General features: G+C 40.7%; 1 protein-coding gene across 1 annotated transcript; it reads right to left on the bottom strand.

The window, feature by feature from the left end:
* Positions 1 to 67,084: 67,084 nt before the first annotated feature.
* On the bottom strand, positions 67,085 to 141,501 carry SNCAIP (synuclein alpha interacting protein; the record flags this gene model as incomplete). The annotated part of the gene is made up of 11 exons (XM_082649939.1): positions 67,085 to 67,557; positions 78,303 to 78,373; positions 79,631 to 80,699; positions 81,335 to 81,427; positions 86,435 to 86,604; positions 91,587 to 91,712; positions 99,212 to 99,325; positions 104,966 to 105,145; positions 106,806 to 107,674; positions 127,178 to 127,250; positions 141,442 to 141,501. 11 exons carry the CDS (start codon positions 141,499 to 141,501, stop codon positions 67,473 to 67,475), a joined length of 2,910 nt encoding a protein of 969 aa, XP_082506065.1. The 3' UTR covers positions 67,085 to 67,472.
* Between the last annotated feature and the right edge of the window lie 2,678 nt (positions 141,502 to 144,179).

The following is a 144,179-nucleotide window of genomic DNA, read 5'->3' as shown; positions in this document are numbered from 1 at the left end:
TTTAGATAGGAAATCTTTTCTTGTAATTAAGAAATTAAAGAGGAAAGATAAAAGAATCTTCACTTCTGTATGAGTGAGGACATAACTCATGCCAAACCTCTGAATTCTTATCACTTTCCCAGGATACCCATTTATCATGGTCATCTATCTACTTATCAGGCCTGTGAGAGGAAAACATCAAAAAGCATGAGCAATCTTGATCCCTTGAAAAACCTTGCTATTGGGCATGACCCTTCAAAAGGCATTATCATCAAACAGAAGCTATGTCAACTCCCTCACATGGCCAGAGGTTATAATGCTAAAGATTAAAGACTTGATGCTACAGGGAAAACAGGAGAAGCTACATTTGAAAAAAAGATAAATTCCTCTTTTTTCTGAGCTCTTTTCATGATTGTTCTCTGCAACTTACTTCACACAGAATTTCTTGGCAGCAGTTTTCTGAAGGAAAAAGCTTAAGGAAAAAATATGTTGTCAAAAATCTAAAGAACTATTTATTTATGTTATTTTATCCAGGATCTCAAAGCCTATCTTCCTCCCTGCAACGCTAAAATTCAAAGACACCAGAACGAGAAAGAACTGAAGACTTGGTAGAAAATGTGTGGAATAGGATTCCACGTGGCATCATTGGATACATCATTATAAGATTTCAAAGCGGGCTTCCCTGGTGGCGCAGTGGTTGAGAGTCCGCCTGCCGATGCAGAAGACGCGGGTTCGTGCCCCAGTCCACGAGGATCCTGCGTGCCGCGGAGTGGCTGGGCCCGTGGGCCATGGTCGCTGAGCCTGCGCGTCCAGAGCCTGTGCTCCGCAATGGGAGAGGCCACAGCAGTGAGAGGCCCGCGTACCGCAAAAAAAAAAAAAAAAAAAAAGATTTCAAAGCCTAAAACCAGTCCTAATGTCCATGCATTTTACAGAAACTGATGGGCTAAGTAGCTGGGATGCCCAGTTTTTACTGCAGGGAGCACCTATCTGAAGTGTAACCACCATCTGTGTATTATCCTGATGGATGCTGAGTAGAGAGTAACTGAGCAACCATATTTGAGCTCTTGCTACCAGAGGAATGTTCTACAACATTAGCCAGGAAGTCCACTGGTGTCCACAGATCTATCCCTAGCAGAGAGGATGAAATCTTCTCTCTGTGCTGGCCTGTGGAGGAACGCTCTTCCTATAGTGAGAAAATGGTGGGCACAGCCTTGCAGGTGCGAGGGCTGGAGTTAGGCAGCAGCACAGCACAGCTACATTTGCAGTACCCACTGGAAAGAAGCGTAGCCTTCTGTGGATAACACCCGGAGGAGCTGAGAGTATGTCTTGACTAAGTGCACAAAAAAGGTGAATAGTGTGAAACAGAAAGCAGGGAGACTAAACCTCAGAGAACACAAAGGAAGATCTTGGTTTAATCAGACTAACCCAGAACTATCCACTTAGTCACACTAGGTAAAGGTTCATTTGCAGGTTCTTTAGTGGAGAGAAGAAGGAATCTGACCTCAGCGCCTCTGTATCTTTTTTTAGAGCATGGGGTCTACACCTGAGACATGTGAACCTGAGGTTCCTCAGATGGCGTCAGGGGGACCAGGAACCTTTAAAGTTCTTTGAAGAACCTGTGATGTTGTTGTATAAATGTGCCTTTCCTTCTGAGGAAACAGTTTTCAAATGTGACTAGAACCCAAAATAGGTTGACTGCTGCTTTAATACTTATTGTATATATAGGTAAGTACATTGTTCTTACGCAGGGTAGGTTAGCCATAACGTAGTAATCATTCTCAACACATCTTTTCCTGTCTTAGTTTCCATAGTCTTGAATTCAAAGACTCTTCTAAGTTTTTCCGCATTGTTATATGAAATAGGGGAACTGCCTTGTTACGGGCAACAACAGTTTGATTCTCGGTGTGGACAAAGCCAGAGAAGCAGCCGCCTTACTGAAGTGACCTAATGAAGTTTGATTCCATCTGAATATGCAATAATTATAGCCAAAGCTTGCAAACTCAGGTGCAGCCTGCAGAAGGTCAAGCCATAAGGTAATAAAAAGCAGTGAAAACTCACCTTTCGTCTTGGGAGACCATGAGGAACTGGGCAGCACATGTCAGGGGCAGCCAAGACTCAGCTCCAGAGGTTACTATGATGGGATGCTTGTCCAGTGTTGCCTGATCTTCCAGATTTCCAAGGAGATCTAGAGACGTGGATTTTTAACAAAATTTCTGTTATATTAAAGCTACCCAGAAAAAGCGTTATAAAGATGTATGAATCTTTACTTGATGCATGACTGAGCTATAAATCTTAGTTTGGGGTAATGTGGATTAAATGCTTTTAAAAGACTTCTCAAATTTATCTTTAAGATTTATAAAACTCTAAAAATACTTTAACTTAAAATGAAAATATGTGAGAACAGGTAGGCGGGTGGAAGCCATTTCTCTCTAAAGATGTAGTCGATGATATTGTCCGCATGATAGAGAATGTCACTAGGAAGAAGCCCAGGAAGAGCAAGCCTTCAGGTGCTTGGGGTAGATGTGGACTTGATCCATGTTGTCTGCAGTGGACAGATATAACCTGTGATGTTACTAATTCTGAAGAGTAGCTGATATTATTTTAGAGCGAAGTTTTACTGTATATGGCTAGAGAAATGACACAGCAATGAGGCAGTAAAGAAGGGACAAAAAGGAAACAAACTGTATAGAGCCCATGCTGCAGGCCTTTTCCTTCCCTCCTGAGAGGGGAAGAGCTGGGAATCACAAGCCTGAGCAGCAGCAGCGAGGGATAGAGGGCTTGATACCTAGTGAATAGGAAAGCATGGGGTGCTCATTTTGGCAGTAGAGGTGCCTCTACTAAACATGAGGGTTGAGTTTCTAGTTTGCCCTTGGTTACTTACCAAGCCTAGAGACTCAGCATATCACACCTGACTCAGACACACCCAGGAGACATTTATTCTCCCAAGCCCAGTATCTAATGGGCAATGTTAGAGGAGACCCTTAGAGATCATATGAGGTTTGCATTCAGTTCTTGCAGAAATTCAATGCTTAAAAAAGGCTGATTTCACAGTTGACTAACCTGTAATCCCTTTGCTTTAGTTCCAGCCTGAAGAGTCATAGTGTGTTTAGTGTGTTCTAAAAGGCTTCTCTTTATGTAAGGAAATATGGCATTATTTTATATGCACTGGGACTCTACTCTAAAGGACACTCACAGGTGTCCATTGTGAGGGCCATGCCTAAGAGAAGGACACTATATCATCTTTGGTGAACTGACTGTTCAAATATTTTGTCCATTTTTTTTTATTACAACAGGGGTATTAAATGTCCTTTCCTCACCCTGGCCTGCAGAATATGGTTACCCTGCACTGGCAGGGTGGTATCAAGAGAGATGGCAAACATAAAATGTTCCCAAAGAGTGGCATAGGGTTGCCCAGTAGCCAGCCACTAAAAACAATGATGTACAAGATAGGGAGATACTGGTAAATGAAATCTTTGTTCTTTTAGAATTTGCAATTGACTTGTCACCCAAGGAGGCTTTAGTAGAATCTGATTATGGTGCTGGTATCTGAGCACAAGGATAATATCCAGTTCAGTGGCTAGGTTGAGAGGAGTGGCTTCCAGCATTATAGACAAAGAGACACCTGCTTTGTCCTCTAATAGTGTCAGATCTTAGTTACTCTGATGGTCTTTTCGATGTATTAAGTTGGCTAAGCTACAGACCCCAGTTATTCAATCAAACACTAATCTAGGTGTTGCTCAGAAGGTATTTTGAAGATGTGATTAAAGTCCATAATCAGTTGACTCTAAAAGAGATTATCCTAGTTAATCTGAGTGGCCTGATTCAATAAATTGAAAGGTCTCAAAAGCAGAGCTGAGGATTTCCTGAAGTAGAAGAAATTCCCCCTGCGGACAGTGTACGCCCAGGAGTTGCCCTTCCTGATGGCCTGCCATATGGATTTTGGACTTGCCTAGCCAGCTCTGGCAGTTGCATAAACCAACTCCTTGCAATAAATCTCTTAATATATACCTTCCACTGGTTCTGCTTTCCTAGTTGAGCTTTTTTTTTAAAAAATTAATTAATATATTTATTTTTGGCTGCGTTTGGTCTTCATTGCTGGGCTTTCTCTAGCTGTAGTGAACGGGGGCTACTCTTCGTTGCAGTGTGGGGTTTCTCATCACGGTGGCTTCTCTTGCTGCGGAGCACTGGCTCCGGGCACACAGGCTTCAGTAGTTGTGGCACGTGGGCTTCAGTTGTTGTGGCTCGTGAGCTCTAGAGCGCAGGCTCAGTAGTTGTGGCACACGGGCTTAGTTGCTCCGCGGCATGTGGGATCTTCCTGGACCAGGGATCGAACCCGTGTCCCCTGCATTGGCAGGCAGATTCTTAACCACTGCGCCACCAGGGAAGTCCTTCTAGTTGAACTTTGACTGACAGAGTCACCTATTGACTAACTTCCTCTTGGACTGTGTAGATTTGGCCTCATTTTTCATAAACATGTCTTAGCCCACAAAACCTTTAAAAAACAAACTAGTTTCAAGTTGTTTCTTTTAATCAAGATAGAGCTGAATTAGAAAAAACTTTAATAAATTGTCATTTAATAGAGTCAATAACATTTTTGAATTTTTGTGACTAGTGATCTATTTGTACTTATTTACACCATCAAATTTTGTGTTTTCTGTTGACACATTTATTTTTTATTTACTTCCCCTTCCCCTCTTTTTAGTGCATTTTACTGGATTGTTAAAAAATTTCAAAATGTCTCCTACTGTTTTGCTGGTTTGAAATCTATGCAATGCATCTACCTTCTTTCAGTGGTCACTATTATTTTATATCTATATTTATTTATATTTTTAGTAACAAAACATTAAGTTATTCATTATTTATAGACTTTTCCCAAACATGCCATGGAACTTATTCAGTTTTAAATACCATCAAACAATCCCAAACCAATTATTGTTATTTTTTTCTAGAGCTTTAGTTTTATTATCAATATTTTTATATATGCTGATACTTGTTTTGATTGATTTTCAGAGTAAACTATTAATTCTTTTCCCCATATGTGAATGAAGGCCATCTAGGCCTTGAATTTAACTTTCTATTATAGACTTTTCAATATTTGACATGATCTCAACTATTAAAATTCTCAAGAAATGTCCTAAACAATGTAACCCAGAAATGCTCTACAATTTCACAAAACACAACCAAAAGATGAGTAAACTAGAATTGCAAGCTTAATTCATTACATTTTCCAAGGGGCATTCTGTCCCTTTTCATGAATTTCTAGAATCTTGCACCATAGAATCAAAAACGAATAGAAAAGAATAATGAGGCATCCACAAATGCCTTCAAAATATCTGGAAGCAAAAGGTTAAACTTTAGTGGTGTTAGACAAAATTTTAACATGACTTAGATATGGAGTTACAGATTATATAGTATAAGACAGCATTTAATATGCAAAAAGAAGTTCCTTTTCTTTAAACTTTTTTTTTCAGAGACATAAAATTGTTCCTTAATTAAGAGTCAAATTTTTAAACCACTACTAATTAAACCAATGTTGTTATTGAGAAAGATTGCATATCTCAATCCATTGATTCACACAAAGTAATAGCCATTATTACACTGAATTCAAACCTTCTGGGAAAGCAGAACACAAACCCTGAACTTAAATAAGATTCAGAGTTATCCTAAAAATGGTGTAAGTCAATATTTAATCAATCAGAACAAATCTGTTTTTGTATAAAAATTTAAACACACAAAATGAACACCTTGAGACACTTTCGGAATATATGAAAGCAAAGAATTTCCAAATAGACACAGTCTTAGCTTATGAGTAAAGCCCTCGGTTGTTGTGGGTTTCAGAAGAGCAGCGCAGTGTAGACAAAGCATGATAGGGCCATAGATCACAGTAATAACATTTGCAATAAACAATAACAGAACAAAGCAGACATCTATAAGAATCCCACTAGGAATTTACGTTATCCATAATTTTTCTTTACATTTGAGAAACTACGGCAGGAAAGGCCATTACATTCAATGGCACCAATTAATTTCTGCAACTTTTAATGACATCTTTCTGAGTAAAAACCTCACATAATGCCCTGTGCACATGATTGATAGCAGCTTATATTTGATTTGTACTGGATTCCTGATTTTTTTTAGTATTTTTAAAGAGTCCCTCTGCAGCCAATCAAGCAATCAACATGAAATACTCAGATTCTCTCTTGAAAAGTACAAGAAAAAAGAAAAGACAATGTGCCTTCTTTCCTGGGCCAACAGACCACTAGTGATGTTATTTAAGTAGTTTTCTGGATGATGGATTACAGAGATTTTTACTCCAAGAGAAAATGATAGTCAAAGAAAACCATTTAATTCTTGTTCTATGCAGGATATCAGAGTATAACTCTACTCTTAAACATGGGTTTGTAATACACAATTTCCCTTTATTGACTTCCCTAGACTTTAGCGAAAAGTATTTCTTAATATCCTAGAAAATATTCCAAGTTTGTAATATCAGTGAAAGGATTTAAACTGAACAAATAGGACCACACAAGAACTCACATATGTTTTTAGTGGGCATGATCATGGGAAATGAATCCTTGATTAGCACGGGGTTTGGATAGAACTTCTCTTTCCTTTAACCATAAAAGCTCCAGTCAAACTTTGGTTGAGTAGTTTAAAAAATAATCTAAGATAGTGAGTATGTCTAGTGGTGTGCTGGTAAGCGCAGGGATCCTATTCACGAGATATGCATTCTTCAGAAGGCTCTTCTGAATGAGAAACAGAGAAGCCTAGAAAGAGCCTACGTAGCATGTGTGCCAGTGACAACCTGTGAAGTAAAAATGGCCCGATGAAGACCAAATACTGCCCAGAACCATTTACCGGTGATGACCATGAGGGGAATATTAGAGTGTCTAGGAGGTACAAAACATGCATTTATTCCATAAACGTTCATTGTCTAGTTTAGTCTAAATACTGAGACAAGTTTAGAGAGACTAAATGGCTTGGCCAAGGGCACAAAGAAGATAGCATAGAGATGGGGTCATTCAAAATTGTAATTTGTAAACAATATGTTTTAGTATGTCATGAAAATAATACAAGCAAAAGGACAGTGGATTTCATGATTTAGTAAATTAAAATGAAAATAGAGTAAAATTCTCCTATTAATTGGTGGTTTAGATATTTCTGAACTATTTCAACCATAGATTTTAATCATCTAAGAAAATCATAATTCTTGTTCAAGGGACTCTATTTAACTGCCAGCAGTCTTGGGCTCATGGTTAAGGAAGAATAAATTCCTAGGTACTTGTGGAATAAACACACCCAGACCTTTAAATTTCTATAACTTTTCTATAATTATCCAAGGTTCCTGGTATGTTCATTAACCAAGAATTCCAGATAACCCAGCAGTTACTCAAATCCCACAACCTCTGCTGACAAATAGAGCTTTGGATGACAGAGATCTAGACGAAAGATGATAAAATTCAGATTTTTCCATGACCACCAATATTGTCATGAAAGAGTTCTGTGGTTTTATACCAAAGCAATCTATGGGCTATGTTCTGATGTGTGCTTTATGTAATCTTTCTTTCGATCCACAGAAAGTTACATAAAATGGAATTCACAGAAAGTTAAATAAAATGGAATAATTCTTTTTCTAATGAATGGACTCATCCAGTTTTATTTTCTACATTGCTTTTACTTACACAATTGCTGCCTAAGTCTTTACTTCTAAAATGTTATCCCTGTAGATAACTACTGAGGATTATTGCATATTAAAGGGGACCCCAGAACTAGAAGTGACCTCAGAGGTAATAAACTCTAACATCCTCATTTTACAAATCTAGAAATAGAAGCTTTGAAAGTACTTGCCCAAGACCACTGAGAAAGTTTGCAGCAAAGCCAGGGTTAGAACCCTAGTGACCAGATGCCTAATAAAATACAGTGATGCTCCCTGATTATTATTTTTTTTTGTAACATCAAAATCAGAGTAACAAGAAATAGGGTATTGTACTGTGTTCCCTAAAAACTTTCTGTGAGCCCTGTTAGAGACTGGCATATTCTTTGGCCTCCCCCTCTTCAGGAGACATAAACTAAACCTTGCCCAGAAAGATCAAGATAAACTTAAAATTACTCCCCCCAAGTATATGTGTTAGTATTCTGAACAGTCAATACTGGTCATTGTTATTCCTCTTAGCAGAGGCTGAGAGTCTTATTAATTGCCATGTACCTTTTTTCCCTGTAAAACAAAATGTACTCCTTGTATATGAAAAGCTTATTTTCTTATTCAACTAAAGAAAGGAGGAGAAATGGGAAAGAAGTGTTGGGAAAATTAAGGAAAGCGAAAAGAGGTAAAATGGGGAAAGAGGACAAAAGAGAGTGAGAAGTTTAACTGAACAATACTAGGGGATCACTTCACACGCATTGGGATGGTTATTACAAAAACAAACAGGAAATGACAAGCGTTGGCCAGGATGTGGAGAAATTGGAAGCCTTGTGCGTTGTTGGTGGGGATATAAAATGGTGTAGCATCTGTGAACAACTATATGGTAATTTTTCAAAAAAGTAAACAGAATTACAATACGATCCAGCAATTCCATTTCTGGGTATATAGCCAAAGAAGTGAAATCAGGGACTCCAATAGATATTTGTACACTTATATTCATAGCAGCACTGTTCACAAGAGCCAAAACATGGAGGCAACTCAAGTGTGCATTGATGGATGAATGGATAAAACAAATGTAGTATATACATACAATGGAATGTTATTCAGCCTTATAAAGGAAGGAATTTCTGACACATGCTATAATATGAATGAAACTTGAAGACATTATGTAAATAAGCCAGTCACAAAAAGATAAATACTGTGTGATTTCATTTATATGTGGTGCTTAAAGTAGTTGAATTCATAGAGGCAGAAAGTAGAACAGTGGTTGCCAGGGCTTGGGGGGGAGTAGAGAACAGGTAGTTGTTTAATGGGTATACAGTTCAAGCTGGGAAAAATGAAAAAGTTCTGATGATGGTTGCACGACAATGTGAATGTACTTAATGCCATGGAACTGTACATTTACAAATGGTTAAAAGGGTCAAGTTTATGTTAAGTATATTTTACCACAATTGAAAAAAAGAGAGTACTGGGAGAAATTTATGAAAGGCAAAAATATAAATGAGCCTTATACTTCGGTATGTACTAAAAAAATAATCTCCCTGAAGTAATATTCATTATTTTTAGCAAAGATAATTCTTTTTGTTCCAAAACAAGAAATTGTTTTTCAAAGACAAGGGGCCTGGGGGCAATTCCACTTTCTTTCCCCACAGACAGTGTTTAAAGGCAGGTGAGCTAGTGCACTCTTTCTACCTTAGAAAAGGTATCACAGCTTTCAGAAGTGTACCCTCTATAGAGTCAGTATGTTTTTTCCCTTGTGCAATACAATATTTGCTTTGATTATTCCTATTTGAAAATAAATAGCCAAGTCTTTATTTTTACAATACTCTTTCTGATCAATCCAAAGGCAGCAGAAATGAAATATTTGTTCTTTCTACTCCTTTACAGTTAGTTTTTCTTTAATTACAGGAAATTCTCATTATAAATATGCTCTTTGTTATCAAGCAACATCAGCTATTGGACACTTAGCCTGGTTGCCAAGTTTATTTTAGTCTTTACAGCTCCTACCTTGCAAGGACATTTCAGCTTCTCCCATATCCTTTTAGAGATTGGGTAATGGCCAAACTGCAAAGGATTGTCATTTATTAAACAATAGAATAGCTTCCCGTGAGCATAGATGATATGAAGCAACTCATTTAAGATATGTAAAGTGGTCCTCATTTTTATTGGCAAAATATGTAATATCTTGAGATGAAGGTTTGCTTAATCATCACTGCAAGAATATCATATTATTATTACTCTCAGAGACTTTAAGGAAGCTGCTGCTGTGTGCTAGATCATTTACTATGCCTCTGTGACACGAAGGGTTGACAGATACGGTTCTGGCCCCAAAGGATCTTACTACTTATTAGAGGCACCATATGGGTAGATCTTGGTTAACTTGCTTTATACAATTTTGTGATTGAAATTGTTCAGGAGCAGTTCTGTTCCCAATATTGCCAGAAAATGCATCCTTTTTATGGATCTCCATCTTTCGCGGTATGAGTACCATATCACATAGCTTACTGTCTACATTAAAATGAGTTTACTATTCCATTGTTGTCAGTAGCATAACTCTACTATTTCAAGAGTCTCTTGCCCAAGTAAATAACTGAATTGTTTATTACAGAACTTTCGCGAAAGACCCATCAACTCTTCAATTGAAAGCATCAACAGGCAGTTCACATCCCAAGACTCTTTGAGCCTTTGCCTAAAGACGTTTGCCATTTCTATCAATCCTAATCTAGTATATAATGATCCTTAACCAGTCCTACTGAAGTCCAGGCTTTAAGAGACCATCTTTGAATCCAGACTTCAAAATTCTAATAAGTCAGAACTTGCCCTTCTCTCAAGTCTATGGTATTCACAATAGCCAAAAAGATGAAAAAAATAACAACAAAAAACCAAAATGTCCATCAACAGAAGGGTGGATAAACAAAGTGTGGTATATCCATTCACTGAAATACTATTCAGTCATTAAAAAAAGATCAAAGTACTGATACATGCTACCATGTGGATAAATTTTAAAAACATTATGCTAAGTGAAAGAAGTCAGACACAAAAGGTCACACACATATTGTACTGTTCCATTTATATGAAATACCCAGAACAGGTGAACCCATAGATACAGAAAGCACATTAGCAGCCGCCAGGGATTTGGAGTGGTGGAAGGAGAATGGAGAGTGACTGCTTACTAGGTATGAGATTTCCTTTGGGGGCGATACAAATGCTTTGGAATTAGGTAGAAGTGATGAACGCACAACGTTTTGAATTTACTAAGTGTTACTGAACTGTACACTTTAAAAGGGTATATTTTATGTTGTGTGAATTTCACCTCAATTAAAAAAATATTTTTAAGTCTGCGGAGCTGATGTTTTCCCCTACCTTGATACGAAATAAACTCTTTTGTATGATTAACAGTGTGTTTGAATGATATTTGGGGAGCCATCATTCAACAGCTGTGATTTAAATCAGAGACATGTCTGTGATCCTGTGTGGGTTTTGAAATTAGATCACACTCCCCTTGGTTTTTACCCTCAATGACTCAGAAAGCTGGAGTTCAATTTCCCCTCAGTTTTCTCTCCCTGTGTGTAAATGGTCCCCTTTTGGCCACCGTGTTTTATCCTCTTATCTTCCTACACTTCAGTAATCTTTAAGATGTCATTGATTTTGAGGCACTCTTATTTGCAAATTCTAATCCCTGTTTGGTTAGCTCTAAATTACTGTATACAGTCTGTTTTTCATTATGATGTCTTAATCTGTAAAAAGTTGTAATAATAGTTATACATATTCACTTTTTGGTTTGTTTTTGCTTGTTTGTAACCTTTTTTTAAGTTGTTATTTTTTTTTAAAGTTCTTCTATTGAAACCACAGAGACTCTCTAAAGACATCTTGAGCAAGGAGGTCTATTATGAGGACCCTACATTCAGTTCTACCAGAACAGGATGGGAATGGCAGCAGCTGGGCCTGGGCTAGTCTCCATCTGCTTCCCTAAATACAAATATGAGAGGTGTAAGCATGTAGGAGATATTCCCCATTCCTGTCTCATTTGCCCAGGCTTTTTGTTCCTATTCAGATAAGCTTTTCCCGACTGACTCTTATTCCAATTTTTTCCTCATGGCTTCTCAACTTATAACATAGCCAGAAACGAGTTCTCTGAACAAGCATACTGTGAGGATCCCTATGCCTCTTGCTTTGCCATTCTATTGTCCATCCTTTCCCACGTTGCAAAATGTACACGGATCTAAACACGTCTAAGTCGTGGGTTATTTGTATGAGTATGTATCTGCTTTGTTCAAAGACAACTGTTTCATCCTAAAGCCCAATTCAGTAGATTTATCTTCAACAAATACTGAGCTTTGATCACCCTAGAATAGGTGGTATCGTGTGGTATGTAGCTGTCCTTTTCCAGGGCACTTCCCTTATCAGGATACATGTCTGTTGATTTGTGGGAAGCTGGCTGTTTTTTGTTCCTGACAAACTCCAGTGATTAAAATGTAGTGGCTTGCTCTTGTTCCCCTGATAAAGGTGACAGCTGCAGACTTTCCAGTGGTGGTGGATATCATCCATGCAGATTGCTTTTTAATGAAAGCAATATATTATCTTACCTAGAGACCCTGAAGCCTTACCTTGTTAATGTACTTTAGCTTGGCACCACATTTATCTATAAATTAGTTGTATTAAACACTCTCCTTACTATTTATCCAGCCTTTAAAGAGTTTTTCTAGTGAGAGGATTTTGCCCTCTTTCCTCACCTTAAGTACTGTTATACCCAATGACAACCCCACCAATATTTTTAAGTGTAGTTTGGTAAAAAACATTCCCAGGCTGGAAAAGTATTACAACTATACTCAATAACTTGATCATCCTTCACCACATTTAGCCCCTAAAATAAGAAAGAAAATATGGAATCGTTTAGAGCTCCAGCCTTTCAGTTGAGTCTCCTAAAAATCTACGATAATTCTGACAGCAAGGCTCACTAAATAGCATAACTAAATAAACCAAAGAGAAGAAATCAACTTAAAACTTAGCTTGTAAGGATTTAAAATATGAGATTATAGAAACCCTCTTATTCATACGTAGAAAAATAAAAAGAAAATTCTGTCATAGTTTAAAACTCAAATAATCTCCCCAACATGCAACTCTTTGTTATCCCCATGTCTCACACAGGGTGTATATCATCAGGTCTCCTATGAATGGTCACAGTTCTGCTGGGAGTGAATGGCATCTATTGTCCTCATGGAGGAAGACGCCACAGTGAGGTGCAAACTTCATGCTGTGGCTCTGGAAACAGTTACAACACCAAGGCCTTGTAATGACCCATGAACCAAAATTGGAAACAAACAACTATTTTGCTGAATGTGCCCTCTCTGACCTAAACCCAATATTAAACTTTTTACAGAACTATAAATCAAATCCATTAAAAACAAAAAAACCCAGTGAACCAGTCTGAACTAAATCCAAACCTACATATTTTCTAAAACAACTGAACTGTAACAAAACTAAAACATCAAAATATTCTCCAGCCTGAATCGATATTTCATTTGGTTCAAGTCTCTGAACCATATTTTCTATTTCGAGACAGGGATGTTGTTAACCATCCCTTTAAAGAGGAAATACAGAAGGGAAGTTAATGCCATAGTTAGCACTGAGTATAAATAAGAAAAGCATGTGGTAAAATGTGTGAAAAATACCCATTTTATAAACAATTTTAGTAAACACACAATCATTCAAAGAGAAGCAAGAAGAAAAATTGTCAAAAAGAAGGAAAATACAATAATCAAATTTGTGAACAATTGGGAAAATATAGGGGAATCAATGCAGATCACCCTTAGGAAGTGTTAAATTCCATATGGAGTGAATTAATTCCATGGTATGGTAGAGGAAACAAGCAAGCAAATATGTATTAAGTACTGCTAACATCATTATATTTTAGATTACAGGGAATTACATTCACTCTCATTAGAATTTTCCTTACTTATTGGTTATTTTTGTTGATTATGAATGGTAGAGAAATAAGTAGTAAATAAAAAAGATGGGAACTAACTTTTGGTCTGTATGAATAAGAAATTTCAAAATTCAAAAGTATATTATTTGAATTTTTAAGTTATCCTAGACAGGTTAAAATTTGGATGATTTTCAGAAGAAATTTATGCTTAAGAAAATGATTTTCTAACATCAAAAATTTTGTAAATTTTTTTTGTTGTGTAGAAACACAAATAGGTCTCTAAAAATAACTAAATCATATTTATTTGCATATTATATTTAGTTATGCTCTGGCATATACATATATAAGTATGCACACACATTTATCTAAATAAGTCTAGCTTTTTATGAATGTCATATCATTAGGGAAACGATCACAGGGCAGACAGTCTACGAATTCATTATTTTTTCCAACAAGTTCAAGTAAACCAAGGTTCCTGATAGGAATACTAACATATTCAAACTTTGTATCTCTTAGAGCTGTGATGAAAAGTTAGAAGTCTTTTGTCTAGACATCTAGAAGACATGTGTTCAAAATACTTAGAAAAAAATAAAATTATTCTCTATTTCTGGAAATTTCTCTTAAAGAAATAATCATGAATGTGAGAAGATCTACCCACAATATTGTAAGTAGTTGGGAAGAAGAAAAAAAATCCCTTTAATTTTCTTCATAGTTTAATTTGATTTTATTCAATGGAAAACTGGGGATTTAAAATGGAGGGAATGTTACTGGTGGTTAACTCCTGCATTTACCTTGTCAAAATGTGTGTGTGTGTGTGTGTGTGTGTGTGTGTGTGTGATATCTAGTAGGAATCAAATTGAGACTTGACCAAGCAAATGACAGTGGCATGGCTGGATTCTTAACACTCCTAAAAATCATACTGTATGGCTGCCTAGTTGTCCTAGAAAATATAAAGAATCATCTATTATTAGGTGACTAAGGATAGAAGAGCATATCCAATTTTCTTTTATATTCATTAACTTTTACTTTATGTATCAATTTTTCAGTTATTGCTCCTTTTCATGATGTTTATTATTTGTATTGTGTAACCAGCTATAACTCATTTACTTTTATTAAAACTAGATGAATATTGTCCTTTATTCACATGGTAGTTGCTGTCTTAATTGACTTGTACATAACCAACTTAACCAGAATAAGCATGTCTTCTGTCCACCAAAAACATTCTAATTGAAGTCCATTGCACTTCCAGTGCATGGAGTTAACATATTATGTTTCAATATCTTTGTGCATTTCCAGAACTGCCAGTTGAGCTGTAATCTAACTGAGGGTTGCTGGGTTTGAGATTTGATTTCTGCTCTACTTAGAAGCTGTAAATTAGCCTGTTATTGTTTCATGGTTGCTGGCAGAGGACACAAGACTCTTGGGTCAGAGACAAAGGACTCTATTACTCATGGCATAGCAAGCAACAGGAGGATCAGCATATTTGCATTAGTTCCCCTTGTTTCCAAGTCTCATGAGGGCAATGTGATAGGCCCAGTGAATACTATACATGCAGTAGGTTTGCACTGCAGTGGAGGAACGTTGGAGTTGGGGAATCTATCTCTATTATAGTAAGCACTAAGCAAGCCTACTCTTTGTCCAGGGGGAGATATTACCTCATCTCCCAAAGTTGTTGCATAGCAACACTGAGTAAGGATCTGAATGAAAGAGTAGTCAAAATCTTGCAGTACTGGCACACAAAGTTGTTCTGAAAAACTGCCCTCAAATATAGTACAGACAAGATAATTATGAAATATTGGCAAATGTTTCCTAAAAATCTAGATAGGTCTAGCACTAAGATTATATCACAAGTTCTTAACGCTCTCACTGCATTTTAAAGAAACTGGAAATAGAAATCACAGACCATGCATTCTGGTTTGTGAAATAAAGTCAACAAAGAATTACAGTTAGTACTTGCACACTCAAAGGAATGGCATTAAATGAAGAGATTGGCAAATGAATGCATATTTCTATGTCTTAAGTTAAAAATTTATTTAAGGAAGATATGCATAAGTGTTTCCAACTTGGTCAGTATTTTAATCCACTTTTTCAATTAACTGTAGTTCCAAACTATTGTACTTTTTCTCCTTTTCAAAAGCTGTTTATCATCATGTGGTACCTATCGATAGCCTCCCTAGTGGTATAGAACTGGAATCCCCCTCTATTTTCCAAAGAGAGTGTCTCATCAAAGAGGATGAGAGCTACGTGATATCCAGAATCATATTACCCAATTTTCTCAGGGATTTCCTTTCAGAAACCACTTTTCCTCTCTCAGAAAAAAAAATCAACACCTTTTCAGGTTTTGCAGGTATAACAACCTAGCTACCGTAAGAGCTAGCTTCCAGTTTACGAAACACTCACGAGAAAACGTTTGTGGACAACATGACAATTTCTAGATAAAAAGGTCACCACAAATTAAGAAGGAAGAAGGAGTTGTAGTGGCTATAGCATGTATCATAATCCAATGATTTATGAGATGTTTTTCCAGAGTTTTCCATGAAGTACCAGCTGCCTTTGACTAAGCTGTTGTTTTTTCCTCAGACAGTTGATATTGAAGTTCACACCTATCCTGCATGTGGCTTGAAGCCTGGAATTGAGAAAAGGGGATGTGGATGGCCTCATGTGAAGAGTCCCAAGCCACAGATGTAAGTATGATTGAATTTTATGAGCACCTCAACTATGGCAAAGGTACTTGTATTTCATGAGCCCAGAGGACTCCTAACAGGGCAGCAGGCCCATAAACACAGTGGCACATTCACGTTAATCAAGTTCAAAGATTTTTAAACTTATCTAGTGTACTATAGAGAAGTGGCTTGGAAATAGTTTACTCTAAATTCTTATTGAAAACAAGTTGTGTTGAAAAGGTCACAACCCAATCTAAGTTTGGAAAATTAGTGTTTGACCTGAATTTACATTATATTAAGAAATATTGGGAGAGAAAAGGGTTTTGTGAGGGAAAATAATTGGCCATGACTTTTTCCTACAATCACAGAATTCCATAAAACACATGCAAACAAACCCTTTAAAGCTCTGACTAGCCCATTTATTCTGCACCCAGAACACCAGTTCCTGCTTTGTAAACTCTTAACATTTTTGGGCTTCCCTTTCTTCACCTCCTTTTTTTAGGCTTAGTTCCTGTTGCATCCTGATAATTTGATTGACAAAAAAGACCTCCTGATGAAAAAAAAAAAAAAAGCAAACCATTTTCAGAATTAGATTACTAGGGAAAAGAAAGAGATTATCAAAGATCTAAATAATGCAACCAGTAGCAAAACATCCTAGTAAATCATACTAACCCAGCTAAATTAGATACCACTGTCCATATACAATTACACTGTTGTGCTCCCATGACAGCCTTTAAATGTGACATGTTATTTGACATGTTTGCAATTAGGGCTTAGAAAAAAAATCAATTTTTTTCTATTCCACTTAAAATAAAAAATGTACTGTTTTCCAATGAAATACCCTTTTCTTTAAAAAAATTTGAGACAGACAAAAAAGTAATACCAGAACAAACATATCACAGCTGCATTATGAAGATAGACATTTAAAGTCCGATTTTATTAGATATTATCAAAGGGCAGCACCTAGAAGTAATTACCAGCGTGTTGTGTTTACTTTCACATCATTATCCTTACTTACTCTGTTCCTGGACTGGGAACAGGCAGTGAGGTCCACAGTAACTGGCAGTCCTGGGTGAGCTTCTGAGAAGCTCTGCGAGAATTGCTTGTGTTCCCGACCACCCAGCAGGACATGCTCCTCCTTTCACTAAGGACCCGAGTAACTTATTCTCTGTCCCTCCACCTTCTGTTTTCCTTCAGTGTTGGTTCCAAACTGCTCTGAATAATCCATATACATTAGATATGGATAAATATTCAAAGGTGAGATTCTTAACTGAATAAAATGCTTCCAACTTACTGTCATTCTTCCCTTCTCATAGTCCCTTATTACTTCTTATATCCTCTGAAAATCGATAATAAACAGCTGACATTTCTCCTCTTTCAGAAAGACATTTTGACCTTTACTATAGTTGCCTCATCCTCACATATCAGATATATACATAATAGTAATAATAACAATAATAGCACTAATAGTAGCAATGAAATAACATTATTTGTATAGCTTCTATGCACCAGGCACTGTTTTCAGTGGTTTACATGAATTTCAGCTGATCTTCACAGTGACCCTACAGTTATTATTATTATCACCAATAAATATATCTGCCATTATCAATACAGTAAGGGATCTCAGCTATAATTCTGCAGTAAATCATTACATTTCTTGCATTAATAACAAAAATCAATACAAATAGGAGGCTTATGATAGTTAAATAAATCTTGAGAGGAATTTTTGATAAAATAAATCAAGCATCATTGTAGGCAAAATAATACCCCCCTCCAAGACATTCATGTTCTAATTCCCCAAACTTGTGAATATGTTACCTTACATGGCAAAAGGACATTGCAGATGTGATTAAATTAAGAATCTTGAGATAGGAAGTCTATCCTGGATTATCTGTGTAGGTCCCCCCAAATCACAAGAGTCCTTATAGGAGGGTGGCAGGACTGTGAGAAGAGAAGAGAAACAGGAATATGCTATGCTGCTGGCTTTGAAGATGAAGGAAGGAGCCACAAGCTAAGGAATGTAGGTAGCTTTGAGAAGCAGGAAAAGGCCAAGTAACAGATTGTCTTCAATAGCCTCTGGAAGAAACACAGCCTAGCTGACATCTTGATTTTAGCCTGATGAAACTTATATTGGAATTCTGACCTCCAGAACTATAAGATAATAAATGTGTTTCTTTTTTCTTTCTTTTTTTTTTTTTTTTTTTTTGCAGTACGCAGGCCTCTCACTGTTGTGGCCTCTCCCATTGCGGAGCACAGGCTCCGGACGCGCAGGCTCAGCAGCCATGGCTCACGGGCCCAGCCACTCCGCAGCGTGTGGGATCTTCCCGGACCGGGGCACGAACCTGTGTCCCTTGCATCGGCAGGCAGACTCTCAACCACTGCGCCACCAGGGAAGTCCTACATGTGTTTCTTTAGGTAATTAAATGTATGGTAATTTGTTACAGCAGCCATGGGATCAGGCATGGATCAGGCATGAATCAGGCATGAATCCTGATTTAATGTATTAAGTGTTATTATATGGTATGAAAACATATGGAACCTGTGAGGCAGGGCTGGGAGGAGCCCACTCTGTCTGAACTAGTCAATAGTGAAGTTAGAGGAAGCACCATCCACACAAGACCTCACTTCTGACACAACTGTAAGTTCAGGGAGCTCCCCACACCACCCTGAGTTTTGATAATTCTCCAGAAGGACTCACAGAACTCCTGAGTGCTGTTGTACTCATGGTTATAGTTTATTACAGAGAAAAGGCACAGATTAAAATCAGCCAAGGGAAGAAGCACTAGGGAAGAGTTTGGAGAAGTACCAAACATGACATTCCATTTTTCCTTCCCTGCTGAGTTGTAGACAGCCTCACTCTCTCGGCGTTGGTGTGCGACAATATTGATGTGTGGTGTGGACTACTGCCTTGGCAGAGTTTTTATTAAGGCTCCATCAGGTAGGCTTGATTGACTGATTAGTCAGTTGCTCACATGGTTGATCTCAGTTTCCAAGGCAACTGATACCACTTTACTCAAAAGCTCCACTCTACCTTCTATTGTTGGTCTTTCTGATCAGTCCCCACTCTTAATACTATCTGGTGTGGCCAACCTCCACCCTAAATCATAACCTTAGACTATGTGGCCTGATCTAAAAGCCCCAGGCAAACAAAGATGCTCCTATCAAGCATGACACTTACTAGGGCCCAGAGATTATCTCTGAGAAGCTGAGGCTTTCAGACTTTCTCTTTGGACAAGGCTAAATTCTTTACTACACATATACACCAAGCTGTATTTAAAGGGTGAGTGGGATTGTTGACACTGGAGCAAAGAAAGGGGGAGAAGACATAGAAAGCAGCATGAACAAAGACAAAAATGTTTGTGGTATTTCTAAAGAAAAAAACTAGTAATGGATGGCAATTTGAATACAGGATACTGGGCACTGGGAGATGGGAGTCCTGGAGAAAACTCTGATTGCAAAGGCCCTAATGCCAGATAAAGGAATTTTGTATCAAGAGCAAGGAGAATTTGGAAGACTTTTCGGAAGGGAGTGATGTAAACAATGAATCATTTTGTAATGTGAATAGTCATCTCCCGCTTTCTGTTTTATGAGTTCATGCTTTTGTCTATTGGAGTTATTTTTTTAATAGGGCAATTTGTGTTTATAAGCAAGGAGGAAATTCTCTTTTTCTGCAGTAATGCTGACAACAGAGACAGTCTGCATGGACCAGACCAGGGCAAGTCCTAGAGTGCAGGACAGAAACTCTGGCAGGGACAGGCCAGCAGGCCTTCTCTCCCCGACTTCTTATCATCATCTAGAAAATGTAGTGTAACTGGAAGAAACCCCAGTGATGCTGAGACAGAGCTGGATTGCAAGTGGACTTCTGGCAAACAGCGCAATCAGCACATGGCTAGACTTAAAAGAACCTTACCCTAAGCTTATTTAATCTTTATTTTATTCCCCACAGAGGTCTCATGTTACAATGCTGTGATGGTCAAGAGCCAGAGATCATCAGAAACTCACTGTCTTAGCAGCTTCGGCTGCTACAACAAAATAGACTGCGTGACTTGAATAACAAACTTTTTTTTTTCATAGTCCTAGAACCTGGGTCATCCAAGATCAAGGTGCGGGCAGATTCAGTTCTTGGTGAGGACCTTTTTCCTGGCTTGCAGACTGCCACCTTCTCACTCTATCCTCATATGGTAGAGAGAGAGGGAGAGAGAGCATGTGCACTTTGGGGTCTCTTCCTCTTCTAATGAGAGCACTAATCCCATCAAGGGGCCCCTACCCTCATGTCCTCGTCCAAAACTGACTACCTCCCAAGGGCCCACCTCCTAATACCATCACAGTGAGGGCTTAGGGCTTCAACATATGAATTTGGAAGGGACACAATTAGTCCATAACACTCACCATTTTTCTTCACTCAGTTTAGAAGTGCCCATGGGGGTTTACCACACAAAGGAACACTGTCATTTTCTGTCATTTCCTTTTCACAACAGGCTTGTGTCTACACCTAAGCTAACTTACAGGCATCTTTCAATTGAGAAAATTATGTTACATGCTTCCTGTAGAAAGGACTGCAGGATTACAATGCCTAAGAATGTGGCTTAAATGATCTTATGCATAACTTCCATTTATGATCTTTTATATGACCTTATGGATAACTTCCACTTAATTTTAACCTGTAAAATGAGAAGAGCAATACTTTTTTCTGAGGAGCCTTCACAGCGTTTTGTGGCAACCAAGGAGTAACGAGATGGTCATAAACGATGGTACATGTGAATTTTTGTCTATGTGACACAAAACGTTGCTTTCATTTTCTTGGAGATTTGTGGGCCTGCTGGAAATGTTTAAGGACCCCTCAGTTAGAAAGCGCTGCTCCCTGAGGAGCCTCCGGGGAAACAAAGAATTCTAAGACCTGGGGTCCATATTCACAAGAGTCTTATGATCTACTTGATGAAGCAAGTTAGGCACAAAGATGACCTCAGAAGGAATTTTCTAGATATAGCAAATTTTTAAAAAGATCGGGTTTTCAGTTAAACGTGAATTTCAGATAAACAAGGAATGATTTATGTTAGTATAAGTATGTTCCAAATGTTGCATGACATACTTATACTTAAACAATTATTTGTTGTTTATCTGAAATTCACATTTAACTGGGTGTCCTGTATTTCATTTGGCAATGCTACTCTTACGCCAAATGAGAACATGAACTCTCTTGGAACTCAAAAGAGGGAATGCCTCAGTGGTTCTCAAGCAAGCAGATGCTGAGGCAGAGTTAGGAGGGCAAAGGCTTATCACACAGTAAGATCTGTGAAAGGAAAAGGGAGAAAGCAGTGTTTGATGGGTAACCATCCGACAGTGATGCCACCTGACCAAGTCTCTGCCAGCACAACAGGGAGCTCTGACAAAGGATTACCCCCTAGGGGAGTCCATGCTGGGTAGAAATGACTAGATTTCTATACCACTGAGCTGCTCGTTTCCTCCCAACTCCACCCAAAGTAGCTTCCTTCTAGGCCAGTCACTGATGCTGAAAATTCTATCATTATAATGCCATTGGTGTACAACAGAGAGAATTGGCTAGATTCTCTACCTTTCACAATACTCTGCTTTCATTAAATATAATTATAGAAAAATGCTGACCAAAAATTGGTTAAAACTCAGGTTATAAAACAGTATATAGGGTACGATCTTATTTTGTTAACACATGTATTTGTATCCATGTTTATACACACATCTGCACATACACACACACATTAGGGGGATAGAGAGAGAAGGAGAGATAAGGGGGAAGAGAGAGAGGAACTGATAGAATATGCACTAAGATGTTCACAATAATTATCTCGGAGTGGTGGGATTATGGGAGATTTTTCTTGTTTGTTGTCATTAATATTTTCTAAAATTTCTACAATGAGTTAGTGTTATTTTTTTATTAAAAAGGTTAAGTTATTATAATTCTTAAAAAGCCACTATTACACTTCTTGCCTTTTCCTTCCCTTCTCACAAGAATTAAATATTTTTCTACATATTGTATTTAAAGTATAGTTGGAACTCAGCATAGGCAAAGATGTCAGCCCTTACTTCATCCTACTAGAGAAAGTGGTCTAAGCAGTTTCCGGGGATCCTCCTCTTTAAAACCCTATACATCATTGTAGTGACAGCAGGCAAATCTGATAAATGCTGGTGGTCACAACAGAGATGATTTATACTTTCTTTTTCTTTTCCCTGTAGCAGAGGAAAGGAAATGGCAGCTTCCGTGCTACCACCTTTTCCCTTCTATGTTTTACATTTAGTCTCTTCTTCATTCTGGAGAGCAAAAACATCACTTTACTATTAAAACACCTTGATTTTGCCAGGAACACTTTTAGATTAAAGAGCTACTTATGGAATTTTAAAGCTTATGAAAGTTTTATTTATCAGAGATATAGATGGCTAGTTCATAAAATATGAAAACATCTACATTTACCTTGAAGAAATGCTATGGTTTTCTCGGACCATATAAAATACTGCTTTCAGCAACATTATAAGAAGAAATTAAATATGCACAAGAGGAGAAGAGAGAAAATAAAATCTTATTTAGTTTGGATGCTTGCAGTTGATACTGTGAAGCCTGGGATTTGTTTTTTTTTCTTCTCATTTTAGGCAGAAGACATAAAATAAGACAAAACTGGAAAGAAGGAAGAAAGAAAATGGCTGAGGCTTTCACGAATTATGATTTCATTGGAGAAATCAGTAAGGGAAAACTGAAGGCCTTTCAAAAGCCGAAAAATCTGCTTCTCTCCTTTAACACTGGTGGAGAGGGGTATGTCTTCTCAGGGGTCCAAAGAGAAAGTTCTCAACCTGCCTACTTCTGGATTCCAACCAGGTTGACAACTGTTATGGTTCCTAAAACCATGACATCCAGATTTGGCTGGAAAAGTCTGGACATTTATTTAATTAAACAGCATTCTGTACACCTACTAGATACCAGGCACTGAGGTGCTAAGGATACAGACTATGAGATGGTCGTTTTGAAGAGGAGCAGATTACATGATTGTTGAGGTTCCTTCCAGCTTTAAAGTTCTGTATAACATAATTTCCTCCGAGCGATCAGAATTGGAAGGTAGTTAAAATCAAAGCAAACTAATTGTTTGGCCAAATATAAGAAAAAGTGAGCAAAAACTCAAATGAAGGCCCCCTACTCAGGCTGGGGGAAGAGACACTGGGAAGGCTTCCTGAGGGAGGGAATTGCTTAGCTGAGTCATGTAGGACAGAGAGGAGGTGGACAGACAAGGGAGAGAGAAAGGAGCAGCGCGCAGAAGGGCCCTGCGGTGTGGAAGAGTCTGCAGGGAGCTTGGGGAACTGGAAACGGGTTGATGTAGTTTGAAAGTAAAGGTGTGTCTGCCGGGGTGATCAATGTTAAGAGTGGAGGTGGAGAAGCAGCCCATGTAGAGGGCTTGGCACAGCAAATGCGGGAACTTGAGGAGCCAGTGAAGGGTTTTCAGTAGAAGAGTATCTTGCTCAGATCGGAATTTTAGAAAAAGACCCTGAGAGCAGCTCAGGGCATGGGTTTGAGGTTGGGGGTTGGTGAAGAGCGGAAAGTCGAACAAGGAGACAGACGGGGCCTAATCTGATGTCCCGAACTGAGGCTATGGGGATAAAAGGAGGAAGTGGGTTCCAGACATAATGAGAAAGCAAAATTGGGAGAACTGGGTAAGAAATTCAGTGGGCTTAGATGAGGGATTTGTGTGATGGGTAAGGTAGGATTCTGGATTGACTCCCAAGTTTCTGGCTTCAGCAACTGAGGGATAGTAGTGTTATCTGGTAAGGTAAAGAATTAAGACAAGGTGGGTTTGGAGAGCAGGAAAGACGGTGATTTTGAACATACTGTGTTTCTGTTGTGTGGTAGATCATATTTCCAGAGATGGTCCCAACCTTATCTCACCTACCACATGTTCTTAGAACAATGTGACTTTGATACATTCATCACTGAGATATGGGGGTCTCTGTTCCTTCCCCCTAAATAGGGTGGGCCTTTGTGACTGCCATGACCCACAGAATATGATGGAATTGATGCCATGTGACTTCTATGGCTAAAAATCATAAAAATTTCATGCATTTTTACCTTGCTCTCTTGGGATGCTTATTCTCAGAACCCAGCTGCCATATTGTAAGGAAGTCCACACTGGCACCAGCTAGAGACACTACATGGAGAGCCGCTGTGCAGGTCATCTAGACAGCAGCCCAGCTGAGGTCCTAGACAACTGGAACATCAACCACTAGACATGTGAGTGAAAGTGTATCCAGATGATTCCAGGTCCAAATTGTCAAGTTGTCCCAACCTTGAATCTTCTCAGTTGAGGTCCCTGACATCGTTCATTACAGATCAGCTATCCCTATGGTGTCCCCTTTGAAATCCTGACCCACAAAAATCTATAAGCATAGTAAAACGGTTGTTTTAAACCACTACGTTTTAGGCTGGTTTGTTATAAAACAATAATACCTGGAACAAGATGCATGGGAGATATTCTCGTGAACATGTCTAGTACAGATCTGGCTGTGTGTGCTGGAGCTCACAGTTCAGGTCTGGCTGGAAATGCTGAACTGGGCATCAGCAGCATATAGATTATAACTGAAACCATAGATATTAAGTGTCTTAATAAGGAAGTGTCTTAAATAAGAAGACAAGAAGGGTGGATCTGTGATCTAAGAGTATACTTATATTTAGGGAGAAGAAAAGACGTATGCAGAAGCAGCTAAGAATAATACTGGTCAGGGTAAAGACTGGAAATGAGATATAAAGTATTGATATTTCAAGCAGAGATTTAGGTTTTTATGAAATTATTGGAAAGGTTAGGCATCTGCTGCTAGCTTCCAGGTTTACTGCCATAGATGTGGTCCAGAGTCAGAGAGCTGTTGCCACAACCCAGAGAACAAGGATCTGCAGAAAACAGTTAGCAACCTCGCTGATCCACCTCAATATAGAGAAGGTGATTGGTAAGGGGGCATGGATGCTGCTGCAAAAATTCTTCTCTGTGCAGCCCATGCCTCTTTTGCCACCACAGGGGGCAGAAGAATAACGTCCACTTTCTAAATCCCATGAGTGCATCTCACTGCATCCAGAGTGCAATTGTTATCCAGGACTCTGGAGCAAGGGAATCTAAACAAATGTGTCCCAGGCTTCTTCTAAGCATAAAGCATAAAGATGGGGGTTGAGAATGTACGCTGATTACAAAAACCAAATCAAACTGAACCAAATACAACCCAATGACTGTCCAAAGGAATAGGGCAGCTGGAGGTGCAGAATAGACTTCACCTCCAAAGTCAAGTCAGGAAGTGAAATTGAGGGTTGGAAGGGCAGTAAATTATAGAGTGCAGCATCTAGAGTTCAAATCTGCAATTCAGTTGCTTACTTACGGGACTCACTACTTTTCCCAACTTCTGTTTCCTCAACTATCAAACAGGGGTGAAAATATAAACATTGCAGGGTTGGTTGTTGGGAGAATTCAAAACAATATGTGTTGGGTGCTGAACACAGAGGTTGGAACATGGCAGCAGACATAAATGGTGGCCTTCATTGTTCCTGAGGTGGGGAGTCAGGCACGACTCCATCCAACAGTGGGGAGGTCCTGCCCTTGTGGGAGGTTCCATCTACCTCGGTGGGTGAAGAGCAAATGGCAAGTCCACCGGTGGAGCAGAAACTTTCTGAACGGCATTTTGTCAGACTTTATCCAATAGTCCTCGAGTTAACACAGCTCCTTCAGAGATCTTTAGGAAGAAGGTGGCTTATATCCTCTTTGAGAGTTAGTTTCAACACAGACTTGTAAGGGTGAAAGAAAGTGGGCCAAAACAAGAAAAAGCTGCTAAGAGCTCAGTTTACAGCAGCTGATAGCAAATCGCAAGTTTCAGCACCAACCCCAATCCTCCCATCATAAGCCTGTCTGATCCTGGCGGGTGGCGAGGCCTGCTCAGCTTTGGACATCTTGTGAATGCCAGTCAGTCTCTGCTTCCATCTAGGCTATTTCCACCACTGACTTATACTCCAAAAGATGGAGCAGCAGAAATACAGCGTGTAATATCTGAGAATGCTTGGCATAGGGTAGTAGAAAGAGCACAGCTGGATTTAGATCCAGGTGACGCTACTTTTCAGCTGGGTCAACATAGTTACATTCTGAACCTCTCTGAGCCTCAGTTTCCTTACTGATAGATTAAAAGAAAATGTACTAAGTACCTGGCAGGACTGCTGTGAAGATGAAATGAAATTAGTAAATCATGATAGCTGCCATTTATGTATTTATTTATTTACGATACGCGGGCCTCTCACCGTTGTGGCCTCTCCCGTTGCGGAGCACAGGCTCCGGACGCGCAGGCTCAGCGGCCATGGCTCACGGGCCCAGCCGCTCCACGGCATGTGGGATCTTCCCGGACCGGGGCACGAACCCGGTCCCCTGCATGGGCAGGCGGACTCTCAACCACTGCGCCACCGGGGAAGCCCCTAGCTGCCATTTATTGACAGGTATGTGTCAGATGCTATGCTAAGTGCTTTACACACATTTACTTAACTTAATCCTCAGAATAATCCTATGACGATTTGTTATCCCTAATTTGTAGGTAAGGAAACTGAGGTTTAAAGAGATTAAGTAACTTGTCCCAAATCATCCAGATACTAAATGTGCTGTAGAGGCAGGATTTGAACCCCTGCTGGTGGAAAGGTCTAGCAGGGGTCTGGCATGCTGGCAGTACTCAGAAATGGAAATGTACTAGTCTAGCCCATCCCTCATTTGATAGACCCCAAATGGATTCACAGAGAGTGACTTGCCAAGGGGCAGGGTGGGGTTGAAACTTAAATCTCCTGATTCTGAGTCTAGTGCTTTTTCCGTTAACCTAAACTGTCCTCACTGTATCAAATTTTTTCTAGGAAGACTGAACTTGAAGCTTAGATAAGTTGGACATGAATCATCACATGTGCATGACAACAGCTCTCTCTGCTGGCCTCAAAAAGAACTGAAAGCGGCCGCCTGGCAGTTGCTAAAGGTTTCTTTACCGTTAGACTTTCTGTATCAGCGGAGTCTGATTACCCACCTCCTCCTCCCTTGTTTAAAAGAAAGAAAGAAAAGGGCACCCTTGTGTCCTTATGTCTCTCATTTACATCTTATTAGAAAGTCATCCTTGGTCTTTGAAAACCTTGTGACCCTACCCAGGGTAAGACAGGGGTAGAACTAGACTTAGGGGGTTCTAGCATGTTCTTCCCCAGGCCCCCCCTTACTGAGAATCACTGCCTCTGTGAGTACTGTAGCCCAGGCCATACACTTTGGCGGGTGCTAGTGAATGGGAGGGTGAAAGGGGTATGAGCACATACACAGAGATCTTTCCAGTGTGAGTTCCCCTCATCTCAGCTCTGCTGGAGTCAATTGGAGCTCTTGACACCACATCTGACCCCACCTAAGCTTCGTGTTTCTACATATACCATGGTAACCAGATGTATTCTCTAGGGGAGAAACCCAGCAGCTCTTGGCATCTAACTCCAGAAGTCAAATAGACAGGGTTCAGTGACCACTACATATTCAGTGTCTAATATTATGAGCAAATGTTGGTGTTTCTAAATGATGAACACATTGATAGTCAAATCCCTGCCCTCACTGAGGGTTTAAGGAGACATCACACGTAATGTGCACTGCATGGTACCTGCCACTCAGACAGCAAGTAATAAAGAGTTGCTAGAACAAAAAACAAAACTAAGCCATTATGTTCTCAGGACCATTACAAACTCTCTAATCTCCTAACTTGCTTCCACAGATTAGGCATTGGCAGGCTTTTTGGCGTGAGAATCTGATTGCCCAGCATTTCATCCCCTGTGCCAATCACCTGCCCTTGGTAATGCTGGAATCATCAGCCTTCTCCTGGCATCAGAAACAAGCCTGTCATTTTAAATATTTTTCCCATCAATCCTCTTGCAATTACCAAGAGAGTTTGCTTTTCTGCCCTTTATTTTCAAATTAGAGAAAATTCACCAAAACTTTTCCTTGATAGCTCTCTTCCTGAAAAGGAGAGAAGATAGGGCTCCAGAGAGGAGAGGAACTCAATTACAGGCCTGACAGGATCTGCCAGTACTGGCCTGGATGTGGTTTTCTATCTTATTTAGGTGGCATTCTCACCCATGGGGACCAGGCAAAGTCCTACTGATATATACATTTGGACAGGAGTTTCTGGAACTACCTCAAGGCTGACTGAATTTGTATAATCATTTCATTCAAAGAGGTCAATTGGTTAAGGGCACAGACTGAGACAGAAACATCCCCAGGAGTCACTTACTTGCTAGGCAGCGTTAGATAATTTGTTAACTTCTTTGAGTTCTTCAACCCTAAAATAGGGATAATGATAACCAGATCTCTCCTGCCAACTCTTGTGAGGGTTATAGAAGATATTGTATGGAAACTGCTGGTCACTGTGTCTGGCACAGAATAAGCAATTAAAGCGCTCACTTATTTAACAAAAAGCAATCACACACCTACTATGTGCCAGGCACTTATCCACGTTCTGGGGATTCAGTATCGAATGAAAGAGCTCCCAGCTCTCAGAGAGCCCACAGTCTAGTTGGGAAAGACAGATGCTACACTTGTAAGGTATAATGTATCTGGAGGGATGTGCTGTGAAGACAAAGCAGAGTAAGCACTTTGAGACAGTGATAGGGGCACTGTTTTTACCAGAGGGCAAGCTTCTCTTTTTCTTTTTTTTTTTTAACATCTTTATTGGGGTATAATTGCTTTACAATGGTGTGTTAGTTTCTGCTTTATAACAAAGTGAATCAGTTATACATATACACATGTTCCCATATCTCTTCCCTCTTGCGTCTCCCTCCCTCCCACCCTCTCTTTTTCTTTTTGACAGGGAAGTCTTCTCCGGGAAAATGGCATTCGGGAGGAGACCTGAGTGAAGTACAGGAGATGAGCCTTGGGATACCACAGGAAGAGTGTTCTAAACAGGAGGATCAGTGAGCACCAGGCTTTGAGCGCACTTGGACTTTGGAGCAGTGGCAGGCGAGACTGGAGTGTGGGTGCGGCCAGGAGTCCGAAGTGTCTGGGAGCCAGCGCGTGTGTGCTGGGACCACAAGGCATCGGAAGGACCAGTCAATGAGTGGGGAAGCTGTGCAGCGGGAAGAACCAGTTTTCTCCTCCTCAGCTCTTCTCCTTAGCCCTGCTTGGCACCTGTATCCAGTAGCAACCTTGAAAATCATTCCATTTCATGACCATCGATTGCCCTCTCCTTGATTCTGGAAAACTTAAGACTCAGAGGAACTGAAACTTGGGATATCTGGTTGAGAGAAGGCATTTGAATAAATTCCAACCCAGCACTCATTCTGCCTTCTCCATTCAGTACTATTAATATATTATTAATATTAAATACTTCCTAAGAGCAGCTTGTTTTCTTTATTGCCCAGCAAGGTTTTATAATTATTCACTTGAAAAACTCACTGTTTAGACTTGGAGAAAATGAACCCAGATTGTTTGCTTATCTAACAAATATGAAGGTCGCATTTCATCTTTCCCAGGAACAGAAACTAAAGTTATTGATTGCCTGTTTCCTTCAGTACACAGAAGTAGATATTTTACTTTCAAACTTGAGAAAAATCTCAAATCAGAAAGTCCTCTTAAAAACATAAACCTGGGCTTCCCTGGTGACGCAGTGGTTGAGAGTCCGCCTGCCAATGCAGGGGACACGGGTTCGTGCCCCGGTCCGGGAAGATCCCACATGCCGTGGAGCGGCTAGGCGCGAGAGCCATGGCCGCTGAGCCTGCGCGTCCGGAGCCTGTGCTCCGCAACGGGAGAGGCCACACAGTGAGAGGCCCGCGTACTGCAAAAAACAAAACAAAACAAAACAAAAAACAAACAAAAAAACATAAACCTGTCTATCAAGAATGTGTTTGATGACATCTAACAGACTGATGAAGCTACAGGGATCATCTTCTTGTATCAGAGGTGGAGTCTTGTTTTGGAGGATATTTAAATCTAACCCCTGTGTCTGCGTGTGTGTGTGTGTGTAGGCATATATAGGTATGTGTGTATACATATATATATACACACATATGTGTGTATGTGTATATATGTATAGATGTGTGTATATATATGTATATATACACACCTACATCTAACCTGTGGTAGGCAGCCTTTATGATGGGTTCCCAATGAACCCCTTCCCCAGAATTCTTGCCCTTGTGTAAATTCCCTCCTCTTCAGGGTGAGCTAGACCTAGTGACTTGATTCTAACAGGCAGAAAAGTAAGGAGATGTCGCTTCTGAGATTGGTTTCCAAAAAGACTGTGGCTTCTGTCCTGTGTCATTCTCTCCTTCTGTCTCATTCTCTTTCTCGTTCTCTCTGAGGGTTCCTCTGAGGCAAGCCAGCTGCCATGTTGTGAGCTGCCCTACGGAGAGGCCCACGTGGTAAGGAACCAATGTCTTCAGCCAACAGTCAGCCAGGATCTGAGGTGCCTTGAGTGAGCTTGGAAGGTGACCCTCCCCCACTCAAGCCTTGAGGTGGCTAATGTCTCAGCCCACAGCTTGATTTCAGTCTAGTGAGGGACGATGAGCCAGAAGCAACCAGGTGGGCTGTGCCTGGATTCCTGACCCACAGAATCTGTGAGATAAGATTCGCTGTTTTAAGTCATTAAGTTATTCAGTGATAGAGAACTAATCCGTCGCTCATAGAAGAAACTTTTTTTTCTTTTCCTCTATATACTGGTTCAAAGAAATACTTTAGGCATAAAATTCTTACTAAAAGCACTAGGTTTACTTAATGACCCTAGACATGTAAGCTCAAAGACTAAAGGACTAGGTTATTTTTTACTATAGAAACTGTAAAGCAAGGAAACAGTCAAAGCCTTTTGAACTGAAATAATAAAACAAATGCTTTAAAATTCTCTCCACTATTATTCACCCCTCTGAAATATAATTAAGACATAATTGAAGAATATAGCCAGTTCAGCACACAGTGGCATGTATACCACATGCCAGTCTTGGGGCCCAGGTGCAGAGGGCGCAAGACAGTAGCATATATCCCTACCACCAGTAGCTTGCAGTCAGGTTCACAGTCATCACTACCTGTTATTTCCATAGAGCTAACACCACCATCTCACAGGCCTGGAGAAAGTTCCTGATTCCCTCTAGGAAAGGTTTTCCAGTTTGGATTAAAACTTCATCAGTTCCAGTATTGGCCTTTGCTCTTACAAAAAGTCAGATAAGCAGAATGATAAACCATGAATTGGGTCTAGAGTATGGCTCTGAAGCAAGATAAGGATGCAGAAATCATTCCTTTCATTTACCTGAAAAATTCCACCAGGTGCAAAGGAGTTATAAATGTTCTTTAATATTCCAGAGCTAAGTAGCTATATGAGACTATAGAGAAAGGTTTACTCCAGGGCAGGCCCTTGCCTACCTATCGATACAGAGCTGGAGATAAAACAAAAAATATCCCCAGAAACACTGAAATGGCAGCAAAGCAAATAGCTCTGTTTATGGAGGGAAAAGGGCCTCAGATAAACATATAAATAACCCAAAATAAGAAGCTCTGACATTATCGTGAGCACTGCTGGCATAAAGAGACCTGGATATCTGTAAATGATATTTAGTTAGCTAAATGCAAATGCAATATTGCTAAGGCTTATCTGAAGAGTCAGAAAGCAAATGAGACTAGAATTAAATCAGATATGTTGGGTAGAATGTCTTTAAAACTTGTTTTCAGAGTCATAAAAATTCTTTGGAAAAAGGATCTAATAACTATGGAAAACCAAAGCTCATAGTAACTATTTGTTTATCTCTAGTTTCAGCTCTTAGTCTGTGATATACGTACACATACCTTGTGAGTATCTCAGCATTGAGGATTTGTTCCTTAACAGACAGACCTCCATAACTTCCCTAGAGCATTTACTGCTTTATAATGTATCCTTTTCCTTTCCAAACTATGAACCCTCTGAGAGCAGTCTAGATCACTTTTTTTAATCCCCAAAGAGCCCAATTCCTGGCACATAGTAGATGATCAAAATCTTTAGCTGAACAAATAAATAATAAAGTGAAGGAGCTGAAGGAGGACCTGTGTGAAGACAATGCCATAATCCCTCATCAGGAAATGGTCTCACTGGACCTTCACTTCATCCCAGAGAACCACCATCTACAATGTGAACTGAAGTGAGTCCCCCTTGGATAGGAACTCTACTCTAAAGCTGCTACCATCATCTTGAATCTAGTACTTCTGTTTCTACCCCATCTCCTTAATTCACTTTTTCTATCTACCCTTCTCTGCTGGTGTGGGGTTTCCAACCTAGCATTTTCATGACAGGGTGAGCAGACAGAGCAAAGAGACAGAGGCTGCCCACCCATCCATCCAGCTGTTACCCAGTGTTATTTTTATCTTTTGTCATGACTTGAGAAAAATAATCAGAGCCCAATAAACTCAACAAGATATAAACATTTATCTAGCTTATCCTGTTTAACCTAGTATGTTCGGAAGTCTTCATTGTTGAAGAACATTTGTAATATTGTCATGAGCAGGATGTCCTGGCTGAGGAGGAAAAGATTGAGTGTGAGATCATTTTAAAAGGATAGCCTATAAGTATCTATGGTGTTATTGACACGTGAGCACTTTCCCAAAGCACAATGTCATGGCCATGGCTAGAGCTATCTTACTACCATTCCATTTTATATACAAATATATATGTGTGTGTGTATATATATATATATATATATATATATATATATACACATATATAATCTTTTTATATATATTCCTCATATATATATATATTCTTTTTAAGATTCTTTGCCATTATAGGTTATGACAAGATATTAAATATAGTTCCCAGGGCTATACAGTAGGTTCTTGTTGTTTAACTATTTTATATATAGTAATGTGTATCTGTTAATCTTGAACTCCTAATTTATCCCTCCCCCACCTCTCTCCTCTTTGGTAACCATAAGTTTTTTTTCTATGTCTGTGAGTCTATTTCTATTTCAAAGTCTTAAAGCATTATCTACTGATTCTCATGTGACTGCTGAAGGAGAAAGCTACCACTTTACAAAATGGGAAACTGAACTGCTACAAGTGTTTTCTTAGTCTGGGACAGAGATGGCAAATAAATGACTCTTTCATGGCAGATAGTTGTTAGTCAATCACAGAACTCACTTCTGTTGGGCCTGGGCATGACCCAGAATACTCTTCAATACAGCAAAGTATAGCTACACCATTTGGTGGCATGAGAAGGTACATACTTGCCATCCCTCCAGACACAGGGGCAAAAGCTAGTTGTGGCCACGGAGAGATTGTTCTGTAGATATCTTAGTAACTGGGGCATAAAAAACGTTCAGATGAGCATCCTGAAACTCAGTGAGATTGTCAGTTGACGAAGATCATGCAGCAAGGGGAAGGCAGGGCCCAGTTTGAAGATGGAATGTCTAGCCTGAAACCCTTCAGCAGTACTGGGTGGCTTTTCTTTTTACCTCAATATTGGGTTCCACCTTTCTAACAGAGCACATCTGAGGGGGACAAGTAAAGCTAAAACCTCAATACCTTTCCTGATTATAAATCCCCCTTCTCCAACTGTCTGCCAAACTATGGTTAGATGGCCATCACTTTTTGTTCAAACTCCTTGCTATCTAGAGCCTGAAGTTCATAGTCTTATATACATATATCATTCCCCACTGTTGGCATGTGGTTGTCTCTACTTTCTGAACTATGAATCTGCAAAAGTATTTCCATCACAAAGCCTTTTATAATAAGCTCTAGGTTTTTGACTTAGAGAATACATCTGAAAAATATAAAAGACTAAAATTAAGAAGTAAACATGTGAATCAACAAATAATTTGGGAAACAGATGAAAACATAGTGAAAGTCCTAGTAGTTTTATAGGAGAAATCTTATAACCAAACATGGATTTTTACAACGATGCTAGAGAAAAAGAACAAAATGGAAAGCTTCTCACTTCATTCTGCGAGGCTAGACAAGATTCCTGATGCCAAACTGGAGAAAGAGCAAAAGAAACAAGCAAACAAATAAGCAAAAACCACCACAAAACAAAAGCAAACCAAGAAGCTCCTACCACTTTCATCTTGCTCCCTTCCTGAGCACAACATGGTTTAGTACTTCAGAGCTTAGGGCAGTCACACATCTCATTCGTGGGATGAGCCTGCTTTGGGATTTGGTGGTTCACTTGGTGGGCTGTGGTGATGAAAGGGAAGGGGATCAGAGCTCAGCCAGCATCTCTGATCATCAAAGAAAATGAGTTGTTTTAATGTGGAGTGTTGTCTCTGCCAGAAAAATAATTCAACTGCTGATAGACAGAGCCTCTTCTTCCCAACAGGAATTAGCTCAGGACACCAAGTAAGTGTTTTCTATGTAGCAACACATGCATTTATTGACACTAGGACATCTTCAGCTTAGGAGGGCCTTGTCATTTTTAGCAAGCTGACAACCAGAAGGTCATATTAGATTTTGGATTAGGAGGAAGAACACTGAACCAGGAGGAGTCAGAAAGCCAAGTGGGGCCCTAACTATGTCTCTTACTAACTCTCAGAGCCTTGGGAAGCCATTTAACATCTGGGATCCCATCTCTTTATCTGTAAAAGGATGAGGTTACCTAAGGCCAGCCTGATGGAATGTTGAGAATCAAAGAGGACAACGGGAAAGGACTTTAGAATTTGTAATATGATATTAAAGAGGACTGTTTGGGGAGGGGAACCTTCAAAAATATTGTCTACTTCCATTATTTATTAAACCATCCACTAGCTTGTAACCTTGGGCATGTTACTTAAACTTTCTGGACCTCAGTTTTTCTCATCTGCTAAATAGGATTAATAATATTACCCATCTAATAAGGCTGTTGTGAAGATTGTTATTGTTTTTTAAATGCCGAGAAATGTAAATATTTATTAAATAAAATAAAAATTATTGAGATGTCTCAAAACTTGTTTCGCATATTATGCCTTACTGGGTGATAAATAAAACAACAATGAAACAAGATTTTATGCAAATTATAGCTCATGATTTTTGGTGATTATGAACTACTTTGCCACAGGCATTTGAATCTTGTGACGGTACCCTATCCTTGGGTTTGGGGATGAAGGACTTGTAAAATCCTGTCTTGAAACACCATTCACACAGAAAAGTGGCCATAAGACAACATACCACTGGCATAAGGTCTAGGCTATAAGACGGGCTACAGAAATTTGGCCTTTATTTTATTCCTGAATGTTCACCTGGGTCAAATTTTCAGTGATCTAGGTCATTGTCATTGGACTTGTATGTTCACCAAATTGGGTGAGAGTGCTTTAGGACTCCTGTGTGCTCTAGTTCTCTGGGGTTCATCGTGACATTTGTGCATAACCACGTAGAGGAGGTTTACAGTGTAGAACCCTTTCAGTGTTAACCAAACGTATGCCTTCACCTTGAACCTGGATCTCATCAAACCGCCATCAAAGATCTGTGTTGTTTGGCTTTGCTGCACTTCACGTATTTTACAACTGTTGCTTTCTCACTCAAGACTTCCCACCCCCAGAAGAAATGCACACCTTCCGAAATGGTAATTTTGTGATCACGCATTCCGGATGCTGCAGAAATGAAATATGCACAAGAGATATAGAGTCACAGGCAACTTGAAACATGCCTCCAGATGTTGCCAAATATGTTCATATGCAATTGAATTTCACACTGCAAAATTAGCATCAACCAAACCATCTGTTTACAGGAATGAAGTTTTGAGCCACCCTTGTAATTTAAATACAGGAGCTTCCATCGGAGACACTTAGAATCATTGAACCCCTTTCCTTAGTGTTTTAACACTATTCCATCAAGGTTCACTAGGCCAGAGTGAAGTGTAGCCTTTAGGCCCATGGACCAGCAGTGTCTCCTCATGGGAGGCCCATGGACATGGTCAGCTGTCCTTAAGAGGGGGGGTGGTGCCCCTGAATGAGTAGAAGGGGAAATAATCTCACTCATAGGGCCATGGCTGTTTAGATCAAAGGTGAGCACATGATCCAAGCTGGGCCAGATTCTCTGTTTGGGGACACAGTGACAGTCAGGACCTTGATTTCAGGGGACATGTAGGATTGTTTAGGGCAGTTGTTTTTCTACAAATACAGTGAAGCACATAAAGCTTCACTTTAGAAAAGGGAAAGGAAAGAGAGAAGAAAAGAGAGAAGCAGATGTATCATGAGAAGACAGATCATTTGGCAGGAGGGTGAGAAGCAGGGGGCAGTTTGAGGTTGCTTTGGTTCCTAACTGCTTTGTTGTTCCTACTTCCTGCCCTTTAGTCTGTGAAAGATCCTTGAGTCCTTCCAGGGTAATCTCCTTCCTCCCCCTTAGCCTAGGTTGAGTGGGTTTTTTGCTATATTTAACCAAGTAACACTTGACTAGGACAAGTGGGTAGGTAAACATAGTGAGAGGAAGAACTACTGCGCCGGCTACTGTCTGGGTTCTTTATTGCAGCCTCTGACTGAGTCCTGCTCTGGCAAACCTGTCTTCTCAGATGGGCCACCTGGTGGCGAGGCAGGGATCAGCCTTTCTTTTTAGGTGTGGGGTCTGTGCTGAAGAAACCAGGTAATCATGACTCTTTCCTTCATTCATCAATTGCATAAATATTTAGAGAGCACCTTACTCATGCTAACACACTTGGAAATGCTCTGCAGATGTCTAGGGAATAAAACCATGTCTCTCCTTTCTAGGAGTTTGGGGTCAATATGCTAAATATCTTCTTTAATCAGATCTGTGAATTAAGAGTAAATTTTATTTTCATTCTATCAATGAAAAAAATTTTTCCTTTCTATTGTATGGCAAATAGAGAGAAGCCTTAAGAAAGTTTAAAATTTAGAAATTAGATAATCATATCTTTAAAAAAGAAGATTTCTGATGTTATGGGTATAGTTTCACATATCTGTTATTTATATAGAATGTTCGGATATTTGAAAATCCAACTTAAAGTTTAATGGCAAAAAAAAAATCCCTACAGATTAATTACACATCAAACTTTCCTTTGCCTTGGAAGTATGCAATTTCTTTCCTCAAAAAGAATTATCTAGTGTTGCTTTTGTTTTTCTGTCAAGAGCCCCCGGGATCTGGCACAGGAGCTGTGGAAACTCTGTATACTGGTGCCTTTTAACTCAGAAAGCAGTGTGTTTTCTCAGACATCAGGTGCTGAGGCTTTGGGCAGAGGGAAGAGATTGACCTACTTGGATTGTACACTCTGGTAAAGCTGTTTCTTACCACTTAGAAACAGGAGAGGAAATGGAGAGGGGGGAGGAGGCGAAAAAAAGGAAGCGGCTGCAGAAGAAGAAATTAAAGCCCAAACAAAGAGTTCCATCAGAAGCTGTTTTCCTCCCCGTACCGCACTTTGCTGAGTTCAGTGCTGAACTAGAAAAGCCCGTTATGTCTCAAGCTCTGTCTCCCCCTGGTGACCACTTTTAACTATCTCCAGATTCCTGCAAAGGCTGTGGCCATCCCTATTTTTCTGAGAAGCTGAACCTCCATTGATTAAAATGCTCACACTTTCCCTTCGAAGACTCAGACGGGAGCTTCAGCTGCGGCAGCCGTGGAACACCCTTACTGAATGGCACACACCTCGGGTTGAATGTCAGCTCCACGCTCTACCGTGAAGCATCCCGTGCATCACTGAAACTGTGCCTGTTTCCTTGTCTGTACCATGAGGGTGAGAGCTGCATGAACCAGAGATCCTTATGAGGAGTGGATGAGACACTCCCCATCAGCACTTGCACTGTGCCTGGCACAGAGACCATATATGCTGCTGAAGTTCTGGTCAGAGGACACTGGACAGGGACTAATGAGGGAGATGGCTTTCCCGACAAGCCAAAGGCATCTGCAAAGGAGACATTAGCTATGAAAGGATGAGGGTGTGTATATTAGGAGTCAGTTTCCTTGTAAGAATTCACAGCACGTATTTTAAACTCAGATCCTGGGTGGCACAAAGCATACAAAAAACATATAAAAAAATTCCCCAGATCTTAGTCACTAGAAGAATTTAGAAATTTTGGACTCTGACTCTTTGGGTCAAATCCTGATTCCATCACTTTTCAGTTTGTTTGACTTTGGGCAAGTTATTTGACTTTTCTGGGCCTCAGTCTCCTCCTCTGTAAAAAAGGAGTTAGATCACTCTCCCCCGCAAATGTGTTCTTGGGACTATTAAATGAGACCATCAGCAGGAAGCCCCTAGTAAATGCTTATGCAGAGGAAGCCCTCAGTCTATGTTACATATTATCAATTCCAGTCCAAGCTGAACTTTTCACCCTCAGAGGAAGATTGAGCCCAGCATCGAGGGAGAAAGCTTGCTAACTGTAGAGTAATCTCAGAAGCAATGGGGATTAGCAGAAAGGAAGCCCGCTTTCCTTACAAAAACGTGGTTTTCAGAATTAGCTGCATATTGGAATTGCTTGGGAGGTTTAAAAAATGTCAAAACCTGGGCTCCACCCTTTGAGGTCCTGATGTAATGGACCTGGGGTGTGGCTTGATACTGAGGTTTATAGAAGCTCTCCAGATGATGGCAGTGTGCAGCCAAGGCTGGGAGCCACTGCCTTAAGAGCATCTCTACACACCTGCATGATGTTGGATTTTTCTTTTTCTTTTCTTTTTTTTTGCACCTCTAAGGTGTACAAGCTAAAAAGCAATTTAAGAACCAATAAGGTCTGAAATCAGAGCAGCTTGACTGAATTTCAAGGATCAGGAAAACAATGGGAAAGGACTTTTAAGTCCCACCAAGTGTTTTTGTCAATGGTGATGCTCGTCAGGACCCTAAACCTGCCTCCATTCTCAATGAAATCCCCTTCGCTTACAAAGAGGGCAGAAGTTCCCTGCCATCCCTCAGAGATCCAAAACCTGGGGTCAGTTGTACACACATGTACACACTTGAACCCAAGTCAACAGCCAACATCAAGGGAAGCTTTAAAAGGGAAGAGTCTTTGTGAAATATATGAAGCAACTCATAGGGAAGAGGTGGGGTGGGGGTCACTGGGAAGAATCTGCCTCTTTATTTGTGGCAAAGGACTTTAGTGGGAAGCCACTTGTGTTCTGTTTGTTCAAGGCCCAGAGCCCATCTGGGGATAAAAGGGTCAGGCAGTGGCCATTGGCTAGACCTTGGGGATGAGCGTCTCCGGGGAGCGGGGGTTTGGGGATGGTGAGGGGAGTACAGCAAGCAAGGGCTCCCTTGCCAACTGTGGAGGTGCAGGCACACAGAGACGTCATCCTAACAGGAGAGAGGGAGAACGTATCTAGCGAGTCTAGGGACAGCAATTAGCAATTAGATGGAGGGAAGCTTTTGACTATAACCTGCAGTGTCACTTGTCTCATGTTTTAGTCCAGAGCATGGACTCTGGAGCCAGATGACCCGAGTTTGAATCCCAGCTTTGCCACTTACTATGTGACTTTGTGACTCAAATGGTCAATGCCTCAGTTTTCCCATCTGTAAAATGGCAATAACAGATAGCACTCACTTCACAGAGTTGTTGAGAGGCTTAAAAACAGTAATCAATGTCAAGGGCTTTGAATTAGTGTTTGAGACTCACTGAGGAACATATTCAGTGTTAATATTTTCATTATTTCTGATCCAGTTCTGAAGAGACATTTTTAGGTCTCAAAAAAGTAAAATTTAATTAAAACAAAAGTGGCTAGAATCAAAAGGGGTTGTACAAAAAAATGAAGAGAGTGATCTTTGGTTTGGGAGAGTTCTTATACTCCTGCAGTGGGGACTCTTCCTTTAATTTCAGCAGTAGAAATGTTGGAAGGATGCAGTGGCTGAGATCAAGCTAGGAAAAGAATGCCAAGTCAGGCCAAAGCCAGCTGGTGTCCTCCTAAGTGACAGCAGGGGAAAAAATGCCTGCAGAGTTGCAAGCTTTCTGCCTCAGAGGAGAACTTTTTGTGCCATAAGGTGAACGCCTCAGCCACCCTGGGTTCCAGGGATAGGAATTAACTTCTAGCAATTTTGTTGTAGGGGTGACTAAAAATGACTGTCTCCGTTGTTAGGTCTTGTAACTCCTTTTTCCACTTAGATGGACCTGACTTACTGACCAGCTTGTCTCCAGATGGTCCCTGAAGTATGAGACCCATTAAACCTGGAGGCAGAGAGATTGCTCCCATTATACCATCTTTGGGGGCAATTCTGCTGCACAGATTCTCAAGGGCAACTCCAGAGATCTTGAGAACTTTTGGATCATAGATAAGATAAAACCCCTAAGGAGAGACCCAGGCCCTCATCATTTACTGTGACAAAACCACAGACTCTATGGCTTTTCCTTACATTGTTCTGGGGGTGGGGTGGGGATGGGAGTGGTGGTGGGGAGGTCCCTGTTGCTCACCAGAGCCAGGACAGTAGACATTTGGTCAAAGATGCCAGAGTAACCGATTCCTGGTCCACTTGGCCAAGATTTAAGAGTTAATAAATTCCTCAAACAACTTCAGTCCAGAGAAAAGCCCAGCAATGGTAAGAATCAGATTCAAAAGGTAGCATGATAAAAGAAAAAGCTATTTCAGGGTCTGTGTTAATGAGGACATCACACGAAGTTTTCTCAGAAAAGGTTTTCCCAGAGGCTTTACAGGTTTTTTAAATTAATCAACATTTTACATTCAGCATCCCACGGATTTCACATCTGCCACTGATTTTCTTACTAATTGGAAAAGCTGTTGGTGGAGGAACTGTTATATGTTTGCACTGTCCAAATTAGGGCATAATTAGAAGGCAGGGTATATACTAAAGTGCGGCAAGGCTGATAAGACAGTGCTTACAGCAACAGAAGAATCTTCCTTCTCCTAGATGCTTGAGCTCATTTCTACTAGAGTCCTATGTGAGTGTAGGTACAAATCCCTTTGGACAGTTGGCTGGTCGTTGTTTGAAACCATACAGTCTTCAGAGAGGAGACTTGCCCTCTGAAGTCTTTTAGCCTGAAAATCCCATGGAGAATATTGCAGCCATGCAATACCTGTTCTCAGGTGTAACCATTACTATCTAATAGTACTTTGGAATGCTTCTCGATATGCATCTTAAGGGGTCTCTTCTCTCTGTGGACCCTCCAGCCTGGCAGGGGCCAAACAGGTCCAGGCTATCGTGGAGACCAAGGCAGGGGCCAAGCTGACTGTCATATGACCCCAGTGTAGTTCCTGCCATGATTGCTCAGCCATTTTGTCTTTATGGTCTTACTTAGGCACTGAAGACAGTCTGCTGATTCAATTTAGAACAAATAAAGAGTATGAGCTGTTTGGCTAACACATAGTAGTTTGTCCTAGAAGGTAACAAGGGAGATGTAAAGTATTTCCCTTGTCCACAGAAAGTAACTATCTTACTGAAGAAATAAAGCAGATACTGAAAGCCAATACAAGATAGGATAGGAGTAGTTGGTCAAAATGAGGCCACTGTGAGGTTTCTGAAGCCAGAGCCCCTGCCTCTGCCTTGGAAGACAGCAGTGACACTGATGAGAACTTGTAGACCTTGAAGAAAGGTGGAACACCTGTGGGATCCCTGTTTCCATGTGGTTCTGGTCCCTTTATAGAAGGAAATCGCCATGGCATAGACATGTCACAGTCATGACGTGTGGGTCCCAGATGATACCAGCATGTTGTTAAATACAGTAATTGCCATTGCCCCCTCTTGGGGAATCCCCGTCCACTGTCAACCAAAGCAACCTATAGCCATCTGCAATCTCCGTAGCAACACCCTGATCCTCTAAGCCTGTGGACCTTTCCTCCAGCTTCATGGCTTTGACCACATTCACAAGCAGATTCTTTGCTCCAATGACCTCTGCCTGCTTACTCACATTGAGTGGGTTTGTACAGTGTCACATACACCTGGCCATTCTTTAGGCCAGGCGTATTCAAAGTCCACCAGGACTAGAGACAAGTGATTGTGGAGACACTGGCAAACCACAGGGCACAGGCTCCTTCTATAGAAAGAAGCCACCACTCAGCTCCAACCACATGGAAATGTGGATTGAGCATTGCCAGACCTTTCTGATTTCTCAAGAGAAATTGGAACACTGGAGTTATACAGGAAATTTGCCAATTTTGGAAATGTTCACAACAAATTCAAAACTTTCAAAAACCGCAAGTCAAACAAAAGAACACACACACAAAACTCGTACTGTATTCATTCTCCGTGTGGCCCAGATGGAATCTGCCTTGGGCTGATGATCCCAGTCTCAACAGACACAAACAGAAAGTACCAACAGAATTTAGACATGGGTGATTTAGACGTAAGCTGGGAGAATCATGGAAGAAGAAGGACCATGATAATCTTGTTGCTTTGTACATGATCTCTGGTGTTCTGTTTTGTTTTTTTAAAGAAAACATAGGTTTTTTTGGGTTTTTTTACTTTATATATTTATTTATTTTTGGCTGCATTGGGTCTTTGTTGCTGTGCTCAGGCTTTCTCTAATTGTGGCGAGCGGGGGCTACTCTTCGTTGCGGTGAGCGGGCTTCTCATTGCACTGGCTTCTCTTGTTGTGAAGCACGGGCCCTAGGTGCACGGGCTTCAGTAGTTGTGGCACGTGGGCTCAGTAGTTGTGGCTCGCGGGCCCTAGAGCATAGGCTCAGTAGTTGTGGTGCATAGGCTTAGTTGCTCTGTGGCACGTGGGATCTTCCTGGAACAGGGCTCGAACCCGTGGCCCCTGCATTGGCAGGTGGATTCTTAACCACTGTGCCACCAGGGAAGTCCCTGGTGTTCTGTTTATTATTCACTTTGCCCATTCTTAAGTTGGGGATTTTTTGAAAATTATGAAATATTTTTAATTTTGAAAATATTCCATTAATATAGTGCCTTATTAAGTCTCTGTTCCTAGAAAGCTGTTCCTGGCAGTTCATGCATGTTACTTTATGCTGTAATATGTTGGGACAGAGGTAAGCAAATCCATGAGGCAAAGCATAATTTTTAAAACTCAGGAATTTTAGCACATATCATTTAAAAACTCTGCTAGAGTGACAACTGCTAAAAGAACATTTACTCTCGGAAGACGTATCTGTAGCTGACTGTTGCCTTAAGGAACTGGAAATGCCTCATTTTTACCAAGATTTTGTATATGAAATAAGATTACATTGACTTTCCAAAGGTAGTTATGAAATGTTCTTTTATACAACGATGAAGTCATGCTTCTATAATAACCTCCATCTTTCTTTTTGTATAATATTTTTAAGGGACAAAGCTGCTTTAAAATTTTTATAACGGTCATAATTACATACTAGACAAAGGGATTCATTTTCTGTGGTATATTTTAAATTTTATTTTTCACTAAAAACAATTTATACAGAGTAAAATTCACCCTCTTTTTTGTATAGCTCTATGAGTTTTGATAAACACACATAGCTATGTAACCTCTGGTGCCATTTTGATGTCATAAGTCAAATATAAAGACAGTCTCACATACAGATGGCCAACAGGCACATGAAAAGATGCTCAACATCATTAATTATTAGAGAAATGCAAATCGAAACTACGAGATACCACCTCACACCAGACAGAACGGCCATCACTAAAATGTCTACAAATAACAAATGCTGGAGAGGATGTGGAGAAAAGGGAACCCTCCTACACTGCTGGTGGGAATGTAAGCTGGTGTAGCCCCTATGGAAAATAGTATGGAGGTTCCTCAAGAAAACTAAAAATAGAGTTGCCATATGATCCAGCAATCCCACTCTTGGGCATATACCCAGACAAAACTATAATTCAAAAAGATACGTGCACCCCTATGTTCACATCAGCACTATTCATGATAGCCAAGACATGGAAGCCACCTAAATGTCCATCGACAGATGAACGAATAAAGATGATGTGGTACGTATATACAATGGAATACAAATCAGCCATAAAAAAGAATGAAATTTTGCCATTTGCAGCAACATGGATGGGCCTAGAGATTGTCATACTGAGTGGAGTAAGTCAAAAAAAGAAAGACAAATACCATATAGTATCACCTATATGTGGAATCTAAAATATGACACAAATGAACCTATCTATGAAACAGAAACAGATTCACAGACAAAGAGAACAGACTTGTGGCTGCCAAGGTTGGGGGTGGTAGGGGAGGGCTGGAGTGGGAGTTTGGGGTTAGCAGATGCAAACTATTACATATAGAATGGATAAACAACAAGGTCCTACTGTATAGCAGAGGGAACTATATTCAATACCCTGTGATAAACCATAAGGAAAAAGAATATAAAAAAGAATGTATACATCTGTATGACCGAATCACTTTGCTATACAGCAGAAATTAACACAACATTGTAAAACAACTATACTTCAAAAAAAAAGACAGTCTCAAACCTTGATTCATTAATTGATTCAATTAATTCTTTTCTCTCATACAATCAGTTAGCTCCTCAAATGGACCAGGCATTGGGAATATAAAGAAGCACAGACATGGCCACGGCTTTCTGTTTTTAGATGAGCCAGATATCTAAAAGGGACAATGCAGTAAATAAAATAAACTGCTGTAAAGGATATCTATGCAGAGAGCATCTCATTTATTCACTTAACTAATAGAATCTGATCCACCAGAATGTAACTGTGGGCAGGAGAGCCCGGAGCAAGCTCAGAAGCCAGCCAGGGAGTGACTAGATACCGAGAGGCAAGTGCCGTGCTGGGGAAGGGCGGAGATCTGTGGGAAGAGCCTGGGGTCTGGACAGAGCTACATCTCATGCCGGGAGCAGAGGGTAGGGTGTGCTGGGGAAGGCATAAAGTCTCTTACTGAATTCCTTGTGCAATTCGTCCAGCACAGCCCAGTTCTGGTGGGGTTGAGGAAATCTTCACTGAGAGGTATAGACATTGCTTAGTAGATTGATTTATGACTGGTTAATATGTGTGAGAAAATGTGTGAGAGAGCATTTCCACTAAACTACAATCCAAGAAAGCTTCTGTTTTTCATGCTCCAATTTGGCATAGAAAAATGGCTGTCTTGCCGACAGGGAGCCCACGATCCATGCCCTGGCAGAGTCCGGAAAGCCATTTATTAGTAGGGGGAGGACAGAGAACAGACCTGGGTGTCTGGTGCCAGCCACCCTGCCCAGCCGCCTGCTGGCCCAGCTCCAGGTGCTGATAGCCTGAGACTCTGGGCCCGTGATGAAGCAGACACTGGCAGGGTTCACTCCCAGCCAGCCATGGGGTGCTGAGATAAGAGGGCTTAATGGGCTGCCTTGGTTACTCTAACAATCTCAAGGCAGGCAGACAAAGGTCAGAAGGCAGCCAGGGTTAAAGGTTCCCTGGACTGGAGTGCTTGTTTTTGTCCAGAGCCATTGGCAGGGTCTTTGGTATCTTCCACCATGCTGGGTAGCGTTCATCAGCTGACAAAGGGGACAGTTACTTTAAATGACGGGAAGTTTATTGGCTCGGATTCTGTTGCCTGCTCACTCCCCATCTCTCCATTACGCATGAGTGGAAATCTCCATCCCAAGCCTATGACTTGCCTTCATCCTCTTTTGCCCCCAGCCACAGCTTTGCAATTTCATCTGTGTTGCCCTGTATATCTAGATGCTGGATGCTTTGCAAAGCATGAAGCCAGCCTTAGAGTCAGCCTCGGCACTCTTGACATTTGGGGCTGGGTAATTCTGCGTGAGGGCTGTCCTGTGCATTACAGGAGGTTTAGCAGCGTCCCTGACCTCTACCCACCGGATGACAGTAGCACTCCCTCTAGTTATAGCAACCAAAAATGACTCCAGATTTTCAAATTATTATCAAATGTGTCCCTAGGGGGCAAAATTGCCCCTTGTTGAGAAACACTCAGACCCGGGTTATAATCCCAGCTCTGCCACTTGTTAAGTTTCTTCGCCTCTCTGAATCCCAGTATCCTTGTCCATAAAATATTTTCTATGGTTGCTATAATAACTGGAAAACTCCAAGGTTGATTAATTCCTGACATGCGGAATATCTTCCAAAGGCAGCTATTATTACCATTTCAGTACTCTATGAATTTTCCTAATTTTATTTTGTTGTAATTCCAGATTTCTGGTGACCAAAGTGTTCAAGAAGAACTGTGGAACTGACAGAAATTTCCTTGGCTCTGTCCCTGGCCGTGTAAAGAAGCCTGGCTTGGATTGCATCACCTAAAAGTATAGTTTGGGGTCTCTCTCTGGGAAAGCTGCTGTTTTCAACATTCCTGTAGAATGTTATCAGCAGCCCTGTGAGTATAAAGAGACTTTGGCCTTGTTACTGCTGGCTCTAGGATTTGAACTGCCTCCTTCACTTCCCATTATGAGCATATAGGTCACTGATGGTTCCTGAAGCCAAGGTCTGAATCCCCAGCCTTTGGGATTCAGGGCTTAGGACAGACGCAAACTGATTTAGTAGTAGCATTTGTAAAGGGTTTGTGAAGAGGGAACTATTTCTTGGAATAAGTTATAATTTTGGGAAAATGACCATTTAGCATTGCTGATCAGGGTTTAAGGAATGTTCCCCCTTTCCCTCCACCACTCCGTCCCATATTCTCTTCTCTCTCATTCTGAGATTATGAACATTTTTATACAATTACATTGAAAAGCATTCTTCAAGAAATTAATGTTCTTCTCTTGGCTGATTTATAAGAAAAGGAAAAGGGGAAGAGGCATAGAAAGAGGAGACCTATTTTGTGGTTCATCGAAAGTATGAGGTAACATGTGAGAAATTCTCCTCCCTCTTCTCTCTCTTCCCACCCACCCTTGTCCTTTCTATAAACACCTTTTTATTTGCTCTATGACAGGCCATGCATAATGATATGTACAGACCTAGGACATAATAACTGAACTAAATAAGAATAGCGAAATCAATTACTCAATTACATTGGAGTGAGCCACATGTCAACCATAAGTGTACACTTCAGTTGCACACAGATTTTGGTTAAAGTTTTATTTCTTTGGAAGAATATGAGTGTGAGGTACCTAGGACCCAAACAGGAATAAGACAATCTGGGTACCCAAGAAGTAGAGAAACTAATTGGGAGAGAATAAATAATAGAGTTACTGATAAGATTAAATTAGAAAATTGACTGAAAAGAGATTAGAACAGTGATCACACAGAGTAAGTGGTTAATAGATTTTAGGAGAAGGAGAAGAGGAAGCAGAGGGGGAAGGAAGGAAGGGAGGGAGGAAGGAAGCAAGGATCCTATACATTAGTATACATTAAATGACAAATGAGGGGCATAGGTAATTCTTTAGGAATTTAGAGAAAACTCCAGGTCATGGGTTATTCAAAGAAAGCTCCTTGAGGCAAAAATGGAGAGACATACGAAATGTCAAGTAGTGAGTTGAAACAGAGGTCTCAGTTTAGCCAACAACTTAAATATTTCTAAGAGATAAACCCTCATCAGGAAATATTCTACTAAACATGAATTCTTTTGAATTGCTACAATTCTCTTCTGAGCTCCTTGAACTATCAAGCTAATGAAGGACAATAAAAACCACTGCCTCTTGGTGTCTTAAACTGTGTATTTTTAGAACACAGGCATAAGATTTGCCTACGTAGTGAGTATTCCATGTCTGATGGAAAGACCAAGGCATGTGCAGGAAAGGGGCACAGCCATCTTCCCTAAAGGCAACCAAAAAGAGCTGAGACATGCCCTTATTTACCCACCCTAAGCTGGTGGCCATGAATTTCTCTCGTGTAGGGTTGTAAGTTCTTTAAGTCACTACCTGCTGCGTAAGTAGTAGCTCCTTATATTGTTCCTAAGTTTACCTCGTTTGGACTCTCAGATTCATATCTGAATCCCTAAACATTCCAGTTCCCATATAAAGAAAAATATCTCCAAGTCTTTCATTTCCCTATGGGCTGGAATGGTTGCTTCTTGCCCAAATATGTTTTTAGAATCAACTGGGATCAAGTCTTCACTTCTATTTAGGGCAAGAGGAAGGAGGATGTTCCTAGACCTTGGCACATTTGAGAAAATGAGATGACAGTAAGCCTGGACCCAGCAATATGAGGCCCTGTGTGAGGTCAGTAATTTGGAATTCCTTCAACTGATATATTCTTCGTGTATTTATTTGACCTTTACTTAGAAGGGTGAGGAAATATTGATTTTTTTAAATTAATAAAAGTTGTATACCTTTCTTTAGTGCTCAAAATTAAGACCTGATTATATGCGAAGTATGTAAAATTACTTATTTTCTTTTTAATTGTTTGTAATTGCCTTGGAATTTCCCTTTTCTGGACTAATTTCTTGGGAAGCATGTTATCTAAACTTTAAATAATAAAATAATCACGTATTCTCAGTAAACAGCTTTCTGGTGCAGTTGTGATGGGCATATAGCCCTTTGGGAGGAGTGGTATTTATAGTTCTGCTTGAGAAGTTGTGTACTTTGTGGGAAGCAGGACCTATTTATATTTCACCAACGTGATCTGGGATCTAGACAGCAATCCAAATTAATAAGTGCCACGTTTTCAACGTCTTCTGCCCAGTTGGCCTGGCACTGGACCCAGCTCTGGATGACCAACTGTGCCGGACTCTGGAGGTCCCAGTGTCAGTTGCTCTGGGCTCCTCTCTGGCCATTCCTTGAGGGCTCACTATTTGGGAATTGCTCACAAGTGACTGGCCCCTCCCAATGATAGATAATTCCATTGTGACCCTATCACATCTTCCATGGTTTTAAAAATTCAAGTTACTTCTCTCATCGTGTACTTTTCCCTTCAAATTGTGTTAGTCATCCTATTCATTTTGGAGATTGCTCATCCTGCCCACAATCTGCTTTTACTCTGGTGGTCTACTTTATAATATTTGATACTGGGACAATAGGATGTAATAAAGACAGTCTTTGACTTCAGAAACTTAGGGTGATTCTAAGTGACCTTTAAAACCTTCTGTGGAGTCTGGTGGGGGCAGGACAAATTATATCTCTGCCCTTGGAAAAATCACTTAAATTGCTCCTACATTCCATTCAAGGCCTTATAACTCTACATGATTTGTCCCCTGTTTATCTTTGACCTCTTGTCCCATCACTCTGCCTCATTCACTCTATGTTAACCAAAGGGGTTTTCTTTCCATTCCTTCAAAATGGCAAGCTCATTTTCAACTCAGAGTTTTCTTTTTTCTTTTTTGGTCTGGAACACTGTTCCCAGATTTCTACCTTGTTCATTCTCTTACTTCATTTAGATGTCTATTTAGCTATCATCACCTCAGAGAAGCCTTTCCTAACCACTCTGTCTAAGCAAGTCACCAGCCTCACACTCATTCACTCATTCCAATGTCTTACTCATTCTAATGTCTTACTGGTCTTCTAGGACCTGAAATATCATCTTGACTTTTTCTTCTTTCATTATCACTATTTGATGTTATAGTATATATTTATTTTTGTTGACTGTTTTCTCTTCTAGAATATAATCTCACCTGGGGCAGGATTTTTCATCTGTTTTACCTACTACTGTGTCTCTAGTATTATATCTCTAGAAGCCAAAAGAGGTAAAGTTAGGAACAATTTAAGGAATTATTATAAAGAATATAGTAGGTAGTTACCTAAAGAACTTACAACCTCACAATGAGAAAAGTTTATGGCCACCAGCTTCGAGTAGGTAAACAAAGGAGACTGTGGTATTTCAGGGGGGGTTTCTGGCTCTTTCTGATTCCTGGCTTACAGTAGGTGCTTAACAATATTTTCACATAAATGATTAAATACTTCAAATTAAGAGTTGGAACTAGATAATTTCTAATGTCTTCTCTAATTCTAAAATTTTATGTGTCTTTAAAATCTTAGAAGTGTCATCAATTTAGTGAAATAGGATGTCTTTGGAATTTCTATGAGATCCTAGACTAGAGGAATTCCATCCATTTCATATTGACAAGAGAGAATGCCTTAGGGAAGTAATAAGCTTGTGTCTCTTATTTTCTTTTCCGGGAAGACATAAAAAAAGAGTCAGGAAGACATAAAAAAGAGAGTGTTTTAATAGTGGAAACTGGACTAAAACATAGAAGGTGTGCTCTATACTCTTCAAAGTGCCCGTGTTGGCAAACACGTAGAGAAGTTTGAGAGTTAACAGCTGTCACCAGGGCCCCAGGCAGAGTTGCAGAGAAGGTCAGGCTTGTGTTCTGCATTTCAACCCACCTTTTTCTTTCTGAGACCACTTTTCTCCCCATTTATTGTACTCTAGCTATTGAATTTCCTTGTGCTGCATTTGCCTTCTAAATCTTTCCCCTCCCTGACTGCACTACTGCTCTGCACAGAGATTTATTTTGTTTCTTTCTCACCCAGCTATAGTTCCAATCCCCTGATTGTCACGGTAGCCCAATTGATTAAAAACATTTATATTAAAGGGTCAATTGGACCTAAAGAAAATTTGCAGTTTGAAAAAATGGTCCAATGTCTTACTGGTCTTCTAGGACCTGAAATTCATGGAATTAGGATTGCAATCTGATATACATGCGTAAACACACACACACACACACACACACACACACACACACACACACACACACACACACACACACACACACACACATCCTATTCCGCTGTTAAAGTTACCCTGCAGGCTGGGCGACAACAAACAAAGGCTCGCCTTGGTAGAAAGCCTAAGTGAGCAGTCATGGCTGTCTACATGCTAAGAGTAGAATATGCATGCTCATGTGTATCCTGATATTCCTGGGTTTGAAGGTATAATCTTTGACATTTTTCTAATCAGACCAAACTAGCAAATAATTGTTTTCAGAAAAGGGGATTTCTTAAGCATTGCAATTTTTATGGTCTTATTGAACAGACTACAGAAAAATGTACTCTGTGATTTAACAAAATAATTTAGTAACAATCCCTTAGAAGTCATCTTGACATGAAGCCAGAGCAGAGACCCTCATTCTCTCTTTGCCATTAAAGGATTTTATCCCTAATCCTGGATCCCATGGACAAGTGGTGATGATGAGTAGGACATATTTCAGCATCTATGTAACCTTTCCTGGAGAGTTTTGAGATGACCGAGGGGAGAGGGCCTACAATAAGACTGGGCTTTTAATTTGTCTCAGGGTCCTCATAATTTGGTGTATAAATGAAGAAAGTGACATCACTTTTTCTCTCAAGATGCTTACATTTGAAAAAGGCAGTTATTTAAAAAGTGAGGCCAGTGTCCAGTGGCAGCCCTGGACATGAGTGAGAATTGAGTTTCAGTACAGAGCCCTGTAGCAGTGACTCAAAATCTAGTGCAGTTGGGGTGTGAGCAGTGAACACAGGACAAAGCACTATGGCATTTCCCTTGGATTTAAAGTAGACCTAGGATCAGAATTTCTAGGGAAAAGGCCCAGAAATCTACATTTTTAATGAACACCCCAGGTGACTGTGATGCACAGTCAGATCTAAGATTACTTCCTGTAAGCACCTCTTCTAGTGGAGCAGACAAAGGCTGGGGAATATGTGTACTGATTCCTAGAATCATAGGGAATATGATCCCTAGAAAATAGGGAAAGGCTCTGCATGAGTTTGCAGCAGGGGATTATAGTACACAAGAGGTCTTGCATAGCTGTGGGGCAGAAGTGGGACCGTCTTTAGAAGATGTTTTTTAAAAATCAGCTTATTGAATTTATTGAGGTGTAATTTACATGCAATAAAATACATAAATTTTACTATACAGTTTGGTGAGTTTTGAAAAAAATATTTATATTCATCTGTATAACAACTACCCTAATGATGCTCTGGAACAGTTCCAACACATGTAAAATTTCCTACATGCTACTATGCAGTCAATCCCCTTACCAAGTGGATCCGCACTCCAGGCAACCACTATTCTTGCTTGCATCAGTTTAGATTAGTTTTGCCTGCTCTTGAAATCTGTATATATTCACAGTATATATTCTTTTGTGTCAGGCTCTTTTTCCTCAGCATAATGTTTTTGAAATTAAACTATGTTGCATCCATGAGTAATTTGTTCCTTTCTATATCTGAGTAGTATTCCATTGTATGAGTGTGGATGGACATGTGGGAATTTTCCAGTTTTGTGCTATTATGAATAAAGTTTCTATAAATATTTTATATGCTTTTTCAAGCTTTTTGTGGACACATGTTTTCATTTCTCTTGAGTAAATACCTAACAGTAGAACTGCTGGATCATGCAATTGGTACATGTTTAACATTGTAAGAAATTGTAAGAAATTTTGTAAGAAATTGTAAGAAATTTTCTGTACCTTTTTGCATTCCCACCAGCAGTGTAAGAGAGTTTCAGATGCTTGACGTTCTTGACAACACTTGGTATTGTCATCCTTTTTAATTTTAGCCTTTCTAGTGACTATACAGTATCTCATTTTTTTGTAATTTGTACTTCTCTAATGACTAATGGTGTTGAGGATTTATTTTCAAGTGTCTGCCATGTGTATATCTTCTCTTGTGAAATACTGGTTCAAACATTTTGCCTATTTATTTTTGGGGTTGTTTGCCTTCTTATAATTGAGTAGAGTCCTTTATATATTCAGGATATAAATTCCTTGTCAGAAATACCTGCTGTGAATATTTTATGCTGTCTGTGGCTTGCCTTTTATTTTCTTAATGTTATCTTTTTTAAGAGAAAAAGATTTTTGCTTAAATCTAAGTTATCTTTTTTTCCTTTTAGTGTTTGGGAATTTTGTGTTCTAACTACAAAAATTTTTGCTTACAATCCAAGGTCACAAATATTTTTATCATAAGCTTTATTCTAGAAGTTTCATATATTAGACTTTTACATATAGGTCTATGATCCATCTTGAATTAACTTTTATTATGATCTAGCAAATTTCTTTTATCCACAGTTTTAGTCCGGATTCTCCAGAGAAATCGAACAAACAGGATATCTATACCTTTATCTATATCTCTATCTAAATCTATATCTATATATCTAGATCTAGATTTATTTTAAGAAATGGCTCATGTGGAGGCTTGGTGAGTTAAAAATCTGATGGGGGAGGCTGGCAGGCTGGAGACTCAGAGAAGAGTTGCAGTTCAAGTCCAAAGACTGCTGGCTGAATTCTTCTTGCTCAGGGGAGGTCAGTCTTCATCCTATTAAGGCCTTCAACTGATTGGATGAGGCCCACCTACATTATGGAGGGCAATGTGCTTCACTAAAATTCCATGGATTTAAATCCTATTCTCATGCAAAAAACACCCTCACAGAAACATCTAGAATAATGTTTGACCACATACCTGGGTACCATGGCCCAGCCAAGTTAACACATAAAAATAACCATTACATCCACACAGATATCCAGTTGTTTTAGGGCCACTTGTTGAAAATACTATTCTTTTCCCACTGAATTACTTTGGGAAATTTGTCAAAAATCAATTGGCCATATATGTGTGGGGGTCTATTTTTGGACTCTATTCTGCTCCATTGATCCATAAATCTATCCTTAAACCAATACAACTGTCTTGATTTCTGTAGTTTTGCAGCAAATCATGAACTCAAGAGATGTAAATCTTCCAATTATTTTCCTCTTTTTAAAAATTATTTTGGCTTTTTTAGATCCTTTGCACTTCTATATACATTTTCAAATCAGCATGCTACTGTCTTAAAAAATAAAATCCTGTCAGGAATTTGACTGGGATTGTATTGAAGCTACAGGTGAATTTGGGACAAGTGACATCTTAACAATGTTGAATTTTTCAATCCATAAAAATGGTTTACTTCTCTGTTTTTTAGGTCTTCTATTTCTCTGAGTAATAACATAAGAGAATGGAATTATACTTTATTTGCATACATTACCTGCTTTTTAACAAAAATATCAAGAACATCTTTCTATTAAATAATTTCTGCAGCATTATTTTTTAAATTAATTTTTTAAATTAAATTTATTTATTTTTGGCTGTGTTGCATCTTTGCTGCTGTGAATGGGCTTTCTCTAGTTGTGGTGAGCGGGGGTTACTCTTTGTTGAGGTGCACGGGCTTCTCATTGAGGTGGCTTCTCTTGTTGTGAAGCATGGGCTCTAGGCGCGTGGGCTTCAGTAGTTGTGGCTCATGGGCTCTAGAGCGCAGGCTCAGTAGTTGTGGTGCACAGGCTTAGTTGCTCCGCGGCATGTGGGATCTTCCCGGACAAGGTCTTGAACCCATGTCCCCTGCATTGGCAGGCAGATTCTTAACCACTGTGCTACCAGGGAAGTCCCTTAAATTACTTTTAATGTGCATAGTTTTGCACATTATGGATATATCATACAAAATTTATTTAAACCAAGCTCCTATTATTGGATAACTTGGTTGTTTCACATTTTTCATTAAAAATTGCTGTGATATTCTCATATATTAATCTTTGTGCAACTAAGAATTTTTTTCTTTGTATAATTTTCTACAAGTGGAACTGTTGGGCAACGGTGTCCTCTTTCAAGACAGCTTCCTGTTTTCATAATGACTTCTTCTTGGGCCTAAGCCTACAGGTTTTTACATGGTTGAACCAATTTATTTGGCAAAATTGCCACTTGTTCGATTTCCTCTAAGTTTTTTTAATCTGTTGGTGGATATATTTTGCAGAAAATTCTATTAAATATTCATATTGAATCAGGCAAAGACACCAAATATTATATTTGTTGGTATATTTGTTGCTTCTTGGTTTATTTGTTTTTCAGAGTTGATGTGGTCTGTGGGCTGCATCAGCCCATATGCATGGCTATTTGGCATTCATAGTGATGAAAAATATTAAACTGCCAACATCTAAAATCTGGGGGGTATCCCAGATAGCATATGGATTTTCAGGCTCTCTTGGAAAACTGGGAATTTGGGCCAGCATTCCTACATGATAGGAATTAGTGGGAAGGGGGTAATTACTTTAGATAGAACATCCCCTTTCCATTTTGTCATAGTTCTCACTCAGCCAGTGTCACTTGATTAGGACACAGCTTGACTCTTACAGGTATTTGGATTCACAACCCCTGATTTGGTAGGATAGAACCTATTAGAAAACTAATGCTAGCCATGTATAGGCATACCCTGCTTTACTACCCCAAACCATTGTCACATGGTGTCTGCATGCAGACATTGAAATTTCCCAGTGTCTATGACTAATATTTTGTCTCCTGCTTCCTTCTCCAAGAAATTCTAGACCTCCATCTGGTAACCTATCAGATTTATTTTTCCAAAAGGAAACTCCACTCTTCTGAGATACAGAACAGAGATTTTCTCTGTGCTTTAATAAACAAGTTTTTCTAGGTTCTTCTAGTTTCTCTAGAACTATACAAACATAATGTATCTATATAATGTCGCTCAGATTTTTTAGGTCTCAGTTTTAAGGGTATATTGAAGATACAGCTCTCACTTCTCAGTACTTTTTCACTCATGATACAATTATATTAGGATCAAATGATTAATGTGGGATGTTCTCTATTTCCATACCCTACCCAGACAAAGAGAATTCTCTAATTACCAGATCAATTTCCCTATTCTTTTATTCCTACAAATAGGGATTCTTTTCTGCTAGGAGAGAGGTAAGGTCAATCTACATCATAAAGTGATGCAGAAAAGAGAGGGTGAGGAAAGCCAGAGAAAGGAGAATGAAGTGTTGAGAGACTTTATGGGGAATTGTGGATTGAAATTCTCTGGATTGGCAGCAAGGATGAGGGGGAGGGGTAGAAGACAAAAGGGAGTTTTAATAACTATTGTCATGGTCTTTGAATTTGGATACTCTTTACGGTTTTTAAGAAACATAAGGGTTTGAGTTCTTTTGAAATTACTTTTGGCTGTGGGAATATATTTCTTGACTGCATCCCTGCTCTGAGACCAAACTGTGTCTGCTCCAGGTTTATAAAGGTTATACAGGCTTATGAATAGGTTTTCCTTGTTCATATCCTTCTAAAATTGTGGTATGATTGTATTCATTTGCTGTTCATGAGATGGTAAGTACTGGACACCTGTTTAAACAGATTTAAGATTGTTCCTTCTGGCCAATAGTTTTGTTGTGTACTCTCTTTAAAAATAATCCAAGACCAAGACAATTGAGAGATAAATTTCTGTTCTCCTTTTCTGTTTATATTTCTCATTCTATGGTTTTTCTGAGATAGGGAGTCCACATTAAAGGTCATAATGCTTCTGGCTCTAGGGTTTAATTTCTAAAACACATCCCAGGTCAACTAGAGTGCTAGAGTTTATTACTTTTTAAAAACAAAACCCCTGCCAAGTGAAAGGAGAGAAGGGCATGTTTAGATGAAAGTGCTTGATGTTCGCTTTCTGCAGTTTGTTGACATTTTATTGCTCAGTGCAATTTTTCTACCCTTCAGGGCATTCTGCTGAATGGTTTCACAAGAACAGTACGATGAGGCTTCAAAGCAAGCCCCAGGTTTTAGCAACAATGCTCTTATTCCAGTTTATATAAGTCACATGTCCAAAACCTTGTATACATCTGAAGTTTTTCTCATAAACACTAATGCCCAGAAACTACGGTAAGCCATGTTAACAAGCCGTATTAGGTATCACACACTAACATGGAAATAAACCAGGTAGTTCCAAGGTAATGACAGATTTTTGCAGAGGCTGTGGGGGGAAGAGAGGTGTACCTAAACTCGATTTTAGATGTACCGTAGTAAATTCATTCTGGGCTTTCTGTCACCAGTGGTCTGACAGTGCTGGCTGTCAGGTATGAATTTGTCATTAAGAATTGGCTATGTTGGTGTGATACCTTAAACATCGAATTATTACAAATACACCAACAAGATGATATAACCCTAGGAAGTCTGTCCTTCATGAGTCTTTATTCCGTAGGTCAAGGGAAATATGAGCAATTTATTACCTTTAAAGTTGTTCTCGTCTTATTAAACCACATTCATACCAATAAAACATGGCTTTATGAGGGGATCTACACTTTTATGGTTAAAAAATAAAGTGCCAATTCTTACTCTTAGCACTTGAAGTGCTATCTAATCCCTCTCTTACTATTATCTGCTTCGGGAGCTGACTTTTCCGCCCTCTTTCTATGTTTGTACTGGATTGGATTCTTGTCATGGTCAACAGGGTTAGTCCTAAAACTAGCATTTCTGAGAAGGTGGGCCCACAGAAACGAGTAGGCCTGGAGGAAGAAAGTCCTGGCATTAATGGTCGTCCCAACCTAAAAAATTTGGAATCTCATTCTCTGGAGGTTTATTAAAGAAAGTACATGCTTTCCTCTATCTGGAATGGTACCCATGTGCTACTTCTTGCAAGCAATGAGAGGCAATAGATCTCTCAGGTCTCTGCCCAGCATACCATGCTTTTCTTTTTGATGTGTTTATTACGGAAAAGCAGGAGAAAGTGGTCTCTTACCTTACAATAAGAAGATCTAACAGCAGGCGGAGTGGGTAGAGTCACTTCATGGCTGACGGTTTCCAACAGGGTAATCCTCCAGGAACTAATGTCAGCCAAACCTGCAACATTTAGGAGACTGTGGGGTCTGAACTCATGTTTAGGAAACTGTTAATACGTATTTGAAACTCCATCTGACAGCCATTCTGCAATATTCATTGCACAACAGAGGAAATTTTCAGCCCTGGTTTTAAATTTTCTTCTCTCTTGCGGGCTTAGGGACGGACCTCAATGTTATTTTAACTTAGTTTCCTCCAGGCAAGGAGATTTACTTAATTAGGTAGCCAATCAAGAAACCCTGTGACTGAGCACTTAGTATCCTGCAGTCCATGTGGTCCTTATGGTTTGTGGTGTGTCTGGAAAACAAAAGGGGCACACAAGGGGATGCTCAGCCATTTAAAATGTCTAGGAGGAGGCTGAAGGATATGCAAATAAAGTAAGAATTTTAAGTGCCAAGATATAGTCTGGTAAAATGATCCTAAAATCAGAGGTGTGATTTTGCTTCGCTGTCAGAGTTTAAGTCCGGGAAGAAACAATGGCCAGGGATTCACTTGGAATGCTGCTTTTGGACATACAGGCAGAAAGCAGCACTTTCCATTCGCTTCTGATCACTCTGAAGCTTAAGGATGAATTGCTTCCTCCTGGGGACATCATTACAACCCAGCAGTTGTTCGGAGTATGAAATCATGGGATTCTTCTTGCAGATGTGTCTGCAGATCCAGATAAACAGGGAGGTTTGCAGCCATGATGTCAGGAATCCATTCAGACAGACTACAGTGGAATGGTTCCTTTCTCCTTGAAGTCTTTACAGGTTTTAGAAATTGGCTGTGACAATAAATCCTGCACAAAAAAGGTGGGCCTCCACAAAGGCAACCACCATTAATAACATAATGACAAGTAACTTTCAATCTAACTTGTTATTTATTCCCTGTACCTGCTACTCATTGCCTGTAACAAATTTATGAAAATGTAAAATATATTTAAAAGTACATCTCTTTTAAAAAAGATGAATATAAGGGAAATAAATGCTACAAATAACAAGAGATAACTTGAGTAATTTATTAGCATGTTCTTAATTTATTAAGTCAAATATGGAAAATGTGAAGGAGAGACCTGGGGTGAGAGAAGGGAAGTGTGAATTATTCACCTGTGAGCAGCAAAATTTTTGCATAAGGGACAAGAAATGCAAAAAAGGGGAGGGGGTGGGTGGAGCTTAATGCAGAATGAAAGCTCCTTTCCATCTCTTATTGGGCATGTTTTTCTTTGAACTCAGGTGGCATGTTTTGCCTGTGTTACAGGGTGAGTTTTCCTCAATCACATACTGCCTCTCCCTGCCCCCACCAGCTTAAGAGAACAGAATATGGCTTTCTGTGATACAGCTCAAGGCGCGGAAGGAAATACATTCTTTTGGCACAAGTTACAGGAGACATACATACTAGCACCAAGTTCCTCTTTGCCAGGAGAAGACCCATACCCCTACCCACGTCCACCCACAGGGTCCTAAGCTGGGGGGAAGGCTGGGTGGGAAGTAGAGCCTCCCACCCAGCCTCTACTTTCTAAGGTAAGTAGAGAGAAAAGGATAACGCATGCTGAATGCTTACTCCAAGAGGAGGCTGAACCTTGAAGAGGGTGAAAGACTAAAAGGAGGTGTGTCCAAAGATGAAGGTCAAGGAGTGGTGTGTCGGTTAAGGTCATCTGACAAGCAGCCATCAAAATGGGACTAGAGGTGCAAGAGAGTGATTGAGGGACAGGCCTTGGGAAGGATGAAGGGGGAGGGAACAGGAGTAGCATGAAGAGGCTTCAGACTGGCACACAGGGCAGACACCTATGTAGGGAGGTGGGGGGAAGAGTCTCAGACTGCAGCACCTTTTGGAGAAAGATTCGGCCGGGTGAGGGGAGTCCTGGGCCACCACCTGCCCTTAGAGGAGTTCCCTGGCAGGAGGATATGCCGACTCTGATGCCTCTGCTGTGCTCAGTCACCAGCTAAGAAAGCTCAGAGAAGTGGGCCACAGCAGAGCTGAAGGCGCTCCCCTCTGCAGGCATCTTGAGTGGAGCCAGGCAGGGTTAACTGCACGGTCACCACCAGCGGGAGTCCATGGGGCTGGCCCAGGAGGGCTTGCAATGAAGGCTCTGAGAGGCTAGGACTAAGGCCCTGGCAGGTGAATAAAATAGAGAACCCATTTCTGAATCTCTTCCTACCTGTCTCTGTGTTAGAAAATACGCATTGCTTGGCCGAGTTAAGGCTGACTGAACATTTGCCAAGAGTCTGTGAGTTGGACAAACTACCAGTAAGGCCATTTGGCTGTGGACACGCAGTGCCATGTTCAGATGTGACCCTCACTTTGACACTGGATTACACTCCGTGGGGACTGGGTAGCCAATCACTGTGTCTGAGGGTATTTGTTTGCCTCTATTAAATGGGAAACTCACAGGGCACTTGCCTGGCCTCAGCCAGACCAAGAGTGAGTTCCCCCTCCTGTCAACAACATTGGCCCTGGAGCCCGTACCACACACACTGCTCCTCGTCTCGCACTTCACATAAGTGTGTATGTGATCTCTCCCATCCTGGATAGACAGTGAGCAACTCAAGGTAACAGTTCTCTTACACTTTGAATCAGCATTGCCTTGCACACACGGTTGTTGTGGGTTTCAACATCAGTTAGATAAAATGAATGGACAGGATTGGAGAGGCAGGGGGTAAAGTGGGGAAAAGATAACAGGATCCTTTATATTTATTTCAGCCTACTTATTTCCAGAAGGTCTAGGGGTGGCTTATAATACAGATGGGCCACAACTATTGAAGAAGCATAAAGAAGTAAGAATAAAGAAAGGGGGTGAAGGTGAGAAAGACTGATATACAGCCAGCCCTCCGTATCCGCGGATCCTATCAACTGCAGCTCATGTATTCTGTTACCATCGTGGTTGAATGCATCTGCGAATGTGAAGCCCAAGGACACATAGAGGGCCAACTATGGGACTTTAGCATCTTTGGACTTTGGTATCCATGGCGGGTCCAGTAACCAATCCTACATGGATACCCACGAAAGAACGTACTAGAAAGAACTAAGCTAAGGATTGCTACTGAGATGGAATGCAAACTTTACTTTTGACCTTTTCCTAGCAGGCAAGACAAAAAGGAAAACACAAGTTATATGAGGTTCTTATTAGCTAATAAAAAGAAGCATGCCAGTTTTTCTATAGAAGCAGATTTTTTCCTAGCACTAACTCTAAGAAGAATTTATTTTATGGCTCCTAATAGAGCCATTGGCTTTTTAAACATATGATGGTTTCAATAAGAGTTTGATAAAAAAAATATATAGAAACTTTTTTCTTTATGGCTATTTCTTATATTGATTTTTGAGAAATTCCACAGTTCAGAGATGACATTTCTTTGGGGACTTAGGATGTAGTTCAGCCATCAGCAGTGAAATGAGGTTGATGGATTACATCTGGGTCCATAGCCTATGGAAGGACCCTGAGAAAGGTATGTTACAATAATAATGACCACAGGCTGCTACATTAAGTATCAATTTGACATTATTAGCAAATAAAGTTGTATTCCAATAGAGTATTACTTTGGTTGCATTTCTTTGAAGTTTGGCTAAATAGTTCTGCCGTGGCCACATGCATTTTGATTTGACACTGAACCTTTGTCATAATAGTCTAAATTCCATATTTGTACAATGATCTAAAATTGATTCCAGTAGCTCCCAAACTCATATTAAGGGAAACCACTCTGGGGGAATGTGAAAAGTGTTCTAAAAGTCCTCTGGTTTACAAATCAGTTTAAACACCTAACACAATTAAAGGTTTCTTTCGTACTCTGGGATTGTTCAAGGCTCGAGCATGCTAATATGCTGTCCTAGTTTGAGTTCCCTGGTAAGTGGACTCTGACCTGGAGATTAGTGTACAGGAAGTTTATTATAAATGGTTCCTGGGATCAACAGGGGAGGGGAGGGGAGGGAAACAGGATAAGGCAGAGGAAGAAGTTGGGCCAAGCCCACGGGGAGCTCTGGAGCTAGGATGGCTCTCTGGAGTTGTCTCCAGTTGGGTAAGGGACTGAGCGGGTCAACCCCCTACACTGACCAGTCGTTGGATACAGGCTGCCCTGGGAAGGGGCATGCTCTTAGGCAAGGCGCCTCTCTCCACCCAAGGGCAATTCTTGGGGAAGGCTAATTCTTGGAGAAGCCTCCGGGGCTAGTAGCACTGCCAGCAGCTGGGAGAGTGAGTCCTTCGTTTCTGAAGGTGGTACATCACAATGTGTTATGGGATTCTGTATGCACTGTTTACCAAACTAGCAAAACCTACTTTAATCGTAAAGCACAGACAAACATCTAGAGCTACTGGTGGATGGAACACAATTTGTGAAATGTACCTTTATCCCAATGAACTATCGGATGTATACTACTTATTCTGTATGCTGAGTACATCAATTAGGTTTTATATTTGGCTACTCCTACCAGAAGCCGGGTATCAGTGACTTGGTCAATGAAAAGAACTTATTTTACTCACTTAGATAATATGCAGGACAGTCCGGGGCTTACAAAGCAGCTGCTTATGGAACCAGGTGCCTTCTCTTTCCTTTTCTTCCTTTTTCAGCATGGGACTTTGTTCTCATGGCTGCAAGAGGCGCTGCTCTACCCCAGAGGGAAAAGTACAGGGGCAAAGACAAGTGCTAGGTAACCTTCTTCCTCCACAAAATTCTCTAAAGCACCACGTCATGATTTCAACTGACTTTTCATTGGCCAGAACTGAGTCACATGGGCATTCCTGATTTCAAGAGCATCTGGGAAAGTAGTTTTACCTGAGAACACTTAACTGACTTCTCTCAATTAGGAAGAAAGGGTATTGAGAAGGGAATAGCACTGCCTACCACAAATAATAGAATTTAACTCCTGCCTTCCTTGTTCCTAACCGGCTGAACAACTCCAAGAATGCATTCCACAGAAAGAAGAGATAAAATATATTTATAAAATACAAATATAAGTAAGACCACAACATCACAACAGATTGCTACACTTTCCAAATTTATTTTAACTCACACTTTCCACATTCCATCAAAAGCACTATGCTTTCATTAGCATAGATTTACAGTTGTATTTCCACCACTAGGGACAGCTGTGCACATGACAGGCATTCACTGTGTGTGTGTGTGTGTGTGTGTGTGTGTGTATGTCGTGTAAACAAAGGAACATATCTGGCATACAGTATAGCACTGTACTGTGTAATGAGGTCATAAAATACATCGCGCATCTTGCTGGCATATTATGGGGAGCCCCTGCAGCAGTGGTTGGGGAGTGAGTTTTAGTCTTTGTTTCAGCGTGCTTTATCTTGGTTATTGCCATCGACTGATGGGTAGATTTCTGATGACTTGACTTCTGTAGATTTTAGGAAACTTGGGGCAATAACAATTGAAAAGCTAGCCCCATTATGATTAAACATAAAAGTGCAGTGACCCCATCCTTTATGGAAAAATTATTGTTCTGTCTTCTACCCCATCCAGAAAAGAAGCCTCACTTTCTATAATTATATGATTTATAAATTTCCTACATATGAAACTACAGTATTGATTTTCAGTTTATAGGTGCATTATACATAAGAGTATTATGCGACACTTCCCAAGAACACCTAGTAGTCTTTTCTCCATACCCTATCCCAGGTTTAGGGGGTACACCATTCTTCCCCTATCCTTGAGGAAGGGGGTTTTTCTGTCATGCTATCTTCTCAAATATTGTCTCAATAGATCACAGCATCACAAAACTAAAAATAGAGGCTACGGTAAATGCCAGAAGGAAGATTTTGCATTTCTAATACACTCCCAGCTGAGGCCAAGGCTGACAGTGCCCGAACACACTTTGAGGCACTGGTTTTAAAATCTGACTGCGCATTGGAGTCCAGGGGCAGTTTTTATAAATGCTTATGTTGGTTTTATCCAGAAAGTTGGATTTATTTGTTATGATGTTTGGCTTGGGCATCAGATTTGGAAAAGCTCCCCCAGGCGATTCTAATGTGCAGCAAAATTTGAGAACCACTGTTATAAACCAATTAGAAGACTTTTTTTCCCATAAGTCCCTCCAAATACACAATTTGGTAGACTTCTCTCTCTTTGTATGCCCCTCTACCGTTGATACTGACTTCTGGGTCCCTTGTTTTCAAGGAGAGTGCCTAGCACAGGGCTTGATTCTTGGCGTGGATCAATCATGGGTTATTGACCACATCAGCTTATAGAACAATCAGTGTTCTATGGACATGCTTTGGCAAGAAGGGAGAGGTGATTTACTTTTCATTGAAAACACGGATCCAACACATTTCTACTTACTGCAGTTCCTTTGCCAGGTTTCTTCTAAGGCAGATCCATATAAAGGACTTAGCGATCTTGAGAATTGAGAGTAGAGAAGAGAGAAGAAAAGGGAGAGAAGATGACAGCAAACAGGAAGGAGAGAGAGCAAGGGAGGAAATGGAGAGAAAAAGAGGAAGAGAAAGGGGTGGAAGAAGATGAATGGGGAAGAAATGAGAAGAAAATGAGATGGATATAAGAATATTGAAAAAATTGCTGGTAGATATTCACTAACCACCATCTATGAGAGGTGGTTCTATTGAGATCAACAACAATGACTGTTGAGATCAACAAACTTATGGTCTCATTAGGAGACACAAATCAAGTGCTTGAAAAGTTATATAAAACTATGCAATAGTTAAAGAATAATGTGTTACCAGAGATAACACAGGACACATAGATAGAGCAACAAATCAGAGTTATGGGCAATAGATAGCACGAAGTCCATTTTTATCTGGGGAAATGGTATCAACCCTGTTGTAATGAATTCCTTATTCTTACTTTGCTTTATCAACTTAACATTAAGCACATAGGAGGCTATTGAAGAAATAACATTTAACCCATTTTGTATCAAGGAGTCTTTCAGGGAATTATTGAAATATTTCTTTTATGGTCATTTCCTCCAGCCTGTACCTTTCAGTATGTGGCTTATGAATATACACTTTGAGGGAAAAAAAAAAAAACCTTGTAAAAATTTGCTTCTTGAAGATACCTTTCAGACTCTCATCCACACTCCCGACCCCACGATGTACATCTAGAACTTTCTTATCAGGGTTGAGGTCTTGATACTAATAATGGGAATTAAAACCATTCAAAGCGGTGAAGGTTTGGTATCTTGTTATCTTTTTTAAGAAACATTCTTAATTTGATGTGTTGAACTTTGGCAATACAAGTCCCTTTAGTGACATAAAAACAGCCAGACTTTAAAAGATGCTGACAGATGTTGTGATAGATTTTGTAGCGGAGCTGAGTTCCCTGCTCTGCTGCATGTAATTAGGCATGCAGATAGAGCTTCACTCGTTTTACTAGCCCGATGGGAGGGAGTGAGGGCCGGGACCCCAAAGCTGGGCTTACTAAAAGGAAACATACTCTTTCTGTAACATGTAAATGAGTCTTGATTTCTATAAAGAAGTAAGAGTTTGTGTTTTCATTTTTAAAATTCTGCCCCAAACTAAGTTTGTGGGAAGGAAAACATCATTTCTATTAATTTCAAGCACATATAATTCATCCATGTCATAAGGAACTTGGATGGTAAAGTTGTACATGTGTGATTTAAGAACAAGCATTTTTTTTTTTTTTTTTTTTGTGGTACGCGGGCCTCTCACTGTTGTGGCCTCTCCCGTTGCGGAGCACAGGCTCCGGACGCGCAGGCTCAGCGGCCATGGCTCATGGGTGCAGCCGCTCCGCAGCATGTGGGATCTTCCTGGACTGGGGCTCGAACCTGTGTCCCCTGCATCGGCAGGCGGACTCTCAACCACTGCGCCACAAGGGAAGCCCAGAACCAGCATTTTTAGTGTCCTAGCAACATCATTAAACATAGAATGCATTGTCATGTGGTCTGGCTCATCTGAATCCGCTCGACTTCCCTATTTTACCTTTTGAAAAAATTCTTTGTTCTTCTGTGCTTAGGACTGCGGTATCTAAAATGATAGTGTCAATAAACAAATTGCCAGAGTTTTCTGGGTCAAGGCAGCATCTCTTTCTTTCAAACTCTTCACATTTTCTTTGCTGTGTTTAACTGGGAACTCTGTGTCTGGCTCATAAAATCCCTGCAGAATGCCCAGTCCCCTTCAACTTTCAAGTTTAAAAACACAGCCTGTTGAAGAACAAAACTGGGGCCTCTGGGGGACAGAGAGAGCACTCTCTGGGCCTCCGTCCTTTGCAGACCCCATTGTAGGGCTAAGTCCCAAAGGCTGGCTCACATGTGACTCCCATGTAACTTCCTCTGCACCAAGCAGGAAACACAGGAATCCACATTTCACATATGCTTGCCATATATTCCCTAGTAGAATCTCAAACACTAGGACAGAGCAGTGAAATGTGAGGAGGCAATCAAAGAGGGCATAGGAAGCCAAGGGGCCACAATCAGAATAGGGCATCTCATTTGAGGAGAAGACAATGTGAGAAACGCAGAACCACACACGGCACCAGGCTCTGACGACAGGAACTCACAGGACCTGAACAAGGACAGAACAACGTGGCCGAAATTCATAGACATGTTACTCTATAAGTTGGAAGGAACCTACCTCCTAGATGTGTAGGTAAGCCAGCCTCCCCCTTTCCCAGATTTATCAAAGAGGCAGTGTCCCTTGCCTAAGACCAAAGAGTTGCCCAGGAGTAGAGCCAACACCACAACCCTCCCTTCCTGAGTGCTCGTCAATACCCTAAGGAGATAGTGTAGTGCAGGACAGATGGACAGTGTCGTGAGGATAACGAGAAAACTTGTACCGAAGCCAATTCTGCTATTGCTAGTGGTAGTACCTTGGACACAGGATTTACACTTTCTGAAGTTTAATTTTCTAATCTATACAATGGAAGTAATAATACCTACAAATAAGCATGGCTGGTACATAAAAGGCACTTTAATATTAGCTCCTTCGTCTATACGTCACTGCATCTCATCAAGCCTAAGTTTGTCAAATGATCCACCTATGCAAGATCGCCTCCTAATTCAGCACCTTGGCCTATTTGGTCCACCAGGATACAGAATGGCCCACGTTTGACTGCAGTAACATTGCTAGTAACTGTTAATAGCATACACTGCTCCCTCCTACTGATAAGAATACATTCTACTTTCAAACTAAAATTTGACAGGCCTCTTACAGGCCATGGCAACCCTTTGAAAATAAAACTCTTGAAGTTGCAACAGAAATATATGTTTACATGATAGGACAAAACCATCTGGAACTTACTCTTACATGGATTCAAAGAGCTGCATCAACAATAGAGCTGTTATGAACTCAGGCTCCACACTGTCTCCTAAAGGAATTAGACAGGCCTCGTCATGTTTTAGAGGCAGAAAAAAGTGACCCAGGAAAGGGGCTAAATCCTTAGCTGTCATTAGTATTTTCTCATGTCAACACTGCGATCTGAGAAGACAGAAGGAACTGACTGACTTTATATACTTGTCTGATCCTCTAGCACTTAGTGGAAACGAGAATGTTTTATTTGACCCCTATGGGAAAGCAGCTCAACTGGGCAGTTTGTTCCTGAAATAAAATATCAGCCGTCAAAATATTCTTAAAGCCCCTTAGAAATTAGAACATCACAGATTTATTAGAAGGTAAGTGCCCCAAGCTTATAGGTGGCTGTTAACATTGTTTTATTTCCTTTATACAAAAAGTAGAAATGACAGAAAAAAACACTCTTAACAGAAAACAATAGCACTGACCTGGTCTCATTGAGAAGCTGAGCCCAAACTGCCCATGTTATGGGGAAAGGGAAGTTCAACCAACATCAGCAAACACCCATGCAGTTGATGAAATACAAAACGGTGACAGTGGCTTGGTGAATGTCCTGTGGGGAGGTTGAATCAATCTTAAAAAACATACATTTGCCCAACCATGCTTTTAAACAGCATCTCTTTAAAAACAAGTTATATATACAAATATCACTCAAAAATGTGTCTTATATACTCTAGTGCTATAAATTTAAGGCATCCCGATAGTCTATTCTTCTGCTGGTGAGGCACTGTTCTCGTGATTCTATTTCCACAGAGGACAGTCCAGACATTTCCAATGGTATCCAAAGGGCAGCAATGAGAGATAGTAAAAAAGTGATTTATAAGAAGAATTCTTTTGACTCTAGCTCAGCGACGTGCTTTATGCTGTAGGATTTCTTCATTTTTCTATTGATGTCATTATGCCTAAGCGGAAGAAAAACCATAGGCCAAAATTAGATAAAACTATGGTCAAGTTACAATACAACGCCACTAAACAGCTCACCAAAAATGGAAATTATCCTCACACAAACCACACTCAAGAATACTTCATTCCAGTAATCAAGTTATTCTCTTTTCATATAAACCACTCTTTAAACAATAAATAGTAATAACATACTTATTAATAAGTATGTTTTTACTTAATAACATACTTTGTGGACACTTTTAAATTTGGCCCTGGAAGTAATTTCTCAATTATGCTGATTGGAAACCAGGCAAAATTCTACAGTCAAGTGAATTTTATCAGAGTCAAACAAAATAGGAAGCATAGTACTGCTGGTTGAGTGGAAACAAGAGATTTTTATATTTTATTCACTGGATTCACTGGTGACACCTTTTATTCTCCAGTAAGCTTGAGTGTTAGTCATTTAAAGGAAATGCTTTTTCTTTGGGTGTGTGATTACTGAGTAGTAGCATGTTGGATGACCACAGTAGGTAAATCTATGGGAAAAAGAAGAATCTAGGGAAAAATAATGCTGTTTTCCCCTCAATACTTGATACCTCATAAGCCTATGGAAAGAAGTACCAGCTCAAGCTTGGGAACAGTTTTAGTTTTGCTTTTTAAGTGAATTTCCCTCTGGGTAGAAGCATTCATTTTCATGAGATATTAGTCCCATTCTGAGTATAAAATCTTCCAGGGAGGAGTTATCTTCTGAGTTTGAGCTAGACTACATATTACTAAATTCCTTCTTGTTGCTATACCAGACAAAAACAAACTATTTCTGGGAATGGTACTCGCTCACGTGAAGACACATTTGGATGGAGAACCCCAAGTGGCTTGGGGTGTTTATGGCCTCAAAATCGTACTTGCTTACAAAGACCATGTAGTCTATTAATTCTTATTTTTATTTATTCATCTGAATAGAACTTCAGAGAGTTGTTCATGAGCAAGGAAGGGAAGAGGGTGGAAGAAAAACCTGGTTGGTTAAAAAATGTTTTAGGAACTTCCAATTAAGCACGATGGATTAAAAACATAGATTTATCATCTCTTTCTTACAAAACAACACTGAAATGAAAGTAAAGAAATAAAAAAGCATCAACCTAAATGAATAGAGGGAAATGAGAGAGGAGATGATAACACACAAAATGCCAATAATATTTCAGAAACAGAAGGATGGATCGATATGTGGAACTGACTTAGCAGAGCAGGCAGGAAAAGCAGAAATCTAAGCCTATAGTCAGGGAAGCCAGGAAACTGATGTGCACTGCATGACTCGGGAACTAGAAGTACCATGAATTTCTGAAAGTGACAGTGGGTGCTGTGTGAGTGCTGAAAATGGGAAGATTATTTGAAACTTTTTGGAAGTAGCAGTTCATACCCCAGATTACCTTCCTGACCCAGTGCAGCCAGGTGACTGTCCCTTTCCCAATGAGAAGAAAGACTGGAGGTTACAGTTTGCAACGCATGGACCAGAGAGAGACTCTGATTTCAGCTAAAGGGGCTGGAAACCATGGGATTAAGTGAGAGTCCCTATAGAACACAATTATTAACACATCTCCTGCTAGTTTGACCTACAGATTCCTGGCAATCAGGTTAATAGGCCCTAGAAGGAGACTGGAGTTTCCTTATCTTGAGAAATCAACTGCCAAAAGAAAAGTCCTACAAATACTGACAATTAGTCAGTTTCCCAACAAAAGAGCCTAGTACTTAACCAGTCTGTGTGAAGAAACATCTACCAGTCAACAAGCCTCACCCATAAAGCCAGAGCTTCTAATTGAGATTTAGTGTCTTGTTTCTAAATATGAATGAGTCAGGGATCACCAGACTTTTGAGGGAAGTGCTACTATGACAGACAAAAACCAAAATAAACAGAAACAGAATTCAAAGTGAATAGAGGTAATATAGGGAGGTGATGAGAACTTCAAAAAATTGTAACAAGAAGAAAAGAAAAACCAGGGAAAATGTTTGCAATTCATAACACAAAGGTCAGTTTTTATAATGTGTAATATATAAAGAGCTGCTACAAATCAACAAGAGACCAGACTCTCAATAAAAATGTAGAAAGGATTAAAAACAGTATGTTCAGGGCTTCCCTGGTGGCGCAGTGGTTGAGAATCTGCCTGCCAATGCAGGAGACACGGGTTCGAGCCCTGGTCTGGGAAGATCCCACATGCTGCGGAGCAACTAGAGCCCATGTGCCACAACTACTGAGCCTGCGCGTCTAGAGCCTGTGCTCTGCAACAAGAGAGGCTGCGATAGTGAGAGGCCCGCGCACCGCAATGAAGAGTGGCCCCTGCTCGCCACAACTAGAGAAAGCCCTCGCACAGAAATGAAGACCCAACACAGCCAAAAATAAATAAATTAATTCATTAATTAAAAAAAAATTAGTACATTCATACAATGAAATAATATGTAGCTATGTAAAAGAATAAAGAAGCTCTCTCTATACTAATACATAAAGACCTCCAATGTGTTAGGTGGAAAAAAGCAAGAAGACAGACTGTGTGTACAGTATGCCACCTTTATTGTAAAAAGGAAGAAAAGATAAAAATATACACTTGTATTTGATTGTAAAATTTAAATAAATTCTGCATATATAATGCCATGAAAAAGGAACAAAGAGAAAACCAACAAAGTCCTATTAGAAATTAACACTATAATAGCCGAAATAAAAAATTAGAAAGGTTGGAAGGTAAAGTTCAGTAAATATTCTGGAAAGAACTTTTAGAGAAAGCCAAAGTATGGATAAGTACAGAAGAATGGTTAGAAAATAGTTAGAAAAGTAGAAAAAAATAGTTAGAAAAGGATTAGTCCAATGTGTTGAACATTAGAACAATAGTATTTCCAGAAAAGTGAACAGAGAAATTGGAGGGGATAAAATTTTCAAAGATATTGTACCAAACACTTCCCAGAATTGAAGTGTGTACGTTTCCAGATTTAAAAAGTGGGCTGAGTGCCCACACGCCAGGAATGAGAATGGAATCATGGCAAAATATCATGAAATCAAAACAGTGGAGATAAAGAGAAAATCGTAAAAGCTTTCAAGGGATTTGCAATTACAGAGGAATTGAGCTTCCTGACAGACACATTGAGGAAAATGAAATAATGTGTTCAAGATTCTAAGGGAAAATAGTTTCCTACCCAGAATTCTATACCCAGCCAAATATTCGTAATCCATAGGAGGGCAAACCAAAGATATTTCAGCCAGGCAAGGCCTCAAAAATTTTAGGACCCCCTTCACCTCCATAGGATGGGAAGATATATTTACCAAAGTAAGAGAATAAACCAAAAAAAGAGGAAACAATAGATTCAGGAAATAGGGCTCTACACAAGAGAGAAGCAAAAGGAATTCCCAGAATGATGTATGTGGGAAACTGCAGATGACAGCTGTGTGGCGCTGCCAGACAGTCGCAGTACAGACTTGGGTAAGAGGAAAGATGGTGTCTCTGTGAACAGACTGAAACACGAGAGGTACCTGATTTGTCTGAATGCACCAAAAGAAGGATTCTGTCTCCAGCAGAGTGTTTGGAAATAAACTGTAAACTTAGAAATCAAATTATTTCCAAGGAAACCATAAAGTTACATGAATAAGGAAATGTAACAATAGTATGCTGCATGGATCCACTGTGATTAATATTTAGATAGTCATAATAATAATAAACACCAAATACTAATTTATAACCCCCAAAAGTGATACAACTATATTGATGGTGGGAAGACGAAGCAGGTGTGTGTGTGTGTGTGTGTGTGTGTGTGTGTTGGAGTGGGGGGCAGAGTTGGTTGCCAAAACCGAGCTGGATAAATTTGGTTCATTGTTGAGAACATGGATTTTGGAACCAGACTGACTGAGTTGAAACCCCGGCTACATAATTTATTACCACTGTTACTGTGTAACTTTGGGCAAGATATATAATCTCTCTGTGCCTTGGTTTCCAATCTGCAAAATTTGGATAATAATAGTATCTACCATATTGTGTCATTCATTGTAAAGATTAAAACAGTCAATATGCATGAAGAACCTGGAATATTCTTTGGTACATGGTAAGTGCTTTATAAGTGGTAGCTATAATTTTAATCTTCTATAGTAGGATGCCAATAGACAGTAGAGATAATATCTAAAATTTAAAGTCTGTATGAGCATGTTATTTAGAAATACAGGGAACTGCCTGGTGGCACAGTGGTTAAGAATCTGCCTGCCAACGCAGGGGACACGGGTTTGAGCCCTGGTCCGGGAAGATCCCACGTGCCGCGGAGCAACTAAGCTCACGCGCCACAACTACTGAGCCTGTGCTCTAGAGCCTGTGAGCCACAACTACTGAGCCCTTGTGCCACAACTACTGAAGCCCACGTGCCTAGAGCCCACGCTCCACAACGAGAGAAGCCACCTCAATGAGAAGCGCGTGCACTGTGATGAAGAGTAGCCCCCGCTCGTTGCAACTAGAGAAAGCCCACATGCAGCAACAAACACCCATCACAGCCAAAAATTAAAAAAAAAAAAAAAAGAAAGAAAAGAAATAACAGAATACTAGAGAAAACACCTAAAGACAAGCAAGCGGTTGACTCAGGGGAGTAGGAATAGAGAACGGAGTAGGTTGGGCACAGGGACGGCCAAAATTAAACTAAAAATAAATAAAACTTAAAAAATCTTAGGTTGTAGTCTAAGAATATCATCATCATTTAGACATGGATGGAGTATTTCTACTTTAATATAAGGGGTGCTGTGCTCAAAAACACTAAAAACACTTTCTGCAGGACAAAACCCAGCATGATTAGAGTTGAGTCAATACCAAGTAAAATGTTAATTTGAGGCATTTATCTGAATAATATCAGGATGATTCAAGTCTCCCTGAACCCTTCAATTACTTAGTCCTGAATTACCAGTATTCAAAAAAAAAGAAAGAAAAAAGGCAAAAGTGTTTGGGTAATTCTGGCATGAATTATTCAGATAATTTGCTGCTCCTTGATTTCATTTTTGGATGTGGAATCACATTCTCTGTGACCAAAATTGGAAAGAAAGCTTAAATTTAAATAACAGTTTTTCAAGTAATCTAACTTGCTGACTCATCTAGGCATGGATGCCATATTTCTACAGCCCAGGGTGACCAGATGGCAAGTTATTTTAGAGACTCTGCCTAAAACGGCCCACGGGTAGGCATTACATTTTCCAATGATAGACAAAACAGGTAGACTTACTTAGCTACTTTTGTGATCTCCTTCAGAGCTTCACTGAGAGCATATCTATAAATCCCATCTACTAAAAAAAATGAGATTCTGGTTCAAAGAATAAAAACATATACTTGAAATACCCAATATGAAACTCACTGTAGGAGGGTAGACTTGTAATCAAAAGGCCTAGATTTCTACAGAGCATACCATCCTTTCTGTGGGATGACAGGCTTGGTCCTTTTTAGTTTTCTTTTCCTTGTTTTTCCTCCTTTTCCTCTCTCTAGCTCTCCCTCTCTCTCCAAATATTCTGAAATCCTTACCATGTGCCAGGCACCAAGCTAAGACATTGGGGTACAGACTTGGATATGATGGTACCACCAAGGGTCACCGGTGTCAGGAAGTTATACCTTTCATCGAGTTGACCATGTTTTAACTGTATCCTCTCTTAGTTTTCTCTTGATCATGATCTTGCTGAATGAAGGGACATGCCTTATTTTGGCCCAGCAAAATGCATGGCTTATTGCTAAGGACATCACTGAGACAAGGGCACTGGCAATCCAGGGATCTGACATCCAGGAGGGTCATATAGCTGCACTGTTCTCGGCATGGGAAGGAAAACCCCAACTGGCTGTGGTTGAAGCAGAGATTCTTAGTGAAGGTACTGGAAGGCGTTTGAGTAAAGTCTCTACATGATACTTTTAAACCTCAATGACTTGCTGCTTCTTTAAAAGTCCAGCCTTAAGAAAGTTTATAGACAGGCCCAGCTCTTTTAATGTGCAGACACTCTAGTGGTGGCAGACATGTGGTGCAAATATGACATGGGTTCTATATTCATCCCCTTTGGAATTGCACAATTCAAAACCAGACTGGGGAGGGCGAGGAAAGGAAGCTGGAGGTGGAAGAAGGGAGTTGTTTGTTCATAACTTTTGGGACTACACTTAAACCAGGATTAGCATGCTGAAAGAATGTATTTCTAGTGGGATAATTTTGGTTTCCAAGGCAGATCTCCCCCCGTACCCTCCTACCTATAGCTCATGGGTGTTCTACATGTTTATTTCTTGCCTTCCAAGGGCAGTGCTTTAAGATAGAACATGGGGTCTTAGTTGCAATAGCTTTTTCTATGTCTCAACTCATTAAATTTTGATCCTAAACCTTGTTCTACTGTCTTCCTGTGATGGAACACCCTTTCTCCTTTTCCCAGAGGGTATAAGGACCTTATGAATAGAAACTCCATTTGTGAGTCATGCTCTCATGAATCCTGCAAACTCTGGCAGCTTTTATAAAGTTTGCTAAGCTGTGCCCAGACACTGGAGATATCTGAGTATTTTAACAATCCCCCATAACATGGGCATTTTCCTCCACACACAAGATCCTCCTATGCAACAGCCGAGGACAATGCAAAATTGGGATCATTTCAAAGGAGAAGCTGTCACTTAATGAACGTAATCTGGAGAAATGGTTCAAGATTCGGATCTCCTTCCCCCACGTCATAGGGACAACGCTTCCATCTGAAATAAGGGTTTTCTCTCTGAAATGAATGTGAACCCTAGGGAGGCAGAGGTGGGGTGGGCGGGACAAGAGTGGGCAGGAGAAACAGAGAACACCGGGGAAACATGGGGAGGGGTGCGGGGGAAGGAGACCAGACAGGCTCTAGGGGTTTTTGGAGCAGAGGTGGTCACCCCAGGTACACCATGGTACTCCTCCTGACTCATTGGCTCTGGACCCCAGAGCTAGTATATTAGACACGAAAACACAGAAAAACATACTTTAGATCAGAGATTAGAACTTGAAAGTACAGTTTTGGGGCAGAAACTCTAACGTCTATAGCGTTACTCAGTGCCCTTTTAGTACTAGCATTCTAACAAACTTCTCTGAACTGTTACATTGGTAAGATTCAGTCTGCTCCAGGGGATTCACTCTAGAACTATGCAATCAACATACTCTCAGCTAGCTTGGTAACATACCTATGACTAGGTAATTATATAATTATCCCTTCAAGATCCTTAAAAAGCCTATGAAAATACTTTAAGATCAAAAATTTAAGATTGAAATGTGGTTATTTGATTATATCCAGAGAAATTATGGCAAAGATGCCTTTGTTTACCAGGGATTCCTTTTTGTGCTGACTGCATTTTCCATCATGATTCTGGAAATGCTGTTCGGTGGGGCTGAGGGTATGCTTGACTTGGGACAGGTTTCAGCCAGGGCCTCACCTCTACCTTCCCAATGTCTTCCATGTCTTTGCTCATTTTTCTGTTTAGTAATATGTACTGACAATAAGGACAGAAATGTGTGTGTGTGTGTGTGTGTGTGTGCGCGCGCGCGCGCACGCGTACACGCGTGTGTGCGCGCTGGTGGTAGGGGTACCCTGAACTCTGACCTCCTATTGGGCACAGCAGATGACCACTGACATACCCTCACATCAACTCAGGCCAAACCTACCACTCTCTTTGAAGTGGCTGTTGAACAATCTTGACATCTATGTAAAATATGGGCTACTAGCTCTTGGGTCCGGATGTATAATTCCCAGTGTGGCTAATTCCTTGGCAGTAGAACCCACACTAATGGTGTTTATTGCTTAATGTCTTTTTAAGGAGTCTACTCTCATGTTGGTGCTAGGATTAGGGGTTTCCTGATGCTAACCCCTCAGGCTACAGTGCCTCTGTGGTCAAAGGGGATGTGACCAGTGGTGGCCAGGGGTTAATGCCCTCTGCCTATCAGTAACTGGAATCGACGCTCACTTCAAGTGTTACAGATCTTGGATAGACTTAAGCTCTGGTAAATGAATGTCTTACTGGCATTTTAAAATAAGTAACTGCAAACATTCCCTTGGAGTTGTAAAAATTCAAGACCAACTTGTCCTTTATAAGGAAAAGTAAAGATAAATCTGCTTGTTATAAACAAAGTCATCCTCCACAGTTGAAACACACTGGAACAGCTATTCGGAGTAATAGAGTTGAATCTAATTTTAAAGGGCAATCAAAAGAAATTTAGATTCTTTGCTATCAAGCTGTGACCAATTTTGAAAAATAAATAGCAAACAGAACCCCCTCACAGAGCTGACATTCTTTAAAGTGTTGTATTTATTGTCCCTATTTTTCCTTTACTAGGGGAAAAAAAAAAAATCTTAGGAACTAAAATGTGATTCCAGTATAGGCCTGGAACAAGGGTCCACTGCCCGACTCTTTCTCCCAGGGCTATACTGAGAGGGCCACCAGCAGCATAATGCTTAGAGCCAACTCCAACCCAATGACTGCCATTGCTTTCCAAAGTTATAGGATCCCAGGCAGTCCCTGCTCCCAAGAGGAACCATGTGGCCTTCAAGCAAATTCTTGGGCCAAGATTTAAAGGCACCACTGACAGATGGACACTTGGGTTCCTTTCTTTCTTGCATCTTTCTGGGGGATGCCCTTTCTATGGGTCCCACAGGCAAAATGAAGCAGGCACCAGAATCACTTAGGTATTTTTCATGTCTACGCTCCCATGCTAGTTCATCTCTCTGAGGAATCTTTATCTCAGCTAGATACATCTACCCTTGCTTTATCTAAGGAACAGACTGGGCTGGTTCTCCCTGCCTCTGTGTGATGATGAATCAGAGAAACCTTCCCCCATATGCCATGGACAAACTAGTGGCTTTTCACTTTCCACAGAACACATGCCAAACGACAGCCATGATAAGGGATAAGTTAATTTATAAGGTAGGGAGGGGAAGGGGTCTGGATGTTTATTTAACTACATTGAATATTATAATTTGGGGGTTTCTGTTTATCACTGAAGGAAAACTCTGTTAATACATAAAGCCAGTGAATCTGACAGGTTCAAAACTGAGCCTTCAGAAGGACTGTTCCTTAAACTGAGTAGGAAAGTGTTAACCCAGTTGTGGGATGTCTGAGTAACCTCATAACCTCCTTTTGTGTTCTGATTTTTGCAATCCTATTATAGTAGACTGTCAGCTTTGTTCTCTTACTTGTAAGAAGACAGGATGAAATATATCTGGCAGGAGAATCTACTGGGATACTAATTGTCTTGTTTCCAGGTGCTGTAGGAACCTGGAAGAAATGAGAGGTTTTCTCCTTCCCGCTCCCAAGGAGTTTGCCAAGCCTTTGTGCTTCCTTGCCTCAGGGTATTTTTGGTGACTTCTGCTTAAGGACAAAAGCAGAATTTTCCAGGCACCAGAAGACAGAACCTAAGATGGGGACGCAGAGGGGTGGGGAAGATAGGTTGGAAGAAACAGAAGTGGACCAATACCAGCGTCTGGGAAGGCAAAGGGTATTTTTTTCTATCTCCTTCCCACCCCAGGCACTGGGCTTTTAGCACTGGCCAAGCTGCCCTGCCCCAGTGTGGCCAGAAACAGCCCAGACTTAGGCAGCATGTTGAGCCTGACCCAAGCGGAATGCTGGTGACCAGTAAATACTGAAGCTCCAAGGTGCTTCCTTCAACTCATGGAATGAATGAGACCCCTAGGGGAACCCCCTAAAATGACTGAGATTTACTTTTCCTCTAGCCTGAATGGAGACCTGGAGCAGAGTAAACGTGATTTAGAGGCGAAAAAAAAGGAAAGCGACATTTCTTACACCTTAGAATTCTGAACTAACATTTACACTCACAACACATTCACTTGTATTTGTGTGCCTGTAACTATTATATACATACACACACACATCCACACAAATGTTTTGGAGGATTTTGGAAGGGTGCTGAAAGGCGTGCCACAGCTTTCTTTTAATTTAAATGATTAGTCTCTTTTAAAAGGGTGTTGGGGGTTTAACTCTTCTGAAATAAATCTGTCAAGAGGCACTCACTGACTTAACTCCCTGTCAACTGCTCTCTTCTTAGCCCTCTCCTCTTTCCTGCTCTGTTAGGGAGTTAGTTGTATGTATCCCTGGGGGACGAAGGAAAGCTATGCTGAAGAAGGACTTTGCTCAAAGAGGAGACTGAGACGCTGGGGACCCTGGAGATGATCCTTTTATATACGCCATGCATACATTTTGAATCACAAACATTCTGTTTGAGAAAGGCCATTGTTTTGTTGGTGGGAGCTCAGAGACCGGCTCATGGACCAGAATTGCGGTTCCAAACACTGAGGTAGAGCATGGCAGGACCTCACTTCTCCTGAGGGCAGCAGACTGCTGACTAAAGGAGCTTTCAGTCTATAACCAGCAATGAAGGAAAACCTCAGCTCTGTTTCAAAGTTCTGATTCTGATCGGAGGTTGACTCATTCTACCCACGGCAGGAAATTTCATTTCTATACTTACTTGGTACTTGACTCCATTAAAACAAAGACTGAAAGCCAAGGTCAGTTGGGAAGCACAGCATGTTTGTGATCTGAGTAGATTCCTCTGCCCTCTGCTGCTGGACTGGAGCCCCTCCAACAGGGTACTCGCTCCCTTTCTAAGGCCCAGTTACAAGTCTGCCTTCTTCTATTTGGGGAAAGAGTTGTAATTTTCTACTTCCTTGGTGTCAGCCCCTGGGAAAGGTGCTCCAGGACTGGCGTCTAAAAGATCATGCAATTCAAAGTGAAGGCATGGCACTGCTGAGCACTACAACCCTAGCACCACGTACCGTGCATAGTCACACAGATGCTCTTCAATCAGCGTGTTAGAGGAAAGATTGATGCAGCTGTCGTACATCTCCTAGAGAGGTGCAATTAAAAGTCATCTGAACACATGCGACAAGCTCAGCACATGCACAAGTCTCAATAAACAGGAGGCAGGCAGGAGACAGATTAAAGGGTAGAAGCTTCAGACATACTTTGGGGAGCCTGGGGGAACTGCTGAGATCTCTGACTTGCGCGAGAGGAACCCTTAAGTCACCTGGAAAAGTTTTATTCCAGCAATGTAAGTTTGGACATATTTAATCCAAAAGGCCTGGTGTTTGGGGCACCAGTGTGACTTTTCTAGCTGAAGCAAATACATGCTAAAGTCTTTTAATAACAAAGACAACTCGGTGGAAATCAGTGTAATTAAAATGTGTGTTCAGTTAATTCGAGTGATATTCACTAAAACTTGATTTTGGTATTGCAGAAAAGAATTTGCACAGTTCTTAGACCTCACTGGAATGGGATTTCACCTTATGGCAAATAATAAATTATGCAGGTGTGACTCTGGTTAGCAGGATGGATATTCTGGACCCTTCTATCCCTCAGAGAGTTTCACATTTTGGCTGCTATACCATGTTTTTTTAAGGGCATGGCATGCACAGAACATGCAGGAAATGTTGCCTAAAAAGATGATTGTATCTCCTATTCACTGGCTTTAAATCCAGATTATAGTGCATCGTTTTACAACAAATGCAATTACACAATGTAGTTCATGGCATACTCTGCTGTCCCCTGTGCGCTGGCAAGCACTTCAGACCACTAGAGCTTCCTTAGGGGCTTGTGTCGTAAAACGCCAACGAGGGGGTCCCTGTGGTGTATTCATTCTAAAGGTCCTTCCAAAGTTGAGTAGTTTAGAAACAGAGTTTCTATTTATGTGCTGTTTAATTGGGCTCGAGAATAAACTATCCAGTCCCGTGAGGAGAACGAAGGCTTCCTGCGGCAGAGTCAGTGCCAAAGAAGGGCCTGATTTCACATCAATTAGTAGTCTAATCTTGTAGAAATGGCTCCCTGTCTATGACCCCTAATTCTCAAGGATCAAAACTACTTAGGGAAATTTAGGGACCAGAATACAATCTCCTGTGATTTGTTTAACCTTTCTCTCTTAGAGTATTTTCAAAATGTACTCTAACACGACATATCTCATTAGAAACACATGAATTTGGCTTTTCATGAATCCTTTGGAATTCTCCTGGGGATGCCCTCAAGGTGGCCAAGGGCAACAATCTGTAGTGTTCGGAACAATATAATTAATTTAAAGGAATAAAAAGGATATTCTCCAAATAGCACTCACCGCCTTATTCTTTCCTTTGCTAGCAGAGCTCCCTGGATTTCCCTTACCGTCTGCGGTCTTCCTCCCAAGTGAGGTTAAGGGAAGAGTGGAGGTCTTCAGCTGGTTGGACGCCTGATAGTTATTATTATTGTTCTGGTTGCCACTTAGCGTCTCCATGATGGATCGGAAGGTTCCAAAAGGCCTTTTCAGTTGATCCCCCGGTTCACTGCTTGCGGAGGTCCGCTGGAGGGCTCTGCCCTTATCTCGGTCCTTCTCTCCGTTTAGTTCAAGGCTAGTTTGCTCCATCTGCACCACAGGCTCCTCAAAGGTAACTCTGAGTTTCAAGTTCTGCGACGTTCGGCGCTTGGAAGATGGGGACTTGAGGGCGCTCTTGGGACTCGTGGCCACTTTCTGGGCAGCTGTGCTGTCAGGGCTGGGCTGAGGGAGTTCTCCAGAGGGCTGGTTTGGGGGCGCGGTTCCTGAGCCTGGACTCTGGGATTCCAAGTCTGGCTCGCTGCTCTCTGAGGTGGGGGACGGGCTATGGCCCTCCAGAGATTTGGAGGCCTTGATACTAAAAGGAAACCTGCGTCCTGATGCCAAGCTGTGTTTCTTTATCATCAGGTGTAAGCTTTCTGCGCTGTCCATACTCTCCACGCTTTCCACGACAGGCTGTGGTCTGGGCCTGTCAACCTTTCTCACAGGCGTGCCCTTGGGGTCCTCAGAGTTGTTGGAGTCCGTGTCAGACTCACTCAGTGGCCGCTGCATCAGCTGCTTCAGCCTGGCTAACTTCAGTTCCCTCTTCTCCAGTGGGGTCTTTTTTGAATTTCTAGAAGAAGCCTGAGCATCCTGGAATTCCAAGGACAGCTTTTCCTGGGTGCAGACATTCTCTGAAATATCTTTTCCTAATAACTGGCGTAGGATTTTATCCGAATCTTCGTCTTTAGCTTTGGCCCTAGCCCGGCTGGACACGGACAGGCTTCCAAGAACTTGAATCCCCTCTTGGATTCCTGGTTTGCTTTTGCCTATAGGCTCATCATCTGCATCTGGGGATTTCCACTGGGACTTTCTGGAAGCTGGGGAGGAGGGTGAACTGAAAGAGGATGAAGGACATATGAGATGACTTCCTACTGGGTTAAAATAACTCAGCCACAAATCACCACATGGCTTAAATGCCACTAATAACTTACAAATCACTAAGACTGAAATAAGAATAATGAATATGTGTTTCAAGCAATCTACAAGCATTCCATGGTGGCAACCAGAACCAGTATAGTATGCCTCATACCTTTTGCTTTGACTACAAAATTTATTCTTTTGTAGTTTTACAAAACTACAATAAATAGTTTTACAAAACTACAATAAACTACTGTTTTATTGTTTATACATTAATTTTGCACAAATTTTCTCAATTAATCCCATCTTCAACAACCTTATGAACCTACATATCTTTATTTCCATTCCATAGATGAAGAAATAAAAGACTCTGAAAGAGTAAGTGACTTGTTTCTAGTCCTGGAAAGAAGAAATGGCACAGCCAGAGATAAATTCAAGTCTTCTGACACTAGGTCCAGTGCCTTTCTCCATGTGGTAGCTCATTTTTATTCCTCTTTATAAGAATAAAATGTTTTCTGTTATCTTCTTAAAAGATATTAAAAGAAAGTCCAAAAGAAGGCTCTCACATTAAAGACAGTTAAGAATTCTAACCACCAACGTTTCTGGTATTACCTGGGCGAAGAAAGGAGAGATTTGCCCTCTGATTTCTGGGCTTCCAGAAGTTGTTGGAGCTGGTTCTGCAGTGTGACACGTTGCATTGTCTGTCTGGGAAAAACAAACCAAAATATATAAGCTCTCTGACACGTTGCTACTATCATAAATGAACAGGTATACATTTTTTTCATGATGATTTTCGATAAGTTGCAATAAATCTAAAAATCTTACAAATGTGCATAATCTTCATCCTTATAATTTAGACATTTTCCTGAGGATGCACTCAAAAGTACCCCAAAAGATAGTCATTATTCACATGAGTAAAAAAACTACAACCTAAATGATCATCAATAAGACTGAGTAAATAATTTATAGTTATTTCTGTGAAGGCAGCTATTAAGAATGATAATATATTTGAATATCTATGACATAGAAAAAGTTTCCCTAATATATGTGTATATAGGTAGAACGTATACAGTATGAAGTGTCCTTTAGAAAAGGGAAAATTTGGACACAGAGACAGACACACACAGCGAGAGCATCACGTGAACATGAAGGCAAAGATTAGGGTGATTCATTCATTTACAAGCCAAAGAATGCCAAAGATTGGCAGCACACCACCAAAAACTAGGGGGGAGGCACAGAACAGATTCCCCCTCACAGCCCTCAGAAGGAACCAACCCTGTCAACACCTTGATTCCAGACTTCTAGCCTCCAGAACTGTGAGAAAACAAATTTCTGTTGTTTAAGCCAGGCAGTTTGTGGTACTTTCTTACAGCAGCCCTAGCAGGCTAGTATACTAGACACATGCTCACACATTTTTATATATTCATATTTCACATGCTCATCTATTATACTTAAAAGTTGATGAGTCCTTTCTGAGGGCTTTTTTAGAATCTAGAGAATAGAGTCCTTTCTTTCTCCATTCATACTTGTGATTTCTGTCATCAGTCCATCTAACTGCCTCCAAATAGTTTTCTTGACTGTGTCATAATTCACTCTGACACCTAAGAACCCTATAAAAGGAGTTTAACCTCCTTTTAATCTTTCTTCATCTGTTTTAACCCCTCACTAAATGTTTTTCTAAAAAACTTGACATGCAGTTCCAAATTTCAAAGTGGGAAAAGTAGAGTGCTCTTACATATTTTTATTTTGTATGCATTCTTGAGACTAGGGTCAGCAAACTATAGACTATAGACTATGGGCCAAATCCAGCCCATCACCTGTTTTTGTAAATAAAGTTTTATTGAAACAGAGCCATACACATTCATTTACATATTATCGAGTGCTGATTTCACGCTACAAAAGCAGAGTTGAGTAATTATGACACAGAACATGTGGTGCACAAGCCTAAAATATTTACTATCTGACTCTTCAGGGAAAAGATTGCTGGCTCCTCCTTTAGACAATTAAGTTTTCATTATGTGAGTCACAGAATGAGTGAGAAAAATGAGATCACAGACTTCTTAGGTCTTAGGGATGAAATGTGAGGACTAAGACTGACCACTTCTGAGAAAAGGAGAGTATTGGGGGCTGATGGAAGGTTATTATCCAAATCTGTTCTCACAGAATTAAATTTAGGCAGCTGACAGCTGTTGAGTATGTGCAGTGACATTTGGCAAGGAGAAGACTGGGCTTCCTCAAGCCAGTATCTAAGATTCGGCAGTCCGTTTAAGAACACTTGTAACTCATTTGTTTAGTTCCTCATCCCTGCTCACGAGAGCTGCTACCAGTTTTGATGCTAACCGTATTAATTTTCTACTTCTGTTAACAAATTATTACATGCTTAGTGATTTAAAACAACACATGTGTATCTTACAGTTCTGTAGGTCGGAAGACCAGAATGGGTCTCTCCAGATTAAAATCGAGGTATCCACAGTCTGCATTCCTTTCTGGAGGCTCTAGGATGAAAGTCTATGTCCTGCTTATTCAAATCAGGCGCAGACTCGGTTCCTTGCAGTTGTAGGACTGAGGTCTCTGTTTTCTTGCTGTCAGTTGAGGGTCATTGCCAGCTCCTAGAGGTTACTGCACTTCTTGGCTCACAGCCCCTTCCTCCCTCATCAAAGTCTGCAAGAGCAGATTGAGTCCTTCTCACACTTTGAGTCTCTCTGATCTCCTTTTCTGCCTTCTCTTTACTGTTACTCATGTGATGAGATTGGACCAACCCCAATAATCCAGGGTGACCTTAACTCCATCTGCAACCTTAATTCCCTTTTTGTCATGTAAGGTAACATATTCATACCTTCCAGGGATTAGGATGTGATAGACATCTTTGGGGGACAGTTTGCGGCGGGGGGTAGGGGGCGGGTACCACACTAATACTGCAGAGTTCGGTAAATACTGCTTACTCCTCTAAAATCAGAATCAGTTTTCCTTTTTCCAAGTTCTGTAATAATTAATGTGTTTTCTAAACAGATTTCACTTTCTGTAACCTATGGCTTTTGACGTGTTTTCTTAACTTTAATGCACATTCTGATAATACGCTTCTATGTCCAGAGTAAATCGAGTGTTACCATACATTGTTTTCTCTTTATTGAAAAAATACCAAGTTATTTCATTGTTTTTACCCAACATGGAAAGAGTTTGCTAGCTTTGTTTAACTTAGTTTTTTTCTGATGGCTAAATTAATACAATTACTTTAAAAATTCAAACCATTTAGAAAGAGTGAGTAACATTTTGGAGTGTATCATACCAGCTTGTGGCGGCAGGGAGAGCGGGGTTGGGGGGAGAGAGAGGGATTTCTTAGAAATGAGATTATACTGCACACTGTATTTTGTAATTTTCTTTTTTTACTTAAGGAAAGTAAAATACACTGTGTGTGTGTGTGTGTGTGTGTGTGTGTGTGTGTGTGTGTGACTTCATTTTAACTTGATTACTTTTATAAAGACCCTATCTCCAAATAAGCTCACATTCCGAGGTACTAGGGGTTAGGACCCCAACACATCATTTTATGCGGCCACAATTCAACCCATAATACCTACGCCTGTAGATCAGGATCTCTAAGAGAGCTGAAGGTTGCCATTTCTAAATAATAGCTATGTTTATTAACTCCAAACGGTTGGTAAAAATATTCTAGTAGGAAAAGGCACTCAAGACTGTCTCCCACTCAACAATTTTGGGCTGAAAAACTAGTGTTTTCCGTCCTTTGTCCTGCACCTTTTGATGTTATTGATGCCCTAGAACCTGAAGGGTACAGTGTACTGAGGATAGACTAAGTGAATTTCTCTGTTCATTTCTAGTTTTGCCAACCTCACTGAGACGCAGAGTAAGTACACGACTAGGGTCTACAACATAACTTGTCATATTTCATCTTGTCATTGGCCTAACTACAACTGTCTACAGCATTCAGTTTGGAGACAGCGGAAGAACTGCTGTCTATTAGCATACATGTGTGTTTTATCCCAGGATCATCAACACAGAGAGCAGCCAAGACCCTGACCTTGAAGAGTTCTACCAATAAAACAGATACTATAACTCATGAAAGCTTCTCCGACTCTGTGGTAAGAGACAGTGGAAGGTTTTGTGATCTTTTCTCTGAGTACAAACCTTAAGAAAAAACATTCCATTGGACCATTTTAAAGTTCCTCTTGGTGGATATGTCCATATACTACTGGGGGGAGTGTCCACCGGTACAACAGTTCTGGAGGACAGTGGCGAGATCTATCCACATTTTAAATACATATGCACTTTGTTCTGACAATTCCCCTTCTAGGAACTTTTCAGAAACACCAGTACATGTACATAAAGACGTGTACAAGTATGTTCGCTGTAGCAAGATAACTTACTGAGTTACGAATCTGTGTGCATTTTCCCCAGACGTTCAGGCTCGCTTAGCTCACCTGCCCCGGGGGAGTCCTGTGTAATTGGGCAGAGGATTCTTGGAGGGAAAGGAACCGTTCTAATTTTTAAGTTTAAATTTTATTTTTTTTTCCTAGTAAAAGCCTAAATTCATTAAAGAGAGTATTCTAGGTACTGGCAGGGGGAGAAGCAGAGGAGTACAGAGACTCTTACCTCTAAGGCAAGAGGATAGAAGCAGAGAGAGAAAACAATTCCCCGAGCTTAGCGAGGAACCAGAGGATCTCAGGACTTGTCATATTGTTGCATGAATTACACTTCTAATCAGTTAAGGCCTCCTACCAACCACAGGTCTTTTTTCACAAGGAAAGAAAAAAAAAATACTTTTTATAATTTTAAAATAAAACTTCATTTTTTTCCTTAAAATTTAATTTTTAAGGTTTGTCCTCCTAATCTGTCACCATTACTTTGAGGACTATTTTTGATGTTCAATGATTCCCTTCCTAGTATGGCAGCTGTCACTTGGCTGATGTGTTTTCCAAGGGCTGACCTTGGTCCCCTCAGACGAGCATCAGCTCCTTAATCCTCCAACCTGCTGGAGACCCCTCAGATGGCCTCTCCTCTGGTCCTCCTTTCTTCAAGCATATCATGGCAGCCTTCCAGAAATGCTTCCCTGGCATCTAGGTATGCAGTGTGTACCAGCTAAATCATCTCATCAAAAAAGAACTGATTTTAGCTAGACAAAGAGTGTTTTAAGTAACATCACGCTAAGTTTACATTCTGAGGATTTTAAATTCTGAGGATTCATGAATCGTCTGCTTAATTTTTATAATAAATTTGCCAGTGATATTTACCAGGTGACCTGTCTGTAATTTCCCAAATATACATTTTTTCTTTTTGAGAAAACTGAGAAACTGGCCCATCTCTAGCCCTTCTCTCTCTCTCTTGCTTTTGATGATTTGCTAGACTGTTAAGGACAGAAGTTTGGGATGATGCCCACGTGTGCTTTCCGCACCTGCCACGTCATCTGACCCTGAGATGTGAGCACAGAGAGAGGCTCCTTTCCCTTGTCCACTGTGGCTTAAGTTCTCCGCTTAGGAAGCTAGCTCTGCATTTTTTTTGTTTAAATATCATTTTGCCTCTGCAGAAATGGCATGAATGCTGGCCACGAGGACTTGGGACGGAGGAAGAAAAGAAGATGAGGAGGATACTAGGGAACTCCTGTAAGACCAGCAGGAGGGAGCCTTCCAAAGACCTGGCTGAAACCTAAGCACAACGACGAGCAGCCACACTTGGTTCTCGTGGAACGAACAGGTCACTCACTCCTTCAGCTGCTTGGTTAGCTTCACCACCTGGGAGGCCAGCGACATGCAGGTCTCCACCACCACCAGGTACCGGGAGCACAGGGTGTGTCCGTGGCGCTCAGCGCTCTGGGAAGGCTTTTCCCCCGCGTGGTTCTGCATGGTGACATTTGCTCCATATTCAACCAGGGTCTGTCAGAGAATGCGGAGACATGTGATTATATCAGAACCTCCCTCTAAACGTTATGTATTTATTATTTTTTTGAATTGAAGTACAGCTAATTTACAATATTGCTAGTTTCAGGTGTGCAGCAAAGTGATTCAGTTATATTTATATACATTTTTTTCAGATCTTTTTCATCATAGGTTATTACAAGATACTGAATATAGTTCCCCATGCTATATACAGCAGGTCTTTGTTGTTTATCTATTTGATGTAGTTAGTATCTGTTAACCCCATGCTCCTAATTTATTCCTCCCCCTGCCTCCCTCTCCCCTTTGGTAACCATAAATTTGTTTGCTATGTCTGTGAGTCTGTTTCTGTTTTGTATATAGATTCATTTGTATTATTTTTCACATTCCACATACGAGTGATACCATATAGTAGTTGTCTTTCTCTGTCCGACTTACTTAGTATGATATTCTCTAGGTCCATCCGTAAACATCCGTATTTTTTAATGACTGTAACAGAAGGTTGAATGGAACTTTTCCTGTTGTTCCAAAACCAGTCACCAGAGCCCAGAGCGGGACACGGTTGGGTTGAGGAGTACCATCACACACAAAGGACAGCCTCTGGTGAGCTTTCAGTGGTCAGTGTCAGATGCCTCGTTTTGGAGCCTACAACGATGCAGCCAACCAATCCCACTACTATCAATCTCACAACAGCCTCGGAAGGAGACTGGGAAGGGGTGGAGGCTCCTTCTTCCTTAGAGTCCTTTCCTCTAGGAGGTGTGCAGGGCAGCGTCTGTGGTGAGAGGCTTTGTCCCTTTCAGTGGGTGGGCCCTTGAAGTTGGGGATGCCCATAAGAAAAAGAAGGAATTTTGTTTACTTTTTCCTATTTACTTGGGCAGTGCACATGATCTGTTGCTGAACCTACCCAATCAGGAATAAAAAGAACAGGAGAGAATTGTCATGTCAGGGCCCACATTCCCACCACGTGCCATGGCAAGGGTATGTCCCATATATTGAGCAGACGTTGTAGAAGGGAGCTTGCTGTGAGCTTGTTATCACCCAATTAAAAAGGAGAGGGTTCTCGGGTGACTTCCCTGGTGGCGCAGTGGTTAAGAATCTGCCTGCCAATGCAGGGGGCATGGGTTCGATTGCCTGGTCCGGGAAGATCCCACATGCTGCAGAGCAACTAAGGCCGTGCACCACAACTACGGAGTCTGTGCTCTAGAACTCGCAAGCCACAACTACTGAGTCCACGTGCCCCAACTACTGAAGCCCGCACACCTGGAGCCCATGCTCCGCAACAAAAGAAGCCACCACAATGAGAAGCCTGCGCACCACAACGAAGAGTAGCCCCCGCTCGATGCAACTAGAGAAAGCCCGTGCACAGGAACGAAGACCCAATGCAACCAAAAGAATAAATAAATAAAATAAATTAAAAAATTAAAAAGAAAAAAAAGGAGAGGGCTCTTTAGCAACAGGAGGCGGTGGGGTGCAACACAGGTGGAGGGGACTGTATGGCGGAGAAGGGTGTGAGGTCGGGGCCAGATCTCCTGTCTCAGGTATCAGTGGGAAGGCTCTAGAGGACGCTCTGAAGTCCCCACCCACCGTGCCCACCAGAGATTCAGCCTCTGAAGGCTTCCCCAGAGGGCATCAGTGGCCAACCATAGTGAGCTAAAGAAGCAAGACAACTTTCAGGGAGATGCCATGACCTCTGGCAGTAAAGCAAAGAGACAGTTGACTTTTTCTCTCCATACCTCCCCTTTGTCCCCAACACTGGAGCCCAGAAGAGAGAGGGGAATAGGAGCTAAGGTGGTGTGTAAAAAACCAGTCATGCCTCCGTCCCGTACCAAGTCCCTCTCACCCTGAGTCTGATCTGGGTTGGGGAGGAGAATGCTTTGAACCAGAAATAAGACTGAGATTTTTAAACTGGTTTGAAGTAAATTTGTTAATAGTCAAACAAAAGCAAAAAGTTAAGGAATCTGGCCAGGGTACCATTAGTAGAGGGGAGAGAGATTTTATGGAGCACGGTTGACATCGTTAATTTTTTTTTTTTTTTTTTTTTTTTTTTTGTCTGCACCTCGGCTTGTGGGATCTTAGTTCCCTGACCGGGGGCTGAATCCTTGCCCTTGGCAATGAAAGCCCGGAGTCCTAACCATTAGACCGCCGGGGAATTCCCGGACATGGTTAATTTAAAAAAAAATCAAAACTCTCTTGTTTTTATGCTGTGATGACAACAGACCCCACAGAAAGCTGTTACACCCACATTAATCAACTGTCAGAGTCTGCCGTATTTTTTGACGCTATCAAGATCAGTCTGTAGACCTCTGGATTTATTTTAGTAATAGAAAATGTTTTTTCCACAAGAAATACTTGTGATTTTTAAATTCCTAGACTACTTAGACTCAGAAGTCATTAAGGAGCTTCATTTTCCTCTCGGTTTAGGATCACTCACCACAAAAGGTGCTATAAGGCCACTGCCACCCACGTCACAGGGTGTCGCAGAGATCACCTCACCCTGAGCTCTCAGAGACTCAGCATAAACGCACTATTATCGCTCCCCTTGACTCTGGCCTCTGCAGTTATCTTTCCAATGTTTTCCATACTCAGTTCCCCTCTTCACTTCATAAAGGTCCTCGCTCACCCCCTTTTCTACTTTCAATCTCTTTGTACCTATTTTTTTTTTTTATTCTCACACCCAGTGGATAGACCCGCTTCCAAGATTATTCAAGTTTCCACATCCATGGTGTCTAGCGCCAAAAATATCGTTTGTGTTAAGTGGAGAGACGAACACTCTGACAAGACAGACTGCCTCTCCTCACATATTAAGAAGGAAAATAAGTAAGATCTCAAACAGAATTAGTGATATCAGCTGGTTTTCTTTGGGTTGCAGTCATTTACTGGCTGATAAAAACAGTCTACTTCAATACTATTAAATATAGAGTGTTTTGTCACATGGAAAAATGAAGTTTTCAGTCTTCATTTAATTATTTTTCCTCCACAAAAAGTAATGCTACTCCTTTCATCTTTCTGCAGATCCTGGTAAAAATTTAAATTTCTCTCTTTTCTCATCACTCCTTTTACAACTTGGTGTCTTAAATTAGAAGATGCACGCTTCGCCAACAACAGTGGGGAAACTTCCCAGACACTTGAAATATTTCCTATCAGCGTGGCTTTCCACAGAGTGGTTGCATGTGAGGAGACTCTGCAGAGGGCTTTTCGCTGTGACCTCTGCTTTCCGGTTTTATGAATCTCTTGCCTCTTACGTTTACTGCTTTTCCACATTGTTTGAATTCCCTGAGTCCTCTCTACCTTCCCGAGCAAGTTCTCACTTCCCAGTTTTCTCTCTGAGATACAGTCTACCTTGCTCACAGTAGGACCTCAGTAAGTACCCGTTGAGTTTGGAATAAAAGAAACAATACCTAATAAGGCTGAAAAAGAGTGTTGTTTTCTTAGAGTTCTTACATACGCATACTTTGAACTGTATAAATCTGGTGAGGTAAAAGTATTTTCTTTAATCATGGCCTTCAGCCGTACGTTGTCAATCACCCTTTCCTACATCTCAGGCAGATGTGGGAACAAATCCATAGATGTTGGGTCATTTTCAATGATGAGAATGGTGTAACTGGTTGGACTCTGGTAATTATGATTTATGTTCATAAATTAAATTCCAGGTCAAGTCTAAACTCTGTTTCCAATTCAAAGCTTTTCCTCTCCTCACACTGTCACTCTCCCTCCTTCTCTTCAGCTCTCTTCTCTCTTCGTTTTGTCAGTCAGGGCCTTACATTTTCTAGGTAAAAAAGCCTATCCAGTTTAAAAAAAATTTTTTTTAATTGAAGTATAGCTAATTTACAATGCTGTACTAATCTCTGCTGTACGGCAAAGTGACTCAGTTATACACAGAGACATTTTTAATTTAATATTCTTTCCCATTATGGTTTATCACAGGACATTGACTATTTCCCTATGCTATACAGGGGGGTGGGAGAAGGAAGGACTGGGAGTTTGGGATTAGAAGATGTAAACTATTGTATATAATAGATACCCAGTTTTCACATTCACGTGTGCCCCAAGCTTCTGAGGACTCTCGCAGGGCCTCCCACTATGTGCTGTTAGGATGGCGGCACTGGGTGTGGCTCAGCTTTGTGCAGCTCTGCATTCAGCTGTGGGACGAGAGGCCAACCCCTCTTCCTGTAGGAACCCTGTGCTCTCTAAGCAGCTCTCCTGGATGTACCTCCAAGTGGCCTGGGGCAGGGGGAAGGGCATCCCCACCTCCTGTGGCTCTGCTCCCCAACCTCTCTACATCACTGCACACAAAGGACATGGTAATTTTCCCAGGGTATGTTGGGCTAAAAGGATGAGGCCACCGGAGGCTCTTGGGTGGAGCGGCTGGCCAACTGAGGCCCTGCTGAGCCTGCCCACGGGCAGAGGGGACCAGTATCGAGGGCCTCCTGTAATCAGTTCTGGGACTTTTTGAATGCTTTGGGGAAGCTCAGTCCTACTACAAAGAATGGGAGAAGAAAACGACACCACTCTCTCTCCTAAGCCTCCTGCTTGCTACTCTGAGGAATTCTTCTCATTCTTTCTTAAAAATTCGGTCCTGTGTTTCAGACATTTGGGAAGGCGAAGTGTGCTAATGACAGCAGGAAGGGCGCACCCTCCATGTGACGGACTCAGCGATGTCAGTCTGGTAGTGGTTTCCTGCTGTCTTGAGAACATGGGGTACTTCATTGTCCTCAGCATTGGGGTTTTAAGGTAATGCTGCAAGGGCAAGAAGTGTCCCCTTCAACATCCTGTGACACTCCAGGAGAAACCCAGACAGCTACTGATGCCAGTGTTTGTGTGCATTTCTGGAAATACAAACGTATCAGTTTGACTCCTCACGATCCACTATAAGAGGAAAAGCTGATTTAATCCAGACATTCTCCCAGTGAACAAAATTCCCATGTTTTGTTTTATTACTTGATGCACTCATTTCTCTCTCCAGAGCAGCAGGGCCTGTGTACCTGTATGCACCCGAGGTAGCCATGCTGGGAAGCCACATGAACGGCGCTGTTGCCTTCCTGGTCTACTTCATCCAGTGAGATGCCCTGCTCTTGCATGAACTGAAGAAGCCACAGCAGAATCTTTTCCTATTAAACACAAGGACAGGCTGGAATTAATAGACTGTCACGTAGTGAAGTCTAATATAAGGACAGAGGAAAACAGAACTCCAACATGTGAAGCTTAGATATAGCCAAGCTTACCTTACGAGGAGGACATTTCCATTCAGTATGAACTGAAAATTCTTGCATCTCTGACTAAAGTTAATGAAAGAAGAATGCTCTGAGAATTTGAAGAGCAGAAAGTTATCTCAGAAACGCTCTTGTTTTGCTTACTTATTCTACAGGTGGGAAAACTGATTCACAGAAAGTTTGAGTACCTCCTCAGTCACACAGTGAGACAGTCAACGTTGGAACCAGCCCAGTCTTTTGAGTCCAAGGCAATGTTTTTGTTACTTTGTTATATTATCTGGAGGCTTCAAGAATATTATTGTAAAACCTTGGACTATTGAGATACCCAGCTTCTACTTTAAGTTTATCATGCTTCAACCATGCCTTCCTAATCCCATACCGTACAATCAATCAGCTTACAAAAAAGAGGCAACATCTTAAGTTGCTAAGTATAAGATAACCACACTGAAATAAAACTGGGACCCTCTTGATTTTTCTGACCAAATGTTGGTGTTTTTTTTGTTTGTTTGTTTTAACAGATAAATCTTTCTCTTCTTCTATGTTAAAGGAAGGGGACCCAAAGCTTTGAACACAACCTTTCAAAAGCAAAGACACAGAACAGTCAGTGTGTGTTGTCATAATCTGTTTGCATTTTACCCACTGAGTCTTTTGTGGTATTTACATGTTACGTTTGGCCTCAGGAGAAAGCACGGGGATGGGAATTCACTGTTTTAAAATAGAAAAATTAAACATAATGTTAAAAAAATATGAGAGTGGTAAAAACAACAGCATGAAGTTTAGTGGGTGGAATTTGACATTTAAAAAGATGATCATGCGTTTGAAATAGCCTTGAACCTCTCCTTAGCCTTTTAAAGGATTTTCTTTTCCAGTTATTTGCTTGGACTGGTCATGAACTTTTATATTTTCCTGGATTAAATTTGCCTTCACCTTCTGAACATGCCAACTAATCTGCCAAAGGAATGCTGGATAAAAATAGCCAGCTCCTTTCATGTTCCTCCCCTCATGTGGGGAACAGGGCACTGTTTATAAAGGCATCAGTGACATCAGGGAGAGACTGAATATTTGTACCACACCTTTTTTTACACGAGCAAGCAGGGAGTAACCCCTCTAAAGAGCAAGGAGAGAAAATGTAATCAATACCTACAACCGACCAAGAATGCACCCCGGGAAAGCATGGTGAGTGTTAGCTGCAAAAGCAGACAGACCTTGTAGGAAGTGAAACCCTCCACGTCCCTAGAGAATGAGGTGGAGCAAAGCCTGGAGGCTAGGGTTGGGAGGTAGGAGTACGATAAGATAGGCTGATGTGCTTAATCCTCTTCTTCAGAGGCAAACTTGGAGGAAGCTGGGAGTGACATTTGGACCAGAGCAGGTGATGTTTCGAATGCATAAGGTACAACAACTTCCTTTATTTTTCCTAATTAGGTAGGGAAAAAACCGAAATATTTTTATCTGGAGACAGATGATCGAACCATGTGATCTTAACTCCTGAAAAGATCTGGATGAGTGGGTGTACCTCAAGATCAATGACATGACCAACTGGTTAGAAGTCAATGCCTAAGACACAGAAACATCAAGCGGGCAGGTTGCTGGGCCCCTACTGGTGAAAAGGACAGTGCTGCCATCTTCAATGTCATTGTCAAGTTTGTGGTGACCCCCATGATATTAAATGTTAAAAATGCGAAGTGGCAGAGATTTTAGGGAATGATCCAATTCAATTATTTTACAAATCAGAAAACTGAAGAAGACAACTGGATATTCTCTGATACTCTAGCAGCTTCTCTCTTTAGCAGGTAAAGTTCAGAGGAGTTCAAGATACTCAGAAACGTTTTATATGTACCTTCTTGTCAGGCATACTTTCATGTTTTTCAGACTCAATTAAATATTATAGTGGATATGTCTATTCCACATGCATAGAAAATGCCCTTTATTATAATTCAGTGTTTCGAATAACTGAATATAACTGAATAACTTACAGTAATGGAGTTATAGGAAATAGTATACTATTCCTAAGACTAGGAATTTTCCCTTTGTAGAAATCTGGGAAGAATCTAGAGACCTGGACTTTGCAGGGGCTTGATGACCTGGGAGAACAGGGCAAGGTCTGTGTGAGGCAGGAGTTGCCTTGGCCCCTGACTCTCCCAGTCAGGTGCAGTCCATACTGTTATGACAACCTGCCTGCTTTTCTTACGATGTCATGGATAATTCTTTCCTATAATTAAGGCTCTTACCCAATTCAACATGCAAGACTTACATAAAGGAAGAATGTTTATCCTATTGTTCAGAACAAGGCACGTCTTTGCCCAGCCCCTCCAATTCAGTTTTGTGTTCTGCAGTGGACAATTTACTTTAATAAGAAGCTATGCAACTGCCCTGTTCACTGAGAAATCGATGGAAATGACAATCTCCCCTACGATACGGTGCACAGAAGCACTGCTCAAAGGGATGGGCTGGCTGTCCACTTAGGATTTCTGAGAGGGACATGGAGATGGCTAGAATCCCTTGGTTTGGGTAAAAGCATGTTTAGCATCCAGTCTCTGAGAAATGCTTTCTGCTCTGATTCTGGAGAACATTCCAGCAGAGATCCACAGTCCTACAATTTAAACAGTGACTTATTTGACAAATATCTAGTAAGGAGAACAGAACAAATACAGCTATTTTCTCCAACTAAGAAGGCCCTTGTAAATGCATACATGTTATAGATATATATGCAACGATGCCCACCTCTTCTTTTATCTTTTAGACATTCCGCGGGTTCTCTCCTCTGCCCCCCACCAGTGTGTGCGTGGTGTGTATGTGTGTGTATGTGTGTGTGTGTGTGTATCAGGAAGATGTTAAAGGAAGAATGTAACTTCAGATCTTCATTTTCCCATAGGCATTGCTTTCAGAGAACATCCAATGCAGTCCCACGGATGGGCTGGCTCTTCTGTATTATTTCTGTTTTACAGAATGCCTCTGCAACTGACGTTCCACCCAATCACCCACGCACCCACCTACCCATTCAACTTACATCTAACGACTTGAAACCTACTTCATGTACTTGTTTCCTCCTCTTGAGATTTTCTGCTCTTTTGGTGACCTGTTTTAATGTTGTATTTTGCACGTTCTTAAAGGCAATGCAATTTATTTAAAGCGGCAATTAATGCATGTAATTTATGAGATTTGCTGGACAGTCCAATTAAAAATGTAATTGAAAACTATGCCACCGGTTTATTACTGGTATCAATAAAATGTCTACAGTTTTGTTACAGCCATAAGTCCAAAAGGAAGCAGCTTTGTCTGTGATCATAGGTTATCAACTCTAACGTGCCATCAATTATAAGATTCACTCCAGTTTTTGACACGTTCAAATGTAAAAGGATGGCCAGCAATAATCTCATATTGTTATTTACTGTAAGATAAATGTAGAATCTAGAGATAGTAAAATGTGAAAAAAAAATACATCTAAGAATTGATTAAATAGGTTAAGGCCTAAATAATTCTTTGTCCAATTTCTCTGATACTTCACTTATAGTGAAATAAATATATTAAATAATATTTATAAAAATAATAAAGTGGAAGGTATCCAATAACCATAATAGCCAACATTTACCTAGTGTCTAATATGTGCTGGCAGTGGGCAGTGCTTCATGTGGCTTTTCTCATTTGGACCTCAGAGTAACCCTGTACAGAAAGTTCTATTATCTCCATTTTAAAGATGAGGAAACTGAGGTCCAGGGAGACCTTTTCTTTTTTTAAAAAATGTAAACGTATGCAAGGGCTAGGATTTAAACTCAGACTCAGGAGCTAATGTTCTCTGTCTTCTGAATATGAATATCCACCATGGCTCATTGCCCCATGACCCCTGACTCCATAAAGGACACACTCCCTTTCCAACCCTTGGGTCACAGAAATCACATTAACTGTCAGTCTGTGGGTTGTGGAGCTCTGTGTTGGTTAAGCTTTTTCAAAGGTCCTTGGAGAACAGATGAATGCTTGTGCCATTCAAAGATTTTTCAGTTTGCTTTCATCTGCAATCATAACCCTTTCAGTGTTGTTTACTTTTTTCTACCCCATGACAATGAAACAATAAAGTCAACAGAATATTTCCCCTTTTTAAAGTAAACCGTGGAAAAACGATAACACAGCCTGTGGAAGGAGCCCCCTCACCAGCATGCCTATTCATGACCATTCGTAGGAACCGCTGAGCTTTTTCTTTTTTGAAAAAGTGCTTTTTGTTTTTTTTTTGATCTGTATCAGGGCAAACATTTAAAATGGAGAATGAACATAGCGTAGGCAAATGTGCTCTTTCTTGGTAAATGCCTTAATGCTATGATTCCTGTTGTTTCCGTAGCAAAACTCCTTGACCAAAAGTCACATGAAAGATTCAGAAACAAAATGATAAGTCTGATGTTGAAAGTATCAGAGAGCCCACTGAACCAGTGACCAATGCGAAACAGGCCGGAGCCCCCAAGCACCTGAGGGCAAGAGCTTTGCTGGGATCCTGGACGAGACCATCTGAACCTTCATGTTCGAATAAAACCGCCCAAGTTACACAGGCGGTGACTTTGACTTGAGACAATTCTGTCTCAATTGTTTCGCCAGCAAGCATCTCTCTCAAGGGACAGCAAAGCAGGCCCATCCGAGGACGCCCCTGCTCATTCCCTGAGCATCCCTCATGCCTTCACCTTCATGCTCCCCGTGGCCGGTTCTGCTAGGTACAATCAGGGAATGAAATAGCTGCCCCCTCCGAGACCTGGTGTGTCAAGAGGAAGAAAATCAATTCCTATCACCCAAAGATCTACCACTCCAGAAGACCACTAAAAACTGCTGGCTACCCTGTGGTTCTGGAGCCCTTAAAGGTAATTTTAACCAGTAAAAGGACACAAATTGCGAGTCAAATGGAGCTCATTCTTTAAGAATCTATAGGAGGGGCAGAGGGCAACTAAAATAAACCCAGAGAGGAATTTTCCTCTGTACTGTCCTTTCCAAGGGTATTTACTGAAGAAACAAAACCAGAACACACTCAAGTGCCTGCTTGATGTAGAAAAACCTGCATGTGCTGAATCCATTAGAAAACTGTTCAATAACAGTCTTCCTTGTGAAAATATTAGCCTTGTAATGGTTCCAAGTTCAGCATCTCCACAGGTTATCTGTTACATAAGTGGTCGCGGTGGATGTAGGATGGCTGGGCAGAATTTGCAGTCCTAATGGGCTTCTACGTTTTCTACGTAGTTAGGAATGCTCTCCTGAAGGCACTGCTGGAATGCCTTGCTGTACTTGAGGTCATTAAAAATGCTTATCAGCTTGAAATAACAATCTGAAGACTGATACTAACATGAAGCAAATGTTTGACATGGCTCTTCACATAGGTCACTAATTTCCATATTTTCCTCTAGTCCAGCCAAGCAAACTACACTATCACCCAGCCAGTCCCAGGAATGGCACTTTCTTTTGTTCTGTCCCAATAGCTTCAAAATTATGAGAAGCCTGCTGTGAGAGCTGAAGAGAGAAACTGGCACATATAAGCAACACTGCTCAGGACAAAGAAGGCCGGATGCCCAATTATTGACTTAAAGTCTCAGAACAGCAGTGCAATCCTTTCCTCCTTTTCTTTGGCAAGCTCTTCCAAAAGTGCAGTCAGCCTTTTCACTGATATCTGAAATTCCTCTTTAGGCTTTACATAAGCAAGTGAAATCAGGGGTATGAAACAATTACTCAGACAATTTGAGAAGACATAAAATTTTGTTTTATACTGAGAATGATTTATGAAGACTATTGTCTTAATGATTCTTTTGGTCATTTGAAAATACTATTCTCCCCTTTGCCAGTCTAAGCAAAAAAAGGGCATCTTAACAAATCTTATTAATTCTTATGTTTGTTTGTAGAGCACCATGACTGGGGCTCATAAATGCAATACACGAAGAAAACGGAGTCATTATTTCAAAGACATTGGCTTTTACAAATTTTAAATGTTCTTCCTGCTCCTTTCTTCATTCCATGAATTTCATACGAGCTGTGTTAAGACACTCCAAATATCACAACGTATTGTGAGATAAAATTGTAAAAAAGGACTTCTGCAGCTGTATCCGTGCCACTGTAAACAAGCTATACAAATTATCTACACAAATGGAGGAAAACCAGAATCTGGTCCCAAAGCCAAAGGACCTGAGTTGAGATCCAGCCTTTGCTCTTACTAGCCATTAGACCACATGCAAGCCACTTAAGATTTCTTTTTTCATTCTCCTCATCTACAGAATGGGGATAAAAACAACAGAATCCAATAAGGTTGTTTTAAGGCATAAGGCAGATAATGTACACAAAATCCAACGGCATGGTGCTTGGTACATATAGGAAACATTACATATATATTAATTGAAGTTACCATGGCACAAAATAAACTATCACCTAACATGACTCCCCCTGAAGAAAGGCTGTGGTAATATTCTAGGAGTCTATTTTTAAAATTTGAGATTGTCATGCTTGAAAAAGCATAATCTCTTGTTGACAATACCACAATTTACTGCCACTGGGAAAGTGTATGAAGCCAAAGGGATAAGGTTATATGCATGAGAAGCAATTTTCTTTGCCACAAACAAATGTGATTAAATCTATTTTAATACAGTGCTGACTTTATTTATATTTTTTTAAGACGGAGATTGGCATTTTGTGGTTCCAATTTTTTTTAAAAAGATAATTTATACTCACCCTTCTCAAAGGGAGTTAGTGATGATTTTTTACTGCATACACTGGACTGTGATCTGTGTACATCAGTTACTCACACTGGGATTTCCTAATGCAGAAACTGGTTGTAACTGAGACTCATTTAGTTAGTGTGATTGCTTATCTTTAATGGACGGAGACTTCCTCGATTAATGCCATACCAAAGATTTTCTTCTTAATTTTGGTTTCAAGAAAATCTATCATTTTTCCTTTTGACAAAAGTTAAGTTTGTTTATTGTAGGAAATTTGGAAAAAAGTGACAAATATAAGAAAGAAAATAAAAGCCACTTATAATTCTACCCTGAGTGATAATTACTATAAAAACAAGTTGTGACATAGTTTTTTCTAGTTTTATTATCTATTTCTCTTTCTCTCTCTCCAAAATTCAAAGTTGGTACCAAATTACAGGAACAGTTTTGTATCATACATTTTAATTCAATATTATATAATGAATATTTTTCTGTAAAATTCCATCATATGGATGTTGCTTCATCATTTATCCAATATCCTATCTGGAATATTTAGGTTGTTTAAAACATTTCTTTCATATAAAAAATACTGCAATGAATATCACTGCTTATAAATCTTTGAATACATTTTTGATGATTTTTTATGTTTGGATTTTGATGGACTAAAAATTTAAAGAGAGACAGATTACATAGCATGCAAATAGAAGATAATTAAAAATTTCTTCATACCTGGCCGAAGCAACCTGCGTAATGAATAAGGCTTGGAAAATCCTTAGAACAACTCAATTCAGCAATGGCTTCTGTTTCACTCACCATCCAGCGTACGCACTCCAATTGACCATTCTAGATTAAAAAGAAAAAAAAAAGAAATTTAAGGTAATTCAGGTTTGAAAAAATACCTCACAGGTGGTAATTTTACCAAGGGAAAAAAATCACATGAATTTTGGCTTTTATATCTGGCTTAATTCATTTACAATAAATGTATATCACCTATTCTATTTCTGAACAGTAATTTTGACTCTAAATCAACTGCATAATTTTTACTTAATACATTTTCATAATTTCATCAGTTATTTTAAAATCAACTTATTGAGGTATAATTTGCGAACTATGAAATATACTCTTTTTAAAGTACAGTTTCATGAATTTTGACAAATATATTCTCTTGTTAACTACAACTCCAGTCAAGATGTAGAACATTTCCACCGCACGCCCACGTTTCTAGTACTCCTTTGCTCTCATACCCCTCCCCTTTGCCCAGGCGACCACTATGATTCCTATCACAGCAGAATAGAGTATGTACTCTTTTGCATCTGGCTTCTTTCACCCAACATAATCCTTCTGAGATTCACCCAAGCTAGTGCTTGGAGATAGTTTATTCCTTTTTATTGCTGAGAAGTATTCCATTGTATAAATATACCACAATTTGTTTATCCATTAACTCTGCTTTTTCTCTTGATAGGTTAGCATGTTAGGAGTCCAAAATAAAGAAAAGGAAAATAATCCCGTTACACTGGCTCAAATGCTACTTTCACTGAAGCCTTCTCTGATTTCCTGCCCACAGTAGCCCTGTTCTCCTGTGCTCGGATCCCACACTGTGCAAACCAGGAAGGCAGTCGTGACATATGTAACCTAGTGATTAAGACCCAGACTTTGGAATGGATTTAAACCCTTAATCCACCACTTAGTTATGAGACTTTGAACAACTTACCTCATCTCTCTGATACTCAATTTTCTCATCTATGAAATAGCAGGGGTTAGTAGCAGCTACCTCATGGAGTTACTGTAAAGGTCAAATGAGGTGATGCATGTCAGCTTACTAAGCACATAATACGTCACCTTACACTGTATTAGAATGCTCTCTTAGATCCTCACAATAACTCCATAAGACAAATGAGACATTCAACTGCATTCCTGGTTTGCATGGTGTGGGACCTTAGCACAGGAGAAAAGAACTACTGTGGGCATGAAGTCAGGGAAGCCTATTCTAAAAACAAGACAGGGCGGGTAATCTGCTCATTCTTCATTTACTCCTATTTGGATAATGGAATTTCAAGTAGTCAACTTCCGTCCATTCACCCGCAGAATAGTTCTCTCTGATTGGGGCATCTAGCATGATCAGGTGTGTGCTGAATAGCTTCCAGGTGCCCCATTCAGATCTATCTCCTCCTGTTTCTGCCCTCCTTTCTGCCCAGGGAGGCTGATCTGTATGTGTTGGCTCCCTTGCCCCCTGGCTTCTGACTGGGTTTGGCTAATGGAAAGCAGTAACAGGAGACCAGGAAAAGAGAGTGAGTTTGAGGTCCCCCTTGTTCTCAACTCCCCCTCTATGGAGGTGCCACTGGTCGGCTGAGTCCTGCCACCAGTCAAAGGTCAAAAGTCAGCAGTTCTACTCAACCCTCTCTATCTCAAGGTCCTTCCCCTGCCCTTTCAGGCTCTGGGTTGGTAACTGTGCTCTGGTTGTTACTGACCCCAATATACTGCACTTTCCTTCACGGGCTCCCTACACCCTATCCACCCACCCTCCTTTTGTATATAAAAATTCATTACAGACTTTCCTTAAATTACACAATTTGAGCATGCAGTGTTTCTTAGGAGAATTTAAAAAACCCCACTGACACAACGTGCTTCATTCCCTCTGAATAAAGAAAGGTGTAGGAACCATACTGAGCGTCTATGAGGCAAGACAATTTACATCAATGGATATTTACACAGAACACAAAAATATGAGGCAATAGTTCTGATTTTAGTAATTTGAGTCTTCTCTCTCTTTCTTTCTCTCTCTCTCTTTTTTGGTCAGTCTAACTAAAGGCTTGCTAATTTTTAAAAATCTTTTTATGAGACCAAATTTAGTTTTGCTGATTTTCTCTATTATTTTTCTATTCTCTACTTCATTTATTTTTGCTTGAAAAAATTTTAATTTTCTTCCTTCTGCTTGCTTTGAATTTAGTTTGCTTTATTTTTCTAGTTTCTTGAGGTAGATTAGGCCAATAATTTGAGATCTTCCTCCTCCTCCTCGTCCTCTTCCTTCTTTTTTTAATTTATTTTTTAATTTAATTTTTATTTTTTTTGCAGTACGCGGGCCTCTCACTGCTGTGGCCTCTCCTGTTGTGGAGCACAGGCTCCGGACGCGCAGGCTCAGCGGCCATGGCTCACAGGCCCAGCCGCTCCGCGGCATGCGGGATCCTCCCGGACTGGGGCACGAACCCGTGTCCCCTGCATCGTCAGGCGGACTCTCAACCACTGTGCCACCAGGGAAGCCCCTCCTCCTTCTTTTTTAAACATATGCATTTACAACTATAAATTTCTCTCTAAGCATTGCTTTAGCTGCATGCTTAAATGTTGGTATGTTGCATGTTCATTCATCTCTAAATATCTTACAATTTCTGTTGTAATTTCTCTTTTGATACAATTATTATTTTGAGGTGTAATTCTATATACTTGTGAATATCTTAAATTCCCTTCTGTTATTAATACCTAACTGTATTTCTTTATGGTGGAAGGACATACTTTGTATGATTTTAATCCTTTTAAATTTATTGAGATCTGTCTTATGACCTAACATATGGTCTATCATGGAGACTATTTCATGTGCACTTGAGAAAAATGCATATTCTGCTGCTGTTGGGGAGAATGTTCTGTTAGATGTGTGTTAGGTTTAGTTACTCAAGGAAATGTTTAACCAAATAAAAAGTTGCTAGAGAGGGAAAAGGAAATACTATATCACTACTATGAGTTTGAAAGCAGTATCACTTGCCATTATTAGAAATACCAAGAAAACAAAAAATGTTAGTAGATTCTACTGGGAGATTTTTGCCTGCTGAAGTCCCTGAGCCTTGGGTCACTCACTGTATGTTAAAAAGGAATATCAGTAGGTTATATGTTTTCTCACCAGACCAGCATTTTGTCTTTGGGCTTACTCAGAAATAAAAAGAGAATCAAGGTTATTTCATTCCAAATCCGTTTAGATTCTAAAGTAATTTCTTGTGCTGGCTCCATTTTAGAAAACAGACTGTTCTCACCTTTTAGAAATCTTTCTTTACAATTATTTTGCTTAACTGTTGCCAAAGGGCACTTAATAATGCCTGTTGAACTCCCACAGTATCTAGTGTTGGGTCCCCAGAAAGCACTCAATAAAGTCTGCATGTAGCTGGCAAGAACTTATGATGTTCCATATTTAAGGAGTTTAACAGTGTGGGGAGATGTTCTTAAGCCTTGGTATGACTTCAGAGCCCCTTTTCTAATGTAATCTTTTTATTTGATACCTTGTCTCTGACTCTGCTTCCTGTCAGCCAACACATATTATCTGAGCAACTTCTGCCCATTTGTACCAAGTTTGTTTTCTTTAATGACAGCAGGGTTCTCAGAACTGTGCTTAAGGAGGTGAAATACCACCAGTTAGTTACTAGTGTTCAAAACAGGGTCCTAAAATGGAAGAATGATGACTTCTTAGCACTCCCTCAATTTCATCAATGTCCATCACAATACACTAATGGACTGAGGCAGGACATGTGTCAGGACAGATGGCCAAAGAGGGTGGCATATATTATAAAATATTTGTATTTACTGCTTTTGTAAATTCTAGACTAAACAAAGGAGTAAAAGAATACTTCCAGTTCTCAGATCATTGTCCAGAAGTAAAGTATGAAAAGCCTGAGACCGCAAAACTCTAAGAGCTTTTGAGTCCTGTGGGCTTGATGTATGTTCTTCATCGAAGCAAAAAAAATTTTATCGTTTAGGTTTGCATGCTGATTGTATGATGGGGATCCTATGTTGACTGGAGCAGTTTAAGAATGAATTAACACTTAATATGGATACCATAGAAGGAGTTTACCCAGGGTTGGCTTAATGACCACTAAATTTCTTATGTACTTTCCTACTCTGAAGATCCTTACCCTATCAGAACAAGCACTTGGGCATATAAATTAACAAAAACACTTCATCCAACTATGTAGTTAGAATACATTCAAAATGCACCATTAATCAGGAAAACTAATGAGAACTGTATTTTATAAATACTAAAACGGCAAGGCGAATGTCAACAATCACTGTCATTGCAAGAATATTTTAGTCATAACTGACACATGCCCACTGATTACCAAACCCAACTCCTGCCTTCCTACAGGATTCCGACATGGGACTAGATCCTGAATTCGCCATCCTGCACTTGTATGACTGATAATTTACCTGCCTTCTCCACCAGGCTATCAGTTCCTTAAGAAAAGGGACTATGTCTCATTTAAATTTGTTTTGCCAGCAGCTTAACACAGTACCTGGTGGACTTGTACACATTGCTGAACTCCACCATGCTTGACTTTGACTTCACATGTCATTTCTCTTTCTTCTTGATAGCTGCCTGCAGTTCACCTCTTAATCTGACATAGCATCATTTACAACTAAAGGAAAATGATATTCGCTGGGGTCATGGATTTCTTATTTGATCAAAAAAGCTAATCACTGAGTAACATTAAATAAAACAGAAAACAACTGTTTCATCTTTGCTGAATGATAAATAAATGGAAGACACAAAAATTCAGATTTGCACAAGAGGTATACTGGGGAAGGAAACTGCTTGTTTTTCAAATATAACACGTTCTTCAGGGAATTCACAAGCAGACTTCTTTAACTAGCAAGTTCCCCTAGTAAATTTCAGTATAATTCCATTTATAAAAATTATGACTATTCAGCTTTTAGAAGACGTAACTATTAAGTAAAGTAAAGTACATATGCAGAAGCACAAGATATATGTATTTCCCCAAACTTCACTTCTGGCTTATTAATAAATGTGACTGAATTCCACATTTATTTACCAAAGATCTTAAAAGTAATTTTAGTTTAATAGTTAACCTTCTAGTGATGTGTTATATTTTACAGAGGCACTCGCTGCAGTGCTATAAAAGACCATGTTTTCCTGTACCACAGTTTCTAGGTTTTAACTCTATCCCAGTCGGCATTAATATGTGGAGTTTTTGACAGATAACATACCGTACTCTGCAAGAGCCAAACGCAAACTTGGCACTGATATTCTAAACAACTCCTGATACTGCAGACGTTTAAACTTGAGATGTAAGTAATCCATTAGAAGTCCACTTTATTGTCTGAAATACTTCTGAGTGCTAGCATCCTTTATAATACACCTTTTCCTCATTCGTCTTGCTCATTATACTCACATTAGGAAAAAATGAAACAGTCTCACACAGATCCAGGGGTGGTTAAGAATAACAGAAATTCTCAGAACGGCAACAGATCATTTTCCTTTCTCTTTATTAGCTGATTTGAAGCTTACCCTAAATTGGAATATAGTCTCGAAATCTCAAAGCAGCTAGTGACTGAAATGATTAACCTTTTAAGTACAATAGGTTCCTTCGCTGTTTGCTTGGTATATCACTCTTCTCTCCCACCATTCTAACACTGAAACTTACTAGGAATCTTCAAAGACAGAAACCCAACTTTTAGCTGTGGAGGGCCCGGCCCCCAACCAGTCACCTTGATGGCCAGGCCCGCTGGAGTCAACTTCTCCACATTTCGCTCGTTGAGGCAATCTTCTCCCATCAAAGACGTGAGATGCTGCAGACATTCTGCATGTCCCTGCGCTGCGGCAATGTGTAAGAGATTGTTTCCGCTTTCATCGTGAATTTTGTCTAGATTGTCGGCAGCTAGGTGTGGCTGAACACAGAGTGAGAGGAGAAAACTTAAGTCAATAAATCACAAGGAGATGCTATGGAGGTTTTGCTCTGGGCACTGGGAAGAAGAGATGAGCTTCCAGAAGCTCTGGTGGCAGCCATGGGGCTCTAATAAGTCAGAACTCCTTGCGATTAATTCTAATGATTTTCAATGACATTTTTGTTATACTGCACTTTAGAACATGAATGCTCAAGTGACTTATCTTCATGGGAGACATCTGACAGACAGGAGTCAGTAAGTCTGTAGCGGTTCCAAGCTGGCTTTCTAACAACTGCGATGACACTGAACGGTAACTGGCAGCTTCCCTGTCTGTCTCCTCTACTCCTGCTAAGTTCTGAGGGCCAGGCTGTGTTTTATTCCCTGTTGTAGGTTCGTTAAATGAATGAACTACCTGTCTTAACCATCTGCATTGCCTTGAACTGTGGAGAGCTGGCTTTGACGGCAAGCTACGTGACGAGTGCCGCAGACAATGCTCCCACGGGTACCTCTAGACACTTTCATCCCTAAACAAACTCCTGGGGCATCTGGAGGCTACCTGGCCTTTGGTTCCTTCACCTCTAGTGAAGTTCAGTCCCCTGAGTATAAACTCGTTGATAAAGACTGGGTAAAACAGAGAGGTCTTATCACTTGGGAAACATGAAAACACGGGAAAGACAAAAGAAAGGAATGAACCAAGGAGAAATAGAGAGGAAGAGCCAGGAGAAGTGGAAAAGACATCTTCAGGAGATGAAAAACATATTACCTTACTTTGTAAAACTGTTCAATCATATCATCCTATTATAACACTAAGATGTGTGATAACAGACCAAGCGCATTGTACTTATCTACTCACGGCTCTACCCTAAGTAGAATCACACTGCCAGGATGTGATGATTTTCTTGAATGAGACTTTAATTAACACCACAGTGTCAGCTCAGGCTTACTACTGTTTGATCCAAGTCTGGAAGCCAGGAAAGAACAACGTAGGCAGATGGAATGTGACTGCAGTTTAGTTTTCTCTGAGCCTAAGCAGAACAGACTTTTCTTACATCATATAACTCTGTGTCTAGAGTCTTTGGAAAAGCTTCTTCATTCTCCCTAGACATGCAGACCTGGAACTAAAAAAAAACTCCATGTGGGTCAGAGGGCAGTCAAGCTCTAGGGTAAGTTTCTATCTGCAAATGCTTTCAAACATCCTGGTCCAAGTCTTCTGAATAATGATCAGGATAAAACAGAAGACCCTCTGTTCATGTATCTGGCAGGTCCCCCATCAGCAAGGAACTGACATCCCCACAAATAACTGAGTGAGAGCATTGGGAACCATTTGAAAAGCAAAAAAGAAAGACATTAAGATTCATATGAAAGAAAGTGCTGGGCTTTTTTCGTTTTGTTTTTGTTTTAGACTCTGTGTCCTTATTCCAGTTGAATTCAGGCAAAGTTCAAGTGAAATAACACTCCCCTCTATAGCCAATTGTTTTTCCTTGTGCTAACCACCTAACTTATAATTTTAAAACTCAAAAGTCACAGCTCCCAACCAAAGCCACAAGTAGAGATGGAACAAAACTTAGAACAAAACCATCATCGTTCTGTAACTAATGAATGGAGCTGATAAAACTGGAGTCTCTAGATTGTTATTGTGTATACGGAATTAATCCATACTTACCAGGAGAGATATTTGCCCTTCTTTAACGATGTTCAGGATGCTTTTTACTTTTTTCAGGTACTCACTCCTTTCTTCTGGGCCTTGGGAGCTGGTCCAGTTCATGCCACCGACCTGCTCCTCTAGTTTGGGGTCTGGTGCTGAGGACTGCAGATGGAAGGCCCTGAGCTGGCAGTCTGGCATGGCCTTGTCAACTTTCCGACCATGAGGCTCACTAAAGGTCTTATTTGGGAAGTCCTTACTCTGGTTTTCAGGCTCATATGCAGAGCCACATTTAACCAGAGGAGGAGAACTCTCGGATTCTTCAGTGGAGAGCTTCTGCTGGTCACGGACGACAGAGGATGTTTTTCTCAAGTGAGGGCTTTTCACAGGAGAGAGAACACAAAATGGTGTCATGTTGGACAGTGAGTTCTCAGCATTTCCTGTAGAACAGGCTTTGCTAGAAAGGCCATTGATGCTTGTGCATAAACCCAAAATTCTTTTTTCTGAAGTCACCTTGGCAAAAGAGGCAAGCTGTTGACTGGACTTAATGTAAGGCACATCCAGAATCTCATCCATGTCGAGGTCATAATGCTCCAGTTCGCCCAGCAAGGGGCTGGGCTCCGTGCTCTTACTTGGAGGGCTGCTCTCTCCATCTCTGGGGCTGAGCTCCTCAGGTTGGGGGCCTGGGTCAGAATCACCCCCTTTCTGGTACTCTGCCTTCTGGTTCTTTTGGTCATCACTTTCATTGTTCTCCAGAGTCTCTGGCTGATGTTTCAGTGGGGACACTCGCTTCACTGGGCGGAACTTACTGTATACGTCGGCGATTCCCGTGGGCTTCTGTGTGTTTGTAATAAGAGTTGAGACACTGCAATTCCAGCTAGAGCTAGAAACTGTTTTAAGATAAATGAAAAGAGGGAACTATTAAAAACTCTTTTAAAATAAATTAAAATAGGGGACTATCTGAAACACTGAAAATAGCGTGGCCATGCAGGCAGACATGGTCCACTCAAGTAATGCTCAAAGGAAGCCCGGGACAAATTAAGGACGAAGCTCAAAGGGGACGAATTAAGAGAGAACGCATATCATAAAACAAACGGTTCATACTTACCATTGAAAAGCAGTCAGTGATAAAAGAAAGTTATGACATATTGGCTCAAAATTATTCAAGTAGTAATAATAGTGAAGGCAGACAGCTAAAGAAAACAAACCCAGACAGACACTCAGGTTTATTCCCTGGGCGGTGGCACCTCCTTGATAGTATTTTGATACTTGCCATCACCCTGAAAAAAAGAATTGGAGGACAGGATCCTTTGTGTTAAACGAACTTCCAAACTAATCCAGGGAGAGAAGGGATGTACGCGCATATGTGCACACGTGCACGGGTATACTCTGAAAGCTTATGACGACGTCTCAGAGAAAGAAGGGATGAATGGCTTAATACTGGGCAAACTTAAACTCATACCTATTGGGTGATTCCCTAGGTGATTTGTTAGGTGGATTAGGGAAAGAACAGGAAGGAATGAAGTGGTCAGGACTGACTGGACCATGGGACATAAGCCATGGTTGAGTTCATCCCACCACAGGCTGAGTATTCCAGTCAACCATCACTCACGGGCATTTGACAGTACCTTCTGGCATATGACACAGCAACATAACGCACCAGCTTCACACGGGAACGTGCTCTTTAAGAGTCACTGCTGCCCTTGGTCATTTGGAAAGAGGAGAAGGAAGGTGCAAAGGGAGGGTGAAGTAGGCAGACTATTTGTTTTTCTTCTCATTTCTTGCAAAGTTTAGATGAAGACTGTATAGTCTGCGTCCGAGTGCCTGGCTGAGACGGAGTGTAACGGGAGGTGAAAGGTAAGCACCACCTCCTCCTGCAGTGCGGCGGCCTCATGTGACCGGCTGCCCCTTCCTCCCTCAGCCTCGATGACACCACCTCCTCTCTGGGACACTCCCTTGACTGCGAAGATGACCCCGCACTCTTGGTAGCTTGCAGCCCACCAGTTTACAGATTCCTACTCCCTTCCCACTGAGGTTACATCATCCCCGATCAAAGGGGTGAGGTTTCAGGACATGCCCTCTAACTAGGCATCTCCCATCGCTCTCTCCTCTTCTGCAACAACAGCAGGTGGGAAGTATTTAACCCCAAAGCATGTGTTTGTGTCTGTTCTTTGCTATGGAGCACAACCAAAAAGTAAAGGAGCTAAGACGAGGGTGTACTCAGGTCTGTAACTTCTGCAACAGTCCCTGGCTACCATTGATTCTTGGGGTGAAAGCAGGATATAAATTATGAAAAGTTCCCCAAATTTAGACCCTTGGTCATTCTTCATCCTACTGCTATGTGTTCCAAAAGGATTCATATAAGTTCTGGAACCAAAATAAGGAGGTGAGAGTGAGTGTTCTAAGCCTAAATGCTATGTACCTATTTATTGGTGGGTGAGTTCTTTACTCCAAATGGCCCACAATTTTGCTTGTGGTTTCAGAGGGTCTGCACGAAGCGGTCCTTCTCTGAGGACTTTTGGGAATCTAAGAGAATACTCTGAGCTGTGGAGGGAGGCCTGGATTCTGTCCAGTAAGAAACAGGTGTTAACAGAGAATGTTCCAGAAGGGAAGGAAGGTGTCTAGATGCTCTTAAGCTGCTGCTTCTCTTGCCTTCTGCTGGCTCTGGTTCTCAGTTGTATACAGTACTTGGCACAGAGCAGACAATTAACAAGTGCTAGTATTTGAATTTGAATCTCACTTTGTCCAACGCATTACATTTCTTTTTAAAGGCCCAAAGAGTATCCTTCTCAGGGATTTACGGCTTAATTTCACAGGGGACAAAAGTCCTGTTAATAAACTCAGAGGAGTGGTAATCACCAATGAGAGCTAGATTTTCTAGTTATTTATGAAATGTAAATAGGCAAAGGCAAAGACTAATTCCTGTTGTTCCATTATAAATTTAAAAGTCTTTCTATCCTTTATATATCCCTTTCTCCCTCAAAATGTAAAGCTAAAAAACATTAAGGCCTGCCAGAAATTTCTGCCAAGTCTTTCTCTCTTCCTTTCAAGAATATATGGTTACTTACTTATTTAAACCAACAGAAAAATAGTGGACACAGAGTTTACAAATGTAAATATGCCTTAAATTTTATCCATCAATTTTCTGAAAACCTTAAAATAGAGTAGGAAAAAAATATATATTATTTCTTAACATTTCTGAGATACATATATATTATTAGGGATAGTATTTGCTGGTATTTTCCAATTACCTTCATTTTTTGGAAACTTCTTGATAATGTGCATCTCAGAATGCAATAAAAAATTTTAAAGCCACATAACTTAGTGGGCCAATACAACGAGAGCATTGTATCAATATATTTATGTATCGTATAAGGTCGTGGGTTCAAAGGGCTACTCTTTTATGTTGGCTTTATTTACATGTGAAATTTTTTCCAAGTGATACAGGGAAATGGATACCATATGTTTCCCAGCTGTTTTGTTCTGACAGGAGCCATTAAGAATGCTCTATGGAAATGAATTCTGTCTGAGTCTTATGAAAACACTTCTTTCCACAGAAGAGCCTAGAAACTGAAGAAGGGGCATCAACATTAGGCTGGTTGTCCTCCTTATTCAAACTTATCACTCTTTTTTAGGCTGAGAGGGAAATCTGTGCTTTCCAGTCTGTGTCTTGACTACCTGGAAAAAAATCCCAGTTATGAAAAGTGGATTAGATAACAGTTTTTTGTGAGAATGCTCTAATTTATTACTATATCATATACCTGTCTGAGGAGAAGGACAATTTTATATATATATATATATATATATATATATATATATATATATATATATATATATATATATATATATATATATATATATATATATATAAGATAAAACGCAATTAGTTTATTTCTCCTAAGCTGGGAAAATGGGTATTTTAAGTACAACACAAGTAAAAGGGTCCTTAATGACAGGCAAGATTTTCACTTCCGATTCTGTAAGTCTACCAAAAATTCCACTTATACTGTTGTTCTACCCTGACCCCATGAAACACTTCTTATAATGCATGGAAACAAAGATCAGACTAACTAGGGCTTATAGGAAGATTTTGAGGCTCAAGTTGTTTCCTGGAAATCATGAATAAATACTTCACATGTTAAACTTTAAATCCCAGAAAATTTTATCGATTATTTTATGAGATCTTGACAAGCTCTGTGAGAAGAGTCTGTGTCTAATTTACCTCTCTATCCGTCAAAGCACCCAGCAAATTGCTTTACATGAGTAGGTTCTCAGTGACTTTTTTGGGTGAGTGGATTCATTTTTAACATCTTATGAACATAAACATGCCCAATATACCTTAAACCTGTCTACCTGATTATGGCACAAAGTTTCTAAAATGGTCAGTAGGTAAATGGCAATGCATTCGAGGCTGATTTGTAGACCACAGTTCCCTCTTCCAATCTAACTGGCATTTGGAATGTCTCTGATCTCCAGCAGGGTATTTCCAGTTGCCTGCTGACCATCCACAGGTCACCATTTATTCAACAAGCATTTAATGTGAGCCTGGGATGTGCACGTTATGTGTAACAGGTAGCATGCTCTGATCCAGGGGTCTTATCACCCCTACCCTCACCTGCTTCTTGCCTTCCCCCTCCTCATCCAAAACACACACACACACACATATGCGCACACACACACACGCATATGCACACACACGCTCTACTCTGTCTTCCTTAAACGTATTCCTCATATACCTGGCCTGAATCACATGACCATGTATGCAGCCTCCCAAGCAATCCATCTCCAAGGCATCCCTGCCCCTCATCCCTTAGGTACCAACTCCTACGTAGCCTGATCCTAAATCCTTCTTTAATCTGGTCCCTCTATTCATCTTATTATACTGACTAGACCCTTCCACAGTCCCTGCAGGGTTTCTTTTCTTCTTTGGTTTCCCTTTTGATCCTGAGTCATCCCCTCTTCAGATAAGTCTGATTTTGTCACTTCTTAGTTCAAAAACCTTGAAGAGGCCTTGTACTGCCTAAAACAATATTTCCCCCTATGTGGGACACATACCCCTGCAGTATCTAAGGTGGTGCACAGGAACCATAAATCCCCCTGACTCAGAGAGTAAGCAAGCTATATACCGTTCAACTCTTTCTTCCTCTTAATTAATTTAAGGACTCTCAGTTTGGTGCTACAGTGACTTTAACTACTCTCCCAAACTTACAAACTCCCTTCAGAATAATGAAACTGTGGGCCTTTAGCTCAGAGACTTTCATAAGCAAAGAGTTAGCAGAAATGCTTTATTTTCATCACATTCATTTTAACGATGTCCTTGAATTTACTGCAAGTGACATTGATTTTTTACTTACAACACTGACATAAAGTTTCTTCCAAAAACAAATATGCTTAAAAGTAAATGGTTTTAGAAAAATAAGTTAAAAATAATAGTACAAGTGGTTTACAGGTCAAACAAAAATAAGAGAGGTTGTGGAAATAATACTTAAACAACTAAGCTTTGGGAAACCCTGACTTTCAGGATAGTAGCTAAACTCTTTATCATGGTAGCTATCAGCTCTTTTATTTATTTTCTAATTTATCTTCTCATCTCAGCACCACCATTCCCACGTCACTAATTTTTCTCTGCATTTCCATCGCTAAACTCACCCGCTTCTGGGTACCCCAGGTCCTTCCTTCTCTTCTCCTGCCTTTGGGCAAGTTCGCCCTCTCCTACAACACCTTTGCTGCCTTCTCTGCCTGAGATGGAAGCTCATCTGCCAGGATTCCCCTCAGGTGTTCCTCCTTGGTGCATATCCTCTGACTTTCCCAGGGAATCGTTGTCCTTTGCTTCTCAGTGTCCTGAGATACATCTGCCCATACCTAGAGTCACGCATTTATAAAGTTCTGTTTCAACAATTCACTCATGCATCTGTCTCACCTTCTCTCTTGAGAGTCCCTCAAGAGCAAAGATGGCTCGTGAACCTCCTTGTGTTTATAACCAGCCCTCTGTCTAGCACAGCATCTCACAGATATTGGGGCTCAAGGGCTAAACCTTTTAAAGAATAAATGAATGAAGGGGGAGGGAGGGAGCAAGAGGGGGGAAGAAGGAACAAAGGAATATGCTAGACCAAAGATGCAATGTATACTAAATACATATGAGTCTTGTCACAATGAGTCACTCTCGCCACATTTTGGACACACTGAGTGTGTTGAATATTTCAAAGACAGTCTTGGTAAAGCTATTGAAGATGTGCTGCATATTAAAGTATTTTCATGTATTTCCTAAGTTCTAAGCCAAAACTTCTTCATCTGTAAAATAAAGGGGTTAGACACATGATTGCTAAGACCTGACCCACCTCTAAATTTCTATGACTGTATGGAATGTCTACAAATAACAGGGCTCTTTATTCTGAATGACTCACTATGAAACACTATAATTCTTCTGGATCCATGTATTTCAACAGATCCTCACAAATTTATAATTATGAGGCTAAGCTGATTGCTGACACAGAACAACTCTTTGGCTCTTGGGACTGATACATTAGTATTTTCTTAGGAAGATAATGTACAGTTTGCTATTGCAACGGTGGATCCAATTTTCAAGACCGAACGTCAGTGCTGGCTCCCAAAATGCCTATTTTACTTCTAAATATGGAGTTTTGTGTCCATATTAGAAAATTAGCTTTAGACATCAAGAAGAGGAAGAAAAGGATGTGTCTTTAGGATAAAATACTGTTTTCCTACTATTTATTGTTAAAAGTGAAAGGAATACTATTTTCCTTGAGAAACAAAATGGTCAGCTTTAGCTGTAATTGCCTTAAAATGTACACAACAATGAACTTCACATCTACAGCTGCTAGAAACCCAGGCACCTTCAAGGACATGACTTCTAAGTTCTCCAGGATTCCATTTCCTTCCATTTTTATACCTAAGAGAGGGACGTTGTGAAAGATTAGGAGGGTCAATGCTAGAGTCAAGAGTTTCCTTAATCCGATGTAAATGAAATCCATCGTGGGCTTACTCATCACAAACACTTCAGGTTCTAAGGCGTGGTGACAGGTATACTTATCTCATGACAACAAGAAGACGGGTATGGAGCCTGAGTGAAGACTACTTGCTGGGTGCTCTTCTGTACCACCCTTGGAGACTAGATTGGAACCTGATCCAAGAAAGGGTTGGGTTAACTCTGAATCTGGGGTACTGTGTCAGGCCATAATGTTGGGAAGAGCCAGTGGGTGTGAGAAATGTTCCCATGGAGTTGTTTGCTCATCCCTTTCATTGGTGTCACAGACCCTTTATTGACGGTGTTGTGAGGCTGAAGGGCAAGTACAGAGGACTTTCTTATAAAAATATCAACCAATGATTTATTCACATTGAGATGTTAAAATATTACTGGAAAAGATTCATTGATGTGGTTCTAAACTTCCTAAGTGGCTACTGATATAAAGCAGCTGTAGAAAGTCAGATTTCCCAGTTTCCCAATTTCATAATTTCCCAAGTTTCCTAATTCCCAGCCCAACCCAGAACTGTCAAGACCTGCTCACATCACTTTGTACCCCATCTGCACCCATTTCTTTATTGTGTAAAAACTCACAGAAATACTCAAAAGCCCTTACTACCTTGGGTAGAAAAGATACTTCTTCACCAAAGACGCATGTTCTATCATGAAATCAGACTCAATATTTTGACAACTTTAAACCTTTGGGCCTTGAAAGTATGGTTCCCATAGAAGACAAATGAGTGATTCTGAAGAGAGCACATGGTTTCAGAGTTATTCTATCACCTAAAAAGCATGCTGACCTTCACTCTGACATCAGCAAAACCTCTTGAGTGGATTAAGTCTCACATCCACTCCAGGCCCATTACCAGATTTCCTTTCTGTTTTTTCCTCTCTCAGTGCTGAATTATAGAGAGAGATACGCATCCAAGGATGGTGCAGAGGCTCATCAAGCAGAGAAGTGTGGAACCAGGGGAGAACTTGCTCAGTGTGCTTTCTGGAAAGTGCAGAATCACGCTTACCAGTTTTAACTGAAGGTGGCAATGTTCTACAGCGCTGATCTGTCAAGTGCAGGAAACACCAAGATACTGCTCCTTGCTAAGGGAACAAGAGGCAGATGGGGGAGGTTTGAAAAATCCCTATCCTCTACCCTCTACTAGCCAGCTCCAACAGATGGCTCCCAGAATGCCGTCAGTAAAATGTTTCTTTTCCTCCTCGATGTGAAGTCAGGTATCCACGTTAGGAATACAACTTTAGACACAAGAAGAGTAAAGGGGGTATATATCTTTAGGGTGCATGAGTGTTTTTTTTTTTTTTTACGAAACATTAAATGAATTCTATTTTCCAGAAACAAAGTGGTAAGTGTATGAAACCTAGTCCCACTTTGAGAGGGACGCGCCTCAAGGTCTGGAGGGGAGGAGAAATGGGAGGAAGAACTAGCCCAGCCTGCAGCCTCCTCTTCCTCTGGGCAGCCCCGTGGGGTCCACCCAAGCAAGCTGGTGGCCGGGTGGAGTTCTCCGTTACAGGCTGCAGAGAGGACAGGGCAGGTGCAGAGATGCAGCAAAGTGCAGATAGAGGCCCCTGCAGGACAGAGCCTGGCAGAGCCGCGCTGCCTCCTTTCCTACTGCCGTTCGGTACACGCTTCTCAGGCACTGTTACAAACAATCAAAAAAACCAAAACACTTATGTGTGTTTTAAAAGTTCCTCCAAATGCTATTTATTAATTAGAATTTTCCTAAAATGTCCTCCATCATTAAAATTATGAATACAATATATTTGCATAAAACTTTCTATGTTTCTGACCACAAGTCAAGTGTATGATGTCACTAGACGTTTTTACAACTCCGGAGGATGGATGAGCAGTGCTTCCGTATTCTCACTTGAAAATAAATGCGAACTGAGGGAGTTTCAAGTGTTATGTGGAAAATTACATACTATGCTGACTGCTCAACCAGGACTGAGGTTCCCTGACTCCAACTTTCTCTCCATAACACCGCAGAACTGCCTTATCAAAATTAAAATTATTCCCTAAACATGCAATTCACATTTTCTCTATTTGGGTCACATGTAGGCAATGGAATTCCAGAAACCAGTAGTAAAACCTGGTTGTACTCATTTCAGATTCATTTTAAGCTAAATCCCAAACTGTACTCTCTGCCGAGATTTTGGTAACCACTGACTATGAAGTAACATCAGGAAAATGGTTTTTAATAACAACTTTTCTTAGAAACAGTTGAGTGGAAGAATTTCCCTACTTTGTTTATCTTTAGCGGCATCAGCCTAAATTTAGAGTCATCTTATCACAGAAAATTTGTTCTGATTTCAGGTGCCAATTCTTTCAACTGGTTAAAGGTGGCAATTCCTTTCCAATATAAGCAAGACATATAGGAATACAACAGAGCTTGTTCAGAAGTGCTAAAGTAATTGGCAGAATGCTAAAAGACTCTTACAGGGTCCACTCATTCCACAAACATCTGCTGAATGTTCTCTGTGCACATGGCTGTAGGGGTACAGAGGGGAATGAAATAGACATAATCACCGTCCTTATGGGGCAAGCAGATAGTCAAGCAAGTATACAGATGAATGAGAAATTATAAAATGCAGAGTGCTTTGATGGAAACAAGTAGGGTCCTGGAATAGAGAACAGCTGAGAAGCCTTACCATGGAGATGACATGTAAGCCAAGACCTGAGAATGAGAAGAAGACAGTTATGAGTATCCGGGGGAAAATACAAGAGAAAAGACGATTCTGTGAGGATATGGGTAGAAGGAAGCCCATTCTCAAATGCCTAACGCAGGAGAGAATCTGGCAGGTTCCACAGTTCTTCTATCTAGAGCAGAGTGATCTAGGGTGAGGGAGATCAAAGATGAAGTTGGGGGAGGCTGTCAGGGGCCAACTCACTTGAGGGTTTTATGGACCACAGAAAGGAGTTTGGGTTATATTTTAAGTGAAATGGGGTATTCTTAGGGGGGCTTCACAGAGAATGAAATGCTCTGCTTTACATTTAAAAATATATCCTTGTGCCTCCTCTGGGGGAAATACGGGGTGGCAAGGATTGATGGTGAAGAAAGAAGTCAAAGTATTAGTTCATGGTTGTTAACCCAATGAAACATAAAGGTGGCCCGATCTGGCTGGGGGCTGTTGAGATGGAGATAAGTGGACAGATGGGGATAGGCTTTGAGTACAGACGACTCAGGACCTGCTGATAGATGGAGGTGGAAATGAGGGAGAGGCAGAATCCTGGCTTCGGCCACAGAGTGGATGTTTCAGTAAACTGAGTGCTGATAGCTGAGGGGGGTCTGAGGAGGAACAGGTTGGGGATGGGGATTCAAGAATTCCTCTTCATAATTCCACAAGGCATCCAATGGAGATATCGAGTGGGTCATTAATTAGGAGGCTAGAGTGATGAGGTGAGTAGCAGCAGCAAGTAGGGGGCATCTGAAGCCGTGAGAACGAATGAGCTATCAATCCAGAGAGACTTAGAGATTGAGAGGAGAAAGGATCCTACTGAATACTTCCATACCACTTGGATACGTAAAGGTCAAGTAGAGAAAGGAGAGGAGTTGCAAAAGAGACTAAGGAGATGTCAGAGTGTTAGAAGAAAAACAAGGAGTGAGGTGGTATCACAAAGCCATGGGAGGAGAACGTTTCCAGAAAGGCACGGCCCATAGCCTCAAATAACACAGCAATGCCAAGCAAGATGAGAACATCAGTGTCAACGGATTTGACCAACTGGAAGTTCTGACCTTCCCAAAAGAGGTGGAAGCCACACTGGAGATATTTAAGGTGAACAGGGGGTGGAGGACTACAGATCGAGGTTCCGTTAACTCTCTAAAGCATGTTGGCTATAAGTGGGGCCTGGGGTGGGAAGAAAAAGGAGCAGAGAATTAGGGTGGAGCCACCAGAGCAGTATTGTTTGCTTGTTTTTTAAGACAGGAAATAATTAGAGAGTGTTTGTATGGTGCAGATAAAAGAGGAATCAAATATCCAGAGAATATCAAAGTGTGAAACCAAATGAAGAGAAGCAAAGCAGCTGTCCCAAAGCTCAATTATGATACAAACCCCAAAGAAGTCGGCTTCCTTTTCACCTCTTTACACACTCAATCATCCATCCTACCTCAGATGTGTATGTAGCACCAGCAGTAGGCACTGGAGATACCATAATGAACCAAATTACCCAAAAGAGATTTTATTTAGTCTACTAGAGAAAACTGATATTAAACTACATTACCAATAATTTTTAAAACACAGATATTTAAAGAGGTGGAAAAGTACAGGGAGCTGGGAGATAATATAGTAAGTTGGGAGAGGGGTTCTAATATAATCTAGGCTTGCACTGTCCAAATAGGAACCACTAGACACCTGTGGCTATTAGGCACTTAAAATGTGGCTGGTGGTACATATCAAAGTGCAAATAGTTTTGATTTATTGGGATAAATATAAGGTATTATTAAATTAATCTCATCTACTTATATTTTTTCATATGACTACTAGAAGAAGTTTAAATTACGGAAACGGCCTACACTACATTTCTACTGAACAGCGGGAGTAGGGTGAAGGGCTGTGAGGAGGTGACCTTGGAGGCGAAAGGAGAGAAGGACGTGTCACGTGAAAGAACACAGCACATCTGAGGAACCGAAGGAGGTCCCTTGATGAGACTGGCAGGCAGAAAGCAGGAGGAGAGCGGCATGCGAGGATGCTTGCTGACCCAGGAGAAGAGTGCTTGAAGACCACGTGAGAGTTTCCCACTAAGAGAGTTTCCCACTGTGTATCTTGAGAACCATCTCGGGGAACTATTGCTTGATTCTGAGCACAGAGTGACATGATACCTCATCAGGGACGACGGATTAGCACCAAAGGTGGCCTAAGTCAGCACTTCTCAAACTCGAATATACACAAATGAGTCACCTGGAGAGCTTGTCAAGATACAGATTCTGATTCTGGAGTCTGGAGTAAGGCCTTAGGGTCTGCATTTCTAACAGGCTTCCCAGTGATACTGGTGGTGCTGGTTGCGGTCTCAGAGTGCACTGTGAGATGCAAGGGCCTGAGCAATCGATGCCACAGAAGGGTCTGGACTTTTGGAGATGATTCTTTACTCTCTCCGAGGATCCTTCAACTATGAGATTCTAGGATTCTGTTTGTATTACTTGAGTTTTTTAGTGATTTTTTTTTTAGGGGAAGAGTCAGGGCAAAGAAGGTATGTGGACAAAGCGTGCTCATTTTAAATGGGAAGAAACTGCCCACTGGGAGACAAAAGAAAAAGGATACACTTTCAGCAGGAAGTGGGGTGCTCTCAGAGACTCTATGAAGATCCAAAACCAGTAACAACCCTCCCTCTCTCCAATCCTACTGTTGCCTTGATTGCGAACATGGGGCAGGGAAAACCACTTCTCCCTAATGACAGGATTGACTTCTGAGAAGGAAGTCACTGCGGGGCCGCACAAGGTGAAAGGCACTTTGCTTCCGTACCGGTTTTTCCTTGTCCCTGTGCTTCATTTCTTCCCCTTCCTGCCTCCATGATGCTTTTCTCTCTACTTCTAAGTTCTCATCCTTCCTTACTGCCGATTCCCTTGAACTCATTTCTACCAAGAGATTTCCCCACCAGTTTTCTTAGAGTCCAATAAAACCAAAACATGGGAAAGGAGACTGGGTCTCTTCCCCAGAGTTTTCTCTCCCTCTAGTACTGCCTCATTCCTGACTTTGTTAACTCTACAACCTTCCAGAAAGTCAGGGAGCTAGGGGACTTAGATCAGCTCAGTGCTTTGTGACCACCTAGAGGGGTGGGATAAGGGAGGGTAGGAGGGAGGGAGACGCAAGAGGGAAGAGATATGGGGACATGTGTATATTTATAACTGATTCACTTTGTTATAAAGCAGAAACTAACACACCATTGTAAAGCAATTATACTCCAATAAAGATGTTAAAAAAAGAAAAGAAGAAATGTTCAAGGAGAGAAGAGGGGACAAAGATGCACTGTATTTAAGCCCTGCCACTGCCAGCCCTTTACATTATTTTTGACACTACTAGAGTTTTATTTTTAATTTTTCTATCACCCCCTGCTCCTATCTTTCCCTGCATTGACTTCATATCCTTTCTTTCAGAGACATAAGCAAAATGTTAATGGATTAAAAGCAGACAGAGGGGGCAGATCCGCTTTCCTAAGTTCTGTGGTTCATTCAAAGCGTTGGCCATACACATTCTGCAATGGCAGAAAAAAGCAGTGGATAAAACTGCCCTTATGAAAACGAAAAATAGAACTACCCTATGACCCTGCAATCCCACTACTGGGCATACACCCTGAGAAAACCATAATTCAAAAAGAGTCACGTACCACAATGTTCATTGCAGCTCTATTTACAATAGCCAGGACACGGAAGCAACCTAAGTGTCCATCGACAGATGAATGGATAAAGAAGATGTGGCACATATATACAGTGGAATATTACTCAGCCATAAAAAGAAACGAAATTGAGTTATTTGTAGTGAGGCGGCTGGACCTAGAGTCTGTCATACAGAGTGAAGTAAGTCAGAAAGAGAAAAACAAATACCATATGCTAACACATATATATGGAATCTAAGAAGAAGAAAAAAAAGTGGTTATGAAGAACCTAGGGGCAGGATAGGAATAAAGACGCAGATATAGAGAATGGACTTGAGGACATGGGGAGGGGGAAGGGTAAGCAGACGAAGTGAGAGAGTGGCATGGACATATATACACTACCAAATGTAAAATAGCTAGCTAGTGGAAAGTAACTGCATAGCACAGGGAGATCAGCTCTGTGCTTTGTGACCACCTAGAGGGGTGGGACAGGGAGGGTGAGAGGGAGATGCAAGAGGGAGGAGATACGGGGATATATGTATATGTATAGCTGATTCACTTTGTTATAAAGCAGAAACTAACACACCATTGTAAAACCATTATACTCCAATAAAGATGTTTAAAAAAAAAATTTGCCCTAAGACAGGAATAAAGACACAGACCTACTGGAGAATGGACTTGAGGATATGGGGAGGGGGAAGGGTGAGCTGTGACAAAGCGAGAGAGAGGCATGGACATATATACGACATATATACACTACCAAACGTAAGGTAGATAGCTAGTGGGAAGCAGCCACATAGCACAGGGATATCAGCCCAGTGCTTTGTGACCGCCTGGAGGGGTGGGATAGGGAGAGTGGGAGGGAGGGAGAGGCAAGAGGGAAGAGATATGGGAACATATGTATATGTATAACTGATTCACTTTGTTATAAAGCAGAAACTAACACACCATTGTAAAGCAATTATACCCTAATAAAGATGTTAAAAAAATAAATTAAAAAAAAATTTGCCCTTATGTTATGATGACAACCGTACAAAAATTATGCCTCATGAAAAAAATACTAGAAAGAAATACAGCAATTTTGTTTTGGTAGCATGGTTAATTGTAGTTTTTACTATTTTAACAAAATGAATTATGTCACCTTTACAATTATAATTTTGTTAAAGAAAAAGCAAAAATACTTATTTGACTAACATTCTCATCTACATGCTTTACTGTATGTAAATTTTTACTTCAGTTAAGTAGATTTTTGTCATAAATGTTAGATTCTTTGCTGCATCAGGGTGAAGTGTTCATTTTCTTGATTGAGATCTTAGCAAATGTGCTTCCTGAATCTTTGAGTCCATCTTATATTAGATCATGTGAAATGGATTAATCAGCAGGCTTTTCAATTTAAACTGCTATACCAACTTCCATGCTTTTAGCATGAAACCTTAATAAAATTGGAAACAGGAGGTTTGTATATTTAGCATCATCAGCTATGTCACAGCAGCGTCAATAGGATAAATTTCATGTCAATGTATTATTTTCGGTGTTGGCCAAAATCCTTGAAAATCTTAGAAAACCATACATTTTCAGAGTTTATCACAAAATTTGCAGGCACAGGGCTAAAAGTATAGCAAATCTGCAATGTTTCTAAATATACATCCAAAACAGCTTTTACCAGATACTGAGTTTAAAAAGTATGATTTTCAAAAAAAAAAAGTATGATTTTCCTTTACTCACTGTCAGACAAGTGATCTTCTCTACTATTTAGGTACTGAAAACCCTTCAGGATCTCTCCTCAAACACACTCCAGGGCCATTTATAACTGTTACATAACCGAGTTTCCCAACCTCAACGCATCTAAGTTCTTAGATGCAAAGCTGCATTAACATTTATATGCTTTCTTTCATAAGAAAATTATACAATGAGCTGAGCAGATACATATTCTGAAAGAATCACAAGACATGTAAAGCACCATGAATTGAAACAAATGTGTATCTGAATGTCCAATTAATTAAAAGAAGCTCGAAGTCAATGAAATTGAATATGTTTGATTTGAATACCATATGTCGATTTACTATTAGTCCTCATACGTATTTAGTCCTCATATGGAGAAAATATAGAGCAGAGTTAACACGTCCTGCCTCATGCTGTCCTCCTTTCCTACATGAGGAGCAGGGATTAAGCAGAGAAAACATGCCAACATTTCATAAATAACACCCTTTTAGAGGTGCAAATTTTTCACCTGTAACTTCCCTAATGCTAATCCTTGCCCCACTCCACTAGCCATGCGTGGTTCCTCGGACTACAACTGCACTTCAGTTGCTCAACTTCATAGGGACTCTGTGGTCAGCAGAACTGGTTTCAAATGCAGAACTCTGGACAAATTATTTGTCTTCTGTGGGCCTCAGTTTCCTCATCCATAAAATGGGTATAATAATGGTCCTCCCTCAGAGAATTATTTTGAGGACAAATAAGCTGTGCACAGAAGACCTGGCCTAATGCCTGGTATGCTGAGCACGTAAGAAGTAACTGGGAGATCTCAGTAGCACCTGTGCAGCTCTAAGCACCAGCAAAGTTTGTTCTCAAGCTTCTAATTCCTAGTTCTTCCCCTCTCTCCTGCCTTCCTATGGTATCTGCAAGTCCTTCACACTTGTTTTCAAAACTTCTTTTTCTCACAAAAATTCAGTTTAGGCATAGTGTAGTGTAATTGACGGCAAAGAGTTTAAAATATTATCCTTGTCAGGGGAAATACAGATTTTAATAGGAATCCGTGCTTTTGGCTAAAGGAAGGGCACTCCTGGGGCAGACTCGTGGGCGTCAGTGAGCGAGTGGAAGGTGCAGGAATGCTGCCCCAGGCCTCTGACAAAACACCCTGCCATCATCTGCCTTTCTCAGAGCCCACTGTGGAGCTGACCCAGGGCCCAGGGATGAAGTGGGTGAGCCCTAGGCTCTATGTCTCATAGAGAGGCTCCCAAGGGCCAACAACTGGGCTCATTTGCACTCCTGTTCCTCTCAGAACACTTTAAAAATAACAGGCAGGAAGGGGAGGCACGAGTCTTGTCTTTGTAGCCCAAGAGCGAAGGCAGGAAAGGTGTGTGCTGAGTCCTGAGGTGGATCTGTGTGGTTGACAGGTTCTGATCAGACCATACGGGGAGCAACCTCGGGTGGAGTTCTGGGTGCGCCACTTTTAAGAGGGATGCTGGTAAATGAGACAGCCGCAAGAAAGCAAGAAGCATGAGCGGGATACACTCAAAACTGTGGAGGGAAACTTTAGTTTGGAGAAGACAAAACCAAGGGTGACTGCCACCTCCAAACACTCAGTGGCACCCTCGCCCAGGAGGAACTGTCCTTCTCTAAGGTTCCCTAGGAAAAAGCCAGGTGTAAGGGACGGACATTTGAGGGATGCTGATTTGGGCTGAACAAAAATGAACCTTTATGAACAGGCAGCTTTGTGAGACTGTGAGCTCCCTGTCACTCACGTGACAAAGTACAGGCTGATGACCCCATCAGGATAATAAGAGTCACTCCAAGATCTGATGGACTTTGGACTACATTATTATTATTATTGGCCTTTAAAAATTCACTTATAATTAAAACATTTTCATTTAAATGTATAGAATAGTTGAAAGAATGAAAACAGTACAGAGAACACCTGTATACCCTTTACCCACATTCATCCCCTGTCAACACCGTACCCTTCTGCTTTTATTATTTGCACTTTCTCACTTTCTCTCCCTCTTAAACTAGACGATTTTTAGGGTCCCTTCTTCTACTGAGAGTTATGATTTTCGGCTTCTTTCCAGGTAATGGGATTTTAGAAAAATTGGGATCCTGCCGTCAGCGCTCTTCACAGAACTCTGCGTACCATGACCCTCAGGGCCCTGTAGCATCTGACCCTGACCGGCCCCCTGGCCTCATCCTCATTTTCATTGCCCCATGCAGCCACACTGGTTTTCCTTTTCTTCCTCATCCATGCTAAGCTCATTTCTGACTCAGGGGCGCTGCGCTTGCCTTCACTGTTCCTCACTGGCTTTCCCATGGCTGGGCCCTAAGAATGCTCCCTGATCCCCCAAACTCCCCTCCCTCCCCATCCACTGTAAGTTACTCTATCACATGCCTCATGTCACCTCTTATCACTACCTGGAAAATCCTGGTTTGCATCTTCATTTGCCTGCCTTTTGTCTGTCACCCCGCAGAATGTAAGTGCTGTTGAGAACAGGGCCTTGTCTACACCTTCCTTGTTACCCTGTCTTCAGTGCGTGCATAGGACAGAAAACACAAAAGTTATTTGAGGAATGAATAAATAAAAGAACAACTGGGTCCAAGAACATCTATCTAGTCAAAGACATGTTAGTACAGGATGGGTGTTAACATCTGACAACCTACACAAGACAGAAAGTGCCTAACAAACTTTAGAAAGGTCAAGAGACACATCTTTACCCGGTGGAGTATGTTCTAAGTCACAGGAGGTTTAGGGAAAAGTTCCCCCAGAGGGTGCCCCATCCAGAAGAAGACGTGGACCCTTCTCAGAAGCCAATGTGTCTTGTGCCACCACCTGTTCGAAAAGACTACCATAAAGATGGAAACTGTGCAAGTGATCCTGGAGCAAACTCCTCCTAGGTTGTTGAAACAGGAAAGACTAAGGGGATGCGTTGGGGGTGGAGGGTTATTTCCACATCTGCATGCCCATGAAACTAACTGAGATTGCCTCAATTCTTTCAGAAATGGAGGGTGAAAACTTTACTATGTTGAGATTTCTTTCAAAGCGGCTCACAGATAATTCTACAGCGGTGCTTTGGAGAGATTGATTTTTCATGCGTTCCTTTTTCTAGGATCCCTCTTGCTCTATTAGAAAGTGGTTTACCAACCTCCAAATGGTCCATCAAATTGGAGGTGTACATGTGATTCCATTAAAGAGGGCTGAGTCTTTCCCTCATATATCCATTTCCTGTCAGGTCTAATTATTGGTGATTACCTTGAGCACTGGATATTTGCTCTGGGTGAGTTTAAAGGCTTCTGAACTTGAAATTGGCCTCCTTCTCAACCACAGAAGAAATGTTTAACATCTCCTACTGTGGAATTGACTACAAGTCACAAGACCTGGAGAAAATGGAATAAACCGGCCCCAGGAAAATTCTTTTTAAAAGCTTCGGTTAATTCAGTTAACTTGGTAAGCAAGAGAAGCTATTTAAGAGAGAAAAGAAATGTTCCACTTCATCGGTGAGGGAAAATGCTAGCTTTTAAAGTTTTAAAAGGAAAATATCTTAAAATTAAATTACTATCCCTAAGTCTAGCTATATGACAGTATATGTAATGGATAAGACAACAGACTCTAGAGGCAAACTTCCTGGGGTTTGGATCCCAGCTCTGTAATGTAACTGCTGTGTGACACTGGGTGAGATAATTTACCTCTCTGCTCTGTGCCTCAGTTTGCCCATCTATATAATATAAACATCTTAAGAGTACAATACTTAGCTCACAAGGATTTTAGGATTAATTGAGTTAATACGAGTAAAGGGCTTACAGCAATACCTAGCACGTTAAGCACTACTGAAGTGTTTGTTATTATGTCTTCTCTCTTGCCCCATCTCCAATTAAAAAAAAAAAAAGAAGAAGAAAGAAAATCTTGTATCTACAAAGTACCTTCGGATACATCACCTAATTTTGATCCTAACAGTAGCCTGGCAACATTGGCAGAACAAGTTTCTTTTTTATTTTATAGATAATGAGTCACAGGCTCAGGGTCGTATAACCGATAGATGTCTGAATGCTGACTCAGACGGAGGTCTTCCGACTCTGAGGCCGGGGGCCCGTCCACTGCGTCTGCTGCCCTTGTCACTGATCACAGAGGTTTAACTTTGAACCTGGTGATGCCTTTTAAGGAGGCACATCCTGATAAGCCTTATGGCCAAAGCCTCTGTTAACCCCATAGATACTTGAGTGCATTTGAAATAAGAAAAATTTTGTTTAAATGGAGGTAAATGAAAACTTTTATTTGAACTTCAAACTATCTTCTGTGATGTTTCTGACCCAAACATTGAAGCATTACTTTCACTCATACAAAAAAAAAAAAAACCAAAAAAACAGAGATAAACAAACCTAGATAGACTAATTATTTTCCCCATCTCATCTAAACAAAATGTTGAAAGAAAACAAACGTCCCAAGAGAAAAGTAAATTAGCTTTGCACAGTCCTTGCAGTTCGAAAGGCCTAGAGTTCTAGCAGCTGCATAGGTAAGGACGATCTATTTATTTTCAAACACAATACACACAATTCTAGGGTTATCTGAAGTCTTCCATCATCCGTGGTTCTCAGGATTCTAGTTACTATCAGAGGTCCAGCTTTGGCAAGGTTAATGGTGATGCCTTAGAGTAATTACTTGGAAAAATAATAAACATCATTTCACAGTTTAATGCTATGGTATCATTCCCATCAATATCCTTTTTTATTTTCATTTTTGCCCATCACAGAGAGAAAAGCAGAGAGGCTTGATTTGATTTACAGAGGGAAAAACAACCCTGAATGTACTTTTTTTGTCAAGGGTCGGGGGTGTGCAGGGAGAAAAGGTCAGCCAGCTGGTTTTCATCTATACGCCATAATTCTCTGTTTAGTTTACACTATTAAACTCCAAAGCTTTGCTTTAATCTTAACTGTTACAGTATGCCTTACTGCAGATTCTATCATGTCGCATCCCTGATAGGGTTTCAGACTTTGGCAAAGCAACATCCCCCAAGCTGGTCCTTGCCATATGGGTAGTAAATGCATCCAACATTTTTTCATTGGCGCCTGCATCATTATGTTTTGTCACCAATGGTTTCTCGGGTTTGCAGTAAATTGCTGCGTATACTGTGGTTTGGAGCTGCCGCGATGATCGCCTACATTTATTTGTAAACAGCTGAGTCCTCATTAGGACCTCCCTGTCCGGTTAGTCCTTGGAGGATGACCTAACATCTGTTTGTTGAGGGTCGGGGGTAAGTGGAGAAGCCATAAAAGAAAAAGAAAACAGAAAGCAGGAGCAACCAATGTGAGGGGGAAGGGATGCCAGGAGGAGTCCCCCCCACACTCTAAAAGGCAGAATAAGGAGAAGAGGCGGGGAGCAAAACTTACCTGATCTGTCTTCGTTTTGCGAATCACATCTTCGGCACAGTTCCGGGATGGTCTTGAGTGACGTGACTGAATACTGAATGGGAAGCCAGAGGAGGAAAAAGTGTAAAGTAGCAATTTAAAATAAAGCATTACATTCACTCAATTGGCCAGAAAATCAAAACACAAGAAGGAATACTTGAGTACAACACATATCTCTAGAAAGTCTATCTAATTTTACCCTAAATGGGCTGCTTGGTGATCTGGCAGCATCCCAGACTCTACCCATAAGCATGTAAGGAGATGCAGATTAAAAAGAGGGCTGGACAGTCCTTTAACAAATAAGGTGGGGTGTATCCAGCAGACATTCTATCTCTTCTGCTACTTGTACAAGATGGAAGGATTTTCTGTCCTTGACATTTTCCAGAAGATGGCCACAATATTTGCACTCTGAATCCTAAGAGTGAATCTATGTGTGGAAAAAAAAAAAAAAAGCCAAGAGGAGGAGCCCCCAGCTTCCTGCAGCATCCAGGGCAGCCAGGAGCTGTATCTCCTGGACTACAGAAATGTCCCTAATGTTGCTACTTGCCACAAATTTTACTGTAATGTCCATGGGAAATACCAGGATAATGCTATGAAAAGTGAGAAGAGCATGGTTCTGTGTTTGAAAGCTCATCTGTTTCATGGATAGATTAGTCTGAATTGAAAGAAACCACCTTGCAGGCTCAGTCCCAGCACCAACTCAGGGGCTGGCTATCAGGATAACAAATTATGACATAAAGGGGCATAAAATCAGCAGAGCAACAACAAATTTAAAATCAATAACTATGATGTATGGGGACGAAGTTTGATCCCAATCAAGCTTTCTTTGGAGAAGCGTGTTTTAAAACAAAATAAATAGGATGAACTCTGTCTTTAATCAAAGGCCACGTCAGGTCCTGTCTTCGATCATACTTTAATTCATAAAATACAGCTTTCTAAAAATAGTTTGCTCTGTACCTTTATGGAACAATGCTCTTATGTAAATGAGCATGGATTCCGAATGACTTCACTGTTACAAAAGTGGAAAGGGGATTGAGAAAAAACATTTAATCTAAAAGAAAAATGATCATGGGAAACTCATTAGGATTATTCTAGCATTACAAGTGAGGAATGTGTAATTAGGACACATTTGTCAATACGAAGGTGCTTTAGTTAGCTTGATGTTGACAGATGAAGCGAAGTGTCTACATTGAGACCATCCCACGTGCCCCACCCCCGTGCTTTCCACCCAGCATCAGGACAGCAAGACAGAGAGAGGCGCAGTTGGACCTACTGTCAGTTCACCAATTGCACATCACAAACAAATTAAATTTCCAGTACTTCCAAGTGAAAAATGAAATCTCAGATGACTAATTAGAGAAATTACTCTTACCTGTCTGATGCAATAACATCCTGTTTATGTCAGCCATTCCTCAGAGACTACAGGTGCTTTAGCAAAACACATTCACATACTCGAGGGCGGGAGAACTGCCTCTTAAGCCAAAAAGGAACTCCAAGGATTTTATTCCCCTTTTATATTATGCTCTTTGGGAGTGGGGGGTGGGTAACATAGGTATAGAAGGCATTTTTCTTGTTCCTAATAAGTTACCTTATGTTTCTGGCCAAGTACAAACTCTCTAAGGAAATCTGGTAGCTTCTTGAGCCAGCTGGTACAGGTTAAATAATTACACAGTTTGTAATTCAATTAAAATTGGGTCTTTTGTTTTGGTTGCCATGTGCCCCATGAAAGCACCCTTTGGCAAAGTCTTACCCTCGTTCCTTTTTTTTTTTTTTTTCCTTTTCTTCCAAGGCAAAATTTTAGAAAGAGGAAATTTCAGATTGATTGTGCTTAAATATAGTTAATGATAAGTTCAATAAGTTGCTCAGTGGGCTTAATGATATGTACTTGACTAAACCGGGTATGCTGCTATCTGCATTTCCAGCCACATGCATCCTGTCACCTCCCACCCCAAAGTCAGACATGTCACAATCTACAATTTATTAGCTTCACCTTCAGCTCCTCCAATGTGACCTCAAAGGTCCACAGTATGCAATCACTTTTAATTTGATGAGGTTTAAATTTGAACAACCCAGGCTGCCTGGTTGGTGTAGGGACTGAGCTCCAGGCAGAGACTAGCCTGGCTGAGCCCCATCCGCTGCCTCAACCTGCATCACACCTGGCAGCTCTGCCTCTTGATCCATGGTCACACAGGAAGTCACTTTTGTGCGGGCATTCATGTTAGTAATTTGGGAATAATGCCATTGAAGAAAAAGTCAGGTGCTGCTCCTGGTCAGGGAAATAAAAAGTATAATAATCTAAGAAAAAGATGATGTGTAGGCCAGAAAATCAGTTTTGAATAACTGTAAGGGTATATGGAATGTCAAATTCAACAATGACTCCAGTCTACACTGTGAACAAATCTACCATTCTTTACAAGGACACACAAGAAAAAAAATCAATTTGTAGATTTCTTTCAGCAAGTACACGGCTCTTTGCATAGAAGATAAAGCTTAAGAGAGTGCTGTATAGATGGTTAAGTTGTGATATGAAGCGATACAGTGGAAACACACAATTCACAAAACAAACACGCAAAAAGTTTTCATATTAAGCAAATGACCCAGGAAGTCTCTTTCACAAGTGCATTGTGATACCATCTGGGAGCTGAAAGGGAAGACTTCCCAGGCCTTCATTCCAGTTCACAGGACAGATGGCCTTTTATAAGGAGCTGTTAGGTCGCCAGCCCACTGCATTCTCAGGACAATGGCCAGCTCCCAGGGTAGCAACTACTGTTATTTTAGCCTTAACAGAACCAAAGACCCATGTACCTTCCCTGTCTCTTGATCCCAACCCAAGCCTTTATATTCTGTTCCCTTGATTCCTGTTATCCTTGGGTGATAAGAGAGGAGAGGGGCTTGCAGATGGCTGAGAAGTATTATATTTCCTACCTCTATGTTGCTCTCTAATTTATTCTTTTTCTAAACATCTTTCAGTGGAAACACCCTTTTTGATCCAAACTTCTTTTCCACTCCTCCATCATGCCTCAAGAAAAGCCCCTGCCAAAGGTTGAACAGTTGTCTCTGCTTCTTCAATGTCCCTGTGCATTCAAAGTTCAGTTCCCCTTCAGTTCCTTTACTCCGGGGGCCTCCTTGCCTGCAATGCCTTCCTCCGGCCAGGCAAATGCCACTGCTCTGCAAGGCCAGCTTGAGTTCTGCATTTTCTGTGAAACCCTGGCTGATTGCTTCAGCCCTTACTGACCTTTTTTTTTTAATTAATTAATTAAATTTTTAATTGAAGTACAGTTGATTTACAATGTTGTGTTAATTACTGCTTACAGCAAAGTGACTCAGTTACACACACACACACACACACACACACACACACACACATATTCTTTTTCATATTCCTTTTTTTTTTTTTAAGAGAAAAGAAATTTATTCCCTCACAATTCTGGAGGCTAGAACGCCAAAGTCAAAGTGTCTATAGGGCCATTCTCCCTCTGAGGGCACTAGGGAAGAAGGTTTCCTTGCCTCTTCTAGCTTTGGGTGGTTGTCAGCAATCCTTGGTTTTCCTTGACTTGTAGACACACCAGTCCAATCTCTGCCTCTATCATCACATGGCATTCTCCCTGGGTATCTGTGTCTAAATTTTCCTCTTTTTTTTTTTTTTAATTGGAGTATAGTTGCTTACAATGTTGTGTTAGTTTTTGCTGTGCAGCAAAGTGAATCGCCATACACATACATATATCCCCTCTTCCTCGGATTTCCTTCCCATTTAGGTCACCACAGAGCATTGAGAAGAGTTCCCTGTGCTATCATATTCTTTTCCATGATGGTTTATCACAGGATATTAAATACAGTTCCCTGTGCTGTACAGTAGGACCTTGTTGTTTATCCATTCTCTATATACCAGTTTGCATCTGCTAACCCCAAACTCCCACTCCTCCCTCTCCCACCCCCTATACCCTTGGCAACCACCAGTCTGTTCCCTAGGTCCATGATTCTGTTTCTGTTTCATAGATAGGTTCATTTGTGGCACATTTTAGGTGGATGCAACTAGAGATTATCATGCTAAGTGAAGTAAGTCAGAAAGAGAAAGACTCTTTTCTGACCTTGATAAAAAAGCACCTTGCCTTGTGAAAGACAAGGCAAGGTATTGTTCCCTTGGGCTGGGCTGTTGTTCCCTTGGGCTGTGCTGGCTCCCACAAGTGCCTAACGGAAAGGATGATATCCTTGACTTGTACATATGCATGGCACACAATGACTTATTAACTATTTGCCTGAAATACTAAGCTGTACATACATTTGATTAATCCCTGGGCATAATATTATAGACAGTCAAAGGAGTTCTTTCATATTTAGGTCGTAAGTGGCAATTTCTTCCACGCTTCCATACTTGCTCTAAAATTAATTAGCTTTCTAAAATGCAAATTTGACTAGGGGGCTTCTCTATTTCAGATCTTTCAGTGGCTCTGCACTGCCTGTAGGAGAAAGGCCATATGCCTTAGCATGGCACGTGCAGCCCTCCATGAGCTCAGACATCTCTCCCCACGGTTTTCTTCTTCTTTTTTTTGAATCTGCTGTTCTTCATCTATTTAAAAACCTTTATCCAAGTATAATTGATAAACTTTAAAGAAACTTCACATATTTAAAGTGTACAGTTTAATGTGTCAGCATATGTATACACCTATAAAATTATCACAATCAATATAATGAACCTATCTATCAATTCCAACAATTTCCTTGTGCTTCCTTGTAATTCCTCTTCTCTACTTCTCCATGACATTTTTCCATCCTCAGGGTACTTTAGTAACAGTAAATTTCTTGTGGCTCCCCCACTATATCTTCTCTGAGCCTCCCAGATGGAACTTATCTCAGCTTCCAAAGTGTGGTGTCCAGACCAGTGGCATTAACACCATCTAAGAACTTTGTTAGGAATTCACATTCTTGGGCCTCATCCCAGAAACTTTAAGGGCAGGGCCCAGGAATCTGTGTTTTCACAAACCGTTCAGGTGATTCTGATGCATAGCTAAGTTCAAGAACCACTGCTCTTTATTTCCTTATTTTGGGCATATGTCCATTAAAGAATCCATCATGTGACATTTCATCTATATATTTACATAATTTCTTTCTCTGCTTCCTGAGGGTGTGGACAATATTTTATTTACCAGAGAAACTAGGTACTTGTTGAACTGAATGAATTCTTCTATGTAGCCCATAATTTGGGTGGCAATAATAATACTAATAATGGTAGTACTTAATATTTATAAAGCACTAATCTTAGAAAATTCCATAACTACCAGTCTAGCAATGTAATCATGCTATATTTAAAAGAATAAACACTTCTCATATATTAACAGCATGAATGCTGGCTGATGCCTTAGCTTTGTGTATAAAGACAATGGATTTGGAGCCAGAAGCTCTGGATTCGAGTCCTACTTCTGACATTTATTAACTCTGTAGTTCTGGACACATAAATCATTTCCTATCTTTGGGGCTCAGTTTCTTTATCTAGAAAACACAGATAATCATAAGAGATAATGTAAGTGAAGTCAATTTGCAAGCTGTAAAACGATGTTAAATGTTCTGGTCTCTTCTCTCAACTCATTTTTCATGTGTGTTCCTCATCTTCGTGCCTCTCATGATTTGCAGCTCAGTATATCAAGATGTGAGAACTGATGAGGCAGGAAGAGGTGAGCCAGGTTCGGACTGGAAAGGAAGAAAGGAAGGACAGCCAGCCTGTCTCAGCACCTTATTTGGCTTCTTTGGTCTTTCCTCATCCAAGAGAACCCACGGCCAAGAGCAGACATTGAAACTTAGCTTCACAAACTACACAGAGCTGCTATGACGTAAGACAGTCCGACACGTCCCAGCTTACATCAATGTTGTCACTCTGCCATGCAAAACAGTTTGAACACGCGTGGGATTCATAATAACAGACTGTGATTTCTACATTGGGCTTTGGGGATCTCTGACCACCCTACATACTATTCGGGACTGAAAAGCTTTGGCCCTTGCTCCTGAGAAGTGCAGCCAGTCGGGTGAACAAGCAGGCATTACTCAAATGGTCATGAGCCACAGAAAATGAAAGAACTAGAATCCCAACACCTTTTCAAGCTAGAGACTTTGAAACAACTTAGGTCGCATTAAGTTTCCAAAAGAAACAATTAGGCCAGTCATCCGAACAACTATACTAAAATTCATTGTTTCTCACGTAGCTTTCCAAAATTCAAGCAGGCCTCTCCACAGTCACACAATAAAATGACAGAAATGTGTCCACGCAAAGCTGGTAGTGAAAGCAAAGACACGCAGCTCAAGTGAGTTTTTCAGAAGCACAATACTTTCCTAAAATTGTGACCTCCTCTCCAATGGCCTGACCTCCCAATTCAGGAAAGGGGGGTCCTGACTTCATGCCCTCCCTAACAGATCCGGCTCTGTTTTCCCTTCTCTGAGGATGTGGTTACTCACAGGGCACGCCTTCATCACGCTAGCTCGCAGCTTGTGCTCAGATCCCCTCCTCTCCCATCTCAGACTCAGGCTCTGCCCTTTTCTTCCCTTCAGCTACTCTCTCAACTTCAGCTCTCTCCTCTGATCCCATAAAATTAAAGAAGCACCCCTGCCACCTCAAGACATGCTGCCTCCTCAGTTGGCCGTGGGTGGAGTTTCCTGCTCCTGGGTTCACAGCCATCTGTTTTGAAAGAACTGCCTTGGTTCTTTTTTTTTTTTTTTTTTGCGGTACGCGGGCCTCTCACTGCTGTGGCCTCTCCCGTTGTGGAGCACAGGCTCCGGACGCGCAGGCTCAGCGGCATGTGGGATCTTCCCGGACCGGGGCATGAACCCGCGTCTCCTGCATCGGCAGGTGGACTCTCAACCACTGCGCCACCAGGGAAGCCCCTGCCTTGGTTCTTGTCTCCACTTCCTCACCTCTGCATTCACTCCTCCAGCCACGACGACCCGCCATCTGTGCTATCACCCACAGGCACTGCTCTTCTTATGGCCACTAAAGAGTTTTAACTGGAAAATCCAGTGGCACTTTTCAAACCCTTCTCTTTCTAATGACCTATTTCCCACTCTGGACCACTTCCTTTTTTAAATTCTTTAAATCATCCCTCCCCCTCTTTTTAATCTCCCTTAGTTTTCTTCCTGTATCTGTGAAAACTCCTTTCCAGTCTCTTGTAGAAGCCTCTTTTTCCTCTCATCTCATAGGACATACATCTGCACAGTTCCTTCCTTGGAACATTCTTCCCTTTCCACATTCCATGTTTCACAGGTGACCTTACAGACTCCCACAGTTTCAACTGCCACCTCTACATAGTACAGATACTGGTGATCTACATGTTCATATAAGTATCCCAGTCTGATTTAAATATATTTCTTTCCACCATTCAGGCTCTATTAAAGAAAATTATTGTGAATAATCCTCTTTTCAAATGCATTTGATTTTTGCTCTTGTTCCTTGTTTTTATCCTATGTTCCAAGAGGTACTTAAAAAATTAATAATCATCAAATTCTTTTATGCTAAAACATTTCTTGTGGTTGGTATTTGGGAAAATTCAGTAATTCGTTCTGACCATATTAAGAGTATGCCAGGAATGACTCTACTGTAATGCTACACATATTGTAATATGTGTAGTCAGCCAAAAGATTAAGATCCACATTGGTGAAGGTGATGAGAGCATAGTACTGAATGATCCTCACCTGCTGTGAGAAGTGGTCATGGATGGGAAAAGACGGGGGTGAATGAGGGTGGCCACAGGTGACCAAGGGACTGGGCAGAAGTCATTTTCAACACCGTGGTTACATACATGGATTCCAGAGCTAGACTGCACGTTATAGCCTGGCTTCACCATTTTCTAGCTAATTAAACTTAGTTACTCCATCTCTGTCTATCATCAGTTTCTTCATCTGTAAACAGGTACTCATGGTATCTACATCAGAATGTGGCTGTGAAGATTTTTCAGCTAATAATGTAAAACATCAGGAATAGTGTCTGATGCATAGTATGTGTTCAATAAATGTTAGTTACTATTATCATTTAATTAAAAAGTATCAAAAATGAGCATTTAGAAATGAAGCCAAAATAATGGTAACTATTGAGGCAAAAATTACAAAAGACTTAGAAAAGAAAGTTATCTCACAGTAAGGCAGATAGATGGCTGGCTTTACATCTTGTTTGACCTCAATGATTGCCTGGTTTTAAATGTGAGCCAATAATTAATCACTACCAAAATATAAAGACTGTCAAGAATGGAGTTTGATATTGTGATTAAATGTAACCTACCATTAAGCTAATCTGGCATTTCATAATATGCTCAATTGTTATCATAGGGTATTGTAAACTCTGTGAGAGCACAGAACAAGTCTGTGTCATTCACGCCAAGCCTAGAACCATGCCTGGTGCACTGTAAATGTTGGATACATGCCTGTTGAGTAGACTGACATAAAATCTAGTTGTTCATAAATGGTAAATAGTTTGTATAAATAACCTGCATAGTCAATCTAATAAATGCCATGACTGTCGGGCAAGATGAGAACGTTCAGGGCTATCTGCAAAGTGAGAGAAGAGCAAATTAAAAAATCTGGCAGCTGCTCATTCTTCTTGGAAATCACTCTATCCATAAGGTTGCTCTCTACCACCTCAGGTAGAGATATCAGTCAGGTCCAAGATTCGGAGTCTGAGGACCTGGGTTCTAGACCTGGACTCTAAGAGTAGTTATGGGACATGAATTTACAATTCATTTTGCCTGGATTAGATTATTCCTAATTCCTTTCCTGGCAGCTATTAAGAAAATGGTAACACATATATAATATTAGAACAAGTGTGAGGTTTTGGATAGTGGGGAGGCTGGAGAGGGGACCAATGAGAGGTAACTGAGACTTGAATACAAGATATTGCAAAAAGAATACTGAAAAATGTTGGGTCATTTTGAAAAGCTGATGAAACCAGATCCTACTGAGAAGCACTAAGAAAAGTTTAAATATAAGTAAGTTTAAAGTAAGCACGGTGATGGCTTGGAAGGGCAGGGCTGATTGACGGGGACGAAGCGAAGAAGGGATGGAGGCAGTCAGAGGCCACCTAAACGTCTTGGTCACATTCTAGGAAGCAAAGAGGAAAGGATAATAGGATCTTATACCGATCCCTTGCTAGAGAGGAGGGGCAAGCCAGGTTCTCTGCACCTTGAATATCCTTCTAGTCTTTTTCACACCTAAGACTGGAACAAAAGCTGTATTCTTTACCCTCCCTAACTCAGCATCTAAGTCCACTGTGATAAGCCCTACACACGCTTTCTCAAGGTCTCCCACTGCTGTGAAGCAGCTCTCGTTCAGAATGTAATGAAATCTGGGAAGTGTTAGTGGAATGACTTGAGCAAAAGGTAGTGCACACAAAACAGAGGGGGTCAGGTATTTTAGTGCAAGAGATGCCCAGTCTGTGGGACGGGAAAATGTAACTCACTGAGAGTGAGATTTATTTGTTGTAAGAAGTTATTTTCCTACCAGTGATTTAAGCCCCTTAGGAAAATGAATCCACATAAGTCTGTGCTATTACTCTGGGTTGCAAGGGCTTGGGTCAAAGGGGATAATAAAGTGGAAGGACACTTATTTATCTTGATCTCATTTGATTTGCACAAAACATAGGCTATGCAATTTCCAAAAATGTCAACTTTCACCAAAGCCGCAGTCATGGTGACACAGAAAGGCAAAAAATTTCCTGTGCTGAGGAATACAGCATTGCACTTAATTCTATTTATGTGTGTGTGCACATATGTGTGTGTGTCTATTTACCTGTACATGTTTATAGGTACATGTAGGTATTTGTATACAGATGCGCATATACATGTATTTGTGTCTATATATAACTATGGGTGTGTGTGTTTACATATGTACATATATACAAATTTTCATACCTTCTCCATAAAATCCAGGATGCTAGGTAGAGATGGATTATTATTGTTTTACAGATGGAAAAGTTGAGGAACAATAAAATTAAGAGACTTGCTTAAGTTCTCTTAGTTTGTTTTCATTTTATTTATTTACACTATATACCAACTCCCTTACTTCCAAAAAGCACTTTGCAATTGCTTCAATGGCAGTTGGGGATAGTGATGGGTGAGATGACTGGTCCAGAGATGATTCTACTCAACCAGGTTGCTCAGAAGAGAAAGAGTAACACAGTCAAACAGTTCTGTATCAAAATCCTGGCCCGGCCACTTACCTACCTGTAACCTTGTGAAAGTCAGACTCTCTCTCTAAGCCTCATTTTTTCATCGGCCAAACAGGGGATAAAAATAGGGCTTGCCTTGCAGACTTGATGTGAGGCTTAAACAGGACCAGTGTTTAAAGAGTTCAGTCGGTGCATGGCATGGCCAACATTTGATGGCTCACGAGTGGAGCGCTGCAGTGGATCTGTGGTTTGCCTCTGCTTTATTCAGTCCTGTGTATAATCCTATTTTTGAGGACAGCAAATTGGCCTCTCTTCATAAAATAAATACATCACGGGGGACACTTCCCTGGTGGCACAGTGGTTAAGAATCTGCCTGCCAAAGCAGGGGGACACGGGTTCGAGCCTTGGTCCGGGAAGATACCACATGCTGCAGAGCAATTAAGCCCATGCGCCACTACTACTGAGCCTGTGCTCTAGACCCCGCGAGCCACAACTACTGAAGCCCGCATGCCTAGAGCCCACGCTCCACAACGAAGAGTAGCCCCTGCTTGCTGTGAGAAAGCTTGCAGGCTTTCTCTAGTTAGTGCAGCAATGAAGACCCAACGCAGCCAAAAATAAATATAAATAAATAAATAAATTAGAAAAAAATACATCATGTCTACTAAGAACTCTATGTTAAAATAATATTCCAGAGCATTTCTCTTTTTTAAGACAGAAAGAGATGGCTTCCATAGGAATAAAGAAGGAAATCTGTAAACACATTTGCAGTGACAGAAAAGCCCAACTTTGAACTTGTATGTTTATGTGTGTTGTCATCTCTCCTTCACTGATCCTCAGTTATTGCACAATGTTCTGCCCTTTTAGATGGCAGGGTTACAAGAATGTATAGTTTAAACTCTGCATTTTGCAAAAGATGAGCATTATTTTTGAGTCTGGGAAACTTCAAAATAATTTGATTGCCTTCTGTGTTTTGTTTCATTAGGTAAAGGCAAAAAACAGTTCTAGCTGTTTTCTGTACCAATATACAGCTTGTGTTTAAATTAAAACAAGAGCCAGGCTCACGACCAGAGGGGAAAATCATGAAACGGAAACCCTGTAATATGTAAAAAGGCTATCGCTGGAGAGTAAGAAGAGGAGTTTTAAACTCGGGCATCTTTTTTGTAAACATCTTGTTCAAATGTATTGTGCATCTTCCTTCCCCCTTCCTGCCACTAAACCAGGAAAGAAGCTTAAGGGCTGTCAGAAAAGGAGGTTTACAGAATCCTAACAATACAGGCATGTTTATGGGAGACTACATTTCTTGTTATGCCAGTGAATTAGCAAAACTGAACACATAATGGCGTGGTTTTTTTTTTTTCCCCCGTCTTAGCATCTGAATTGTCTCCGTTTAGCCCCGAAAGCAGTTGTAAATTTATTGTTCCTAGGTTACCTAAACAGGCGGAGACCAATCATTTCAATATTTCAGAGGTTATCCCTACTGCTTTTCCCATGAAGACATTATATAGAGCAATACGATTCTGGCACATTTAAGGTGTTGGATCTGGATGAAGTGGAACTATTATAAAATAATCTACCATGTTACAGAGGTTGCCAGGTAAAGTAGAGTTTCTTTAGTTTTAAGTGGATTAAAATAGACCAGGATTGCTCATCCTCAGTACTGCCCACATTTTAGGCCCGATAATTCTTCGCTGTAGGGGATTTTCTTGGGCATTGCAGGATGTTTAGACACAGCCCTGCTCTCTACCCACCAGATGCCAGGAATACCTCCCCAGGTATGACGATCAAAAATGTCTCCAGGTATTGCCAAATGTTCCCCAGCCATGGGTAAAGCCGACCCAAGTACTGGGGCTAAAAGTTGATATTCCAAAGACAGTGCTTCTAAGTAGGTGGGTGAGCCCGGACAAGTTATGTAACATCTCCACACCTCAGTTTCCTCATCTGTAAAAGGAAGATAATAATATTCCCTACTTCACAGGATTGTTGTGAGGATTAAATAAGATAACGCCTATCCCCTGGGAAGAGCTCAATGTTAACCATTATCATTATTTTAACAATTCTATGCAATTTCATTTTTTTTCCTTTCTGATTTCAGTTTAAATGCAGGTTAAAGATACAAACAATAGGAATCTATTTAAAGGGGGGACGTTTGAGTGCAGTTACACAATTACAGATGGAGATCTTTACTTATGTTTGAGTGGTCAGGTTATAGAAGCTCAAGTATTGCATAATTTTGAATCCCAATTTGCTAAACAGCTTCGGTTATTGCTTAACATATTTTATTATCTTGCAAGTGGAGATTCCTAATTCATCTAAATTAAGGGCTGCTGCCAGATGACTCTTCTGTAAATATAACTGCTCTATTGTGTGTTTTGAAAGTCTTGACATGATGCCTGGTCTTTTCCCTGGAGTTCTTCCTTCACCATTGGTCATATAAATATTATTGTAGTATTCATTGAAATAATAACAAAAGCTACCATTTTTAAGAGCAACTTACTGTGTGCCAAGATAAGTGCTTTCCATATATTATTATTTCACTCAATCCTCAAAACAATCTTAAAAATGAGGTGGGTATCTTAGAGAGACGAAGTTACTGTGTTCCAGCCAGCAAAGGTCAGAACGAGGCTGGAGCCCGGACTGGTGCCTTCACAGCCTATGCTCTTAAAATGCAACTTCATTATCAAGGCTCACAGAGCTAGCCTGAATTGATAATCATAACATATGCCCCTTTCTGAAACACATTCCACCCTACCCCCACCTCTCACATCATCATTCACTTTTCTTGCTTTTCCCCAGCCAGCTCAAAATACCTGGAGGGGAGTGGTTATAAAAGAACCATGCTCTGATCCACATTTAAGTCAAGCACAGTGATTTAAAAAGGGAGAGAGAGAGAGAGAGAGAGAGAGAGAGAGAGAGAGATACCACTCATTTCACATTAGTCTTAATGACACTCACTTCACATTAGCCTTAATGAGGACTAATAAAGGTTGTCTGGAAGCTGAAGGAGGGAAAGGCTGAATTCACAAATAGGGAAAGGTAGGAAGATTCATCCATTAAATAGGTGATTCTTCAAACGCATCCCAGGAATCCAATTCTTGCATAGAGTACGCATATTTTACTTCAAGGTAAGGAGTAAATTAGAAGAATAACACTGCTGCCAGAGGCGCCTTAAAGCTTATATTTTTGAGACAATTGCCAGTGGTGACCAAAAACTGAGAAATCAATGGAAACTAAGGTCAGAAAGTGTACCCTTGGAGGTCCTGGGAAGAAAAGTTACAAAGCTAGTTCAGAAACAGCAACCTTCTCATCACATAGTCTTGTGAGTCAGCGCAATTGGGCTAGGGTTTGAGAGGCCAGCAGGTTTGCTGGTTGGCCTTTGGCGGAAGAGATCACGTGGCCCAGGGTAAGTCACAAGCAGCTCTGAGCAAAGGGCAGGCAGACCATCCACTCATAGCTGCCAGGAGTTAGGCTGGAGGCAGCAGGAAGTCTGTGAGCGTTGTGGGAACTAAGAAGCTCATCAGCCCACAGCATTACAGTATTAAGCAGGGCCTCAGTGGTCGGCCCGTCCTGTCCTTTATCAACACATGACTCTTCCTCAGTATTCCCACCCACAGGTGTCCAACCTGTGTTTTGAAAGCTCCAGTGACTGGAAGCTCTTATTGTTCATAAATTAATAACTTGGCCATCCTTCAGTCTGTGTCCTTGTGAACGCTACAGCATGCTGGCTGTGGCACCGCCAGTCATATAAAAGAGATTAACGTCGATAAGGTTAATTATGTACATAAGTAAATTTACGAAGGTGCCTACCATATGCAGGCACTTTATAAATTTACTCAATGAATAATTTTGACAACAATGAAACAGATTAGGAAGGGGAGCCCCAGTGAGGTTAAATGTCTTTCTCACCCAAGCTCACACAAAATTAAGTGGGAATCACTCCTGGTCCAGGAGGCCCCCAAGCCACACTTTGTCTGCCACAGCAGGATTTTTGCTGTCAATTTCTAAACGTGGTTGGAAGAGTTTAGGATATACAGACTACAACAGAGAAAGGAGCCCACATAGATGAAGGCAGAATCTCCTGAAAGCATTGCTTGCAAGTAGCAATACTTACAGAGATGTCATCACTGAAGTCAATTTCATCCAAATCAAGGTATTCAGGGGCTTCCATCATTCTTCTTTGCACATTTTGAGTAAGGTCAAATCCTTATAAAGTCCTGGACCCGACAGAAGCACAAAAGAAAAGCAAAACGGTTAGCTGTTTTATAACCAAAAAGCACATTTATATTTAGACAAACAAAGTGAGAGAAGTCACTGGGTGCAAGGGCTGCCTTTGAGCACACTTCCTCCCTTTGAATGTCACCAGCTTGGCTCTCCAGAAGCAGTAAGCACAGCTCCTCCAGGCTCCCCAGGAGGCTCCCTAGGGAGCAGCCATGGTCCTTCGCCGTATTGCATTTGTGCCCAGTTTGTCTTTGCCAGAGCAGTAACTCAGGTCAGATTCTCCCCTTGTGATCAATATTAAGATTGACCCAGCCCACATCCACCACTACACCTCGGGTGAATGCAGGGGCTTCGAGGATGGGGAGCAAACCTTGAAATCTTAGGACAACCATATTCAAATGTTTATGTGGGCATATCTTTGGATCCTGGGCACGAAGTAATGAATACTGGATCTGCACGGTAATAACACAAGGACAAGGCAGATACTAACTTACCAACAATAATGGATATTTCAGAATTTGTAGTACAACCTCCAGTTCACCCCCTCAGAAAAAGGATCTAAGCAGAGATTTAAACCACAGAGTTATTGCATCGCCCCCTGCTTCTAACAGCTTTGCCTGCCGATGCCAGAGTGACCCGACACAGGCGCCAGAATGTCCTCAGTCAGCACTTGCCTTGGGGCTGCCTGTGGCAGTTCTTTAAATCTGTCAAGGAAGATATATCACCTCCCAGTTCATTTTCCCATCACTTATCCTCATCACCATTGGCAGTGGCAGTGGTACCTACAGATGTCAGGAACAGAAATATAGACCTCCTGGCAGTGCCTTGGGGTGCAGTTATCTTCCGCAGAGCAAACTCTCAGATATCGAAAAAGATTCCATTTCCCGTAACTTGTCTTTCTTATTATAAAAACTGTCTTATGTACTCAGACTTGAGTATCCGAAATAATTTATTTTTTTCTCTTTCGGATCTCTAATGAAGGGGTACCTTGCCAAAGGGGAAGGCGTACCTTGCCAAAGAGTAAGGAGTACATTATTGGAAAGGGAAAATAAATCTAGGCTGATGAAAATGAGCTTATCGATATAAGATCAAGAATGTAAAAATACCTAGTTTTTAAAAGGAAACTAACTCTGAAGGCACTGATTTCTCATTTTGAGGTTTTTAAAAAATTTACAGAAATAGCATAATTGCGGCAAAGGGGGAAAACCACTCTCCGTTCCATACCTCAAACCCATGACTTGACTCAATTTTCAGCGCTTCCCCTTTCCTTCCCTTCCCACACGCATATACCATTTTTACATATTTTTAATTATAGTGGATACGGAGTTGATCCAAAAAAGAATTAGGATGCTACTACCATGTACAAATGTGATTATCCATTTAGAATAAATATTAAACGTTCTTCTGAAATCACAGTAAAGTTTAAAATAAAAAGAAAACCAATTAGGATGCTACTACCATGTACAAATGTGATTATCCATTTAGAATAAATATTAAACGTTCTTCTGAAATCACAGTAAAGTTTAAAATAAAAAGAAAACCAATTAGGATGCTACTACCATGTACAAATGTGATTATCCATTTAGAATAAATATTAAATGTTCTTCTGAAATCACAGTAAAGTTTAAAATAAAAAGAAAACCAATTTGTCTTTGATACCTAAATTAAATTTTATAATTTATAGAAATATAAAAATTGGTTCTTAGACAAATTTCTTGGTGCAAAAATATATCACTTTTCCTCTAAGCCTCACAAAGCTTTTCAGAGAAAAACGTACACACTCATACTTGCAAATTACTCAGAATAACTTTCTCTTCCATTCTGGTAGATTCTGAGACAATCCAGACTCTGGATTCCAACTTGTCAACTAACAGACTTTCTCCCAATCCAATTTCTTTGCACTAAGTCTGTACTCCACATTGAACTGTTGATTTACAGACTGCTCCCAAGGCTTTGGTGAACACAAAGATGATTCTGGGTGTCGGGATGGGGTACAGACAAGCGCAGTATCACCACAAACATGGAAACGCGAGATGAAGTAGAAAAACGTGAGTCAAAGCTGGGGACCAAGCGGATCTCTAAATATATGGAAATACAAAACTAAATACAAAATGCAAATGGACACACCTTAACTAAGCATATTAACAAGTAATTGTTGAGTCCCTGTTTGAGGTGTGTTTAACAACATGAAGAGCAATTTCCCTTTGAGCACAGACATTCTAATGGAACATATCCAGTGGATAATATAAATCATGACACCAAGGCACCAATCTTTATATTTGGATTTGGAGGTTGGTAATGAGATTGTTTATTCTACAGAACAGCATATAAGAGTTACAGCAGTGCCAGCCCATTATAGGAAGGTCATATTTATCTCAGTGGGTTGGATGGTCCTGCCTCAGACTAAGTGGTCCAAGGCATACAGGATTCTCCTTTACTTCCCGATGGACTCCCATATGTGGCCATCTCCTTTAACATGCCTTATTCTATCTACAACACAATTCCGTTTGTCTAGTTTCAATGCTTCTTTCTTTCAAGGTGCCACTTGGAAAGTATTACATCCTCATTTATAAGGTACAGAAATCCCTGTGGTTCACCAATCCTGGCCACATTCCCAACATCAATTGCTTC

The sequence above is a fragment of the Grampus griseus genome (genome assembly GCF_964374135.1).
Source record: "Grampus griseus genome assembly, chromosome: 3".
Lineage (NCBI taxonomy): Eukaryota > Metazoa > Chordata > Mammalia > Artiodactyla > Delphinidae > Grampus > Grampus griseus.
The sequence above is the reverse complement of the archived record's forward strand: the minus strand, read 5'-3'. Positions and strand labels throughout refer to the sequence as shown.